This window comes from Coregonus lavaretus (genome assembly GCF_964263955.1).
Source record: "Coregonus lavaretus genome assembly, chromosome: 34".
Taxonomy (NCBI): domain Eukaryota; kingdom Metazoa; phylum Chordata; class Actinopteri; order Salmoniformes; family Salmonidae; genus Coregonus; species Coregonus lavaretus.
This window is the reverse complement of record NC_140021.1, coordinates 24,556,487-24,700,665: the sequence shown is the minus strand read 5'-3', so window position 1 is coordinate 24,700,665 and position 144,179 is coordinate 24,556,487. Positions and strand designations below refer to the sequence as shown.

Genomic DNA, 144,179 nt, shown 5'->3' with positions numbered 1-144,179 from the left:
CACACCTATCTCAGCATCAAAATGAGCCCAATCAATAACTGTGTAAAGCAGACAATAAATGTATGCTCGTAATGAGAATTAGTTGATTTATCGTGCACTGAGACTGATGGTTAATGTCTGAGAAGGTATTGGAGCCAACATCTGACATCTTTCGGTTGCCAAGTAGACATGAAAAGTCACCTGAGTTGCTCTTGTACTGGATTGGCTCTTTCCCATGAGAATGATATGATTTATTATTCTTGTAAATATGATCAAGGATTATCACATTTTATAAACCTAAGGTGGTGGGGACTGTGTGCACATGAACATTTGAGCAATAGACCATGAAAAGGCCTGTAGTTGTGGTCAAGAGTTCCAGTACTTCTATTACATTTTTATTTACTTTAAGTATGTGTAAGCAAAGGAGGGAGCTAGTATCTCAAATCAAAAGGAACGCAATTGGCGGGTTTCAGAGTCTGGTACCACAGACAGAGGCTGTACATTGCTTTGTCCGCACCACAGCTGGTACAGTTGTGTTACTATCTATCCCTTTCAGTTAGCTGGAATACAGACGTGACAACATTGAAAAGGAATAGACCCCAGATGACCTCTTTATAATGGTTATTTATTTTACTTTAGTCTCTCTGCAAGTGGGGTACATTTATTTTAAAGACGTATCAATCGCTTTGTTGATGAGTCCATGCAGGCTCCATTGCCTAATACTTAGTCCACAACATGGACACATGCACACAAGCTTGTGCAGTATGTGTGCACACCAACACACACTCTGACTCACACACACTCTGACTCGCACACACACACACACACACACACACACACACACACACACACACACACACACACACACACACACACACACACACACACACACACACACACACAGAGTATCAAGTCACCCCTGTGCTCTTCTACCGGAACAGGGAAATCAATAGGATTGATTATTCACCACTGAACAGCAGACTTCTAATTGTTTGCTGTAGTGCATTTATACTTAAGAGGGGGCCAACAAGCATTGCAATATTTTTGGTAGAAGAATATTTCTGCATCCCAAATGGCACCCTATTCCTTACATAGTGCACTAGCTATCGGCTCTGGTCAAAAGTAGTGCAGTAGATAGGGAATAGGATACCAATCCCCTGATGCAACATATATCAAAGTTCTGTTATGTTTATAAACACTATTGTGGGTTATAATGTCACTCTAAACTACATTATATTTTGCCACTGAGGTCTACAGTACTCATTACAAGATCATTGTGTATGGCCTGCCTGTGCTGCTGCTGTATATAGTGGATCTAAATTTCCCAATACATAGTCAATTATGATGAAAATAGATGTGCATTAATCTTATTTATGATTGACAGTCCAATTTTTGAAAGTGCTGATTATCCAATTTTCTCTGAAAGTGATTAACAATTCATGGTCAGCATATTTCATGCCTTCGTTCAGTATGCCTTCCATGTCTCTCTACAGCTAGCTAAATACATCTGCTGGGCATGAGGGATGTACAGTATTTGATTTTCTGATATTACCTCTTTTAGGAAGGAGGCATTGACGTTGCTATCTAGTTTTTGGAACATGTCATGTCAAATGATATACACTGAGTATACCAAACATTAGGAACACCTTCCTCATATTGAGTAGCTGATGTGAGTAAGACCTTTCAACAGGTTAACATCCCCAAGGCCGCGGGCCAGACGGATTACCAGAGCATGCGCTGACCAGCTGGCAAGTGTCTTCACTGACATTTTCAACCTCTCCCCAACCCAGACTGTATTACCTACACTACCGTTCAAAAGTTTGGAGTCACTTCGAAATGTCCTTGTTTTCGAAAGAAAATCAATTAAAATAACATCAAATTGATCAGAAATACAGTGTAGACATTGTTAATGTTGTAAATGGCTATTGTAGCTGGAAACGGCTGAATTTTAATGGAATATCTATATAGGCGTACAGAGGCCCATTATCAGCAACCATCAGTCCTGTGTTCCAATGGCACGTTGTGTTTGCTAATCCAAGTTTATAATTTTAAAAGGCTAACTGATCATTAGAAAACCCTTTTGCAATTATGTTAGCACAGCTGAAAATTGTTGTGCTGATTAAATAAGCAATACATCTGGCCTTCTTGAGACTAGTTGAGTATCTGGAGCATCAGCAATTGTTTTTGAGAAACAGATGACTCACAGGTCCTCAACTAGCAGCTTCATTGAATAGTACCCGCAAAACACCAGTCTCAACGTCAACAGTGAAGAGGCGACTCCGGGATGCTGACCTTCTAAGCAGAGTTGCAAAGAAAAAGCCACTGGACCCACTTCAATTTTTGCAAACCACCCCAACAGATCCACAGATGACGCAATCTCTATTGCACTCCACACTGTTACCGTTACTCATTGTGTATTAATTCCTTGTGTTATTATCTTTCTATGATTTTAAAATGTTTCTCTCTGCAGTGTTTCTCTGGGTCAAATTTAGGCACCAGTAGACTAGCCACCTAGCTATGTAAACCACGCCCCTTCTGCGATGGTGGTTACAAGGCAGTACTTATTTAAATTAGGTAAGAGAATAAGACATTACCATTGGTGTATTAAAACGAGGCTTTTTTGTGATCACAAAAAGCCCTTAATAATCCCGCCTCCATCGCACCTCCTGAATCTAAGTGTTTGACATGGGGGAGGGGACCAACAGTTTTATGATCAAACTTTGTCAATGTGAAGCAACATTTGTCATATATGGGTAGTCCTACTTTGATCTGGATTAATCCAAATATAATGAAAAACCTGCTTTTGACTGTTCAGGACCTTTAAAAGTTATTGGTTGCTTAATCTACTACAAAAACAGTGTCTGATGGAACTGTGGTGTGATAAGAGCATCTGCTAAAGGAACTAAATATAAATAAATAAAAATACAAAGCATGCAGAATATTATTCTAATGAGCTCCGCCCCGAAACAAGGCCAATAATAATACCCAGTGTCCTTTGCAGTTCATTTTGGGATGTTCATTTTCACACACATTTACATTAAGGTAATTTAGCAGACATGATCCAGTATGACTTACAGTCAGTGCATTCAATTAGAGGTAGATAAACAACAACATGTCACAGTCATAACAAGTTTCTGTATCCTTTTCTGTGAATCAGTGTCGTGTTCGAGATCACCAAAAGTGAGACCGATTCAAGACCAAGACCATAAAAATGCAAGTCCAATTCAAGACCATGATTGTAATTTTGTTAAATCATCACCATAATAACAGTTCAAAATATCAAGTATTTCAGAAAAAATATATGGATTCTTTAGACATTCAGAATAGTGAAAAAATGCATGCTGAGGGAAAATAGAGCCACTCTACAAGTTATTACTAACCCAAACACAGTGGGGAACAATGGGCCTTCTACGCCTTCAGAGAAGGGCTAAGGATTTATAAAATAATTATTATAATAATATAATTATAATTATATTATTATTTTCAATGATGTTCCGATTTAATCTCTTCAGTTTTTGTTGGAAAGGAAAGGGTTAACACCGAAGAGAAAAAAATATCCAATCAGGATTTTTCATTGCTGGTCACTGGGGAGATAAATCTAGCTAGTTAAGCCAGCCATTGGCTAGGCCATCAGAAGCTAAATCTGCCAATCAACTCTATTAGTGCAAAAATGTTGGAGTGACAGTGGAATCAATAAATCACATTTTGACTTAATGGGTGGGACCGTTTTTACAAAAACGTATGGAACTTCTACCTTCTTGAAGGCCAACAGGACACTGCACAATAGCAAGCAGTAGTTTTCCCACGGTCTAGCTAGCTAGCTTTTGTTAGCTAGTTTTCAACGGCTGCAGCGGGTGTTATCAAATAGGTTGTTGTTGCTAATTTGTTAACGTCTTTCAACAAGAAGTTACATTTCAAATAATCATCATCTGGTAAGTGGAACATTGTTTTTTATTGTAACAGGCTTGCTGTTGTTAGCCTCGCTTTGAAAATAACATGTGTGTGAAATATTGTTGCATGTAAAGTGGAATTGACAGTATTTTAGCAACACGAAATGTTATTCAAATATGTTCATTTACACGCCCAGGAAGAATATGACACTTTTTAAAAACATTTTCTGACAAGCGACCTCTTAGATATGGTCATTTTCATAAATTATTAGATATACTAAGGCATTTGTGAAATGCACAGACGTGCACTATAGCCAATTAGAGCTACAGTAGGCCTTTATACAAACAAGCCATTTGCCACAGGGGCCTGCCATCATTCACTTTGAACTGGACTGTGTGTTTACAGGCAGTTGCAACAGCATGACTAGATCATTAGAACGCATTTGCCAAAAGCTACAAAATACACCTGAATGGATTTCTGCAAATATGAAAACACCATGGGAGTCCTCTTACATTTGGGAACTTAACAGTCCAATTGATCAAACAACCATGAAAAGGTAGGCTCTCTCTCCCTCAGTTATGCACATCAACAACAACAAGATCAACAAATAATGCTAGCCAGAGCAAGATGAGCTAAAATCTAACAAAGAAACATTTGATAAACCTCTCAAACCTGATAAACAATGGAACATTTTAGCATTCTCATCCTTCTGCAGCTTGCCTGCCAATGCATGTTTGTCCCAACCAAGCACCCAAGCTAACTGGCTAAAATTGACTAGCTTGCTAGCTAGCTACTTCCAGACACAAATGAGAGAACAACATACTCTGACCACTCCTCGCTACATATTATCTAGAGCGTTCTTGACTAACTATTACTTTGCCTATGTTTAATTACACCGGTCATATTGTTCTGCGCTCTGGCACACTCAGAGGAGAGTGCTCTGAAATCGGAGTAGATAGCCAGAGTGAATTTGCTAACACAAGAGATATGTTAACTGGATAACACTCCTTCAAGTTCTTGCAAGCTAACCAAATGACACCTGTATCTCTAGCTGTGTATAGCCACCGAAAAATGATATAAGGGGAAAATGTTAGTCACTCAACCACTCCTCCAATGGCATGACATGACATCCTCCTAGCAGCTAGCTAGCTATCTAGCTAACGTTAGTCTCCGTGTTTTTAGCTTCCTACATAAATAGATACACTAGCCTATTAGCCACGTTATGACTGACATGTGATTTGAATTTTGTCCAGAATATTGAGTAATTGAAACCGAAACGGTGCATCCCGAATGGAGGCAGCAAACAATGTACCAGGCCAGCTGTGATTTACAACCTGATAGCAATATTTTTCGGGACTACCAAGAAATGTATTGGTAAATTATATTAATCATGCATTGAACAGCATCCATCTATTCTGCCAACAATGCCTTAGTGTACGTCATGGAACGTTGAGTCAAATATAACCTATTTTTAAACCTCTTATTAAGTTGGTTTTGTAGCATAAACTGGTCATTTTATATGTTTTTGAATTATTATGATTGGGACCTACTGGCTTATTATGTCTGAGTTGATGGACTGCTTATCATTTAACATTATGCTGTGCTTGACTGCTGTCTTTCCATCAGCCCTATGCAGTGGTGTAGTGGTGCCTGAAGAAGTGGGCATACTGATTCTTTCCCCAAAATGATCCCATACTGCCCGCCGAGCAAAAGAAAAGCACCCTGTGTGAAAGATCCTCGGTTTCCTGTTTGTTTTTTTCTTGAGTTTTTTCCTTAAGATTTTTCAGATTTTCACTCTCAAAATTACACTTTTTAAAAATAGAAAACAATACACAACAATGCTTAAACGTCATCAATCTGATTGGGTGGGCCTGTCAGGGCCTGGCTCCCCAGTGGGTGGGCCTGTGTCCACCCAGGCCCATCCATGTCTACGCTCCTGATGCAAACAGCACATGATGACAATTGCACATCACTAATAGCCTACTAACCAACACTTCAGACTAAACTTTTTCAATACCTGGTTTGCATAACCATTGTTGCCTTAGTTATTATTTACTGGTAGATATCATAAGTTGAAATGTCTTTCCTACCCTACCGGCTGCCGATGTCATTCTTCTGTGAGCTGCTCCATGCCAAAACCAGTTGAAAGCTGCACACTTGCTGCCTGCAGATGATATTCCGCTGAAACTAGGCTATGTGTGAGGCGCGCATGTGAAGGATTTCTCTATTGTACTACTTACATAATGAATAAGTCATACCTCCTCTACACTACTTTGATACGCATCAGTAGGGATTAAGAAGTGAGTATAAAAAACTGGGTATACTGTTTATACCTGCATATACCCTCCACTACACCACTGGCCCTTTTGTGTTTTACAAAAAGTGCACTCTCTTACATGAGTGCTCTGGTTTTACGGTTGCTGTCCTTTCAGAATCACGAACCTGTCACACACTGAAGGCCTGCCTATAGGTTCGCCGCTGCGCAAATATGTCTATAATAGATAAGGCTGTTAAGATATTAATGATTTAAGAAAATAGTGTATATATTTGGCCTGACGAAGCGTTTATGCGCTGACTGAATGGGAGCTGATAATTATGAGTTTTTAACTCCGCTGGTCTCGGGAAGAAATTAGGAGTCCTCACGGTCTGAGATCGAGTCAAGACCGAGTACAAATGTATCCTACACCGAGACAAGACCAAGACACTCAATATGTGGTCTCGAGACCGGTCTCAAGTACTACAACACTGCTGTGAATGTTGTAGCTTTTCGGGCTGACTACTTGCAAATGTATTTTAAAATACAAAATACATGTATTTTTATTAAATACATTAGAAAGTACAAGTATTTTGTAGTTTATTTGGATACATTGATCTTTATGGTATTTTATAATTGTATTTTGTCATTTTTGCCCTTCCCTTGCCCCAGATATGGAGAATCTCTTTAGTGCACCTACTGTCTTGTCTTATGGATTTTATTTTCTATGGAAGGGGAAAGCTTGGATAAGGTAGGCCGTACATGTTAAATTGGTCATTACCTATTGTAAAGAACACAGGTGCTGTCTTCATATGACAATTCGAATGTACATGGCCGCATCTAGGGGGCATGCTGGGTGAACATTGCTCACTTATGTTAGCTTTCATTGTTGTCCAACCAATCAGAAATAACAGAACATGTTGACAGTCCCCATTGTCACCATCATCAACCTTTTCATTATTATTTTTAACATCATCGCCATAATAATTCATCTCTTTGGAAGTGGGGCACATGTATCTTGAAGATGACCACCATCAATGACCACACATCAAATGTGTGGGTGTTAAAATCTCAGTGTTGAGGTAAAATGTGTTGTGAGTGTTATAGACAGGTTAACTGACAACGTCACGAAAATGATGCATGCGCATCGATGTGGCAGTTGTTATGATTCTGAACGGTCAGATAGCTAGCAACAATAGCAAGAAGCTGCCTTGTTGGGAATCGCAGGTGGCTTGTTTCAGCTCGTTGTACAGTTGAAGTCGGAAGTTTACATACACTTAGGTTGGAGTCATTAAAACTTGTTTTTCAACCACTCCACAAATTTCTTGTTGACAAACTATAGTTTTGGCAAGTCTGTTAGGACATCTACTTTGTGCATGACACAAGTAATTTTTCCAACAATTGTTTACAGACAGATTATTTCACTTATAATTCACTGTATCACAATTGCAGTGGGTCAGAAGTTTACATAGACTAAGTTGCCTGTGCCTTTAAACAGCTTGGAAAATTCCAGAAAATGATGTCATGGCTTTAGAAGCTTCTGATAGGCTAATTGACATAATTTGAGTAAATTGGAGGTGTACCTGTGGATTTATTTCAAGGCCTACCTTCAAGCTCAGTGCCTCTTTGCTTGACATCATGGGAAAATCAAAGTTTGGTTCATCCTTGGGAGCAATTTCAAAACACCTGAAGGTACCACGTTCATCTGTACAAACAATAGTACGCAACTATAAACACCATGTGACCACGCAGCCGTCATAGCGCTCAGGAAGGAGACGCGTTCTGTTTCTTAGAAATTAACGTACTTTGGTGCGAAAAGTGCAAATCAATCCCAGAACAACAGCAAAGGACCTTGTGAAGATGCCGGAGGAAACAGGTACAAAAGCATCTATATCCACAGTAAAACAAGTCCTATATCGACATAACCTGAAAGGCCGCTCAGCAAGGAAGAAGCCACTGCTCCAAAACCGCCATAAAAAAGCCAGACTACGGTTTGCAACTGCACATGGGGACAAAGATCGTACTTTTTGGAGAAATGTCCTCTGGTCTGATGAAACAAAAATAGAACTGTTTGGCCATAATGACCATCACAAAGCCCTGACCTCAATCCTATAGAAAATGTGTGGGCAGAACTGAAAAAGCGTGTGCGAGCAAGGAGGCCTACAAACCTGACTCAGTTACACCAGCTCTGTCAGGAGGAATGGCCCAAAATTCACCCAACTTATTATGGGAAGCTTGTGGAAGGCTACCCGAAACGTTTGACCCAAGTTAAACCATTTAAATGCAATGCTACCAAATACTAATTGAGTGTATGTAAACTTCTGACCCACTGGGAATGTAATGAAATAAATAATAGCCTAAATAAATCATTCTCTCTACTATTATTCTGACATTTCACATTCTTAAAATAAAGTGGTGATCCTAACAGACCTAAAACAGGGAATTTTTACTAGGATTAAATGTCAGGAATTGTGAAAAACTGAGTTTAAATGTATTTGGCTAAGGTGTATGTAAACTTCTGACTTCAACTGTATGTACATGTGGGCATTCCTACATCTGCTTCCATTGGTCAATTTTTAAGCTAGGACAGGCGGGAGTCAGGGGCACTCCAGCACAGTAGGTGGCGTTAATGCAGGAACGCCCCAAATTGCGGGCTGCAGTTGCACACTATTGAAACCACACCCCAACAGTATCATATTTCCCAGCATGCCACGCAGGTAGATTTTTTAAAGACAAAGTGAAAACATGTTTTTAGAAATTAATTATATAAATATTTAGTAAGTATTCACACCCCTGAATCAATACTTTGTAGAAGCACCTTTGGTGGCTATTACAGCTTTGAGTCATCTTGGGTATGTCTGTATCGGCTTTGCACATCTGGATTTGGGGATTTCCTCCCATTCTTCCTTACAGATTTTTTCAAGTGTTGTTAAGTTAGATGGGGAGTGGCGGTGAAAAGCAGTCTTCAGGACTTTCCACAGATTTTCAACGGGATTTAAGTCTGGGCTTTGGCTGGGCACTCAAGGACTTGTTCAGAAACCATTCCAGCGTTGCTTTGGCTGTATGCTTGGTGTCATTGGCCTGTCGGAATGTAAATCTCTCGCCCCAGTCTAAGGTCATTTGCATTCTGAAGCAGGTTCTCATCAAAGGATTTGCCTGTATTTGGCTCCATTAATTGTTCCCTCCGTCCTTACCAGTCTCCCAGTTCCTGCCGCTGAAAAGCATCTCTATAGCATGATGCTGCCACCACAATGCTTCACGGTATGGATGGTGTTAGATGGGTGATGCGCTGTGTTCGCCAGACACAGCGCTTTGTATTCAGGCCAAAGAGTTCAATTTCTGTCTCATCAGACCACAGCATCTTTTGCCTTATGCTGTCAGTCTTTAAAGGGGCCTTTTTGCAAACTTCAGGCATGCTGTCATGTGTCTTTTTCTCAGTAGTGGCTTCCGTCTGGCCACTCTGCCATAAAGCCCAGATTGGTGAAGTGCTGTAGAGAATGTTGTCCTTCTGGCAGGTTTTTCCCATCTCAGCCAAGGAAGTCTGTAGTTCTGTCAGAGTGGTCATTAGGTTCTTGGTCACCTCCCTAACCAAGGTCCTTCTTGCACGGTTGCTCAGTTCGGTCGGACGACCAGCTCTAGGCCGAGTCTGGGTAGTTCCATATTTGTTCTAATTCCCAATGATGGAGACCACTGTGCTCTTGAACACTCCATATACAGTGCATTCGGGAAGTATTCAGACCCCTTGACATTTTCCACATTTTGTTGCGTTACAGCCTTATTCTTAAATTGATGTTTTTTAATCAATCTACACACAATACCCCATAATGACAAAGCAAAAACAGGTTTTTAGAAAAGGAAATATCACATTTAAATAAGTATTCAGACCCTTTACTCAGTACTTTGTTGAAGCACCCTTGGCAGCGATTACAGCCTCGAGTCTTCTTGGGTATGATGCTACAAGCTTGGCACACCTGTATTTGAGGAGTTTCTCCCATTCTTCTCTGCAGATCCTCTCAAGTTCTGTCAGATTGGATGGGGAGCGTCGCTTCACAGCTATTTTCAGGTCTCTCCAGAGATGTTAGATCAGGTTCAAGTCTGGGCTCTGGCTGGGCCACTCAAGGACATTCAGAGACTTGTCCCGAAGCCACTCTTGTGTTGTCTTGGCTGTGTGCTTAGGGTCGTTGTCCTGTTGGAAGGTGAACCTTCGCCCCAGTCTGGGTCCTGAGTGCTCTGGAGCAGGTTTTCATCAAGGATCTCTGTACTTTGCTCCGTTCATCTTTCCCTCGATCCTGACTAGTCTCCCAGTCCCTGCCGCTGAAAAACATCCCCACAGCATGATGCTGCCACCACCATGCTTCACCGTAACGATGGTGACAGGTTTCCTCCAGACGTGACGCTTGGCATTCAGGCCAAAGAGTTCAATCTTGATTTCATCAGACCAGAGAATCTTGTTTCTCATGGTCTGAGAGTGCTTAAGGTGCCTTTTGGCAAACTCCAAGCGGGCTGTCATGTGACTTTTAGTGAAGAGTGGCTTCTGTCTGGCCACTCTAACATAGAGGCCTGATTGGTGGAGTGCTGCTGAGATGGTTGTCCTTCTGGAAGGTTTTTACATCCCCACAGAGGAACTCTGGAGCTCTGGCAGAGTGACCATCGGGTTCTTGGTCACCTCCTCAATTTGGCTGGGCGGCCAACTCTAGGAAGTGTCTTGGTGGTTCCAAACTTCTTCCATTTAAGAATGATGGAGGACACTGTGTTCTTGGGGACTTTCAATGCTGCAGACATTTTTTTGTACCCTTCCACAGAGCTCTGCCTCGACACAATCCTGTCTTGGAGCTCTACGGACAATTCCTTTGACCTCATGGCTTGGTTTTTGCTCTGACATGCACTGTCAACTGTGGGACCTTTATATAGACAGGTGTGTTCCTTTCCAAATCATGTCGAATCAATTGAATTTACCACAGGTGGACTCCAATCAAGTTGTAGAAACATCTCAAGGATGATCAATGGAAACAGGATACAGCTGAGCTCAATTTCGAGTCTCATAGCAAAGGGTCTGAATACTTATGTAAATATGGTACTTTTATTTTTTATAAATTTGCAAAGAATTCTAAACCTGTTTTTGCTTTGTCATTATGGGGTATTGTGTGTAGATTGATGGACATTTTTTATTTAATCTATTTTAGGATAAGACTAACGTAACAAAATGTTGAAAAAGTCAAGTGGTGTGAATACTTTCCGAATACATTTACATTTACGTCATTTAGCAGACGCTCTTATCCAGATCGACTTACAAATTGGTGCATTCACCTTATGATAGCCAGTGGGACAACCACTTTACAAGATATGTAGTTTTTTTTTTTTATATTATTTTTTATTTAAAAAAAATTGGGGGGTGGGGTAAGGGGGTCGTAGAAGGATTACTTTATCCTATCCCAGGTATTGCTTAAAGAGGTGGGGTTTCAAGTGTCTCCGGAAGGTGGTGAGTGACTCCGCTGTCCTGGCGTTGTGAGGGAGCTTGTTCCACCATTGGGGTGCCAGAGCAGCAAACAGTTTTGACTGGGCTGAGCGGGAACTGTGCTTCCGCAGAGGTAGTGGGGCCAGCAGGCCAGAGGTGGATGAATGCAATGCCCTTGTTTGGGTGTAGGGACTGATCAGAGCCTGAAGGTACGGAGGTGCAGTTCCCTTCACAGCTCTGTAGGCAAGCACCATGGTCTTGTAGCAGATGCGAGCTTCAACTGGAAGCCAGTGGAGTGTGCGGAGGAGCGGGGTGATGTGAGAGAACTTGGGAAGGTTGAACACCAGACGGGCTGCAGCGTTCTGGATGAGTTGTAGGGGTTTAATGGCACAGGCAGGGAGCCCAGCCAACAGCGAGTTGCAGTAATCCAGACGGGAGATGACAAGTGCCTGGATTAGGACTTGTGCCGCTTCCTGTGTAAGGCAGGGTCGTACTCTGCGAATGTTGTAGAGCATGAACCTACAGGATCAGGTCACCACCTTGATGTTAGCGGAGAACGACAGGGTGTTGTCCAGGGTCACGCCAAGGTTCTTTGCATTCTGGGAGGAGGACACAACGGAGTTGTCAACCGTGATGTCGAGGTCATGGAACGGTCAGTCCTTCCCCGTGAGGAAGAGCAGCTCCGTCTTACCGAGGTTCAGCTTGAGGTGTTGATCTGTCATCCACACTGATATGTCTGCTAGACATGCAGAGATACGATTCGCCACCTGGTTATCAGAAGGGGGAAAGGAGAAGATTAATTGTGTGTCGTCTGCGTCGCAATGATAGAGGCCATGTGAGGATATGACAGAGCCAAGTGACTTGGTGTATAGCGAGAATAGGAGAGGGCCTAGAACTGAGCCCTGGAGGACACCAGTGGTGAGAGCACATGGTGCGGAGACAGATTCTCGCCACGCCACCTTGTAGGAGCGACCTGTCAGGTAGGACTCAATCCAAGAGTGAGCTGCGCCGGAGATGCCCAACTCGGAGAGGGTGGAGAGGAGGATCTGATGGTTCACAGTAGCAAAGGCAGCAGATAAGTCTAGAAGGACAAGAGCAGAGGAGAGAGAGTTAGCTTTAGCAGTGCGGAGAGCCTCCGTGACACAGAGAAGAGCAGTCTCAGTTGAATGACTACTCTTGAAACCTGACTGGTTTGGATCAAGAAGGTCATTCTGAGAGAGATAGCAAGAGAGTTGGATAAAGATGTCACGCTCAAGAGTTTTGGAGAGAAAAGAAAGAAGGGATACTGGTCTGTAGTTGTTGACATCGGAGGGATTGAGTGTAGTTTTTTTTAGAAGGGGTGCAACTCTCGCTCTCTTGAAGACGGAAGGGACATAGCCAGCGGTCAAGGATGAGTTGATGAGCGAGGTGTGGTAAGGGAGAAGGTCTCCGGAAATGGTCTGGAGAAGAGAGGAGGGGATAGGGTCAAGCGGGCAGGTTGTTGGGCGGCCGGCCGTCACAAGTCGCAAGATTTCATCTGGAGAGAGGGGAGAAAGAAGTCAAAGCATAGGGTAGGGCAGTGTGAGCAGGATCAGCGGTGTCATTTGAATTAGCAAACGAGGATCGGATGTCGTCAACCTTCTTTTCAAAATGGTTGATGAAGTCTTCCACAGAGAGGGATGAGGGGGAGGGGGAGGAGGATTCAGCAGGGAGGAGAAGGTGGCAAAGAGCTTCCTAGGGTTAGAGGCAGATGCTTGGAATTTAGAGTGGTAGAAAGTGGCTTTAGCAGCAGAAACAGAGGAAGAAAATGTAGAGAGGAGGGAGTGAAAAGATGCCAGGTCCGCAGGGAGTCTAGTTTTCCTCCATTTCCGCTCGGCTGCCCGGAGCCCTGTTCTGTGAGCTCGCAATGAGTCGTCAAGCCACGGAGCAGGAGGGGAGGACCGAGCTGGCCGGGAGGATAGGGGACATAGAGAGTCAAAGGATGCAGAAAGGGAGGAGAGGAGGGTTGAGGAGGCAGAATCAGGAGATTGGAGGGAGAAGGATTGAGCAGAGGGAAGAGGTGATAGGATGGAAGTGGAGAGAGTAGCGGGAGAGAGAGAGCGTGGGTTGCGGCGGCGCATTACCATCGGAGTAGGGGCAGAGTGAGTAGTGTTGGAGGAGAGCGAGAGCGAAAAGGATACAAAGTAGTGGTCGGAGACTTGGAGGGGAGTTTTTATTTTTATTTGTTATCTTTTTTTAAAATCTTTATTTTAACAGGGAAAAACAGACTGAGACCTGGATCTCTTTTACGGCTGTGCCCTGTGTAAACATGTTGACATGTACAGTTTTAGACATACAGACAAGAACATTTCAAAAATACAAAACAAAAACACAATTTAACAGAAACAATCACAGACAACATCATATTGATCCTCCATAACATTTTTAAAATGGGCAAGGGACACCAGTGTCTAACTTAAGTTGGATCTGCAGTTTGTTCCATAAATAAGGTGCAAAGGAACTGAAGGTAGTCCTACCAAACTCTGTGGAGTCCACAGGAGTCTCTAATGTAATCCACATCTGTGATCTGGTTTTAAAATTAGTATATCTAGTTGAAATGAATGATGATATATGGATAGCATGGTCTACAGTGTCAAGCTTTTGACAAATCTACAAACAACGCAGCACAGTGCTTTCTATCATCTAAGGCATTTGCAATATCATTTACAACAAGCATAGTGGCCGATGTGGTATTGTGTTTAGATCTAAAACCAGATTGATTGGTGCTAAAAATACTGTTAACAGAAAGAAAATATTGTAACTGTTTGTTGACTATAGATTCTAGGATCTTTGGCAGACAAGGGAGCCTAGAGATGGGTCGATAGTTATCCAAATCACTACCGTCACCTCCCTTATGTAATGGCAGAACAAAAGCTGCTTTCCACACCTTAGGGATATTTCCTGTGCTTAATGTTAGAAAAAAAATGGGTGTCACTGAACCAGCAATGATAGGTGCAGCACACTTAAGTAAGTATGGGTCTAAATTGTCAGCGCCTAAGGATTTCTTAGTATCAATGGCACACAGGGCAGCTAGAACCTCTGCTTCAGTTATTTTCTGGAAACTAAAAACAGGGTTACCATTTTTCAGAGTAACGGTTGAAAAGCAAGACGAAACATCAACTAACTGGCCAGTACCACAATGGCCACTTTTCCTTTCAAATAAAAAACCAGCAGAGATTAAATGCTTATTAAAAGTAATTTGTTTCACGTAGAATACAGGAGTCTTAGATAATTTGCTTAGGAAGAGAAACAGCAGAATTCCCCCGTTTCAGTGAATTAACGGTTTTCCAGAATTTTGCAGGATCTCCTGCATAATCTGTCATAGCATTAAGGAAGTAATTTGATTTTGCCTTTTTGACAGCTGCAGTACATTTATTTCTCAATTGCCTAAAAAACTGCCAATCAGCTGGAGTACCTGTTTTCCTCGCCAAGGCCCAGGCCTGATTATTTTGCAGAAAAAGACCTGACAATTCAGGAGAGAACCAAGAACTGGTTCGGTTTCTTACTCTGTGATTCTTAAGCGGGGCATGTTTATCTGACATAGAGGTAACAATAGAAGAGAAAAAAGCAAGGGCTAAAACCGGGTCCAGAAAGCAGCAAGTGGATAAAAGCTCAGAGTGATAGAAGTCAAGGATAAAAGCTTGCTGTGAGAAATGTTTATAATTTCTCTTAGAGATTATACAGGGATCAGAGTGTTTCAGCCTGGTATCTCTAATACAAGCAATAGAGCAGTGGTCACTGATATCATTTAGAGAAAAAAAACACTGGCTGTGTATTTATGGGGGGTATTTGTTAGAATAATGTCTAGTAGAGTAGATTTTACTGGATTCTTAAAGTTGGGACGGGTTGGTTTAGTTATCAGCTGAGTTAGATTTAGCTCAGTACAAATATCTTTTAATTTCTCGGATACTGGTGAAAGCAAATCCAGGTTAAAATCTCCCAAAATCAGTAATTCAGAGTTTACATAATTAGACAGTATATCAGACAATTTGCATAGAGTACAAGGAGGAGCTGAGGGGGGGCGATATATCCCTGCTAGAGTTAAATGAGCATTATTACCAAGTACCACATTTAAAACTAGACATTCATATTGCTTTGGGACAGAGGTTGATATGGACACAGAAACATTTAAGCAGCATTTTACATAAATCGCGATACCACCACCTCTACCAACTCTATCAGTTCTATAAATATCGTACCCAATCAACTGAACATCTGAATCAGGCACAGAATCACACAGCCACGATTCAGATACAATCAGTACGTCAACATTTTGATTGAGACCAACATTTCAATAAAGTCCAACTTTTGGATCAGGCTTCTAGCATTCAAATGAATTATTCCAATGCCATTGCTACGGGAATTCATATCAGATGGAGTATCCAAGGTAGCACCTGAAGCTGCACTGAATGAGCAATAAACAATTTTCAAGCTATTGACAGAGCTCAATTTTATGGGGACAAGATTACTACTAACAATACCTCTCTGCATGTAAGTAGTATTCGCAATACGGTGATTGGACAATAATCTAGGAATTGCAGAAAGGTTGTTAGCTGAAGTTTGTTCCATATTTGCAATTGAGGGACTAATTAATGAAACTGGGAGAGGAGCATTGAACATAGTCTGATAGGGGAGCGTACAATCCCAAAAGTCAACCCCCGAAAATACACAACGTCAGGTATCAAAGGCTCTACATGAGGCAAGAGTAAGATACATGTTGGTGGAGAGGATGCTGGAGCCATACCTGTTAAGACGTAAATTGTCCCGAAGAAATAGACCTGGTCGGTCTGTAAAAGCCGCAAAGTTATCCACAAAAGGAATTCCCATCGTTCAGCAGTATCCCTTAAGCCAGGTGTGTAATTGGCGTATACGACTAAAAAAACATATCTGTGTAGTGTGGGGATGGAAAAGGACCGGAAACAACACACTGCTTCCCAGATTCCAGCAGTGTATTTATCAATGTTTTAAAATCGTCTCTCAATTTCTCTGACTGCTGGAGTTTAATGTAATTTGACCCAGCATGGACAATGACAGTTGAAGCGACGGAGTGCTTGCTAATAAGTAGCGGTAGCATGGAATTTAGGTCAGGGATCCTAGCGCCAGGGTAGCAGAAAGTCTCAGCTTTCCGGATTGAAACGTTTCGGACCATGGATGAACCCACCACGAGAACGGAAGGACTACAGATGGGTTTATTGGGTAAATGACGGGGCCTCTCCCGGGTGATCTGCCTCATAGCAGGTTGAGGGGGGCTAGCAGCTGAGACTGACGACCTAGCGGTAGGCAAGGAGCGCAGATGAGTGTGCTTGGCCACTTCCACCTGAGAGTGAGATGGCAGCAGTAGAGATGTAGCGGAGGGACCCTGTACAGTATGATTGGAATGCACTTCCAGGTCTTCAAGGACCTTGAATCTCCTCCCCAATTGTAGCACTTCCGAAACATTTGATGGATTCCGTTTCCTGGAGTGCTTTACTCCCCGGACAGCAATCCAGGCATCCCGAGGCGGAGCAGAAGGGGTGGAACAGACCGGGCCCTTCGGTTTAGCTCCTAGCCTGGGCCATGGCTCATTTAAGGGAACCAAATGGAGTTTCTCAGTTACAGGCTCCCCAGAAGTGGAGGTGCCGAGCCAGGGGCAGGTGACGTCATCGATTTTGGAGGTGGTTTGTGCAACCATGGAGTCCAGGAGTTCTTCGTCCTCCTTGATCTGGCGCAAGACAGATACTCTCCCCTCCAGCTCAGCGACTCTCTGGCTCAGGTACTGGCAGGTGGTACATCCAGGGGTGAGCGAAGCCATAAGAGACATCCAACTTTCAGCTTGCTCCTCTCTGTAGGTCGTCTCGTCGTTGTTGGTAACCAGGAATCTGGGACACAAACTTGCGGTCCCAGCCGTAAAGGCTGACCGCGTCGCGGAATCAGTAGCAATGCAAACTTTAGCTATGATTTAAAAACGATTTCATAAAAACAACAAACCGAGTGTAGGCAGTACACGGTTCTGTTGCGCGCTCTGATGATGTCTGTTGCGTGATGACGTGAAAACAAAAAGATGAAGTTTAATAATGGATGACTAGAAATGGAAAGTGGACTGGTTGCAGTGAGATGAGTAGAAGAACAGCATCTAGTAAAGATGAGGTCAAGCGTATTGCCTGCCTTGTGAGTAGGGGGGGACGGTGAGAGGGTGAGGTCAAAAGAGGAGAGGAGTGGAAAGAAGGAGGCAGAGAGAAATTAGTCAAAGGCAGACGTAGGGAGGTTAAAGTCACCCAGAACTGTGAGGGGTGAGCCATCCTCAGGAAAGGAACTTATCAAGGCGTCAAGCTCATTGATGAACTCTCCAAGGGAACCTGGAGGGCGATAAATGATAAGGATGTTAAGCTTGAATGGGCTAGTGACTGTGACAGCATGGAATTCAAATGAGGAGATAGACAGATGGGTCAGGGGAGAAAGAGAGAATGTCCACTTGGGAGAGATGAGGATTCCTGTGCCACCACCCCGCTGACCAGATGCTCTCGGGATATGCAAGAACACATGGTCAGACGAGGAGAGAGCAGTAGGAGTAGCAGTGTTTTCTGTGGTAATCCATGTTTCCGTCAGCGCCAAGAAATCGAGGGACTGGAGGGTAGCATAGGCTGAGATGAACTCTGCCTTGTTGGCCGCAGAACGGCAGTTCCAGAGGCTGCCGGAGACCTGGAACTCCACGTGGGTCGTGCGTGCAGGGACCACCAGGTTAGAGTGGCAGCAGCCACGCGGTGTGAGGCGTTTGTATAGCCTGTGCGGAGAGGAGAGAACAGGGATAGACAGACACATAGTTGACCGGCTACAATAATGCAAAGGAGATCGGAATGAAATGAACTAAACATCTGGGAAAGCGAGAGAGCGGGGCCTCCCTCACTTACGTTTCACTGAAACACTCAAAAATAACTCTCCCAACTTCCACTTTAGAAATTATAATTGTTGTAAACTACAGTGGTTCAATGTTTTCTAGGAATAGACTAACTTAGTTTATTCAGCTAGCTAACTTGGTACAGTATTCTTCCGTGAAAACTGTCCAGGGCACCGAATCCTATGACGCCATAGCCATTTAGCATGCCAGCCTCCAATAACACAGTTTAGCACCAATACTCGGTTACAACAAACCACCAGTGTGTTAACACGCCAAGCAGATCATTCGTGTCCGTGTCTAACGTTGTGTAAAGTTTTGGGTTAGTTTTGACAGTTTGAGTGAGTCTGTGATCAATTTATTCAGCCAGTTAGTTAGCTAGAATAGTTAGCATACTAGCTAGCCATTGCTCTCTGCCAACAAAAAAACCCTTCCTCCCACGGCACGAACACACAAAGAGAGCCAAGCTAATGTTAACTAGTCACCCATTCCCGAATTCCCTTGAACGACTCTGGTTACCAGTATGTAAAAACAAAACACAAATGTAGGTGAATGCACTGTATATGCCTCATCATAATTCCTTCACGGTGTAGTTTTTTGTCTGACATGCTTTTATAGACGGGTGTGTTTCTTTCTAAATCATGTCCAAACAATTGATTTGGCCACAAGTGTACTCCAATTAAGTTGTAGTGACATATCAAGGATGATCAAGGAAATTGGCTGCTACACCAAGATAAATAACGTACATTTTTCTAAACTAATCCAATCAGTTAGTTAGATTTATTTAACCCGTTATTGAAATGGTTGTTCCAGTTTAAATGGTTTAGGTAGTCTCCTTTACTATAGTTCCAAACCCTGATAGTAATTCTGAATGCAGGTTGTGTGTGAATAAAACGTCCAACTGTTGTATATCATAACTCTGGCTGGATTCCAAAAAGAATTACACATCACTTTGCCAGACAGCATAATGTGACTTAAAGGCCTAATGTGGCCTGTAATGTGTAAACCAGGATGTTTTGGAAAAAACTAGGCCATCATAGTAAGGCCTTATAATATACAGTGGGGAAAAAAAGTATTTAGTCAGCCACCAATTGTGCAAGTTCTCCCACTTAAAAATATGAGAGGCCTGTAATTTTCATCATAGGTACACGTCAACTATGACAGACAAAATGAGAAAAGAAAATCCAGAAAATCACATTTGTAGGATTTTTTATGAATTTATTTGCAAATTATTGTGGAAAATAAGAATTTGGTCAATAACAAAAGTTTCTCAATACTTTGTTATATACCCTTTGTTGGCAATGACACAGGTCAAACGTTTTCTGTTAGTCTTCACAAGGTTTTCACACACTGTTGCTGGTATTTTGGCCCATTCCTCCATGCAGATCTCCTCTAGAACAGTGATGTTTTGGGGCTGTTGCTGGGCAACACAGACTTTCAATTCCCTCCAAAGATTTTCTATGGGGTTGAGATCTGGAGACTGGCTAGGCCACTCCAGGACCTTGAAATGCTTCTTACAAAGCCACTCCTTCGTTGCCCGGGCGGTGTGTTTGGGATCATTGTCATGCTGAAAGACCCAGCCACGTTTCATCTTCAATGCCCTTGCTGATTGAAGGAGGTTTTCACTCAAAATCTCACGATACATGGCCCCATCATTCTTTCCTTTACACGGATCAGTCGTCCTGGTCCCTTTGCAGAAAAACAGCCCCAAAGCATGATGTTTCCACCCCCATGCTTCACAGTAGGTATGGTGTTCTTTGGATGCAACTCAGCATTCTTTGTCTTCCAAACACGACGAGTTGAGTTTTTACCAAAAAGTTATATTTTGGTTTCATCTGACCATATGACATTCTCCCAATCCTCTTCTGGATCATCCAAATGCACTCTAGCAAACTTAAGACGGGCCTGGACATGTACTGGCTTAAGCAGGGGGACACGTCTGGCACTGCAGGATTTGAGTCCCTGGCGGCGTAGTGTGTTACTGATGGTAGGCTTTGTTACTTTGGTCCCAGCTCTCTGCAGGTCATTCACTAGGTCCCCCCGTGTGGTTCTGGGATTTTTGCTCACCGTTCTTGTGATCATTTTGACCCCATGGGGTGAGATCTTGCATGGAGCCCCAGATCGAGGGAGATTATCAGTGGTCTTGTATGTCTTCCATTTCCTAATAATTGCTCCCACAGTTGATTTCTTCAAACCAAGCTGCTTACCTATTGCAGATTCAGTCTTCCCAGCCTGGTGCAGGTCTACAATTTTGTTTCTGGTGTCCTTTGACAGCTCTTTGGTCTTGGCCATAGTGGAGTTCAAAGTGTGACGGTTTGAGGTTGTGGACAGGTGTCTTTTATACTGATAACAAGTTCAAACAGGTGCCATTAATACAGGTAACGAGTGGAGGACAGGGGAGCCTCTTAAAGAAGTTGTTACAGGTCTGTGAGAGCCAGAAATCTTGATTTTTTGTAGGTGACCAAATACTTATTTTCCACCATAATTTGCAAATAAATTCATTAAAAATCTTACAATGTGATTTTCTGGAAAACATTTTCTCAATTTGTCTGTCATAGTTGACTTGTACCTATGATGAAAATTACAGGCCTCTCTCATCTTTTTAAGTGGGAGAACTTGCACAATTGGTGGCTGACTAAATACTTTTTTCCCCCACTGTATGTAATGTATTATCATAAAGTTGCATTTTTAATGATAATTTGCCTAGGTACTGATTTGGTGAAAGCCACAGGCCTTTAAAATGAAATAATTCAACAACCATGTTTGACTGTAGGGTGTCAGCAAATAATTTAAAGTTGAACCTTTTCATCCATGGCAAAAAAACATATATGTTTCCCCTTTCATCTGTGCGTGGTGTTAGCTAGTTACTGGCAAGCTAGGTCTTCAGCAAGCATGGAAAAAAAGTGGGGGAAGGTCAATTTATTTGGTTATTCCAAAAAGTTACATTCAATCCATCATTAATAAAAAAAATCAAAATACTAAACAATTCAAACAATAATTAATCATTTCAAATTAGGCAAACCAAATGGTCATCCAATCAAACAAAAGCAAAAAAGAACAAAATCAATCAATCAAAAAATAAGAAAGATCTGTCACTCCGTCAGTCAGTCCACAATATGTCTATGTCTTTGTGTTGGGAGAGGGGAAGGGATGGGGTCTGAGCTGGCAGTTGCTGGATGAAGGTGGCAGTTGTGGTTGGTCGGTGCTGTGTCCAGGGTTGGAGTTGGTGTTGGGGCTGGGACTGGGTGTTGGGGCCGGGTTGGAAATTGTGCTGGTACCAGGGCTGGAAAACCAGGGGTTGGTGCTGGGTCTGGTGCTGTGACTGTGGGCCTGGGAGAAAAACAGGAACTGGGAACTGGGACTGGGTCAGGATCTGTAGACGGGAGGAAGGACAACCTGAGGATTAAGCAAACACACAAGAAAGCCCTAGACCCGGAGGTCAAATGTTGCACTACCCTGTGGTCCTCTCGCTCCGTGTGGTCTGGTGTTTGGTCCCTCCTCTGCGCCTCTTCCTGTGTTCTGGTGCTGTGACTGGGCTGGTACTGGGTCAGGATCTGTAGACTGGAGGAAGGACAACCTGAAGAGTGAGCAGACACACCTGGAAGCACAAGACCTAGAGGTCAGTGATGATACTCCCCCGTGTCCTGCTTGCTCCAGGCGTAGGTCTAGAGCTTTGGTCCTTCCTCCGCGCCTCTTCTGGTGTGGTGATAATTGGTTCCTGGGTCTAGTCTGGTTCTGTGAGAGGGATAAGTGTAGAGGGGGTAAGGGGGAAAGGAAGCAGGGGGGTGGTCTTCTGGTATGTCCATCGGCCTGGGCTGGTGTTGGAGGATGCGGTAGCAAGGCTGGAGGCTGGAAGACAGAGGGAGCAAACGGGGCCCAGATATGTGAGACTCTCACGAACACGTCAGTTGTTTTGCTCTAGGACATTTCAAGAACTTTGAACGTTTCTTCAAGTGCAGTCACAAAAACCATCAAGCGCTATGATGAAACTGGCGCTCATGAGGACCGCCACAGGAATGGAAGACCCAGAGTTACCTCTGCTGCAGAGGATAAGTTAATTAGAGTTACCAGCCTCAGAAATTGCAGCCCAAATAAATGCTTCACAGAGTTCAAGTAACAGACGCATCGCAACATCAACTGTTCAGAGGGGACTGTGAATCAGGACTTCATGGTCGAATTGCTGCAAGGAAACCACTTATAAAGGACACCAATAAGAAGAAGAGACTTGCTTGGGCCAAGAAACATGAGCAATGGACATTAGACCGGTGGAAATTAGTCCTTTGGTCTGGAGTCCAAATTTGAGATTTTTGGTTCCAACAGCTGTGTCTTTGTGAGACGCAGTGTGGGTGAACGGATGATCTCCGCATGTGTATTTCCCCACTGTAAAGCATGGAGGAGGAGGTGTTATGGTGTGGGGGTGCTTTGCTGGTGACACTGTCTGTGATTTATTTAGAATTCAAGGCACACTTATCAGCATGGCTACCACATCATTCTGCAGCGATAAGCCATCCCCTCTGGTTTGAGCTTAGTGGGACTATCATTTGTTTTTCAACAGGACAATGACCCAACACACCTCCTGGCTGTGTAAGGGCTATTTTACCAAGAAGGAGAGTGATGGAGTGCTGCATCAGATGACCTGGCCTCCACAATCCCCCGACCACAACCAAATTGAGATGGTTTTGGATGAGTAGGACCACAGAGTGAAGGAAAAGCAGCCAACAAGTGCTCAGCATATGTGGGAACTCCTTCAAGACTATTGGAAAAGCATTCCAGGTGAAACTGGTTGAGAGAATGCCAAGAGTGTGCAAAGCTGTCATCAAGGCAAAGGGTGGCTATTTGAAGAATCTCAAATATAACATATTTTTCATATGTTTAACACTTTTGTGGTTACTACATGATGCCATATGTGTTATTTCATAGTTTTGATGTCGTCACTATATTTCTAAAATGTGAGAGAGAATATGCCTAGTAGTCAGCGCTACTCATTGAGATTTATAGACATGTAATGCGCAAAGGGGCTACTGTAAATAAACACTTGTGGTCCTCTGTAGCTCAGCTGGTAGAGCACAGCGCTTGTAACGCCAAGGTAGTGGGTTCGATTCCCGGGACCACCCATACACAAAAAAAAAATATGCACGCATGACTGTAAGTCGCTTTGGATAAAAGCGTCTGCTAAATGGCATATTATTATTATTATTAACACAGTCCATCCTTCAGTGACTGTAAACAAATTCTTAACACATTCTTATAACCCGGACGACGCTGGGCCAATTGTGCGCCGCCCTATGGGACTCCCAATCACGGCCGGTTGTGATGTAGCCTGGAATCGAACCAGGGGGTCTGTAGTGACACCTCAAGCACTGAGATGCAGTGCCTTAGACCACTGCGCCACTCGGGAGCCCCATGCATATGTACAAAATAGACCCTATAATGTGCGTGCGCCAGTTTCCACGCAAAAGTTGGAATTTATAAAAACGGAACTTGACGTGAGAATGTGATTTCTTCCCCGCAAACTTTAAACCATACGTACACAAGTTCTAGTGGTTGGAGTATTGCATTACATAAAGGCAAAAGTAACCTAGTAGCCTTGTGCAAATGGGGAATACAGTGCCTTGCATAAGTATTCCTCCCCCTTTGTGTTTTTTCCTATTTTGTTGCATTACGACCTGTAATTTAAATTGATTTTTATTTGGATTTCATGTAATGGACATACACAAAATTGTCAAAATTGATGAGGTGAAATGAAAAAAATAATAAATCACGGAAAAATGGTGTGAGCATATGTATTCACCCCTTTTGCTATGAAGCCCCTAAATAAGATCTGGTGCAACCAATTTACCTTCAGAAGTCACATAATTAGTTAGATTGCACACAGGTGGACTTTATTTAAGTGTCACACGATCTGTTACATGATCTCAGTATATATGCACCTGTTCTGAAAGGCCCCAGAGTCTGCAACACCACTAAGCAAGGGGCACCACCAAGCAAGCGGCACCATGAAGACCAATGAGTTCTCTAAACAGGTCAGGGACAAAGTTGTGGAGAAGTACAGATCAGGTTTGGGTTATAAAAAAATATCCTAAACTTTGAACATCCCACGGAGCACCATTTTTAAATTCATTATAAAAAATTGGAAAGAATATGGCACCACAACAAACCTGCCAAGAGGCAAGGAGGGCATTAATCAGAGAGGCAATAAAGAGACCGAAGATAATCCTGAAGGAGCTGCAAAGCTCCACAGCGGAGGTTGGAGTATCTGTCCATAGGACCACTTTAAGCTGTACACTCCACAGAGCTGGGCTTTACAGAAGAGTGGCCAGAAAAAAGCCATTGCTTAAAGAAAAAAAATAAGCAAACATGTTTGGTGTTCGCCAAAAGGCATGTGGGAGACTCTCCAAACATATGGAAGAAGGTACTCTGGTCAGATGAGACTAAAATTGAGCTTTTTGGCCATCAAGGAAAATGATATGTCTGGCGCAAACCCAACACCTCTCATCACCCCTAGAACACCATCCCCACAGTGAAGCATGGTGGTGGCAGCATCATGCTGTGGGGATGTTTTTCATTGGAAGGGACTGGGAAACTGGTCAGAATTGAAGGAATGATGGATGCTGCTAAATACAGGGAAATTCTTGAAGGAAACCTGTTTCATTCTTCCAGAGATTTGATACTGGGACGGAGGTTCACCTTCCAGAAGGACAATGGCCCTAAGCATACAGCTAAAGCAACACTTGAGTGGTTTAAGGGAAAACATTTAAATGTCTTGAAATGGCCTAGTCAAAGCCCAGACCTCAATCCAATTGATAATCTGTAGTATGACTTAAAGATTGCTGTACACCAGCGGAACCCATCCAACTTGAAGGAGCTGGAGCAGATTTGCCTTGAAGAATGGGCAAAAATCCCAGTGGCTAGATGTGCCAATCTTATAGAGACATACCCCAAGAGACTTGCAGCTGTAATTGCTGCAAAAGGTGGCTCTACAAACTATTGAGTAGTTATGCACGCTCCAGTCTTCATTTTTTGGTCTTATTTCTTGTTTGTTTAACAAGAAAAAATATTTTGCATCTTCAAAGTGGTAGGTATGTTGTGTAAATAAAATGATACAAACCGCCAAAAAAATACATTTTAATTCCAGGTTGTATGGCATCAAAATAGGAAAAATGCCAAGGGGGGTGAATACTTTTGCAAGCCACTTTATATGATGACACTTTTATTCATACCCAAAAAAAAGTTGCTAAATATTATAACAAGATGCAATCATTTGCCATTAGTGAGAAGAGTGAAAATCGATGTATTTTCTTTGCATTCTAAAATAATTAGAAATAGGCATCTATTTCCTATTATTTATTACATTACTTTTTTTTGTTTGTTATATTTATTTATATATATATATATATATATATATATATATATATATATATATATATATATATTTTTTTTTTTTAGGGGGTAGATCAGCTTTAATATTGCATATAGATTGTAACTTCCATCATAGTAATTGTCTGCATCACTACGAATCCCCCATATGTTTTTTTTATATAATGCCTCAGCCAGGGCATTGAAAATGGGTAGTGGATGGGTTTTCCAGCATGACCCAAAACACACGGCCAAGGCAAAAAAGGAGTGGCTCAAGAAGAAGCACATTAAGGTCCTGGAGTGGCCTAGCCAGTCTCCAGACCTTAATCGCATAGAAAATCTTAGGAGGGAGATGAAGGTTCGAGTTGCCAAACGTCAGCCTCGAAACCTTAATGACTTGGAGAAGTTCTGCAAAGAGGAGTGGAACAAAATCCCTCCTGAGATGTGTGCAAACCTGGTGGCCAACTACAAGAATCGTCTGACCTCTGTGATTGCCAACAAGGGTTTTGCCACCAAGTACTAAGTCATGTTTTGCAGAGGGGTCAAATACTTATTTCCCTCATTAAAATGCAAATCAATTTATAACATGTGTTTTTCTGGATTTTTTGTTGTTATTCTGTCTCTCACTGTTCAAATAAACATGTTTTTTTTTTTTTTTTTTACATTTTTTAGTCATTTAGCAGACGTTGTTATCCAGAGCGACTTAGTTAGTGAGTGCATACATTCTTTTTTTATTTTTCATACTGGCCCCCTGTGGGAATCGAACCCACAACCCTGGCGTTGCAAATGCCATGCTCTACCAACTGAGCTACATCCCTGCCGGCCATTCCCTCCCCTACCCTGGACGACGCTGGGCCAATTGTGCGCCGCCCCATGGGTCTACCATTAACCTACCATTAAAAATATAGACTGATCATGTCTTTGTCAGTGGGCAAACTTACAAAATCAGCAGGGGATCAAATACTTTTTCCCTCACTGTACATATAAATATACAGTGGGGAGAACAAGTATTTCATACACTGCCAATTTTGCAGGTTTTCCCACTTACAAAGCATGTAGAGGTCTGTAATTTTTATCATAGGTACACTTCAACTGTGAGAGACAAAATCTAAAACAAAAATCCAGAAAATCACATTGTATGATTTTTAAGTAATTAATTTCCTTTTTTTTGCATGACATAAGTATTTGATCACCTACCAACCAGTAAGAATTCCGGCTCTCACAGACCTGTTAGTTTTTCTTTAAGAAGACCTCTTGTTCTCCACTCATTACCTGTATTAACTGCACCTGTTTGAACTCGTTACCTGTATAAAAGACACCTGTAAACACACTCAATCAAACAGACTCCAACCTCTCCACAATGGCTAAGACCAGAGAGCTGTGTAAAGACATCAGGGATAAAATTGTAGACCTGCACAAGGCTGGGATGGGCTACAGGACAATAGGCAAGCAGCTTGGTGAGAAGGCAACAACTGTTGGCGCAATTATTAGAAAATGGAAGAAGTTCAAGATGACGGTCAATCACCCTCGGTCTGGGGCTCCATGCAAGATCTCACCTCGTGGGGCATCAATGATCATGAGGAAGGTGAGGGATCAGCCCAGAACTACACGGCAGGACCTGGTCAATGACCTGAAGAGAGCTGGGACCACAGTCTCAAAAAAAAACATTAGTAACACACTACGCCGTCATGGATTAAAATCCTGCAGCGCACGCAAGGTCCCCCTGCTCAAGCCAGCGCATGTCCAGGCCGTCTGAAGTTTGCCAATGACCATCTGGATGATCCAGAGGAGGAATGGGAGAAGTCATGTGGTCTGATGAGACAAAAATAGAGCTTTTTGGTCTAAACTCCACTCACCGTGTTTGGAGGAAGAAGAAGGATGAGTACAACCCCAAGAACACCATCCCAACCGTGAAGCATGGAGGTGGAAACATCATTCTTTGGGGATGCTTTTCTGCAAAGGGGACAGGACGACTGCACCGTATTGAGGGGAGGATGGATGGGGCCATGTATCGCGAGATCTTGGCCAACAACCTCCTTCCCTCAGTAAGAGCATTGAAGATGGGTCGTGGCTGGGTCTTCCAGCATGACAACGACCCGAAACACACAGCCAGGGCAACTAAGGAGTGGATCCGTAAGAAGCATCTCAAGGTCCTGGAGTGGCCTAGCCAGTCTCCAGACCTGAACCCCATAGAAAATCTTTGGAGGGAGCTGAAAGTCCGTATTGCCCAGCGACAGCCCCGAAACCTGAAGGATCTGGAGAAGGTCTGTATGGAGGAGTGGGCCAAAATCCCTGCTGCAGTGTGTGCAAACCTGGTCAAGACCTACAGGAAACATATGATCTCTGTAATTGCAAACAAAGGTTTCTGTACCAAATATTAAGTTCTGCTTTTCTGATGTATCAAATACATATGTCATGCAATAAAATGCAAATTAATTACTTTAAAATCATACAATATGATTTTCTGGATTTTTGTTTTAGATTCCGTCTCTCACAGTTGACGTGTACCTATGATAAAAATTACAGACCTCTACATGCTTTGTAAGTAGGAAAACCTGCAAAATCGGCAGTGTATCAAATACTTGTTCTCCCCACTGTGTGTGTATGTATGTGTGTATGTGTGTATATATATATATATATATATATATATATATATATATATATATATATATATATATACATACACACACAGTGGGGGAAAAAAAGTATTTAGTCAGCCACCAGTTGTGCAAGTTCTCCCACTTAAAAAGATGAGAGAGGCCTGTAATTTTCATCATAGGTACACGTCAACTATGACGGACAAATTGAGAATTTTTTTCTCCAGAAAATCACATTGTAGGATTTTTAATGAATTTATTTGCAAATTATGGTGGAAAATAAGTATTTGGTCACCTACAAACAAGCAAGATTTCTGGCTCTCACAGACCTGTAGCTTCTTCTTTAAGAGGCTCCTCTGTCCTCCACTCGTTACCTGTATTAATGGCACCTGTTTGAACTTATCAGTATAAAAGACACCTGTCCACAACCTCAAACCGTCACACTCCAAACTCCACAATGGCCAAGAACAAAGAGCTGTCAAAGGACACCAGAAACAAAATTGTAGACCTGCACCAGGCTGGGAGGTCTGAATCTGCAATAGGTAAGCAGCTTGGTTTGAAGACATCAACTGTTGGAGCAATTATTAGGAAATGGAAGACATTCAAGACCACTGATAATCTCCCTCGATCTGGGGCTCCACGCAAGATCTCACCCCGTGGGGTCAAAATGATCACAAGAACGGTGAGCAAAAATCCCAGAACCACACGGCGGGACCTAGTGAATGACCTGCAGAGAGCTGGGACCAAAGTAACAAAGCCTACCATCAGTAACACACTACGCCGCCAGGGACTCAAATCCTGCAGTGTTAGATGTGTCCCCCTGCTTAAGCCAGTACATGTCCAGGCCCGTCTGAAGTTTGCTAGAGTGCATTTGGATGATCCAGAAGAGGATTGGGAGAATGTCATATGGTCAGATGAAACCAAAATATAACTTTTTGGTATAAACTCAATTCGTCGTGTTTGGAGGACAAAGAATGCAGAGTTGCATCCAAAGAACACCATACCTACTGTGAAGCATGGGGGTGGAAACATCATGCTTTGGGGCTGTTTTTCTGCAAAGGGACCAGGACGACTGATCCGTGTAAAGGAAAGAATGATGGGGCCATGTATCGTGAGATTTTGAGTGAAAACCTCCTTCCATCAGCAAGGGCATTGAAGATGAAACGTGGCTGGGTCTTTCAGCATGACAATGATCCCAAACACACCGCCCGGGCAACGAAGGAGTGGCTTCGTAAGAAGCATTTCAAGGTCCTGGAGTGGCCTAGCCAGTCTCCAGATCTCAACCCCATAGAACATCTTTGGAGGGAGTTGAAAGTCCGTGTTGCCCAGCGACAGCCCCAAAACATCACTGCTCTAGAGGAGATCTGCATGGAGGAATGGGCCAAAATACCAGCAACAGTGTGTGAAAACCTTGTGAAGACTTACAGAAAACGTTTGACCTGTGTCATTGCAAACAAAGGATATATTACAAAGTATTGAGAAACTTTTGTTATTGACCAAATACTTATTTTCCACCATAATTTGCAAATAAATTCATTAAAAATCCTACAATGTGATTTTCTGGATTTTTTTCCTCATTTTGTCTGTCATAGTTGACGTGTACCTATGATGAAAATTACAGGCCTCTCTCATCTTCTTAAGTGGGAGAACTTGCACAATTGGTGGCTGACTAAATACTTTTTTTCCCCACTGTGTGTGTATATATATATATATATATATATATATATATATATATATATATATATATATATCCTTTAAAAAAATATATTTCCCTTTATTACTTTCCAACCCCACCACCCCTTCCCTAATTGGAGTAAACTAGTGAACAACAATGCTTAGGCCTCTACTTCCAGCTTATACATACTATATACATTTTATGGATACAGTCAATTTGAGATTTCCATGATTATTATTTCTAACAGTGATGGTGTCATGCTAGCGAAATAGCCTATAGGCCTACAATAAGTTAGGGTAGGCTACCATTCCTCCCATCTCTCATTTAATTGGATCTACTTTACAGTAGTAAATAGGTAAGCTATTTTAGGTATTTTGCTCTATGCTATCCGATCCGAAGTTTAACGGCAAAACTGAAGGTTCACCTTTTTCCATTGATGTTTGAAGGCTACGTCTGAATACTGTAATGTAACATATTTCTCGAGTAGACAATATTTCATTTATAAACATAATACATTATAAATATAGTATATGAGAACCACTGCAGAATACATTCCTTACCCTTTCCCTTTATTACTTTCCAACCCCACCACCCCTTCCCTAATTGGAGTAAACTAGTGAACAACAATGCTTAGGCCTCTACTTCCAGCTTATACATACTATATACATTTTATGGATACAGTCAATTTTAGATTTCCATGATTATTATTTCTAACAGTGATGGTGTCATGCTAGCGAAATAGCCTATAGGCCTATACATACATATTCCCGAAGTAGCCATACAACAAATTACCATGCACATCTCTCATTTAATTGGGCCTATTAGATAGGCTATTAAAATTTCTAGGTTTTGCTCTATGCATCCTTAAGGGAGCGCGGTTCATAACATAAAGTAGAATTTAACAGGTGAACATACAGTTGGCGCCGGAGAGAAAGAATGGCGCCGGAGCGGGATGGCAGCCGTTTTATGGGCTCCTAACCAATTGTGCTATTTTGTGTGTTTTTTCGCATTGTTTGTAACTTATTTTGTACATAATGTTGATGCTACCGTCTTTTATGACCGAGAAAGAGCTTCTGGATATCAGAACAGCGATTACTCACCTCAAACTGGACGATGATTTTTTCTTTAAAGAGTCTGATGCGAAGGATATAATGTTGCTCCCAGACAATTCCCAAATCCCCATCATTCACATGAAGAAAATTAGGAAATACAGGGGGTGGAGATCAGGGTGCCTTGTGAGAATTTGTAGGCGAGTTGGTAACCCGCCTCTACCATCCGTTCTATTGGTCAATGTGCAATCACTGGAGAATAAACTGGATGAGCTCCGTTCGAGCCTATCCTACCAACGGGACAATATCTTATGTTTCACCGAGTCGTGGCTGAACAACAACACGGATAGCATACAGTTGGCTGGGTTTTCCATGCATCGCCAGGACAGAACCGCTACGTCCGGTAAGACGAGGTGTGGGTGTGGGTATGTGTGTCTATTTTTCAACAACTGGTGCGCAATGTCTAATATTAAGGTAGTCTCGAGGTATTGCTCGCCTGAGGTAGAGTACCTCATGATAAGCTGTAGACCACACTATCTACCAAGAATGTTTTCATCTATATTTTTCGTAGCCATCTATTTACAACCACAAACCGACGCTGGCACTAAGACCGCACTCAACGAGCTGTATAAGACCATAAGCAAACAAGAAAATGCTGATCCAGAAGCGGAGCTCCTAGTGGCCGGGGACTTTAATACAGGCAAACTTAAATCAGTTTTACCTAATTTCTACCAGCATGTCACCTGTGCAACCAGAGGAAATAAAACTCTAGACCACCTTTACTCCACACACAGAGACGCGTACAAAGCTCTCCCTCGCCCTCCATTTGGAAAATCTAACCATAATTCTATCCTCCTGATTCCTGCTTACAAGCAAAAACTAAAGCAGGAAATACCAGTGACTCGCTCAATACGGAAGTGGTCAGATGACACGGATGCTACGCCACAGGACTGTTTCGCTAGCACAGACTGGAATATGTTCCAGGATTCATCCAATGGCATTGAGGAGAATACCACCTCAGTCACCGACTTCATCAATAAGTGCATACACGACGTCGTCCCCACAGTGGCCGTACGTACATATCCCAACCAGAAGCCATCGATTACAAGTACCATCCGCACCGAGCTAATGGCTAGAGCTGCCACTTTCAAGGAGTGGGTCACTAATCCGGACGCTTATAAGAAATCTCGCTATTCCCTCAGACAAACCTTTAAACAGGCAAATGTTTAAAAAAGGACTATGTTTGAATCCTACTGCACCGGCTCTGACGCTCGTCGGATGTGGCAGGGCTTGCAAACTATTACGGATTACAAAGGGAAACCCAGCGACGAGCTACCCAGTGACGCTAGCCTACCAGACTGGCTAAATGCCTTTTATGCTCGCTTCGAGGCAAGCAACACTGAAGTATGCATTAGAGCACCAGGCACCAGGCTCTAAGTAGCCGATGTGAGCAAGACCGTTAAACAGGTCAACATTCACAAGGCCGCAGTGTCAGACGGATTACCAGGACGTGTACTCAGAGCATGCGCTGACCAACTGGCAAGTATCTTCACTGACATTTTCAACCTCACCCTGACCAAGTCTGTAATACCTACATGTTTCAAGCAGACCACCATAGTCCCTGTGCCCAAGAAAGCGAAGGTAACCTGCCTAAATGACTACCGCTCCGTAGCACTCACATCAACACCATCATCCCGGAAACCCTAGACCCACTCCAATTCGCATACCGCCCCAACAGATCCACAGATGATGCAATCTCAATTGCACGCCACACTGCCCTTTCCCACCTGGACAAAAGGAAGACCTATTTGAGAATGCTGTTCATTGACTACAGCTCAGCTTCCAACACTATAGTGGCCACAAAGCTCATCACTAAGCTAATGAGCCTGGGACTAAAAACCTCTCTCTGCAACTGGATCCTGGACTTCCTGATGGGCCGCCCCCAGGTGGGAAGGGTAGGCAACAACACATCTGCCACACTGATCCTCAAACCTGGTGCCCCTCAGGGGTGCGTGATTTGTCCCCTCCTGTACTACCTGTTCACCCATGACTGCATGGCCAAGCACGACTCCAACACCATCATTAAGTTTGCTGACGACACGACAGTGGTAGGCCTGATCCCCGACAACAATGATGCAGCCTATAGGGAGCAGGACCCCATTGACATCGACGGGGCTGTAGTGCAGCGGGTCAAGAGTTTCAAGTTCCTTGGTGTCTACATCACCAACAAACTATCATGGTCCAAACACATCAAGACAGTCGTGAAGAGGGCACAACAACACCTATTCCCCCTCAGGAGACTGAAAGGATTTGGCATGTGTCCCTAGATCCTCAAAAGGTTCTACAGCTGCACCATCGAGAGCATCCTGACCGGTTGCATCACCGCCTGGTACGGCAACTGCCCGGCATCAGACCCTAAAGCGCTACAGAGGGTAGTGCGTATGGCCCAGTACATCACTGGGTCCAAGCTTCCTGCCATCCAGGACCTATATACTAGGCGGTGTCAGAGGAAAGCGCATAAAATTGTCAAAGACTCCAGTCACCCAAGTCATAGACTGTTCTCTCTGCTATCTCACGGCAAGTGGTACCGGAGCACCAAGTCTAGGTCCAAAAGGCTCCTTAACAGCTTATACCCCCAAGCCATAAGTCTGTTGAACAATTAATCAAACGGCCACCCGGACTATTTACATTGACCTACCCTGACCGCACATCAATAGAAAACATGTGTTTTTGGAACACTTTGCGTGTGATCACGTGAAATACATGGTTTTTCCATAAGGGAATGGAGAGAGGCACATTTTGATACATGACAAGGTGTCATTGTGCATTGGATTGCTGTTCTTCAGAACAGTCGTATGAAAGACATTCACTTATTTCTGAGAACAGGCAAAGAGGGAAATGTAAATTTGACCTTTCTCAATTTTTCCAATCTAATCTTGTGTAATTTATTTATTTTACGTAACATTTATCTGCATTCAGAAACAACCTTCATTCTGCTACATGAGTTTAATACAGACAGCTGTTTTGCAACTCTACTTTCAGGCCTGATGTGCTCTGTGAACCATTATTCTCAGACCACAGTATTAACGTTACACTAAGCATAAAAAGTATTTGTAAGATGTAATATTTCATAACTTTGATACCTCACTTGGTGAAGGCCTTGAGGCGAGCCTTGTTCCCTGCCCCGCCTTACTTACTCAGGCCACCACCGACCAGACCAGGACCAACAGACTGCCAACCACCCAGAGCAGAACAGACAGCATTACCACCAGAACCAGCGGCATGGCGGAAGGACCTAAGACACCTACCTACGCCTGGAGCGAGCAGACCACAGGGGAGTCCCTCCATTGACCTACGGGTCATGGGCTTCCAGGTGTGTATGCCCGCTCTGAGGTTTGTCGGTCCTTCCTCTGCAGGACCGGAGCACACCCAAAAACCACCACCACCTACCTGAACAAGATGACCGAGATGATCCCAGGAGCGATGCGCTGCTACAACGTGGTGAGGCTGACGCTAATCCCCAACGAGGAGGCTGCTGAGGATGGAGCCGCCAATCACCGGGTAGCAGCAACAACAACCACCAGACCTGAAAACATGTCCTTCCTGGAATTAAGCAGGGCAGTTCTCCAGAGATGTATTGGCTTTGTGCCGTCTGACCTGAACTGCTTGGTAAAACCCCTAGTGCCACAGGAAATATTTGAAGCCAGTTTCAAGAACCCCCAGTTACTAGAACAATTTTGGTCAAAATTCAGAAAGTGCAAAGATACAGCCCTGTTTAACAAGCTCAGAGTATACCCCCTCTCCGACACAGAATCCAAGGTAGTTACAGTACAGTTTCACAATAAATACATTCAGGACTACAACATAAACTCAGCAAAAAAAAGAAACTTCCCTTTTTCAGGACCTTGTCTTTCAAAGATAATAAGTAAAATCCAAATAACTTCACAGAACTTCATTGTAAAGGGTTTAAACACTGTTTCCAATGCTTGTTCAATGAACCATAAACAATTAATGAACATGCACCTGTGGAACGGTCGTTAAGACACTAACAGCTTACAGACAGTAGGCAAATAAGGTCACAGTTATGAAAACTTAGGACACTAAAGAAGCCTTTCTACTGACTCTGAAAAACACCAAAAGAAAGATGCCCAGGGTCCCTGCTCATCTGCATGAACGTGCCTTAGGCATGCTGCAAGGAGGCATGAGGACTGCAGATGTGGCCAGGGCAATAAATTGCAATGTCCGTATTGTGAGATGCCTAAGACAGCGCTACAGGGAGACAGGATGGACAGCTGATCGTCCTCGCAGTGGCAGACCATGTGTAACAACACCTGCACAGGATCGATACATCTGAACATCACACCTGCGGGACAGGTACAGGATGGCAACAACTGCCCGAGTTACACCAGGAACGCACAATCCCTCCATCAGTGCTCAGACTGTCCGCAATAGGCTGAGAGAGGCTGGACTGAGGGTTTGTAGGCCTGTTGTAAGGCAGGTCCTCACCAGACATCACCGGCAACAACGTCACCTATGGGCACAAACCCACCGTCGCTGGACCAGATAGGACTGGCAAAAAGTGCTCTTCACTGACGAGTCGCGGTTTTGTCTCACCAGGGGTGATGGTCTTGGTGACTATGGTCCCAGCTGCCTTGAGATCATTGACAAGATCCTCCCGTGTAGTTCTGGGCTGATTCCTCACCGTTCTCATGATCATTGCAACTCCACGAGGTGAGATCTTGCATGGAGCCCCAGGCCAAGGGAGATTGACAGTTATTTTGTGTTTCTTCCATTTGCGAATAATCGCACCAACTGTTGTCACCTTCTCACCAAGCTGCTTGGCGATGGTCTTGTAGCCCATTCCAGCCTTGTGTAGGTCTACAATCTTGTCCCTGACATCCTTGGAGAGCTCTTTGGTCTTGGCCATGGTGGAGAGTTTGGAATCTGATTGATTGATTGCTTCTGTGGACAGGTGTCTTTTTTACAGTTAACAAGCTGAGATTAGGAGCACTCCCTTTAAGAGTTCCTAATCTCAGCTCGTTACCTGTATAAAAGACACCTGGGAGCCAGAAATCTTTCTGATTGAGAGGGGGTCAAATACTTATTTCCCTCATTAAAATGCAAATCAATTTATAACATTTTATTGTTGTTATTCTGTCTCTCACTGTTCAAATAAACCTACCATTAAAATTATAGACTGATAATTTCTTTGTCATTGGGCAAACTTACAAAATCAGGGGATCAAATACTTTTTTCCCTCACTGTATATCTCATCAATCTACACACAATAACCCATAATGACAAAACAAAAACAGGTGTTTATAAATGTTTGCACATTTTATAATAAGTATTCAGTCCCCTTTGCTAAGTACTTTGTTTAAGCATCTTTGGCAGCGATTACAGCCTCAAGTCTTCTTGGCACAACTGTATTTGGGGATTTTCTCCCATTCTTCTCTGCAGATCCTCTCAAGCTCTGTCAGGTTGTATGGGGAGCTTCGCTTCACAGTTGTTTTCAGGTCTCTCCAGAGATTTTCAAGTCTGGGCACTGGCTGGGCCACTCATGGACATTCAGAGACTCCTGCGTTGTCTTGGCTGTGTGCTTAGGGTATTTGTCCTTTTGGAAGGTGAACCTTCTCCCCAGTCTGAGGTCCTGAGTGCTCTGGAGCAGGTTTTCATCAAGGAACTCTCTGTACTTTGCTCCGTTCATCATTCCCTTGATCCTGACTAATCTCCCAGTCCCTGCCGCTGAAAAATATCCCCACAACGTGATGCTTGGCATTCAGGCCATAGAGTTCAATCTTGGTTTCATCAGACAGAGAATCTTGTTTCTCATGGTCAGAGTCCTTTAGGTGCCTTCTGGCAAACTCCAAGCGGGCTGTCATGTGCCTTTTACTAAGGAGTGGCTTCCGTCTGGCCACTCTATCATAAAGGCCTGATTGGTGGAGTGCTGCAGAGATGGTTGTCCTTCTGGAATGTTCTCCCATCTCCACAGAGGAACTCTGGAGCTCTGTCAGAGTGACCATCGGGTTCTTGGTCACCTCATGGTCACCTCCCTGACCAAGACCCTTCTCCCCCGATTGCTCAGTTTGGCCGGGTGGCCAGCTCTAGGAAGAGTCTTGGTGGTTCCAAACTTCTTCCATTTAAGAATGATGGAGGCCACTGTGTTCTTGGGGACCTTCAATGCTGCAGACATTTTTTGGTACCCTTCCCCAGATCTGTGCCTCGACACAATCCTCTCTCGGATCTCTACGGAAAATTCCTTCGACCTCATGGCTTGGTTGTTGCTCTGACATGCACTGTCAACTGTGGGACCTTATATAGACAGGTGTGTGCCTTTCCAAATCATGTCGCATCAATTGAATTTACCACAAGTGGACTCCAATGAAGTTGCAGAAACTTCTCAAGGATGATCAATGGAAACAGGATGCACTTGAGCTCAATTTCGAGTCTCACAGCAAAGGGTCTGAATACTTATGTAAATAAAGTATTTCAGTTTTTTATTTGGAATAGACTTTGCAAAAATGTATGAGAACCTTTTTTTCACTTTCTCATTATGGGGTATTGTGTGTAGATTTAATCCATTTTAGAAAAAGGCTGTAACGTAACAAAATGTGGAAAAAGTCAAGGGGTCTGAATACTTTCCGAAGGCCCTGTATCTCAGAGGTCTCATCCAACACAAAACCCAGCCTCTATCTATTTTTTAGTCGCTCCACATCTTTCTTCTTAATGCTCTCTCTTTCTATATGCCAGGGAAGTCTCTTTCATAGCCACATTCTGTTCCACAAGTAGACATGCCGTGCACACTCCTGCCTAGCTTGTCTCCTGCATTGTCAGAGCAGCCAGTGTGAGAGAACAGTGTAGTTCGATACTTCCTGATTTTATTTGTCTGTATATGACTTCTCAAAGAAAATACTAAGACAAGAGCAGAATGCTGGCAGCCCATAGCGAGGAAATTTGCAACCCTCTTAATGGGTGAGTCAGGTTTGGTAGTCTATTGTCACTGCTAGTCAGACAGGAAAGTGAAAAGGTACATTGTGGATTTTTTTTATACATTTGTATAAATGTATAAATACCTGTTTTCACTTTGTCATTATGGGGTATTGTGTGTAGACTGATGAAGAAAAAATGTAATTTTATAAATTTTATTATACGGTTGTAACGTAACAAAATGTGGAAAAAGGGAAGGGATCTGAATACTTTCTGAATGCACTGTATACTAGCATTCATTTCTTCATCTGGTACCGGGGGACCTTCAGACGAGTCTTGTGAAGCCTGTGGGCATCCTTGGGCAATACGTGTTCGTGAGATTCTCACCTTTGCACAGAGGGCTCATATTAGTGTGCCCAAAGTAGCCCAAAGGGTTTGGACGCTACAGACAGAAGTTGTCCAACCGACTTCAGATGAGTCTCCTGACACTTGGGATGATCGTAGAGCAAAACGGAAAACACCATCGTGAGAGTCATCTTTCCATAGAGGAGATATAGGCCAAACCGATTTTCTGGACGTCTCATGGTCTGACAAACAACGCTCTAGCTCTGTCACCTTTCACCGCAGGTGGGGAAGTGCGACATAGGTGGATACGGTGGATTGAGACACATCCAGTGCTAAAACAATATCTCTAGACAGATTTTGATGGGGATTTTTGTATTATGCTAATTGAATTCCCGCGTGTGGACATCGACCTTAGGCTAAGCACATTCGCCACCCTCAAGTCAGCGGCTAGGAGGGTCCTTGATGAATACAACGTCTGGACTGGGGCACGAAGACCAGACGCAACCTGAGTGTGCGGAGTCCAACACCTCACCAGCACCATCATGCTGGGAAACAGCAAGAGGCTTTGTCCAATACTATGGCATGCCTGGGCTATCTGGCAGTAGCCTGCACAGCCATCATCTGTGAGATCTGTAAAGACAACCACCCCACCTCAGACTGTACCTCCACATGCTCCTGCAACCTGTGTGGGAAAAGGGGGCCATTTCTTCAGAACCTGGTTTTGAGAGAGGTCATACAACCGGAAAACCCACTCACCACACAACTCAAGTTCTTAGATGACGACGACGACGACCCAACTGAACTAAAATTACTAAATGAAAAAGACCAGACAAACAGCAGACCAACAAGAGACCAGACAAGAAGACCACCCAAGAACCCAAACCCCGATGCCAGCAAACTCGACCCGCCAAACCCCCTATCCTCTCAGAGAAATCTTCTTCCCCTCCTTACTCACCAACGGCCCCTGATCCCACACAGCAGCAAACCAGCCAGCCCCCTTGAAACGCCTTCACACCTCCCATCATCGCCCATTCCATCACCAAGACAGTACAGGTTTTCAACAGGCACTCATCCAAATCTGCAATGACATAGCCAACACCAGACCTGGACCTCCCCCCCAATAACCCATCACCATGACCTTGACAATACACTCCGAACAGAAGGACTTTCACCAGACAGCTGTTCATGGTTGCCTCCCTACTAGGGAATCCATCTATAGACGCCACAAGTTACGTAATAAGAGCTGCCCTCATGGAGGTACTCGCACTGAACACACCTACAAACTGTGAGTTCTCCATGGCCAGGTGGATCTGGGCCCCGTTTGTTACCTCAGTCTTCCAGCGTCCAGCCTTGCCACCACATAGCTCCTGCTCCAACACCATTTTAGTCATTTAGCAGACTATCCAGAGCGACTGACAGGAGCATTTAGGGTTAAGTGCCTTGCTCAAGGGCACATCGACAGATTTTTCACCTAGTCGGCCCGGGGATTAGAACCAGCAACCTTTCGGTTACTGGACAACGCTCTTAACCACTAAGCTACCTGCCGCCACCATCCCAGGCCTATGGACATAACACCCCCCTGCTCCCTCTCCATCCCTTTCTCCCTTACTTCCTCTACACTTATCCCTCTCACAGAACCAGAGCAGAACCAGGAACCATTCATCACCACACCAGAAGACGTGTGGAGGAAGTATCGTTGGGAATTTTAAGTTAATAATACATTGAATTTGAATTTGTTGAACATTGTAAACTGTAATGAATTTAGGAAAAAAACAAATAAATTGACATAATTCAAAAGGCATTCAAGTTAATCAATTCAATAAATGTTGTCAATAAATCATAAGCAGTCAATCAGTTATTAAATCAAAAATAGACAAGAGAAAATAGGCAACAAAAGCAAGCATAAGATCAAACCAACAAATTGGTTTGGTATTGGTTTGGTAGAAGACAAAAAGGCTATGCTGCACATGTGCTACGGAGTGTACGAAGTCATCTATACTAACTTGGTGCTGTAAATTATTTTGACCAGCAGGTGCCTCTAGTGTACACTGCGTTGATCGAAGTCTCCGGTAATGAACCTATTTTCGACACAATTGGCTGGAAAACCTCAATGTTTCAGGAAGCTTCGATTCCCCATCACTATTAAATATATTTTATATGATAACATATTCGCTCTGGATATCACTTGGTGAAGTCCATAGAACCGGAAATTGATGAACGCGACAATCGTGTCTCTGTCACTAACAAATACAGTCATGGGTGGTAACTCTACAATGCACTCAAAAGGCAAGGCACTCTGGGAAATATTTGTATAAGGTTTAACACTAAATAGTGTGCTAATTTAACATTGGTTCCAGTTTGTGTACGGTCCCACTCTCTCAGTGTTGATTTAACACTGGATCATTTGCTGTAGGGAAACTCAAAGGATAGGCCATAGTTTATGTCTGCAATACTGCCCTCGGAAAGCACAAAGTTTGCCAATATAAACTTTTTAAGAGCACAAAACACTTGAAAACGGTGCTTATTCTTTACCCAAGTGATGGTTGGGTTACTATGGGTCTACATCAGAGGAGGCTGGTGGGAGGAGCAATATGAGGACAGGCTCATTGTAATGGCTGGAATGGAATTAATTACCCTGAGTGAAACGTTTGATAACGTTCCATATATTCCTTTCTGAACTGCCTCAAGACATTTGAAGCTGTGGAAGACCATTAACCATGAACTGCCAGATCCCTACATTTTGTTTTTGTGTTCAAAGTGACTTTAAGATTCTTGTTTGTAATGAAAATAACTATAGATAATACATTTATTATTAGGATGATTATTATTATTATTCCATACCAGTCATTACAATGATTATGTCCTCCTATAGCTCCTCCCACCAGCCTCCTCTGGTCTAAATAGGGCATTTCTTACATGAAGCCATGTTGGGTATTACAGTGCCTTGCAAAAGTATTCATCCCCCTTGGCGTTTTTCCTATTTTGTTGCGTTACAACCTGTAATTTAAATTGATTTTTATTTGGATTTCATGTAATGGACATACACAAAATAGTCCAAATTGGTGAAGTGAAATGATTATTTTTCTTCAAAAAATTATACAAAATAAAATAACGGAAAAGTGGTGCGTGCATGTGTATTCACCCCCTTTGCTATGAAGCCCCTAAATAAGATCTGGTGCAACCGATTACCTTCAGACCTTGTGTGCAATCTAAGTGTCACATGATCTGTCACATGATCTCAGTATATATACACCTGTTCTGAAAGGCCCCAGAATCTGCAACACCACTAAGCAAGGGGCACCACCAAGCAAGCGGCACCATGAAGACCAAGGAGCTCTCCAAACAGGTCAGGGACAAAGTTGTGGAGAAGTACAGATCAGGGTTGGGTTATAAAAAAATATCTGAAACTTTGAACATCCCACGGAGCACCATTAAATCCATTATAAAAAAATGGAAAGAATATGGCACCACAACAAACCTGCCAAGAGAGGGCCGCCCACCAAAACTCACTGACCAGGCAAGGAGGGCATTAATCAGAGAGGCAACAAAGAGACCAAAGATAACCCTGAAGAAGCTGCAAAGCTCCACAGCGGAGATTGGAGTATCTGTCCATAGGACCACTTTAAGCCGTACACTCCACAGAGCTGAGCTTTACAGAAGAGTGGCCAGACAAAAAGCCATTGCTTAAAGAAAAAAATAAGGAAATGTTTGGTGTTCGGGGAGACTCCCCAAACATATTGGAGCTTTTTGGCCATCAAGGAAAATGCTATGTCTGTCGCAAACCCAACAACTCTCATCACCCCGAGAACAGTTATGCACGTTCAAGTTTTCAGTTTCTTTGTCTTATTTCTTGTTTGTTTCACAATTAAACATATTTTGCATCTTCAAAGTGGTAGGCATGTTGTGTAAATCAAATGATACAAACCCCCCAAAAATCCATTTTAATTCCAGGTTGTAAGGCAACAAAATAGGAAAAATGCCAAGGGGGGTGAATACTTTCACAAGCCACTGTATGTGAATGCAGGATTAGCACCCAGTGACCTCTCCTAAATACCTGTCATCCACAGGCTAATGCAGAATCTCTGTGCTTACAGGGTGAGGGGATTACAGTGGAAGCTCTATGACAGCTCATTGGAAACAACCAACTAGTTACTTTTAATACGCCATCCATTGTGTTTGTTAGAGCATTGTTGAGAACTGCCACTGTAAATGAAGATAAAGAGGAGGGGAGCTTAACTTAAGAAACAATAACAACATATATACTGTATATACAGTACCAGTCAAAAGTAGCCTTGATGACATCTTTGCACACGCATTCTCTCAACCAGCTTCACCTGGAATGCTTTTCCAACAGTCTTGAAAGAGTTCCCACATACACTACCGTTCAAAAGTTTGGGGTCACTTAGAAATGTCCTTGTTTTAGAAAGAAAAGCAATTTTTTTGTCCATTAAAATAACATCAAATTGATCAGAAATACAGTGTAGACATTGTTAATGTTGTAAATGGCTATTGTAGCTGGAAACGGCTGATTTTAATGGAATATCTACATAGGCGTACAGAGGCCCGTTAACAGCAACCATCAGTCCTGTGTTCCAATGGCACGTTGTGTTTGCTAATCCAAGTTTATCATTTTAAAAGGCTAATTGATCATTAGAAAACCCTTTTACAATTACAGTTGAAGTCGGAAGTTTACATACACCTTAGCCAAATGCATTTAAACTCAGTTTTTCACAATTCCTGATATTTAGTCCTAGTAAAAATCCCCTGTCTTAGGTCAGTTAGGATCACCACTTTATTTTAAGAATGTGAAATGTCAGAATAATAGTAGAGAGAATGATTTATTTCAGCTTTTATTTCTTTCATCACATTCCCAGTGGGTCAGAAGTTTACATACACTCAATTTGTATTTGGTAGCATTGCCTTTAAATTGTTTAACTTGGGTCAAACGTTTCGAGTAGCCTTCCACAAGCTTCCAACAATAAGTTGTGTGAATTTTGACCCATTCCTCCTGACAGAGCTGGTGTAACTGAGTCAGGTTTGTAGGCCTCCTTGCTCGCATACGCTTTTTCTGTTCTGCCCATACATTTTCTATAGGATTGAGGTCAGGGAGTTTATGATGGCCACTCCAATACCTTGACTTTGTTGTCCTTAAGCCATTTTGGCACAACTTTGGAAGTATGCTTAGGGTCATTGTCCATTTGCGACCAAGCTTTAACTTCCTGACTGATGTCTTGAGATGTTGCTTCAATATATTCACATAATTTTCCTTCCTCATGATGCCATCTATTTTGTGAAGTGCACCAGTCCCTCCTGCAGAAAATCACCCCCACAGCATGATGCTGCCACCCCCGTGCTTCACGGTTGGGATGGTGTTCTTCGGCTTGCAACAGCCCCCTTTTTCCTCCAAACATAACGATGGTCATTATGGGTAAACAGTTATATTTTTGTTTCATCAGACCAGAGGACATTTCTCCAAAAAGTATGATCTTTGTCCCCATGTGCAGTTGCAAACCGTAGTCTGGCTTTTTTATGGCGGTTTTGGAGCAGTGGCTTCTTCCTTGCTGAGCGGCCTTTCAGGTTATGTCGATTATAGGGCTCGTTTTACTGTGGATATAGATACTTTTTCGTTTCCTCCAGCATCTTCACAAGGTCCTTTGCTGTTGTTCTGGGATTGATTTGCACTTTTTGCACCAAAGTACGTTCATCTCTAGGAGACATAACTTGCGTCTTTCCTGAGTGGTATGACGGCTGCGTGGTCCCATGGTGTTTATACTTATGTACTATTGTTTGTACAGATGAACGTGGTACCTTCAGGTGTTTGGAAATTGTTCCCAAGGATGAACCAGACTTGTGGAGGTCTACCATTTTTCTTGGCTGATTTCTTGATTTTCCCATGATGTCAAGCATAGAAAGACCAGTGTCAATGTCAACAGTGAATAGGCGACTCCGGGATGCTGACCTTCTAGGCAGATTTGCAAAGAAAAAGCCATATCTCAGACTGCCCATCTTAATCTTTTTTTTTTTGTTGGCCAGTCTGAGATATGGCTTTTTCTTTGCAACTCTGCCTAGAAGGTCAGCATCCCGGAGTCGCCTCTTCACTGTTGATGTTGAGACTGGTTTTTTGCGGGTACTATTTAATGAAGCTGCCAGTTGAGGACCTGTGAGGCGCCTGTTTCTCAAACTAGACACTCTAATGTATTTGTCCTCTTGCTCAATTGTGCACCGGGGCCTTCCACTCCTCTTTCTATTCTGGGTAGAGCCAGTTTGCGCTGTTCTATGAAGGGAGTAGTACACAGCGTTGTATGAGATCTTCAGTTTCTTGGCAATTTCTCACATGGAATAGCCTTCAATTCTCAGAAGAAGAATAGACTGACGAGTTTCAGAAGAAATTTGTTTCTGGCCATTTTGAGCCTGTAATCGAACCCTAAATTGCTGAGCTCCAGATACTCAACTAGTCTCAAGAAGGCCAGTTTTATTGCTTCTTTAATCAGCACAACAGTTTTCAGCTGTGCTAAAATAATTGCAAAAGTGTTTTCTAATGATCAATTAGCCTTTTAAATTGATAAAGTTGGATTAGCAAACACAACGTGCCATTGGAACACAGGACTGATCATTGCTGGTAATGGGCCGCTGTACGCCTATGTAGATATTCCATAAAAAATCAGCCGTTTCCAGCTACAATAGCCATTTACAACATTAACAATGTCTACACCGTATATCTGATCAATTTGATGTTATTTTAATGGACAAAAAAATTGCTTTTCTTTCGAAAACAAGATCATTTCTAAGTGACCCCAAACTTTTGAACGGTAGTCTATGCTGAGCACTTGCTGGCTGCTTTTCCTTCACTCTGCAGTCCATATCATCCCAAACCATCTCAATTTGGTTGAGGTCGGGGGATTGGGGAGGCCAGGTCATCTGATGCAGCACTCCGTCGCTCTCCTTACACAGCCTGGAGGTGTGTTGGGTCATTGTCCTGCTGAAAAACAAATGATAGTCCCATTAAGCGCAAACCAGATAGGATGGCGTGTCGCTGCCGAATGCTGTGGTAGCCATGCTGGTTAAGTGTGCCTTGAATTCTAAATAAATCACATACATCGTCACCAGCAAAGCACCATCACACCACCTACTCCATGCTTGATGGTGGGAACCCACATGCAGAGATCATCTGTTCACCTACTCTGCGTCTCACAAAGACACGGCGGTTGGAACCAAAAATCTCAAATTTGGACTCATCAGACCAAAGGACAGATTTCCACTGGTCTAATGTCCATTGCTTGTGTTTCTTGGCCCAAGCAAGTCTCTTCTTATTATTGGTGTCCTTTTAGTAGTGGTTTCTTTGCAGAAATTCGACCATGAAGGCCTGATTCATGCAGTCTCCTCTGAACAGTTGATGTTGAGATGTGTCTGTTACTTGAACTCTTTGAAGCATTTATTTGGGCTGCAATCTGAGGTGCAATTAACTCTAATGAACTTATCCTTTGCAGCAGAGGTAACTGTGGTTCTTCCTTTCCTGTGGTGGTCCTCATGAGAGCCAGTTGCATCATAGCGCTTGATGTTTTTTGCGACTGCACTTGAAGAAACTTTCAAAGTTCTTGACATTTTCCGAATTGACTGACCTTCATGTCTTAAAGTAATGATGGACTGTCGTTTCTCTTTGCTTATTTGAGCTGTTCTTGCCGTAATATTGACTTGATCTTTTACCAAATAGGGCTATCTTCTACCTTGTCACAACACAACTGATTGGCTCAAACATATTAAGAAGGAAAGAAATTCCACAAATTAACTTTTAAGGCACACCTGTTAATTGAAATGTATTCCAGGTGACTACCTCATGAAGCTGGTTGAAATAATGCCAAGAGTTTGCAAAGCTGTCGTCAAGGCAAAGGTTGGCTTCTTTGAAGAATCTCAAATATAAAATATTTTGATTTGTTTAACACTTATTTGGTTGCTACCTGATTCCATATGTGTTATTTCATAGTTTTAATGTCTTCACTATTATTCTAAAATGTAGAAAATAGTCAACATAAAGAAAAACCCTTGAATGAGTAGGTCAAAATCAAATCAAATTGTATTTTCCACATGCGCCGAATACAGCAGTGAAATGCTTGCTTACAGGCCCTTAACCAGCAATGCAGTTTTGACAAAGAATAAGTGTTTAGCTATTTTTATTTTTTTATTATCTATTTATTGCTTAAGAGCAGCTGTAAAATAACAGTAGCGAGGCTATATACAGCGGGTACCGGTACAGAGTCAATGTGCGGGGCACAGGTTAGTCGAGGTGTGTTCAAACATCTGACTATTACTGTATATTTTTACTATTTGAAAAGTATCTGCCAAATTCTCAACCTTTTGTTACTTTACGTTTCCTGATTGATCGAACTGACAGGAGTTCTTTTATGTCCGATGTTTGAAGAGAGCGTTGGAGAGCGTCAGAGTGAAGATATAATTTGTATGATACTCTTTCAATTCTGGGGACTTTTCACTCTCTTCCAAGACTAGTAGCAATGAGGAGAAAATAAAGTCCTACATTTAGACATTTAGTGTGCCCTCACACTGGGAAGGTCTTCTTAGCTCGCTGCAAATGAACAAAGGGGTGAGTCTGTAGGCACACAGCGAATCCTTTGAACAAAGTCACATTTGTGGATTTTTCTTTAGAAGGAAACCAATTATTTGTGAATACTCAATGAGTTTGCGAGAAAGATCAGCAAACAATAACTCATAAAAAGACAGGCAGAGAGATGTCTCCACCGGAAGAGAGCCAAGATAAACGCAATTAGTCTGTCAAATTTAAGCCAGCTAGCTCTCAGTCCTCCTAGTGAAATTGATGCACCATGCAGGATCAGTGTCATGTGTGTCATCGGTGTCTTTTTGATTGCTGCATGAATGATAGAAATACAGCTGACTTTAGACGTGTCCATGGTGGCCTTCAGAGCCTCTTTCTACCCATTTGGAACTACCTTTTGCACTGCTTCTTATTGGGGAATACAAATATATGGGGGGCATTTCCATTATCAGTAATCCATGTTCTTTAGAAGTGTTTAAATTGGCAATGTGAATCAAATTGATCCACCCCCCCAAAGAAATACCCTAATAATTAGAAGGATGGCCTATTACAGGTTTATCCATCTAATCAACATTTAATCAAAATCTGGAAGTTTATGGGTGAATAATCCCATCAATATTCCAATTACTGTATGTGTCTACATATATAAAACATTACTAACAATGTGTTGGGAACCAATACTTCTACTTGTACAAGCTCTCTCCAGTGTCCCCTGCTGGATCTCCTGCAATAAGACACAAATCAACACCTACTGCACCTCGGATATGACACACGCGCACACACGCACGCTTGCGCACACACACACGTGCACACATACGCCCGTACACATTAAACTCTACTGGCCCTCTGCGCCCCATCTGTGGGAACCTGATGACAAACCTGAAATTGAATCATCCACAGGCAAACATGGCAATGATGTATGAGCAGCCATCTCGGACACTTATGTTGCCATCTTGCATTGTGATGAATTACCCCACCATGATCTCCACAATCCAGTCATCCGGCTGGAGCAATAAAGATGGGTATATACACAAATAAAGCAAACGTGACACGAGGAGTAGGGAGGGAAAATAGAAATGGCCCATTGTTTTTCGGTGGAAGGAACTGTAGCTTGGGCAGTGATCTATGAGTGTATATCTCCAGCACACTTCTCATGTATTAGTCGTCTAGTTGTACAGTACACTGCACTTATCTGTCTGGCTGGCACAAATGCTCTTTTCTCTGAATGAAGTCAGGGGAGAGAGCAATGCCTATATCAGTCCTGCAGATTTGTTTAAAGTTTTTAAAAAATATTTAAATTTACTCAATTGGATCCATATATATAATACACAAAATAGTCAAGATAATCCAGAATCATTCAGACAATTTTTTCCCCCAAGAAACGTCACATATTGAAACATTGTGAGACCAGACAGTCTCAGACAGTGGTTATGTCCCAAATAGCTATTCCGTACATGGTGCACTACTTTTGACCAGAGGTCTATGGGACTTGGTTAAAAGTAGTGCACTATGTAGGGAGTAGGGTACCATTCGGAACGTAGCCAGTGAAATAGATGGGAGACCAAGTCTGGGTTGCAATGCGGTGACATAGCTGTCTTCATTATTTTAGCGTCATTGTTTGAAGTTCAGTCTTTTCCTCCCGTTTAATAAGGAAAAAAGCAGCCATTACTTGGCACTATCTCCGAAAGAGCTGTCTCGCCATGACTAGCAGGCGGTCCAAATGATTAAAAAAGACACTTGTATCTGCTAATTAACAAGACTGCTCTCTGTTGATACATATTTGGATGTTTCATTTCCTTATGTAATTGGAGAGGCACTAGCTGTTTTTCACACATTGTATAGGGCTACCACATTGGTAATGACTGTGATAGTTCCCAGTGGGATGGGGACTGTGGTGATTGTGGTTTTGTTGCAAATGGTACCTGAGTCACTATATATTCCAAAACTTTCCATAGGGTTCTGGTAAAAAGTAGTGCACTATGTAGGGAATAATAATAATATGCCATTTAGCAGACGCTTTTATCCAAAGCGACTTAGTCATGCGTGCATACATTTTTTGTGTATGGGTGGTCCCGGGGATCGAACCCACTACCTTGGCGTTACAAGCGCTGTGCTCTACCAGCTGAGCTACAGAGGACCACAGAGGAATAAGGTGCCATTCGGGACTGAGCCTGTGTATAAAGTATCATGCTGCTTGGAGGGTTGCAGTGGCTTAGAGACCAGAGGTCACTCTGTCTGCAAGCAAAGTTTTTATAGCCAAGGAGCTGTCTTACTCTTAATGTACTTGAACAACCTCCCGAGTGGCACAGTGGTCTAAGGCACCGCAGTGCTAGCTGTGCCACTAGAGATCCTGGTTCGAATCCAGGCTAGGTCTTAGCCGGCCGCGACCGGGAGACCCATGGGGAGGCGCACATTTGGTCCAGGGTAGGGGAGGGGAAGGCCGGCAGGGATGTAGCTCAGTTGGTAGAGCATGGTGTTTGCAACGCCAGGGAAGTGGGTTCGATTCCCACGGGGGGCCAGTATGAAAATAAAATAATAATAATAAAAAAAGAATATGTATGCACTCAATAACTGAAAAGTCGCTCTGGATAAGAGTGTCTGCTAAATGACTAAAAATGTTTTTTTTTTTTATGTAAAAACAATAATGTTGTGTAATTTTCTTCACAGACAAATCTATAGCAGTAGTTTATTAGCTATCTGACAGTATGAGGGAACCTGTCCCTATCTCTCTGAAGGCTCTAAGAATCGAGGCTGTGAATGATAATGTGCAACATATCAAAATATAAAAGCCTGAGTTATTCCAGTGGTACTCGTGGAATATCCCTCAGCCAGGGAAAGCATCTGGTGTTGGAGCGAAGAGCGTTAACCCTCCCAGCAGGCATAGTCTGTGACGCGCGCACACAGACACAGTTTGGGAGGTCCCTCTGGGGTCTGTCTCTTAGCCAGTGATAGACATCCAGGATCCGACAGCACCTGCGTACCCTCTGTGGTTAATACAGGATTCACCCATAATCAGAGAAGCACATTTTACAGAAAACTATGGCACAATAGGCAATCATTTGGTCGTTCCACAAAAAGAGTGCCTTTTGCGTCCCTTTGATATTTTAAGTATGCGTCCCTATGGAATTTTTAAAGCCTGTCATAGAAAATTAAGTGCCTTTTAACATAGACCACAGGGTGATTTCAATAAATCAGATTTTCAATGTGAATAAAGACTTGCTAAAGTGCACCTCCATGCACCCTCTGTGACTTCTAGGAAGATTTTAAACCTCTGAACCCCAACATTTCTGAATTTTCACCATCATTGTAAAGCTGTAGTTATTTTGTTGCTTTGAAAAAGTCATTTCTGAAGATTATTATTAATTTAATAAATGTAATTAGCTGTCCTTCATTTTAAGGTCAACCCTATTATATGAACTGAACTCTCGTTTTAATATGGTAAAACCATTCCTTTTTTTTTTTTTAAGAAACAAAGAACATCTAATGGTCAAATCATAGTGTAAAAGCAGGTACGCTGGTTCTACTCTTTTTGGGCATTTTCTGGTGTTTTGTGGTGGAAAACTGAACCCTGTTGCCTATAGATAGACAGGCTAGAAATGTTTTAACAATTGTACATTTTTTGTGAAGCTTCCACTCAATTGCCCCTCGTTGTTGCACACAACAAGCTTGCATTCCACCTGTCACTAGGAGATTTATGGTTGATTTAAGATGAAATCATCAACCCTGTTAAGGTCAACCATGTTACTTTATTTGTCACTTATAGGCACTTACTATAGTCTTTAAAAATATATATATATTTAACCTCGAGGTGGCAAAACATGTTTTTTATTAAGTTGATTATGTGCTCTTTATGACAGAATGTTAAAAAATAGGTGAAATCAAATGTTTTCTTTTGAGCACGTAACACTTCTCAAAAGGCTCCGAATTGGTGGAATGACCAAATTAATGTAAGGCTATTGACAAAAATAGCATCCAGGTGGTGTACTTGCATCAAGCTGCTTTACACTACAGAAACAGAAGATAGGCTCCTGCGCTGTGGCCCGTTCTGGCTTGGGCCAGGCATACTTACAGTGCCTTGCAAAAGTATTCATCCCCCTTGGTGTTTTTCCTATTTTGTTGCATTACAACCTGTAATTTAAATGGATTTTTATTTGGATGTAATGTAATGGACATACACAAAATAGTCCAAATTGGTGAAGTGAAATTAAAAAAATAACTTGTTTAAAAAATATATATAAAATAAATTACGGAAAAGTGGTGCGTGCATATGTATTCACCCCCTTTTCTATAAACCCCTAAATAAGATCTGGCAGAACCAATTACCATCAGAAGTCACATAATTAGTTAAATGAAGTCACATGATCTGTCACATGATCTCAGTATGTAGATACCTGTTCTGAAAGGCCCCAGAGTCTGCAACACCACTAAGCAAGGGGCACCACCAAGCAAGCGGCACCATGAAGACCAAGGAGCTCTACAAACAGGTCAGGGACAAAGTTGTGGAGAAGTACAGATCAGGGTTGGGTTATAAAAAAATATCTGAAACTTTGAACATCCCACAGAACACCATTAAATCCATTATTAAAAAATGGAAAGAATATGGCATCACAACAAACCTGTCAAGAGAGGGCTGCCCACCAAAACTCACGGACCAGGCAAGGAGGGCATTAATCAGAGGCAACAAAGAGACCGAAGATAACCCTGAAGGAGCTGCAAAGCTCCACAGCGTAGATAGGTATATCTGTCCATAGGACCACTTTAAGCCGTACACTCCACAGAGCTGGGCTTTACGGAAGAGTGGCCAGAAAAAAGCCATTGCTTAAAGAAAAAAATAAGAAACGGAGGTTCACCTTCCAGCAGGACAATAACCCTAAGCATACTGCTAAAGCTACACTTGAGTGGTTTAAGGGGAAACATTTAAATATCTTGGAACGGCCTAGTCAAAGCCCAGACATCAATCCAACTGAGAATCTGTGGTATGACTTAAAGATTGCTGTACATCAGCGGAACCCATCCAACTTGAAAGAGCTGGAGCAGTTTTATCTTGAAGAATGGGCAATAATCCCAGTGGCTAGATGTGCCAAGCTTATAGATATATACCCCAAGAGACTTGCAGCTGTAATTGCTGCAAAAGGTGGCTCTACAAAGTATTGACTTTGGGGATGGAGAATAGTTATGCACGCTCAAGGTTTCTGTTTTTTTGTCTTCTTTTTTTTTTGTTTCACCCAAAAAAATATTTTGCATCTTCAAAGGGGTAGGCATGTTGTGTAAATCAAATGATACAAACCGCCAAAAAAATCCATTTTAATTCCAGGTTGTAAAGCAACAAAATAGGAAAAATGCCAAGGGGGGTGAATACTTTCGCAAGCCACTGTATTGGGCTGTGATATTTTTTTTTTTACATGTATTACACAGTATTAGGTTACACATGTCGGCCTGACCTGAAAATTGATCAACAATGCATCTTTTCCAGACCTTGATAAAAACAAAATATTTGTTCCTATTTTTTTATCATGTTGAAGGATGGCATTTCAGACATCATTAATAAAATAACTGTTTTGTTGTTTTGATTTACATACACTACCAGTCAAAAGGTTGGACACACCTACTCATTAAAGGGTTTTTCTTTATTTTTACTATTTTTTACATTGTAGAATATTAGTGAAGACATCAAAAATATGAAATAACACATATGGAATCATGTAGTAACCAAAAAAGTGTTAAACAAATCAAAATATATTTTATATTTGAGATTCTTCAAATAGCCACCCTTTGCCTTGATGACAGATTTTCACACTCTTGGCATTCTCTCAACCAGCTTCATGAGTTAGTCACATTTACATTTACATTTACGTCATTTAGCAGACGCTCTTATCCAGAGCGACTTACAAATTGGTGCATTCACCCTATAGCCAGTGGGATAACCACTTTACAATTTTTTTGGGGGGGGGTGGGGTAGAAGGATTACTTTATCCTATCCCAGGTATTCCTTAAAGAGGTGGGGTTTCAAATGTCTCCGGAAGGTGGTGAGTGACTCCGCTGTCCTGGCGTCGTGAGGGAGCTTGTTCCACCATTGGGGTGCCAGAGCAGCGAACAGTTTTGACTGGGCTGAGCGGGAACTATGCTTCCGCAGAGGAAGGGGAGCCAGCAGGCCAGAGGTGGATGAACGCAATGCCCTCGTTTGGGTGTAGGGACTGATCAGAGCCTGAAGGTACGGAGGTGCCGTTCCCCTCACAGCTCCATAGGCAAGCACCATGGTCTTGTAACAGATGCGAGCTTCAACTGGAAGCCAGTGGAGTGTGCGGAGGAGCGGGGTGACGTGAGAGAACTTGGGAAGGTTGAACACCAGACGGGCTGCGGCATTCTGGATGAGTTGTAGGGGTTTAATGGCACAGGCAGGGAGCCCAGCCAACAGTGAGTTGCAGTAATCCAGACGGCAGATGACAAGTGCCTGGATTAGGACCTGTGCCGCTTCCTGTGTAAGGCAGGGTCATACTCTCCGAATGTTGTAGAGCATGAACCTGCAGGATCGGGTCACCGCCTTGATGTTAGCGGAGAACGACAGGGTGTTGTCCAGGGTCACGCCAAGGCTCTTCGCACTCTGGGAGGAGGACACAACGGAGTTGTCAACCGTGATGGCGAGATCATGGAACGGGCAGTCCTTCCCCGGGAGGAAGAGCAGCTCCGTCTTGCCAGGGTTCAGCTTGAGGTGGTGATCCGTCATCCATACTGATATGTCCGCCAGACATGCAGAGATGCGATTCGCCACCTGGTTATCAGAAGGGGGAAAGGAGAAGATTAGTTGTGTATCGTCAGCGTAGCAATGATAGGAGAGGCCATGTGAGGATATGACAGAGCCAAGTGACTTGGTGTATAGGGAGAAAAGGAGAGGGCCTAGAACTGAGCCCTGGGGGACACCAGTGGTGAGAGCATGTGGTGCGGAGACAGCTTCTCGCCACGCCACTTGGTAGGAGCGACCGGTCAGGTAGGACGCAATCCAGGAGTGAGCCGCGCCGGAGATGCCCAGCTCGGAGAGGGTGGAGAGGAGGATCTGATGGTTCACAGTATCAAAGGCAGCAGACAGGTCTAGAAGGACAAGAGCAGAGGAGAGAGAGTTAGCTTTAGCAGTGCGGAGAGCCTCCGTGACACAGAGAAGAGCAGTCTCAGTTGAATGACCAGTCCTGAAACCTGACTGGTTTGGATCAAGAAGGTCAATCTGAGAGAGATAGCAAGAGAGTTGGCTAAAGACGGCACGCTCAATAGTTTTGGAAAGAAAAGAAAGAAGGGATACTGGTCTGTAGTTGTTGACATCAGTGGGATCGAGTGTTGGTTTTTTGAGAAGGGGTGCAACTCTCGCTCTCTTGAAGACGGAAGGGACATAGCCAGCGGTCAAGGATGAGTTGATCAGCGAAGTGAGGTAGGGGAGAAGGTCACCGGAGATGGTCTGGAGAAGAGAGGAGGGGATGGGGTCAAGCGGGCAGGTTGTTGGGCGGCCTGCAGTCACAAGTCGCAAGATTTTATCTGGAGAGAGAGGGGAGAAAGAAGTCAAAGCATAGGGTAGGGCAGTGTGATTAGACTTAACAAACGAGGATCGGATGTCGTCAACCTTCTTTTCAAAGTGGTTGACGAAGTCATCCACAGAGAGGGAGGAGGGGGGGGGGGGGATTCAGCAGTGAGGAGAATGTGGCAAAGAGCTTCCTAGGGTTAGAGGCAGATGCTTGGAATTTAGAGTGGTAGAAAGTGGCCTTAGCAGCAGAAACAGATGAAGAAAATGTAGAGAGGAGGGAGTGAAAAGATGCCAGGTCGGCAGGGAGTTTAGTTTTCTTCCATTTCCGCTCAGCTGCCCGGAGCTCTGTTCTGTGAGCTCGCAATGAGTCATCAAGCCACGGAGCTGGAGGGGAGGACCGAGCCGGCCGGGAGGATAGGGGACACAGGGAGTCGAAGGATGCAGAAAGGGAGGAGAGGAGGGTTGAGGAGGCAGAATCAGGAGATTGGAGGGAGAAGGATTGAGCAGAGGGAAGAGATGATAGGATGGAAGAGGAGAGAGTAGTGGGAGAGAGAGAGCGAAGGTTGCGGCGGCGCATTACCATCTTTGTAGGGGCAGAGTGAGTAGTGTTGGAGGAGAGCGAGAGAGAAAAGGATACAAAGTAGTGGTCGGAGACATGGAGGGGAGTTGCAGTGAGATTAGTAGAAGAGCAGCATCTAGTAAAGATGAGGTCAAGCGTATTGCCTGCCTTGTGAGTAGGGGGGGACGGTGAGAGGGTGAGGTCAAAAGAGGAGAGGAGTGGAAAGAAGGAGGCAGAGAGAAATTAGTCAAATGTAGACGTAGGGAGGTTGAAATCCCCCAAAACTGTGAGGGGTGAGCCATCCTCAGGAAAGGAACTTATCATGGCGTCAAGCTCATTGATGAACTCTCCAAGGGAACCTGGAGGGCGATAGATGACAAGGATATTAAGCTTAAATGGGCTAGTGACTGTGACAGCATGGAATTCAAATGAGGAGATAGACAGATGGGTTAGGGGAAAAATTGAGAATGACCACTTGGGAGAGATGAGGATTCCTGTGCCACCACCCCTCTGACCAGATGCTCTCGGGGTATGCGAGAACACATGGTCAGACGAGGAGAGAGCAGTAGGAGTAGCAGTGTTTTCAGTGGTAATCCATGTTTCCGTCAGCGCCAGGAAGTCGAGGGACTGGAGGGTAGCATAGGCTGGGATGAAGTCAGCCTTGTTGGCAGCAGAACGGCAGTTCCAGAGGCTGCCTGAGACCTGGAACTCCAGGTGTGTGGTGCGTGCAGGGACCACCAGGTTAGAGAGGCAGCAGCCACGCGGTGTGAGGCGTTTGTGTAGCCTGTGCGGAGAGGAGAGAACAGGGATAGGCAGAGGCATAGTTGACAGGCTGTAGCAGATGGCTACAATAATGCAGAGGAGATCGGAATGAAATGAACTAAACATCTGGGAAAGGAGAGAGCAGGGCCTCCCTCACCAAAAAACTCCCAAATATAACTCTCCCAACTTCCACCTCAGAAACTATAATTGTTTCACTGAACCACCCGAATAAAACTCTCCCAACTTCCACTTTAGAAATTAGAATTGTTGTAAACTACAGCGGTTCAATGTTTCAAGGAATAGACTCAACTTACTTTATTCAGCTAGCTAACTATGACGCCATAGCTAAATAGCATGCTAGCATTCAATAACACACAGTTTAGCACCAATACTTGGTTACAACAAACTACCAATAGTGTGTTAACACACTAAACAGATAATTCGTGTCCGTGTCTAGTTCCTTTCATAACGCAGCAATAATTAAACGTTGGCTAGCTAGCACAAATATATTGTATTTAGCTGCTACAGTACAGCTAGCTGGTAGTGTTGGCTAGCTAGCAATGGCTGGCTAAAAGGATATTGTATTTAGTTGCTACCGTTGCTAATAGCTACTCGCCAGCTAGTCCAGGAGGTGAGTTAGCTAGCTAGCTTCGTGCTACACCCGGCACCGCCGAATACAATCCTAACCTACAATAACTACATACAACAACTACCCACGACAACCCACGATGCCTAGCTACAATACCCAACTACAATCTAAATACATAGTTTAAGCCTTACTCGACAAAGCCCAAGCTATGCATAACGCCAAACTTACCCGACGCCAGCTGTCTGGGTGGCAGACAAGAAGACGTTGGTCTTCTGCAATCAGTAGCTGTAATTAAGTACAGTAGCTACTAACTACCTAACGTTAATGCTTCAGATAATGAGGTTAGAAAAACAGCTGAATGGTAGGTAGCTAGCTGGCTTAATTACAGGTACTCTTAAGCGTGAAATAACATTGGAAACAACTATCCACAGTTGCTAAAAGTTACCAGTAGCTACCTGGAATGCATTTCAATTAACAGGTGTGCCTTGTTAAAAGTTAATTTGTGGAATTTCTTTCCTCCTTAATGTGTTTGAGCCAATCAGTTGATTTGTGACAAGGTAGGGCGGGTATACAGAAGATAGCCCTATTTGGTAAAAGACCAAGTCCATATTATGGCAAGAACAGCTCAAATAAGCAAAGAGAAACGACAGTCCATCATTACTTTATGACATAAAGGTCAGTCAATACGGAACATTCCAAGAACTTTGAACGTTTCTTCAAGTGCAGTCGCAAAAACCATCAAGCGCTATGATGAAACTGGCTCTCATGAGGACAACCACAGTAATGGAAGACCTAGAGGTACCTCTGCTGCAAAGGATACGTTCATTAGAGTTACCAGCCTCAGAAATTGCAGCCCAAATAAATGCTTCAGAGTTCAAGTCACAGACACATCTCAACTTCAACTGTTCAGAAGATACTTTGTGAATCAGGCCTTCATGGTCACATTTCTGCAAAGAAACCACTACTAAAGGACACGAATAAGAAGAAGAGACTTGCTTGGGCCAAGAAAAATGAGCAATGGACAGTAGATCGGTGGAAATGTTTCCTTTTGTCTGGAGTCCAAATTTGAGATTTTTGGTTCCAACCAAAGTGTCTTTGTGAGACGCGTTGTGGTTGAACGGATGATCTCCGCATGTGTATTTCCCCACTGTAAAGCATGGAGGAGGAGGTGTTATGGTGTGGGGGTGCTTTGCTGGTGACACTGTCTGTGATTTATTTAGAATTGACGGCACACTTACCAGCATGGCTACCACATCATTCTGCAGCGATACACTATCCCATCTGGTTTTGGCATAGTGGGACTGTCATTAGTTTTTCAACAGGACAATGACCCAACACACCTCCAGGCTGTGTAAGGGCTATTTTACCAAGAAGGAGAGTGATGGAGTGCTGCATCAGAAGACCTGGCCTCCACAATTGACTCCGACCTCAACCAAATTGAGATGGTTTGGGATGAGTCGGACCGCAGAGTGAGGGAAAAGCAGTCAACAAGTGCTCAGCTTATGTGGGAACTCCTTCAAGACTATTGGAAAAGCTGGTTGAGGGAATGCCAAGGGTGTGCAAAGCTGTCATCAAGGCAAAGGGTGGCTATCTCAAATGTAAAATATATACTTTGATTTGTTTACCACTTTTTTGGTTACTAAGTGATTCCATATGTGTTATTTCATAGTTTTGATGTCTTTACTATTATTCTACAATGTAGAAAATAGTTTTATAAAAGAAAAACCCTTGAATGAGGTGTTTCCAAACTTTTGACTGGTACTGTAGGTACAGCGCCTTCGGAAAGTATTCAGACCCGTTGACTTTTTGTTAGGTTACAGCCTTATTCTAAATTGTATTGAATTGTTTTTTTTCCCTCATCAATCTACACACAATACTCCATAATGACAAAGCAAAAACAGGTTTTTAGAAATTCTAGGTAATTTATAAAGAAAAAAATAAAATAAAACCTTTACATAAGTATTCAGACCCTTTACTCAGTATTTGTTGAAGCACCTTTGGCAGTGATTACAGCCTCGAGTGTTCTTTGGTATGACGCTACAAGCTTGGCACACCTGTATTTGGGGAGTTTCTCTCATTCTTCTCTGCAGATCCTCTCAAGCTCTGTCAGGTTGGATGGGAAGAATTGCTGCACAGCCATTTTCAGGTCTCTCCAGAGATGTTCGATCGTGTTCAAGACCGGGCTCTGGCTAGGCCACTTGAGGACATTCAGTGACTTGTCACGAAGCCACTCCTGCGTTGTCTTGGCTGTGTGCTTAGGGTCATTGTACTTTTGGAAGGCGAACCTTCAACCCAGTCTGAGGTCCTGAGCGCTCTGGAGCAGGTTTTCATCAAGGATCTCTCTGTACTTTGCTCCATTCATCTTTCCCTCGATCCTGACTAGTCTCCCAGTCCCTGATGCTGAAAAACATCCACACAGCATGATGCTGCCACCACCATGTTACACCATAGGGATGGTGCCAGGTTTCTTCCAGACATGACGCTTGGCATTCAGGCCAAAGAGTTCAATCTTGATTTCATCAGACTAGAGAATCTTGTTTCTCCTGGTCTGATATTCTTTAGGTGCCTTTTGGCAAACTCCAAGCGGCCTGTCATGTGCCTTTTACTGAGGAGTGGCTTCCCCAGATCTGTGCCTCGACACAATCCTGTCTCAGATGACAATTCCTTCGACCTCATGGCTTTTTGCTCTGACATGCACTTTCAACTGTGGGATCTTATATAGACAGGTGTGTGCCTTTCCAAATCATGTCCAATCAATTGAATTTACCACAGGTGGACTCCAATCAAGTTGTAGAAACATCTCAAGGATGATCGATGGAGAGAGGATGCACCTGAGCTACATTTCTAGTGTCATAGCAAGCAAAGGGTCTGAATACTTATGTAAATAAAGTATTTCTGTTTTTTATTTGGAATAGACTTTGTAAAGATTTCTGAAAACCTGTTTTCGCTTTCTCATTATGGGGTATTAATCAATTTTTGAATAAGTCTGTAACGTAACAAAATGTGGAAAAAGTCAAGGGTTTTGAATACTTTCCGAAGGCCCTGTATCTCAGAGGTCTCATCCAACACAAAACCCAGCCTCTATCTATTTTTTAGTCGATCCACATCTTTCTTCTTAATGCTCTCTCTTTCTATATGCCAGGGAAGTCTCTTTCATAGCCACATTCTGTTCCACAAGTAGACATGCCGTGCACACTCCTGCCTAGCTTGTCTCCTGCATTGTCAGAGCAGCCAGTGTGAGAGAACAGTGTAGTTCGATACTTCCTGATTTTATTTGTCTGTATATGACTTCTCAAAGAAAATACTAAGACAAGAGCAGAATGCTGGCAGCCCATAGCGAGGAAATTTGCAACCCTCTTTTTAATGGGTGAGTCAGGTTTGGTAGTCTATTGTCACTGCTAGTCAGACAGGAAAGTGGAAAGGTACATTGTGGAAATTGAGTTGTTCTCAAAGTAGTTTTATATGCTCCTCTCTGCTGCTAGCTGTCTGCTAAATACACTAGCAGGGAAGAGTTATAATTGAATGATGCATACAGTATGATTGTGGCAATAGAAAAATTGCAAAAGGATATAAAGGTAGTAGACAATGGATGCCATTGTGGAAATGTTGTTGTAAGGGAATAAATCACTCTGGATATGCGTGCGCTAAATTACTAAAATGTGAATGTAAGGGTAATATTGGAGGAGGTGTATGACCCTGGCAACAGAAAAATTGCAAGAGGACATAATGGAAGTAGAGAATAGATGCCATTGAGGAGATGTAGTCTTCAAGGTAATATTGAAGTTATAAATCAGTAATTGTAGCGGCGATAAGATAGCATGACTAGAGTTTCATCAGCTTTCTTATCTTGCTTGTCCTGGAGGTGAGTGTAATCGTGGGAGATGAGGAATTGGGCTTGTGGACTGGAGAACACTGGGTCAATGAGGATGATTTTGCATAGGCCACTAGCCCAGCGCCCTTCAGCAAAGTTAGTTCACCTTCTCAGTGCTAACTACCTGCAAAAATATGGGATGCCAAGGATGCATTTTATACACTCATCTATTTGTATTTATTCTGAGTTCTGGAGGGTGACTATTTCATATAAAAAAATTCCACAGAGTGAACAGATTGCTAATGTGAAACACTGATGTGGGAAATCAGTGCTAGAACATATACTCATCTGACTCACTGTGTCCATTCAATTGTATATCCGGTTTTACCCCTAATGTGGCATGAAATTATTTGGGAAACAACATCATATGTATGTCTTTCCAGATATGTGGCTGTATTTCACTCATAGTCCCGTGAGGGGATGAGAGTTTCTTCCCACTTGGAAGCCATGCAGTCAACAGAATATAAAATACGTTATCACATCATTTTCAGGCGATACCATTTTTTTGAACACCTCTTTTGTTTTTCTCATGATCGGCATTAGAACAAGGGCTTCAGAATTCATTAACATTTCATTGTACAATCTGCTTCTATTTGTTCCATGGCTACACCATTTCCGACTCACATCCTCCTTGTGAAAACAGCCTTTCCACACATGATTTGATTTATTTCATTCATGCTTGCAGTCCACGAGACTGAATTATGCAGAATGCACAGTTACATTTAAACAAAAGCTTAAACACAGGATACTCTCATACATCAGAAAAGCTAAATACAGGAACCAGTAGGGTGGGATGGATGCAGCAGAGGGACTGGGGATTTGTTCCAAATGGCACCCTATTCCCTACAAAGTGCATTATATTGGGAATAGGGTAGGGCATAGAGTGCCATTTGGGATACATCCTTTGTCTGATGGGCCCTGGTCAAATGTAGTGCACTACATAGCAAATAGGGTGCCATTTAAGATGCAGCCTGGCTCTGGAAGAAAGGGACTGAGTGGAAAACATCCCTGGTGGAGGGTTAGGGGCCATTGGTCAGATCTGACATTCCCATAGATAGCCCCTGTCACACTCATCTTATATGGGCCGTGGATCACCGTATCTCAGACAGAACCTGAGGGTGTAATTGATCTAATGTAACTAACAAAGACTGATGGTTCTTTCCAGGTTTAGACCAGTGTGATAGACAGAGGGCATTGAGTGCAGGAAAAGCGTAATATTCAACATATTGGTTGCCTCCCAAATGGCAGCCTATTCCCTACATAGTGCACCACTTTTGACCAGGGCCCATAGGGCACTCGTCGAAAGTAGTGTACTATAGATCTCGCATCTTAATTTGGTCACGCTGTTGTTAAATAAAGTTTTCCTACTTCGCAGGAAAATTTTAATGAGCTTCGTGATTTACTAAATTTCTGAAAAAGACACAGTTCTCTATAGAGAATAGGGTGCCATTTGGGACATGAAGAGCAGCTCAGCTGGCAAAGAGGGGTACCAGCAGATTGATGCAATTTCTATATAGATACTTTGTAAACAACTGCTAATCTATAAACAATGAATGGAAAACGAAACACAAACGTGTAAAATGCAAGTTGTAAAAGTAGTAGTGTCATTAAACAATTAGAAATGCTGCAGGAGTTATGTCTTATACCTTATGTGTGCAGCCATATATGGTTAGTAATTATGTTGGTAACGCTTTACATTAGTTTGCCCCTATTACTATGTAACTACACAGTAATAAATATATAAGCAACATCATCGTTACATGTGTTACCATGTAATTACATGGTAATACGGTTGTAGCACTGTCAGTTATTACACAATTGGAACAAGGAATGTGTAATTACACATCAATTTGCAGAAGGTTATTCCACATGTGTAATTACTGATTTTATCACACATTTTCTTGTTCCACTATGTAACTAATGTTTTGTAATTACATGTTTGAAAGTCACCTTGGAATTACCATGTTAATAACTCGAACCAAGATCTGACCTTGTTACATGTAACTACAAGGTGCCCACTACTATAATTTCCACATGTAATACCAGGGTTGATAAATAGGCTAGGACCTGGTAACAACAATTGTAACAAGGCACACCCTGTCATTAAATACTGGTCATTTTCAATTTGTTTATTTTTATATTATGACCTGGGTCAAAGGCTATATTGAATCAAGTGTAATGTATGATGTTACATAGGATATACTTGTAATTATCATGTACCTACCCAGGAGCAAGCAACTTAACCTCTTAAGGATCGGACCCTTTTTTATAATTTTCGCCTAAAATGACATACCCAAATCTAACGGCCTGTAGCTCAGGACCTGACGCAAGGATATGCATATTCTTGATACCATTTGAAAGTAAACACTTTGAAGTTTGTGGAAATGTGAAATAAATTAATGTAATAGAATTTAACACATTAAGTCTGTTTTTTCCATCATCTTTGAAATGCAAGAGAAAGGCCACAAGATAATATTGCAGTTTAGGCGCAATTTTGGCCACTAGATGTCAGCAGTGTGTGTGCAAAGTTTCAGATTGATCCAGTGAAGCATGGCAATACATTTTACATTTTAGTCATTTTAGCAGACACTCTTATCCAGAGCGACTTACAGTTAGTGAGTGCATATATTTTTTTACTGGACTATTTTGTATTAAGTCTGCCCAAATGTGCCAAATTGGTCAATTGATGCATTTTCAAGTACATAACTATAGAGAACATACAAAAATGATATGGTAATACAAAATGAAAGTTTACACACTCCCTGGAATGTCATACATGATGGATCATTAGCTTATACACTAACTTTCACACATCTAGATGGCCGGGGGCGGGGTGGGTGTGGAGCCAGAGACAGCAAGGGTTCAAACTGTAGAACCCAGTTCCTACATTTGAATTAAAAAATTGATTTTATCAAACAAAACTATGCTACATTTTATCTCTGGGACCCTCAGGATGACAAATCAGAGCAAGATTACTGAATGTAAGTACATTATTTACCTTCAGAGGTGAATGTATCAAACCAGTTGCCGTGATACTTTTTTGTTGTTGTGCACTCTCCTCAAACAATAGCATGGTATTTTTTCACTGTAATAGCTACTGTAAATTGGACAGTGCAGTTAGATTAACAAGAATTTAAGCTTTCTGCCCATATAAGATGCCTATGTCCTGGAAAGTTTTCTGTTACTTACAACAGTCATGCTAATCACATTAGCGCACGTTAGCTCAACCGTCCTGTATACGGGACACCGATCCCGTAGAGGTTAATGTAAAGTGAAACCCAGTAGTGTATAACCTTTATAATTATTATGTAGTTACAATGTAAAAACCTTTGCTGACAATAGGCTAACTAGGAGAAATTATACCTTTTTTATAAAGATTTTAGTTGCATTGTAGTTACATTGTACTTTAATGTAACAATCTTTAACAACTAACTCTGTAATTACAATGTTGTTACAAGATATGGTGTTGTGATGCCTGGGGAAGTGGGTATACTCTAATTTCGCCAAAAAGGCACCCTGTGTGAAAACTGCTTTGAGAAATGACATGTACTCTGATTGACCTAAAATAAAAATATCCCATATTGGTCTTTCACAGTTAGGCCAACCCAAACTGTATTGTGCTGGCCTGGATATATTCTTACACCCCTTCAAATTAGTGGATTCTGCTATTTCAGCCACACCCGTTGCTGACCGGTGTATAAAATCGAGCACACAGCCATGCAATCTCCATCGACAAAAATTGGCAGTAGAATGGTCTTACTTAAGAACTCAGTGACTTTCAACGTGGCACTGTCATAGGATGCCACCTTTCCAACAAGTCAGTTCATCAAATTTCTGCCCTGCTAGAGCTGCCCCTGTCAACTGTAAGTGCTGTTATTGTGAAGTGGAAACGTTTAGGAGCAACAACGCCTCAGCTGCGAAGTGGTAGGCCACACAAGCTTACAAAATGGGACCGCCAAGTGCTGAAGTGCGTAGCGCGTAAAAACACTGACTACCAAGTTCCAAATTGCCTCTGAAAGCAACGTCAGCACAATAACTGTTTGTCGGGAGCGTCATGAAATGGTTTCCATGGCCGAGCAGCCACACTCAAGATCACCATGCGCAATGCCAAGCGTCGGCTGGAGTGGTGTAAAGCGCACCGCCATTGGACTCTGGAGCAGTGGAAACGTGTTCTCTGGAGTGATGAATCACGCTTCATCCTCTGGCAGTGTGTGTGTGTGTGTGTGTGTGAGTGTACTTACCTCTATAGGTCTTCATTCAAACTCAGTGAGCTCTTGGAAGAATGGAGTTCTTCAAGTTTAGAACTATATCCACACATTATTGAATGATCTGAATGATCATAAATCGACCTGTGGACACCGTAGATCGAAATGGCTTGCATTGAGTGGTAGCCCTGATTCTCCCGGACACAGCAGTATATCTAATCTACAGTGGGGAAAAAAAAGTATTTAGTCAGCCACCAATTGTGCAAGTTCTCCCACTTAAAAAGATGAGAGAGGCCTGTAATTTTCATCATAGGTACACGTCAACTATGACAGACAAAATGAGGAAAAAAAATCCAGAAAATCACATTGTAGGATTTTTTATGAATTTATTTGCAAATTATGGTGGAAAATAAGTATTTGGTCACCTACAAACAAGCAAGATTTCTGGCTCTCACAGACCTGTAACTTCTTCTTTAAGAGGCTCCTCTGTCCTCCACTCGTTACCTGTATTAATGGCACCTGTTTGAACTTGTTATCAGTATAAAAGACACCTGTCCACAACCTCAAACCGTCACACTTTGAACTCCACTATGGCCAAGACCAAAGAGCTGTCAAAGGACACCAGAAACAAAATTGTAGACCTGCACCAGGCTGGGAAGACTGAATCTGCAATAGGTAAGCAGCTTGGTTTGAAGAAATCAACTGTGGGAGCAATTATTAGGAAATGGAAGACATACAAGACCACTGATAATCTCCCTCGATCTGGGGCTCCACGCAAGATCTCACCCCGTGGGGTCAAAATTATCACAAGAACGGTGAGCAAAAATTCCAGAACCACACGGGGGGACCTAGTGAATGACCTGCAGAGAGCTGGGACCAAAGTAACAAAGCCTACCATCAGTAACACACTACGCCGCCAGGGACTCAAATCCTGCAGTGCCAGATGTGTCCCCTTGCTTAAGCCAGTACATGTCCAGGCCCGTCTGAAGTTTGCTAGAGTGCATTTGGATGATCCAGAAGAGGATTGGGAGAATGTCATATGGTCAGATGAAACCAAAATATAACTTTTTGGTAAAAACTCAACTCGTCGTGTTTGGAGGACAAAGAATGCTGAGTTGCATCCAAAGAACACCATACCTACTGTGAAGCATGGGGGTGGAAACATCATGCTTTGGGGCTGTTTTTCTGCAAAGGGACCAGGACGACTGATCCGTGTAAAGGAAAGAATGAATGGGGCCATGTATCGTGAGATTTTGAGTGAAAACCTTCTATCAGCAAGGGCATTGAAGATGAAACGTCGCTGGGTCTTTCAGCATGACAATGATCCCAAACACACCGCCCGGGCAACGAAGGAGTGGCTTCGTAAGAAACATTTCAAGGTCCTGGAGTGGCCTAGCCAGTCTCCAGATCTCAACCCCATAGAACATTTTTGGAGGGAGTTGAAAGTCCGTGTTGCCCAGCGACAGCCCCAAAACATCACTGCTCTAGAGGAGATCTGCATGGAGGAATGGGCCAAAATACCAGCAACAGTGTGTGAAAACCTTGTGAAGACTTACAGAAAACGTTTGACCTGTGTCATTGCCAACAAAGGGTATATAACAAAGTATTGAGAAACTTTAGTTATTGACCAAATACTTATTTTCCACCATAATTTGCAAATAAATTCATAAAAAATCCTACAATGTGATTTTCTGGATTTCTTTTCCTCATTTTGTCTGTCATATTTGACTTGTACCTATGATGAAAATTACAGGCCTCTCTCATCTTTTTAAGTGGGAGAACATGCACAATTGGTGGCTGACTAAATACTTTTTTTCCCCACTGTACATGTGTGAAAGAGGATGTGAAATCTGACACCACTTGAAGCTGGGATGTCCCTCTTACTGTTTCATTCGCTCTTCCGACTGTCCATCAACTCCTGGCTGAACCCTATGTCACAGCCCTGACATCATAATGCAGCAGGAAAAATTGGTTTCATCACTTCTGAAGGTAATTGGTTACACCAGATCTTATTTAGGGGCTTTGTAGAAAAGGGGGTGAATACATACAGTGGGGAGAACAAGTATTTGATTCACTGCCGATTTTTTACAAAGCATGTAGAGGTCTGTAATTTGTATCATAGGTACACTTCAACTGTGAAAGACGGAATCTAAAACACAAATCCAGAAAATCACATTGTATGATTTTTAAGTAATTAATTTGCATTTTATTGCATGACATAAGTATTTGATACATCAGAAAAGCAGAACTTAATATTTGGTACAGAAACCTTTGTTTTCAATTACAGAGATCATACAGTGAGGGAAAAAAGTATTTGATCCCCTGCTGATTTTGTACGTTTGCCCACTGACAAAGAAATGATCAGTCTATAATTTTAATGGTAGGTTTATTTGAACAGTGAGAGACAGAATAACAACAACAAAATCCAGAAAAACGCATGTAAAAAATGTTATAAATTGATTTGCATTTTAATGGGGGAAATAAGTATTTGACCCCTCTACAAAACATGACTTAGTACTTGGTGGCAAAACCCTTGTTGGCAATCACAGAGGTCAGACGTTTCTTGTAGTTGGCCACCAGGTTTACACACATCTCAGGAGGGATTTTGTCCCACTCCTCTTTGCAGATCTTCTCCAAGTCATTAAGGTTCCGAGGCTAACGTTTGGCAACTCGAACCTTCAGCTCCCTCCACAGATGTTCTATGGGATTAAGGTCTGGAGACTGGCTAGGCCACTCCAGGACCTTAATGTGCTTCTTCTTGAGCCACTCCTTTGTTGCCTTGGCCGTGTGTTTTGGGTCATTGTCATGCTGGACTACCCATCCACGACCCATTTTCAATGCCCTGGCTGAGGGAAGGAGGTTCTCACCCAAGATTTGACAGTACATGGTGCCGTCCATCGTCCCTTTGATGCGGTGAAGTTGTCCTGTCCCCTTAGCAGAAAAACACCCCCAGAGCATAATGTTTCCACCTCCATGTTTGACGGTGGGGATGGTGTTCTTGGGGTCATAGGCAGCATTCCTCCTCCTCCAAACACGGCGAGTTGAGTTGATGCCAAAGAGCTCCATTTTGGTCTCATCTGACCACAACACTTTCACCGAGTTCTCCTCTGAATCATTCAGATGTTCATTGGCAAACTTCAGACGGGCCTGTATATGTGCTTTCTTGAGCAGGTGGACGTTGTGGGCGCTGCAGGATTTCAGTCCTTCACGGCGTAGTGTGTTACCAATTGTTTTCTTGGTGACTATGGTCCCAGCTGTTTGAGATCATTGACAAGATACTCCTGTGTAGTTCTGGGCTGATTCCTCACCGTTCTGATGATCATTGCAACTCCACGAGGTGAGATCTTGCATGGAGCCCTAGGCCGAGGGAGATTGACAGTTATTTTGTCTTTCTTCCATTTGCGAATAATCGCACCAACTGTTGTCACCTTCTCACCAAGCTGCTTGGTGATGGTCTTGTAGCCCATTCCAGCCTTGGAGAGCTCATTGGTCTTGGCCATAATGAAGAGTTTGTAATCTGATTGATTGATTGCTTCTGTGGACAGGTGTATTTTATACAGGTAACAAGCTGAGATTAGGAGCACTCCCTTTAAGAGTGTGCTCCTAATCTCAGCTCGTTACCTGTATAAAAGACACCTGGGAGCCAGAAATCTTTCTGATTGAGAGGGGTTCAAATACTTATTTCCCTCATTTTTTTTCTGGATTTTTTTTATTTATTCTGTCTCTCACTGTTCAAATAAACCTACCATTACAATTATAGACTGATCATTTCTTTGTCAGTGGGCAAATGTACAAAATCAGCAGGGGATCAAATACTTTTTTCCCTTACTGTATGTACATGTATGTAGAGTTAAAGTGACTATGCATAGATAATAAACAGAGTAGCAGCAGTGTAAAAGAGGGGGTGGGGTGAGGTGGGGGGGGACAATGCAAATAGTCGGGGTAGCCAAGATTAACTGTTCAGGAGTATTATGGCTTGGGTGTAGAAGCTGTTAAGAAGCCTTTTATACCTAGACTTGGCACTCCGGTACCGCTTGCCGTGCAGTAGCAGAGAGAACAGTCTATGACTAGGGTGGCTGGAGTCTTTGACAATTTTTAGGGCCTTCCTCTGACACCGCCTGGTATAGAGGTTCTGGATGGCAGGAAGCTTGGCCCCAGTGATGTACTGGGCCGTACGCCCTACCCTCTGTAGTGCCTTGTGGTTGGAGGCAGAGCAGTTGCCGTACCAGGTGGTGATGCAACCAGTCAGGATGCTCTCGATGTTGCTGCTGTAGAACATTTTGAGGATATGAGGACCCATGTCAAATCTTTTCAGTCTCCTGAGGGGGAATAGGCTTTGTCGTGCCCTCTTCACGACTGTGTTGGTGTGTTTGGACCATGATAGTTTGTTGGTGATGTGGACACCAAGGAACTTGAAGCTCTCAACCTGTTCCACTACTGCCCTGTCGATGAGAATGGGGGCGTGCTCAGTCCTCTTTTTTTCTCTGTAGTCCACAATCATCTCCTTTGTCTTGATCACGTTGAGGGAGAGGTTGTTATCCTGGCACCACACGGCCATGTCTCTGACCACCTCCCTATAGGCTGTGTCATCGTTGTCGGTGATCAGGCCTACCACTGTTGTGTCGTCGGCAAATTTAATTATGGTGTTGGAGTCATGCCTGGCAATGCAGGAATGGGTGAACAGGGAGTACAGGAGGGGACTGAGCATGCACCCCTGAGGGGACCCCATGTTTAGGATCAGCGTGGCAGATGTGTTGTTACCTACCCTTACCACCTGGGGGTGTCCCGTCAGGAAGTCCAGGATCTAGTTGCAGAGGGAGGTGTTTAATCCCAGGGTCCATAGCTTAGTGATGAGCTTTGAGGGCACTATGGTGTTGAACGCTAAGCAGTAGTCAATGAATAGCATTCTCACGTAGGTGTTCCTCTTGTCCAGGTGGGAAAGGGCAGTGTGGAGTGCAATAGAGATTGCATGATCTGTTGGAGGGGGTATACAAATTGGAGTGGGTCTAGGCTTTCTGGGATAATGGTGTTGATGTGAGCCATGACCAGCCTTTCAAAGCACTTCATGGCTACAGACGTGAGTGCTACGGGTCGGTAGTCATTTAGGCAGGTTATCTTAGTGTTCTTGGGCACAGGGACTATGGTGGTCTGCTTGAAACATGTTGGTAATACAGACTCAGTCAGGGACATGTTGAAAATGTCAGTGAAGACACTTGCCAGTTGGTCAGCGCATGCTCGGAGTACACATCTTGGTAATCCGTCTGGCCCTGCAGCCTTGTGAATGTGGACCTGCTTAAAAGTCTTACTCACATCGGCTACGGCGAGCGTGATCACATAGTCATCCGGAACAGCTGATGCGCTCATGCATGCTTCAGTGTTGCTTGCCTCGAAACGAGCATAGAAGTGGTTTAGCTCGTCTGGTAGGCTCGTGTCACTGGGCAGCTCGCGGCTGAGCTTCCCTTTGTAGTCTGTAAAAGTTTGTAAGCCCTGCCACATCCGACGAGCATCGGAGCCAGTGTAGTACGATTCAATCTTAGTCTTTTATTGACTCTTTGCCTGTTTGATGGTTCGACAGAGGGCATAGCGGGATTTCTTATAAGCGTCCGGGTTAGAGTCCCGCTCCTTGCAAGAGGCAGCTCTACCCTTTAGCTCAGTGTGGATGTTGCCTGTAATCCATGGCTTCTAGTTGGGGTATGTACGTACGGTCACTGTGGAGACGATGTCATCGATGCACTTATTGATGAAGCCAGTGACTTATGTGGTGTACTCCTCAATGCTATCAGAAGAATCCCGGAACGTATTCCAGTCTGTGCTAGCAAAACAGTCCTGTAGATTAGCATCTGCGTCATCTGACTACTTCCTGAATAACCGAGTCACTGCTGCTTCCTGCTTAAGTTTTTGCTAATAAGCAGGAATCAGGAGGTTATAATTATGGTCAGATTTGCCAAATGGAGGGCGAGGGAGAGTTTTGTATGCGTTTCTGTGTGTGGAGTAAAGGTGGTCTAGAGGTTTTTTTCCTCTGGTTGCACATTTAACATGCTGGTAGAAATTAGGTAGAACATATTTAAGTTTCCCTGCATTGAAGTCCCCAGCCACTAGGAGCTCAGTGAGCTGTATAAGGCCATAAGCAATCTTAGTGCCAGCATCGGTTTGTGGTGGGAAATAGACAGCTATGAAAAATATAGAAGAAAACTCTCTTTGTAAATAGTGTGGTCTGCAGCTTATCATGAGATACTCTACCTCAGGCGAGCAAAACTTCGAGACTTCCTTAGTATTAGATTTTGTGCACCAGCTGTTGTTTACAAATATACACAGACCGCCACCCCTTGTCTTACCGGAGTCAGCTGTTCTATCCTGCCGATGTAGCGTATATCCCGCCAGCTGTATGTTATCCATGTTGTCGTTCAGCCATGACTCGGTGAAACATAAGATATTACCGTTTTTAATGTCCTGTTGGTAGGATTTTCTTGATCTTAGGTGGTCCATTTTGTTTTCCAATGGTTGTAGGTTGGCTAATAGGATTGATGGAAGAGGCAGATTACTTGCTCGCCGTCGGATCCTTATAAGGCACCCCGACCTACGTCCACAATATCTCTGTCTCTTTCTCATGCAAATGACAGGGATTTGTGTCTGTTGAATATCCTTTGCGTCCGACTCATTGAAGAAAAAATCTTCGTCCAATACGAGGTGAGTAATCACTGTCCTGATATCCAGAAGCTCCTTTTCGTCATAAGAGACGGTGGCAGAAACATTATGTACAGTATAAATTACAAATAACACGAAAAAACCCACATAATAGCTATTTTTAGCTAGCTAAAATTAAACCTAGTAGTTGGTTAGCTTTAGCTACCTGTAGATTCATGCAGGGTAGTAACGTTATGAGTTGGGATTGGTTCATTGTTTAGCTAGCTACATGTCTAAACAAGGACTTCACTATGCAAGTAACCATTTCACTGTACCGTTTACACCTTCTGTGTCCTGTGCATGTCGGTTTGAGTAAAAATGGCGCTGGAGGAGATTGCTGCCGTTTTACAGCCCTCTAATTAATTATAATTCCAAATTACACATCAAAAATATTTAGGGTCATATGACGGTATGCACTGCCATTCCTTCCCCTTCACACCAGGGCTGCCAAGAATATACGGTTGCTATAAGACGTTAATGGGAAAATAATGGACCCATGAAAACTATAAAATAAATACACACTACCATGAGAGTATATATTTAATGTATTAATTGAATGATGAACACATTTAATTGAATGATGAAAATACATTTAATGCGTTTTAATGCATTTTTTTCCCACCGTGCTCCATCTATTCAATGTATCCCATTTATAATTTGGCTCTCAGTGTGGCTTTACTTCCGGGCTATTATGACACACCTGGCAGTTCCTTCTCTGTATGTTCCTAGGGGCAATGTAGGGGTTGAGAACAGCTGGCTTCCTCTGGGCCACCTTGTCATGCACTTTGTCCCATCTTCAGGGTTCATCATCTTGGGTTGATTCGAATCTGTACAGCCATATATCCAATATAGTTTATAAAACCAATTGAGGCATTGAACAAATACAAATAAGATTGGTAGATACACCTACTTCAAACCCTAGCTAACTACACTGAACAAAAATATTAAAGCAACGTGCAACAATTTCAAAGGTGTTACTGAGTTACAGTTCATATAAGGAAATCAGTCATTTGAAATAAATTCATTAGGCTTAATCTATGGATTTCAAGTGACTGGGAAAACAGATATACACTACATATAGTATGTGGACACCCCTTCAAATTAGTGGATTTGGCTATTTCAGCCACACCCGTTGCTGACAGGTGTATAAAATCGAGCACACAGCCATGCAATCTTCATAGACAGACATTGGCAGTAAAATGACCTTACTGAAGAGCTCAGTGACTTTCAACGTGGCACCGTCATCGGATGCCACATTTGACATTTTAGTCATTTAGCAGACGCTCTTATCCACAGCGACTTACAGTTAGTGAGTGCATACATTTTTCATACTGGCCCCCCGTGGGAAACGAACCCACAACCCTGGCGTTGCAAGCGCCATGCTCTACCAACTGAGCTACACGGGGCCACCTTTCCAACAAGTCAGTTGGTCAAATTTCTGCCCTGCTAGAGCTGCCCCGGTCAACTGTAAGTGCTGTTATTGTGAAGTGGAAACATCTAGGAGCAACAACAGCTCAGCTGCGAAGTGGTAGGACACACAAGCTTACAGAATGGGACCACAGAGTGCTGAAGCCGCACACAAGCGTCAGCTGGAGTGGTGTAAAGCTTGCCGCCATTGGACTCTGGAGCAGTGGAAACGCGTTCTCTGGAGTGATGAATCATGCTTCACCATATGGCAGTCCGACGGACAAATCTGGGTGTAGCGGCTGCCAGGAGAATGCTACCTGCCCCAATGCATTGTGCCAACTGTAAAGTTTGATGGAGGAGAAATAATGGTCTGGGGCTGTTTTTCATGGTTTGGGCTAGGCCCCTTAGTTCCAGTGAAGGGAAATCTTAACGCCACAGCATACAATGACATTATAGAGGATTCTGTGCTTCCAACTTTGTGGCAACAGTTTGGGGAAGGCCCTTTCCTGTTTCAGCATGACAATGCCCCCGTGCACAAAGTGAGGTCCATACAGAAATTGTTTGTCGAGATCGGTGTGGAATAACTTGACTGGCCTGCTCAGAGCCCTGACCTCAACCCCATTGAGCACCTTTGGGATGAATTGGATTGCCAACTGCGAGCCAGGCCTAATCGCCCAACATCAGTGCCCGACCTAACTAATGCTCTTGTGGCTGTATGGAAGCAAGTCCCCGCAGCAATGTTCCAACATCTAGTGGAAAGCCTTCCCAGAAGATCGGAGGCTGTTATAGCAGCACCAACTCCATATTAATAGCCATGATTCTGGAATGAGATATTCGATGAGCAGGTGTCCACATACTTTTGGTCATGTAGTGTACATCTGTTGGTCACAGATACCTTAAAAAAAAAAAGTAGGGGGGTAGATCAGAAAACCAGTCAGTATCTGGTGTGACCACCATTTGCCTCATGCAGTGCGACACATCTCCTTCACATAGAGTTGATCATTCTGTTGATTGTGGCCTGTGGAATGTCGTCCCACTCCTCTTCAATGGCTGTGAAAAGTTGCTGGATATTGGCGGGAACTGGAACACACTGTCGTACACATCAGGGAAGGAGGTTCTCACCCAATATTTGACGGTACATGGCCCCTTCCATCGTCCCTTTGATGCGGTGAAGTTGTCCTGTCCCCTTAGCAGAAAAACACCCCCAAAGCATAATGTTTCCACCTCCATGTTTGATGGTGGATATAGTGTTCTTGGGGTCATAGGCAGCATTCCTCCTCCTCCAAACACGGTGAGTTGAGTTGATGCCAAAGAGCTCGATTTTGGTCTCATCTGACCACAACACTTTCACCCAGTTCTCCTCTGAATCATTCAGATGTTCATTGGCAAACTTCAGACGGCCCTGTATATGTGCTTTCTTGAGCAGGGGGACCTTGCGGGCACTGCAGGATTTCAGTCCTTCACGGCGTAGTGTGTTACCAATTGTTTTCTTGGTGACTATGGTCCCAGCTGCTTTGATCATTGACAAGATCCTCCCGTGTAGTTCTGGGCTGATTCCTCACCGTTCTCATGATCATTGCACCCCACGAGGTGAGATCTTGCATGGAGCCCCAGGCCGAGTGAGATTGTGTTTCTTCCATTTGCGAATAATCGCACCAACTGTTGTCACCTTCTCACCAAGCTGCTTGGCAATGGTATTGTAGCCCATTCCAGCCTTGTGTAGGTCTACAATATTGTCCCTGACATCCTTGGAGAGCTCTTTGGTCTTGGCCATGGTGGAGAGTTTGGAATCTGATTGATTGATTGCTTCTGTGGACAGGTGTCTTTTTTACAGTTAACAAGCTGAGATTAGGAGCGCTCCCTTTAAGAGTGTGTTCCTAATCTCAGCTCGTTACCTGTATAAAAGACACCTGGGAGCCAGAAATCTTTCTGATTGAGAGGGGGTCAAATACTTATTTCCCTCATTAAAATGCAAATCAATTTATAACATTTTTGACATGCGTTTTTCTGGATTTTTGTTGTTGTTATTCTGTCTCTCACTGTTCAAATAAACCTACCATTAATAAAGGGAATATGGTGCCAGCAATGGTCTGTAGAGAAACTATAGGATTTCACTGTAAGGTCAACTTGTTGTGTGATTCTATATTTTCTCTACAGACCATGGTTTTGTCCCAAATGGCACCCTTTTCCCTACATAGTGCACTACTTTTGACCAGAACCCTATGGGTCCTGGTCAAAAGTAGTGCACTAAATAGGGAATACGGTGCCATTAGCCCCTACACACCACCTCCTGGCATATACTCCTGGCGAGGTCTGATGAAAGATCACAGCTTCAATAAGGATCAGGGAGCTCTGTGGAGGTGAAAGGGGGTGTAAGCTGATAGGAGCAGACCCAAATGGATGCTGATAGGAGCAGACCCAAATGGCACCCTATTCCCTTTATAGTGCACTACTTTTAATGTAGGCTCATAGGGCTCTAGTCAAAAGTCATGCACTATATAGGAAATAGTGTGCCATTTGGGATGCAGAGGACAATTGGGATAGCATCCCTGAAATGCATTTACTTCAGATAGCTGTTGCTGCCCCTGGAATAAAAAATGTTGATTTAATGCAACAAATACTCCTCACTACACAGTAATAACTGAAGACACTGTACCAAGTGGTGGTAGAAGAATAGAGGGCAAGTGACATGGATTTGAAAAGAAAACAGTTTGAAAGGCAGTGGAATACTTTTACTAAGCTAGCTACTGATGTACTTAGAGTTATACTGTAAGTACTGCACCTAGGGGAGTTATTTGTTGGCAGTGTGTGTGAGAGAGTTTTGGTCTATTGCAGGTAAAAAAATATATATGTTTGTTTCAATGCCTATGTTTTTGCATGTGCATTGACTGATTCATTAATGTTATGCTGCTCAAATATAAGTACCAAACAGAACCAGTCCAAAGTTTGGACACACCTATTCATTCAAGGGTTTTTCTTTATTTTTACGATTTTCTACCTTGTAGAATAATAGTGAAGACATCAAAACTATGAAATAACACATATGGAATCATGTAGTAACCAAATAAGTGTTTAAAACACTTTTCACTGTTACTGTATATTTTTCTAAACTATTCCAATCTGTAACTTGGATTTATTGCACCCGTTACTGAAATTGTTGTTCCAGTTTAGATGTTTAATTAAGGTAGTCCCATATCTTAGTCTTCCCAATCTTGGCATTCATTCTGAATGCAGGTTGCAGGTGATTTTTTTTTCTCCAGATGTTGGATATCCCGACTCTGGCTGGATTCCAATAATATGAGTTTCAGGCGACTGTATTAGGGTAAAACTAGGCACTTAAAAGAAGGCCTTATGAAATACGTATTGTATTGTCTTAAATCATTTAGTTTTAATTACAAGGTATACACGTGAATGCCACCGGACTGAAAATGAATGAATGCAACAACCATGTCTCTGTCACCAGAAAATATAGTAATGGGTGGTACTAGGTACTCTAAAAAACACTCAAAGGCACCCTTGGAAATATGCAAATATGGCTTAAAACCTTACCGCAAGTCTTCAATTCTGATTCGGTGGGGGGGGGGGGGGGCAAACATTTCTGATTTCTGATATTTGTACGTTTTTTTACAGAACCATCCCATTTATGGTTCTTCAGGGACCCTACAATAGTTCCCCTATTGCATCTCTCTCATGAACCTTATTTGCTTCAAACTTATTTATTTTTAAGGTGTAAACCAGAGTCAGACAAACAATGCGGCTGATTTCTTTCCTGATGTTTGCACGGAGTTGTTTGGACTCAATAATAACAACATAATTAACCTCCCAGGGATATAAATAACAGGTATATTAAAACACATATTCTGTATATGTACAAAATGGCCTGGTTTTTACACTGGCCTGTTACACACACACACACACACACACACACCTGGGCACACATCCATACCACATGCGCACTCACGTACACAGGCGCACGCACACACACACACACACACACACACACACACACACACACACTTGACACACACACACACACACTGACACACACACACAGACAGCTACCCTGTATATATAGCATGACAGCAGAAACAACACAACTGTTAATTGTGAATGATGTGGACTTGGCTTCACATCAGAGAAAGGCTACCTTAGTGCCTGTGCCTGTGTTAATTAGTTTAGCCTGTTTGCATTTTGATTTATTTATTAGGTGCAATTTGTCTGCATCACACATGGCACCCTATTCACAACATAGTGCACACCTTTTGACTAAGGCCCATAGGGACGTCGAGTTAATCATCTATCCACACTGATAGTGGGAGATACAACTTGTGCTGGGATGAGAGCTAGCGGAACTGCTGCTGCTTTCCTTAAATATTTAATTCAGACTGCAGAACCTGAGTGGCAACCCATGCATTGCAAAGTTTCTCCATCACATATCATTTATCAGCTCAAGGTGCATGTATGTGTATTGGCATGTGATGCCTTCTCTGTCCCACTCTTGTCTCTCCATCTCTCTGTCCCACTCTTGTCTCTCAATCTCTCTCTCTCTCTCTCTCTCCCCCTCTCTCTCTCTCTCTCTCTCTCTCTCTCTGTCCTCAGCATCAAACACCACAGTGATGATATATTATCTCTCTCCATTTCCCTCAACTAAATTAAAATGCTATATCACTTTCAAAAGGGAATGTGGAAGAGATATATTGATATGCATCCAAGACGAAGCACATAATGAAAAGATATGACGGAGTGCTGCCTGCTCGGACGGACTTCCTGCTCACACACACTAAGTTTCACTGCCGGCCGGTCGGCCAAGTCACCAGGCGGCGATGGAGATGGAGAAACATCCCCCCTCTGAGAGGGTTATTTACAACTTATGGCCGGTTTCTCCTTCATTCCACTGTCATTGAAAGGAGATTAGATCGGGACGATTACTTTAGACATCAGAGTCAATCTATCAGAGTAGCTGGTCTGTTTAGTACATCCTAGCTTAGACTAGGGATCCTCCTCTCTACATAGCTGCCTTTCTCCCCTTCTCTCTCCATTCAGGAGTCCACCCCCCTTCAGCCTCCGAACCTCCGCCGTCCTCAATCCCACTGCTGCTGTAGTCAACTGCTGGGAGTAAGGACACTATTTTCTCCCTTCTCTCTTTCCTTGTCCCCTTGTTGCTTTTGCTCCTTTTTCTGTTCTTTCTCTTTCTCTCTTTCTTTCTTCTCTGCTTCAGCCTCCCTGACATCCACAGCAAGAAGTGATGCAGAGAGAGGGGGGGGGGGGGGGGGGGGGGGGGGGGATGGAGAGAGAGTCAGTGAGAGAGACCGATAGGGATAGAGAGAAAGAGGGAGAGAGATGGGGAGGGAGAGAGAGGTTGGGAAGAAAGAGGGTGGGGGGAGAAGAGAAAAAAGAGAGGCAGGGGGTGGAGAAAGAGAGCGAGGTAGAGGGAGGGAGAGAAGCACGCTGAACAGACACTTGCACACACACTAGCTCTCGCAGCACTGTTGTCAGTCTTGGAATGTAAGTGCAGCCGAGAGGATTCAGAATAAGCGCCACCTCTAAGCACTGCTACGTGAGGAGTAGGGACAGAGTAGCATGACACTCAGAAACACAGATGGACACTACTAAGCTGTAAATACAAAAGGTAAGGTTTCTGGTTTTCTGTGCTGTTTTAAAGGATATTTTGCCTCACTTTTCTGGATGGTGGGATGAAACAACCCACCTGCAATAGATAGGTGCTGGATCGTTGCGAACAGGTAAATAATTAAATAATGTTGTTAACGTGCAGTTTTCTTTACTTTGGACACCTGCCATGCTTATAAATAACATTAAATCAAAGGGTTATATCTGGGACCTCTGTGTTGAATAAGTTTTAGTCCTACCAAATCTATGGGGTCAACTTTCCTCTCCATCTCTATAAAACCACTGCAGTCTTAGGAAACTCCAAAATAGAAAGTGCTAGAAGAAGAACAGTAGCTCCAGGTATTCAGATACTTTTCTTAAACAAAATAGGACTGGCATTGTGTTTGCGCATGCAGTGGATTTACAGATGTGAACGCTAACGGCAGTTTACTTCCTCCAGTGTATCACTCTGATTAGATGTTTTTAATGAACAGCCTTTCACCAATAAGCTAAGTGATATTCAGACTATTATGTCAGCTGCCAGAGGTGTGTGTGTGTGTGTGTGTGTGTGTGTGTGTGTGTGTGGTAGAGATGGCAAAACGTTACCTGTAATTAAGTGTGAGCAGAATTGATGGTTAGGCACTGTACTACTGATCCTATCTCAGCTCAAATGCATGGAAGGGTGAAGGGGTTGATCATTGGGTTTTGAGCACTGCACTTAGAGGGGTAATGAGTATGTTAGGATGTCGTATGTACCCCTAAGCAAAGAACGCATCTCTCTGTCCGTCTGTCTGTCTGTCTCCTTCTCTCTTTTCTTCTCTCTCTCCCTCTCTTCCTCTCGTTCTCTGCTGCTGTGTTCTGTGGGGCTTGGTAGAGACAGCTTTATAGTCACACAGGTGATTTATTAGGGTGCATTTTGTACTTGGTCGTTTGTGTAATGCCATTATTGTTTAACACAAACTAACCACTAACATGTTCTCTAAATTATTGTCAGATATGTACTGGCCTTTCAGTGTTGGAATGAGTAAACGAAAATCCCTGCCCTCCCACACACACTGCATGGCTCTCAAATGTAAACATAACGGACCGATCTTTAAATTAACATGTTGGATATAAAAAAGGTCTATCAAAAGTTTTTATTATGAGGTCCTGAAGGGTTGTCATTGTTCGAAATTGCTTGGATCCTGTAACAAAGTGAATTTTGTATAGTGGGCTCATCCAAAACACATAATATAAAATATGATCAATAAACTCATAAATGTACTGCAAAATAAACTTTGAAATAAATTATAATCTTCCCCTTATTGTGTCACATTCGGATCAAAATTACAGCTCTAACTCTATAACTATCTACAGTGATGATTTATTCAATGGGAATGATATTGTCTGTTTATGGCCTCACATATTTAAGAAGTCTACCCCCTTTTGGACCAGTATTCAAGTTACAAAGTGAAGAGAGAATTTAAAAAATGCTGCAGATTTCAGAGCATCTGTAAAGGGCTGTCGAGCCTTGCCAGAGACCGCAGCGGCAGCCGGGATGCTAGCGATGTTGGAAAGGTCTAGGGCTCCACCAAGTGGACACTTTTACAGGTGTGCTGCTTTTTCACAGCTGCGTCACTGCCCTACTGTAGTAGCACTTAGGCTCTGTGGTGGTCTGTCAGTGTGCAATCAGTAGGTAAGAGCCTACTGTCAATCACAAAACAGCCATTTATAGTTACTATCAATATCCCTTGACCGCAATAGACCACAACTGCCTAAAACTCAAGTGCACAGTTTTTCTAAAATGTTTAGATTTGCAAGAAGTACCACGTTTGGTTTCTCTCTGTCTTTTTAAGATCGATCCATCCACAGGGACATCATATAAACCAAATATAGAATATGTTGTATTTTATCATATTTTTTTAGAATGATGTAATGTCATAACCACGATATTCTCAAATGATGGGTTGTAGACCACTGGTGGTACGTAAGGTATCCCTTAGTGCCCTTCAGTGAGTTTGATGATGGCAAAGCAAGACACAGTATGTATGTGATTTAAGTTTTATTCTTGCAGAGGGAGATGTGGTCATCAGTGTCCACTTTATTATAAAGGTCTAGGGAGCAGTCTATTGTAAAATTGAATGGTCCAGGCTGGGCTCCGGGTGGTTATGTATTCCCTATTAAGGCTGCTGTTGCAGACAGGTTTTTGGATTTCAGTAGAAATGCACCCAGGATACTCATACAGTATAAAGGGCGAGCGCAATTCCACTGACCGTCTGTGTGTGTGCGTGCGCGTTATAGAAAGAGTGTTTATTCCACTAGCTTTTGCCAGAATGGACAACCATAAATTAAACGCTCTACTCAAAGACTTAACTTGTAAGAGCATATTTAACGATTTCTGTTTGCATGCCAAGCCTCTCAAGCTTTCTACCACCTAATCTAATCATAAACAACTTTTTAATACACTGCAGGCATTTAATGGACTAATCAAGTCTAGATAATTCAGTGAGAGGAGTCTATAGCATCTGGACAAGAAATCCAGTCAGTACACTCTGCTCAGCTCATCCTTTAATGGAGGGTTTGGAGGAATTCTAAAAAGACACACTGGCCTAATGCTTAATAGGCATGGTGCATCAAAGCTTAATATCCAGAATGCTATTAAAACTCAAGGACAGCCTTGAATGATAATTAGAAAATGCAATCACGGGAATCAGCCCAGATTAATTTCCAGACAATGTTTCCCGATTTCTGGGATGCTGCGCCCGCCTTCCGCCTGTCATATTCATGGCAAACCCTGGGCACGTAGTGAAGTGATAACAGCACATCATCATCAGCTTATGGCTTACTGGCACCCCACAACGTCCCCCAATCTTCTTGGTTTCATTCTGTATCTGGTGGTATGGGGAGAGAGAACCACAGTCGATATCACATTTTATTGGTTGATGCATGTTGTCGAGCTCATGCGTTGTGAAAATTATGACTTTGTCCTCATGTATTGCCAATTTTACTGAAATTAGTGATCGGTTTATGTTCTGGTGTTTTACCGAGATTAGACATCTGGGAAACTGCTAGATGGTGGTCTCGCTGACTCAACATTAATGGTCTAGTTCCGCTTAATATTTTGAAGTCTTGACCTTGGATGACAGCTGAGACCATACCAGTATTCCCAATCTCAACTGTCTCTCTCTGATATTGTCATAACCTTTTAACATTTGGATACAAGACATAACCTGTCTGTATGAGAGTCATGGTTTGAGTCAATACAAGCATTAGCTCAATCTCTAATGACATGAATTACATTCCGCAGAGCTCTTTAAGACTCTTTAATATTTCATTTTTCGATCTCATTAGCTTAATTATTTGATTTGCATTCATGGGATAATATTAATTTACATGTGGCGGTGCTTCAGTTCCATCAATGAAAACCATAATACTAATTTGTTCTCAGACAAAAACATGGTTCCATTGTTCGTTCAAATCTAATGCCTTCATTGATGTTAGGGTTATTTTTTCAGATTGTTGAACAAAAGTGGTGGAATTCTAAAATCTGGTCCTTGTTTGGTCACGGTCCCTCGTTAGATACACAATGAATGCTTGTCAGGATGGCGCTGGCACTATGGCCTTTCCACCAGCCTCCCACTAAATGGGCTCCACCTACCTGTAATGGGCTCCCCCTTTTGTTTCCAAACTGTCTTAATAATACCCTACACACACACATATATGAATATATAAAAAAACTGTCTCCCATGCTTGATGAGAATAATTGGCTTGCTGGCAGTGACTTCTAAAGGTATTATTGACTTCATGGCACGCGCTATAGAGTACCTAGATGAAGCAAAGTCCCCATCAGGGCCTGCCTTGATAGGTAATTTGGGGATTCATACATAATTTATTGCTTTGGGAAGTTAATCCTAATAAATCTTGTCCTCCTTTTCTAAAAGAGCCCATTTAGTGGGAGGCTGGTGGAAAGGCCGTAGTCCCAGCACCATCCTGACAAGCATTTATTGTGTATCTAACGAGGGACCGTGAACAAACAAGGACCAGATTTTATAATTCCACCACAACAATCTGAAAAAAAGAAAATAATGTCAATGAAGGTATTAGATTTGAACGAACAAAGGAACCTGCTTTTGTCTGTGAACAAATTAGTATTATTGTTTCCATTGATGGAACTGAAGCACCGCCATTTGTATATTAATACTATACCATGAATGCAAATCAAATAATTAAGCTAATGAGATCCAAAAATGAAATATTAAAGAGGGTGGATGCTGGGATTGAACCCCGGTACCCGATGGAGAATCAAATGTGTGACTTGTGCCAGGGAGTGTTACCAATACAACACAGCTCTGCACATGAGAGACTGTTTTTCTTATGGAACACATACTCATAGATATAGCTTTGTTAGTGGTCAGTCACCATTTCATCAATACACAGGAAGAAGGCTAACTTAAGCTGAATATGAAGCAGACTAGGAAAACTGTGGTTGAGTTATACAGTACCAGTCAAAAGTTTGGACACACCTACTCATTCAAGGGTTTTTCTTTATTTTTCTATTTTCTACATTGTAGAATAATAGTGAAGACATCAAAACTATGAAATAACACATATGGAATCATGTAGTAACCAAAAAAGTGTTAAACAAATCAAAATATATTTTATATTTGAGATTCTTCAAATAGCCACCCTTTGCCTTGATGACAGCTTTGCACACTCTTGGCATTCTCTCAACCAGCTTCACCTGGAATGCTTTTTTTAACAGTCTTGAAGGAGTTCCGGCATATGTTGAGCACTTGTTGGCTGCTTTTCCTTCACTCTGCGGTGCGACTCATCCCAAACCATGTCAATTGGGTTGAGGTCGGGGGATTGTGGAGGCCAGGTCATCTGATCCAGCACTCCATCACTCTCCTTCTTGGTAAAATAGTCCTTACACAGCCTGGAGGTGTGTTGGGTCATTGTCCTGTTGAAAAACAGATGATTGTCCGAACCAGATGGGATGGCGTATCGCTGTAGAATGCTGTGATAGCCATGCTGAATTCTAAATAAATCACAGACAGTGTCACCAGCAAAGCACCCCCACACCATAACACCTCCTCCTCCATGCTTTACGATGGGAAATACACATGCAGAGATAATCCGTTCACCCTCACCGCGTCTCACAAAGACACGGCGGTTGGAACCAAAAATATCAAATTTGGACTCTAGACCAAAGGACAAATCTAATATTCGTTGCTCGTGTTTCTTGGCACAATCAGGTCTCTTCTTCTGATTGGTGTCCTTTAATTGTGTTTTTTGTTTGTTGTTGCAGCAATTTGACCATGAAGGCCTGATTCACACAGTCCCCTCTGAACAGTTGATGTTGAGATGTGTCTGTTACTTGAACTCTGTGAAGCATTTATTTGGGCTGCAATTTCTGAGGCTGGTAACTCTAATGAACTTATCGTCTGCAGCAGAGGTAACTCTGGTTCTTCCATTCCTGTGGTGGTCCTCATGAGAACCAGTTTCATCATAGCGCTTGATGGTTTTTGTGACTGCACTTGAAGAAACGTTCAACGTTCTTGAAATTATCTGTATTGACTGACCTTCATGTTTTACAGTAATGATGGACTGTCGTTTTCATTAAGAAGGAAAGACATTCCAGAAATACATTTTTAGGAAGGCACACCTGTTAATTGAAATGCATTCCAGGTGACTACCTCATGAAGCTGGTTGAGAGAATGCCAAGAGTGTGCAAAGCTGAATCAAGGCAAAGGGTGGCTATTTGAAGAATCTCAAATATAAAATATATTTTGATTTGTTTAAAAAAATGTTGGTTACTACATGATTCCATATGTTATTTCATAGTTTTGATGTCTTCACTATTATTCTACAATGTAGTACAAAAATAAATAAAAACTCTTGAATGAGTAGGTGTGTCCAAACTTTTGACTGGTAATGTGTATATATAGCTAAGTAGCTAGCAAGCTAGCTAGCTTTAATTTAATTCTAGCTGGCTGTATTTTCATTTACTTTTTCAATGCCATTTGTTTCCAGAAATGATACATGTGTTGTCATTTCACGACTGTTTAATCGAACTAGCTAGCCAGCTGATAGCTAGCAAGCAAAATAACTATGGATAAAACAGCAAGTTCACGTCATCTAGCTAGCTAGCCAGCTAAACAGTTGTAGTATTTAGGAATGAGTCTGTAACTTATTTTTGAATGAACTAAAACTACTGTCACATGTTTTTTACTGGAACTAGCAGTTTGAAACTAGCAGGTTTGAGCTAGCTTATCAGAGCTAATACTAGATCAAATGGCAGACTGTTTGAGACGCAATTTGAAACTACAATTCCTTTGCTAAGAGAATCAATTAATGCATTTGAGGAAATGTCTAATTCCATTTTGCAGAGCATATAATTCATTATTTTGTATCTATGGAATAAAACGGTAGCAATTACAATACTGGCAACGCTAAACAGCTTTGAAGCCAATTTTCTCTTAATATTGGACACAGGCAGGCGCTATTACCTTTGGGGGGATATTGAAACAAATTATGTCTACCTGAATTCAATATCATTGTTGTGTTATCTCTCTGATTCATCCTTGTTTTTCTTCTTCCTATCAATAGGCTATCAAAGGGAAAAGGACTACAATGCCTGATTTGGTGACGTTGCATTCCAGCGTGCATCCTACCAGAAGCTCATTACCATAACTCATTAGTCATACAGAACTCCTTCCCCACGTGATTGGATACCATGATAACCAATCACTTACTGATGCTACTTATGCTCTCCATTCTGCGGCCAATCACTGCCCTGCCTGTGGCACCTGGAAATACTGGGAATCTGTTGGGAACATTGCCGGAGAAGGATGATGGAAAGATACTCCAGCGCTCCAAACGAGGATGGATGTGGAATCAATTCTTTCTTCTAGAGGAGTACACAGGGAATGACAACCAGTATGTTGGCAAGGTAAGGGTTTTATGTGCCATTTTTATGGGACATTCTTTTTAGGCTGCCTTGAGATGATCGATTATGTCAAAGACTGTTCCTGTTGTATTTACATAACTTTCAATAGTTAGGCCATAGCAATTAGAGAGGAGTGCACCCCTTGAGTACTCCCTTAATGTAAAGATCAGCTTGTTAAGTCAATAACCATAAGTTAAGGGAATGGGCTCCATCTCCCAGCAATCTGCAACTAATTCCAGCCATCCATCTCTCATTCACACAACAATTAAAAAACAACCAAGTGGGAATAGAGAAATCAAAAAATAAGACTCAGTCACTCAAATTAGTGATTTAACATGACACATGGAGGAGGAATAGATGTTCCAATATGTGAGGGATAACAACAGACAGCATAACCAAATCACGACATGAGGGCGGACATAACGGCTAGACAAAATCACTGACCCAGTACCTCACATCGCCAAGGGCCTGAGAGCCTCCTCTGTCATGTTGACACAGCTCTTCAACCGATAAGACAGCACAAAAACAGAAATATTTCTCAGAGCTATAACCCCCTACTTTAGATCAGAGGAGCGACTTGTCAAGCCACCAGTGTTAGTGCTAACACAGAGAGCTAGTTGCAGTGTTAGAGACGACGCTACAGTTATCATCCTGAGGGAGGGGAACGAGGTGACTGTCGAAAGCCAATTTTCTCAGAGGAAGCTGGCTTTCATCACATGCCACATCCTCAAGAGTAAACAAGTGTCACGGTACAGGGTGGAGTAGGAGGATATGACTACCAGCTTGGCAGATAGCATCGTCCTGACGCGTTGGAGAGAGACAGGGGAACAACAAAAAGAAAAAGATTGAGGGAAAGGGGGTGTTGGAGAGAAAACAATGAATCAATCAAGCCAGGCCAATGATATTTCACTTCACTGTGTTATACGTGATGAGGCAACAAAACAGGCCCCGCTATAAAGAGGCTATCCATTGATGTTGTCAGTGACTGCTGCATTCTGGCTTTCTTCCTGACTCTTTGATGGTCTCTGGTTGGCACACTGGCAAGTTTCCTGGCATGACAGCAATCACATGCGTCCGGTGTCCAATATCATTCACAATCAAACTGCCAGAATGACATGAGGCCGCAATAAATAAAGGGGGAGAAAAAAATACGCCCACATGCTGGCTTTACTGAAGAAGCTAGTGTTGATCGCTATCGCTAATTCCATCAGCTTCACTCTGGAATTGGTGTCTGAGAGAAGGAGTGGTGAAAAGCCTGGGCCTAAGGACAGGCACTTAAAGGCCCAGCACCAAGCCTTCTGGGCTTATTTATTTCACATTTTGTGCTGTGCCACAGTCTGTAGCGTTTTCAGAACTCCCTTACAGATTCATTACCTATAATACATCTCTGCACTTAGCAAAAGAGTGCCATCTGCACTGCTATTTTAGTTATCAGTTAATCTGACTATCATTGATTTAATTTACCTATTTCAGCAATTTGAAGTTTTCTGTATAGTTGTCTAATGTTGGTGGGGCATACTATTATGTTTTTCAATGTTACTCCTGAATCACTATGAAATTATAATAGTTTTTCTTGAGTGTATGTTTAACCTCTTCATCACGAGGTTCCCCATATCCGGGGTACTCCTCCCGCAATCTCAAACAATGGCATAGTACGGTTTTTAAACGTGTGAATACCTGAATGTTATACACTACTGGAACGAGAAGCGTCTCAACTGTGAATCTAGCTAAACTGTTGTTGCCCAAATTAAATAATATTCAGACTCCAAGCAAATATATGAGCATATAGCAAAACCAGTGCTGTATTTTGAAACCATGCATGCCCGTATATTCGTAGACAGATAACGTATTTTGCTCAACCTATCTACACAAATGATACACCATTCAAAAGCTGCTACCTCACAGATTCCAACAGTGATAGCCGTGTTCCTCTATGACCAACACTCACTAAACTATTAATCAAAGAACGTCAGTAACAAACTTCCATTTTTTTTATCACAACAACAAACTGCGTCTTACCTTTGTGGTTTCTGTTACCAAAAGTAGTGTCTGATCGAATAAAACCACTTGAAAAGATACTCTAGGGTCTCTCTCTCATTCTGAGTCGATTTAAATGAGTTTCCATCGTTTTACATGGCCAACAATGTGTTTGAAGATGAAGTCAGTAGTTTGGTTCAATCACAACAGGCACTCTTTTGTCGCCATCTTCTGGATATATGATGCAATCCCGGTGGTTTGTCATTGTTCTCATTTAATTCTACAGATCCAGAGCTTTCGATAGAGGGGTCACATGTCAAAATCGACCAACCGGTTGTTGAAATATCCAGGTGCGCACCTCATTGTCTCATATTAGTTGACTTGCTGCATTACGCACGGGTACGCAGAGCGCACCACAACACTAGAATTTCGGAGGTAAAACGCAAAGTTTATTCAAATATGGCAGGCTCTAGTAACAAATATACAGTTACAGAGGCGTTATTAATTGTAACAGATGAAAGTTGGACTCCATGTATCCCCATTTACTCTGAATCAGACGATGAGGACCTGCTTAGACCGGACGAACCAGACCCCAACGACGAGAACGAAGGTTATCGTGTCCAGGGCCCTACTCAAGCATCAGAAGAGTATTTAATCCCATTGTTATTTATTACTTCTAATACTACTATTACTAATTTATATTGTATGAGTACAAAACATACATTCTAAAATATATATTTGAGTAACTGAAGCTCAACATAAGTTAGCGCTAGCTTAGCTTAGAGGCCCACGCGCAAATTGACTTACAATAGAACGCTATGTGTATTATTTCTTGTCACTGAATTATCACTTTAGTCAACATTCTCATAGTTATAACTATTTATTTTATATATCTGACTGTTTTGAGTCAGATTTGTCAATGAATGAATACAAGTGTGTTTTAGTCATGATTTTCTTTTCTCTTTTGTCTTGTTTGTACAGTGAAGATGATTATAGGGGTATGAGCCACAGCCAGAGCATCTGCCTCCTCAGCCACAGCTTCCCCTTCCTCAGGCAGAGCCTCCTCTTCCTCAGCCTGGCCGCTTGTCTAGACAACGCACTTCTGCTCCCCTACCTCGGCCACGGTCTTCATCGGACACTGAGTCCCTTGGAAAGAGCCCTCAACCCAAAAGAAAAGGAAAAGCTTTCTCAAAGTCAGCGCATCCAAGTCAGCGTGGTGGAGGTAGGCCTGCCACTCCAAGAGTCGGGGAGGAAGAAGAGGAAGAAGAAGATAGGTGGCATAATAGAGAAGAGAAAAAAGGGTCTACATTTTGTGTGACAACCCACCCAAGGACACCATATCATTGTTTATAGTTTTGGGATGTGTGTAATTTTTGTTTTTAAATGTGTTGTTTATAGTTTCTAATAAATCTGCTCAGTTTGGAGTCAAACTTTCCCATTGTATGGTTTATTTTAATGGGAACACGTATAGAGGTCTGGGAGAACATGGGAAACAACATCAAAACAGTTGTATTTTGATGGAATGTACACATATAGTGATATGTTAGTGAAATTAAATGCCTTTTGCTGTCTGGTACCTGATAAAAGTCAAATGGCACTGATGGTGCCCAAATCTACCCAAATGTCTCCATTTGGTAATCTGCCTAAACATACTTCAACTAAAACCCCTACAACTTTGGTTTACTTTACTTTATTGGCATCAAACTTCACATAAGTACTCATCAGATATTGGGCTATGGTCCCATAGTGTTTAGGGGCTGCAGCTGCATAAGTCCAATATATTATTCCCTATAAAACCTGAAGTTACTTTCAGGCGGAATCAAAACCTCCCAATTTATGCTGTGTTCTAGCTTCATGTACTCTGACACAGTAATACCCACATTAATTATTTCACTTCAAGATACATCTCACATGTGTTACCTTTCTTTTGCTACCAAGATTATGTTGATAGCCCTTGTCGTTTTGGAGATATACTCTATTCAATTTGGGCATGCATTTTCGAGGCAGGCACTTTAGCCAGGTGCCTAGTGATGAAGAGGTTAACAAAGCTGAGATTTACTTTGAAGTCCAAAGTGTAGGAATAGAGGTAAAATCAGTTATTGACACATATATGGTGGCATAGCAGGAAGATCGGAATGCAGTGAACCAAGAGGTTGTGAGTTCAAATCCTAGGTGAGGACACATTGAATAATAATTACTATATAAATTAACATACAAAATGAAATCATGTATGTCAAAGTGTGTCCAATATGTAAGTTGAAAACACTGCAAGGGCGTGAGGTTCCGGGGACATCCTAACAACTAACTTTTGTTTGCAGGGCATCACCTGTGAAATCTCATTTGGAAAATATCCACGTGAAACTTCATGTGAAATATCATCACTTGTGAAGTGTTCCAAAACCACATGGTTTCACATGTTGTTGTTGTTTTTTTACATGTGCAAAACATTGATTTTCCACGTGAACTCATGTGGTTTTTCCATAAGAGTCCTTTCTTCAGCTTACTTGATAATGTTGTGATTTACCATGACAAAGTGGAGGAGGTTTACTAAACCATTGGATGCAATGTATACTTTTCATGGTATCAGTGTTAATTTTGTCAACAATAACTATGACAAAGAAATCTAGGCAACAACCTATTTTTCCTGACTAAAACTATGACGATAACAACATGAGATGCCCTGGAAACAAACGGTAAATATTGCAAATTACTTTTCATTTTTGTCAACGGAAATGTGACGAGACAAGAATTCCACATGAGACTAATGGCCATTTTATTTGATGTAAAGCTCCTTTGAGCACATTGGAAGCTCTATTTTCCCATGTGTTCTGTTATTCATTCATCTGAGTTGCCACTCTTGCGCCACGGTCCGCAAATGCGAGTTGTGGTTGCTTTTTTCCTATGGGAAAAACAAATGCTATTTGTTGAATATTAGGAGTACATTAATAATTCTGGCATTTTTGGAAAGCTTCAATTAAATTCTCCCCTTTTCAAGGACACCACTGTTACTTACCCCCCTTGATGGTTATGATGGAGAAAATCGGAGCTGTACATTGTTTAACCTGTAATCAAGGCTTTATTATAAACTATATGGTTAATTATGGTTGGCATTGGTTACAATCTGCAACAATATCAATGTTGCCAGCTAAGGTATACAAGCGGATCTACTTTAAGTGCTGCCTATCTTCCCAGTAGCCTACTTGGTGTGTGAACTGCTGACTGCTATTAACTTGCAGATGATTGTTGACACATCAACCAGGATTAAGGGACAGGGCAATTTGTGACTTGTTGTTTTCATAAACAGTGGCTTTATTGTGGTTTCTCCTATTCTAGGAAATCAGCAATTAGTACCAGGAGGTGTGCTCTCCACCTTTGCAAGGCAATTAGCAATTAGTATTTGTACTTCAGTCTCCTCTGTTTTCTCAGTGGTGGCCGTGTCAGCAGCGGTCGTGTCGCAAAACTAAGACCGCCACCGAAACAAAGACTGTTCTGCCGAGTTGTTCTGCAGAGTTATTCGAGGAAGGAAGGAAAGAGAGGAGGGCTCCACACCACTCTCTCACTTGAGTATCTTACCTAGTGATTTTCAGATGATCTAATTTTGCTCTTTTGTAGCTTTTGCAACTGTGTGTGTTTTCGATCTCAGTTTGCTCCTCTACCTGTAGGCTTTACAGACGCTCCCCACCCCTTGGCTGCAACCCTTGTAATTTAGTGTACCCTGCATACACAACCCATGTGGAATTCCTGGTCTCTGGCAGTGTTTGAAGCTGCCGATCTATGGTCAAGAATGCCGTATTTATCTCAGCCTATGCTGCCATTCAGTCCCTTGACCTTTTGGCCCTGACGGAGACATGGATCACCCCAGAGAAAACTGCTACTCCAGCCGCTCTCTCTTCATCTGACTACGTTTTCTCTTAGAGAGCATCTGGTCATCGCGGTGGTGGCACAGGGCTACTCATTTCTCCTAAGTGGAGAAATTCAATTTTTTCCTTCTCTCACCTGTCCATCTCCTCATTTGATTTCCATGCTGTCATTGTCACTTGTCCACTCAAGCTTAACATTGTTGTTATCTTTCGCCCAACAGGTATTCTTAGAAAGTTCCTCAATAAGCTTGATACCATGATAAGCTCATTTCCCAACGATGGCTCACCACTCTTCGTAATTGACGACTTCAACATTCTGACGTCTGCCTTCGATTTATTTCTTTACAACTCTCTCTTTCCCCTCTGCCTCTTTTTACCTCACCCTTTCCCAGTCCCCTCCCACTCACTCGGCAGGCAATACGCTTGACCTCATCTTTACTAGAGACTGTTCGCCTACTAATGTCACTGCAACCCCTCCTCCAGGTCTCTGATTACTTCTTTGTTTCCTGTTCTGTCTCCCTTTCCTCCAACCCTAGCCACTCAGCCCCTACCCGGATGGTTATGCACCATCGCAATCTTCACACTCTCTCTCTCCCACTTCTCTCTCCTCTTCTATCCTATCATCTCTCCCTTCTACTAAATCCTTCTCCCTCCTGTCTCCTGATTCTGCCTTTTCAACCCTACTCTCCTCCCTTTCCGCATCCTATGACTCGCACTGTCCCCTTTACTCCCGGCCGGCTCGGTCATCCCCTCCTGCTCTGTGGCTGAATGACTCATTGCGAGCTTACAGAACAGGGCTGCAGGCAGCTGAGCAAAAATGGATAAACTAAACTTCCGGAGGACCTATCATCCTTCCACACCCTCCTCTCTACCTTTCTCTTCCTATGTATCCACTGCTAAAGCCACTTTCTATCACTCTAAATTTTAAGCTTCTGCCTCTAATCCTAGCAAACTCTTTTCCACCTTCTCCTCCCTCCTTAATCCTCCACCCCCTCCCCTTCCTCTTTGCGGATGACTTTGTCAACCACTTTGAAAAGATGGTTGACGACCTCCTCTCCTCATTCACTCAGCCTATTGAGTCCACTGGTCCCACTCACACAGAACTACCCTACGCCTTGACCTCTTTCTCTCCTCTCTCTCCAGATGAAATCCTGTGAATACTGAAGTCCGGCTGCCCGACAACCTGCCCGCTTGACCCCATCCCCTCTTCCCTTCTCCAGACCATCTCTGGAGATCTTCTCGCATTTCTCACTTCCCTCATCAACTCATCCCTGACCACTGGCCCATCCTTGACCACTTACCCCTCTGACTTCAAAATTGCCCGAGTCGCTCCCCTCAGGAAACCGCTCCCCTTGACTCCTCTGACGTGAAAAATGATAGACCGATATCCCTTTCTTTTCTTTTCAAAACACTTGAGCGTCTTGTCTCTGACCAACTCTCTCGCTAAAAAGTATTTGATCCCCTGCTGATTTTGTATGTTTGCCCACTGACAAAGGAATGATCAGTCTATAATTTTAATGGTAGGTTTATTTGAACAGCGAGAGACAGAATAACAGCAAAAAAAATCCAGAAAAACGCATGTCGAAAATGTTATAAATTGATTTGCATTTTAATGAGGGAAATAAGTATTTGACCCCTCTGCAAAACATGACTTAGTACTTGGTGGCAAAACCCTTGTTGGCAATCACAGAGGTCAGACGTTTCTTGTAGTTGGCCACCAGGTTTGCACACATCTCAGGAGGGATTTTGTTCCACTCCACTTTGCAGATCTTCTCCAAGTCATTAAGGTTTCGAGGCTGACGTTTGGCAACTCGAACCTTCAGCTCCCTCCACAGATTTTCTATGGGATTAAGGTCTGGAGACTGGCTAGGCCACTCCAGGACCTTAATGTGCTACTTCTTGAGCCACTCCTTTGTTGCTTTGGCCGTGTGTTTTGGGTCATTGTCATGCTGGAATACCCATCCACGACCCATTTTCAATGCCCTGGCTGAGGGAAGGAGGTTCTCACCCAAGATTTGACGGTACATGGCCCCGTCCGTCGTCCCTTTGATGCGGTGAAGTTGTCCTGTCCCCTTAGCAGAAAAACACCCCCAAAGCATAATGTTTCCACCTCCATGTTTGACGGTGGGGATGGTGTTCTTGGGGTCATAGGCAGCATTCCTCCTCCTCCAAACACGGCGAGTTGAGTTGATGCCAAAGAGCTCGATTTTGGTCTCATCTCACCACAACACTTTCACCCAGTTCTCCTCTGAATCATTCAGATGTTCATTGGCAAACTTCAGACGGCCCTGTATTTGTGCTTTCTTGAGCAGGGGGACCTTGCGGGCGCTGCAGGATTTCAGTCCTTCACGGCGTAGTGTGTTACCAATTGTTTTCTTGGTGACTATGGTCCCAGCTGCCTTGAGATCATTGACAAGATCCTCCCGTGTAGTTCTGGGCTGATTCCTCACCGTTCTCATGATCATTGCAACTCCACGAGATGAGATCTTGCATGGAGCCCCAGGCCGAGGGAGATTGACAGTTATTTTGTGTTTCTTCCATTTGCGAATAATTGCACCAACTGTTGTCACCTTCTCACCAAGCTGCTTGGCGATGGTCTTGTAGCCCATTCCAGCCTTGTGTAGGTCTACAATCTTGTCCCTGACATCCTTGGAGAGCTCCTTGGTCTTGGCCATGGTGGAGAGTTTGGAATCTGATTGATTGATTGCTTCTGTGGACAGGTGTCTTTTATACAAGTAACAAACTGAGATTAGGAGTGTGCTCCTAATCTCAGCTCGTTACCTGTATAAAAGACACCTGGGAGCCAGAAAGCTTTCTGATTGAGAGGGGGTCAAGTACTTATTTCCCTCATTAAAATGCAAATCAATTTATAACATTTTTTGGCATGCGTTTTTCTGGATTTTGTTGTTGTTATTCTGTCTTTCACTGTTCATATAAACCTACCATTAAAATTATAGACTGATAATTTCTTTGTCAGTGGGCAAACGTACAAAATCAGCAGGGTATCAAATACTTTTTTCCCTCACTGTAGTTAGTAAATAAATAATTAAGCCAATTTGTGTATTGCTGATTCATCAATAATCTTAGGGTTCTTGCAGGTTCAAGGATTATGCAACGTTCAGAATGAGACTGATAAGAGGTAATTATTTAATCGATATATATAACATATATCTTCTAAGAGTTTAATTCGGGAGATGCTAACTTGTCAAACAACTTCTTCCGTGGTGCCCCAAATTCCTAATCAGTTAATTGTTACATGATTAATTTAATCGAGTGACAATTAAACATAGTTAGGTGATTAGATAAATAACAGTCATACATTTAAGTAAGTCACGTCACGTCACGACATAGTGGTAGCTTAAGTATTCATTATTTAATAGAAAAGATTCACTGACTATCATGTGACTATAATGGATGTGACTCAAACTAGATGGATTTTCCAGAGTTTTAGTAGATTGATAACTCAAACTAATGAAGGATGAAATGACTAAAATGTGACTAAAACTAAAAGGTATTTTAAGACTAAATCTAAAATGGCTGCCAAAATTAACACTGCATGGTATATATTGTCTCAATACTTGACAGGCTTTTAGGGCTCATTATACATACCGTACATCATGGAGGATTATACTGACGACTACAGGGTGAAACTGTACATGGTGCTAAAATGGCTTCTCTTCAAGGTTAACAAATACCGTGCAAAGAATGGCCCATATTCACAAAGTGTCTCAAAGTAGGACTGCTGAAAGCGTATCAGTTTTTCCTTTTGAGATGATAATCAATTAATATAATTACATGGACAGGGGACCTGATACTAAATCAGCATTATGAAAATGGGCCCATGTGTGTTTTTGTCAAACTCCACTACATGTGCGTCTTGGAGTTGCTGATTCACTATCACCTGATCTTCAGGGACCCATTTCAGACATCCATTAGCATGAGGGAGGGTATTTAACAAGCCAAGTCCTCGTGGAGGAAGGCATACTTGTTCAGTATGTTTTCTGAAGTGTGAACACTTGCAATGCAGTGCAATGCAATCAGAAGGCTTTTGTGTCTGGAGTTTGTTTCTGTAGGGGTGCAGTGGCTCACATCACAAGCTGTTCCATCCCAGCTATTGATGTGGACAAAACCCCTTTTAACCTCTTGGTAGTCTGTGATGCTTTGTAAACAAATGCTGCCGCTCTCCAGTTCCCCTGAGCACTCTACTGATCATAGGAAAAATTGAAGAAACTGAAAAAACACTACTGAATGTGTATAATCCCGGAGAACAAGGACAACTAGAGAGAGAATAATTATTCTGTATCCGTTTGGGGCTCTATTTTCATATCTCCCCTCTGCAGCACTAAGCAATGCTCACTACAGACCTGACAAGAATTGCCAATGACTTTGTTGCTTTACTGACTATTTATCTGTGTTTGTGCAAGGGGAATTAAAGCTACAATCCTTCATTGAAACAGTAAGAAAGCCTTCTCCCAGCCCTTGTTTTGTTAAAAACAGCTAAGGGATGGGGCTGGAGAAAAGTAATAGGGCTATGGATGCAAGGGCTGACCATCCATTATATGAAACATTTTAACCATGTTTTGAGGCTATACAGTGTTTGTTTACACTTATAGTTGTTTACAAACATTGGCATAAAAAAAGCTTATATTTTGTGTTCTGATGGGGTACGACAGTTGAACTTAGCTCATGAGGCATCTAAGTTATATTCGTCAAGAATAAATGGGTATATACTGTATCATTAATTTATAAGTCCAAAAATGGATGTAGCAGCTAAGGATTCTAGCTTTTAGTCATTAAAAATACTCCTCTGTCAAATGCTCATTTTGTGCAACAATAACTTTAGAAAAGAGAACCACCAATACTTTCATTTTCTTTCTTTTTTCTTGGGTGGTAGATCAGCTTTAATATTGCAGATATATTGTAGCTTCCATCAGTGTTATTGTCTGCATCATATCCAATCCCCCATATATTTTTGTGTATATATACTACCGTTCAGAAGTTTGGGGTCATTTAGAAATGTGCTTGTTTTCTAAAGAAAAGCAATTTTTTTATGCATTAAAATAACATCAAATTGATCAGAAATACAGTGTAGACATTGTTAATGTTGTAATTGGCTATTGTAGCTGGAAACGGCTGATTTCTAATGGAATATATACATAGGCGTACAGAGGCCCATTATCAGCAACCATCAGTCCTGTGTTCCAATGGCACGTTGTGTTTGCTAATCCAAGTTTATAATTTTAAAAGACTAATTGATCATTGGAAAACCCTTTTGCAATTATGTTAGCACAGCTGAAAACTGTTGTGCTGATTAAAGAAGCAATAAAACTGGACTTCTTGAGACGAGTTGAGTATCTGGAGCATCAGCAATTGTGGGTTCGATTACAGGATCAAAATGGCCAGAAACAAATAACTTTCTTCTGAAACACATCAGTCTATTCTTGTTCTGAGAAATGAAGGCTATTCCATGCCAGAAATTGCCAAGAAACTGAAGATCTCGTACAACGCTGTGTACTACTCCCTTCACATAACAGCACAAACTGGCTCTAACCAGAATAAAAAGAGGAGTGGGAAGCCCCTGTGCACAACTGAGCAAGAGGACAAATACATTAGTGTCTAGTTTGAGAAACAGACGCATCACAGGTCCTCAACTGGCAGCTTCATTAAATAGTACCCGCAAAACAACAGTCTCAACGTCAACAGTGAAGAGGCGACTCCGGGATACTGACCTTCTAGGCAGAGTTGCTAAGAAGAAGATAGTGGGTATGGGCTGGAAGTAGAGGCCTAGGCGTTGTTGTTCACTAGTTTACTCCAAGTGGGGAAAGGGTGGTGGGGTTGGAAAGTAATAAAGGGGAATATATATATATATTTTTAAAGGATATGTATGTGTGTGTGTGTGTATATATATATATACTTTTTTTTTTTTTACATGGGGGATTGGAAGTGATGCAGACAATTACATTGATGGAAGTTACAATCTATCTGGAAGCTGATCTACCCCCCCCCCCAAAAAAAAAAAAGGAAAAAGCCAGTCTGAGGTCCTGAGCTTTCTGCAGTAGGTTTTCATCAAGGATCGCTCTGTACTTTGTTTCATTAATCTTTCCCTCGATCCTGACTCGTCTCCCAATCCCTGCCACTGAAAAACATCCCCACAGCATGTGGTCTAAGGCACTGTATTGCAGTGCTAGCTGTGCCACTAGAGATCCTGGTTCGAATCCAGACTCTGTCGTAGCCGGCCGCGACCGGGAGACCCATGGGGCGGCGCACAATTGGCCCAGCGTCATCCAGGGTAGGGGAGGGAATGGCTGGCAGGGATGTAGCTCAGTTGGTAGAGCATGGCGTTTGCAACGCCAGGGTTGTGGGTTTGATTCCCACAGGGGGGTAAAAATAATAATGTATGCACTCACTAACTGTAAGTCGCTCTGGATAAGAGCGTCTGCTAAATGACTAAAATGTTTTTTTTTTATGTAAATGATTCTGCCACCACCATGCTTCACCGTAGTGATGGTACCAGGTTTCCTCCAGACGTGACGCTTGGCATTCAAGCCTAAAGGTTCAATCTAGGTTTCATCAGACCAGAGAATCTTGTTTCTCATGGTCTGAGAGTCCTTTAAGTGCCTTTTGGCAAACTCCAAGTTGGCTGTCATGTGCCTTTTTACTGAGGAGTAGCTTCCGTCTGGCCTCTCTATCATAAAGGCCTGATTTGTGGAGTGCTACAGAGATGGTTGTCCTTCTGGAAGGTTCTCCCATCTCCACAGAGGAACTCTGGAGCTCTGTCAGAGTGACCATCGCGTTCTTGGTTACCTCCCTGACCAAGACCCATCTCTCCCGATTTCTCAGTTTGGCCAGGCGGCCAGCTCTAGGAAGAGTCTTGGTTGTTCCAAACTTCTTCCATTTAAGAATGATGGAGGCCACTGTGTTCTTGGGGACCTTCAATGCTGCAGAAGGTTATTGGTACCCCTCCCCAGATCTGTACTTCGACACAATCCTGTCTCGGAGCTATACGGACAATTCCTTCAACCTCATGGCTTGGTTTTTGCTCTGACATGCACTGTCAACTGTGGGACCTTATATAGACGTGTGTGCCTTTCAACATTTCTACAATCAAGTTGCAGAAACATCTCAAGGATGATCAATGGAAACAGGATGCACCTGAGCTCAATTTTGACTCTCATAGCAAAGGGTCTCAATACTTATGTAAATAAGGTAATTCAGTTTCTTCTTTTTTTAAATAAATGTGCAAACATTTCTACAAACCTGTTTTCACGTCGTCATTATGGGGTATTGTGTGTAGATTGATGAGGAAAATATTATTTTAATCCATCTTAGAGAAAGGCTGTAACGTAATAAGATGTGGAAAAAGTCAAGGGGTCTGAATATTTTCCAAATGCACTAATATATATACTACACGGTAAAGTAAAAGTTGTATTTTTTAGTGATCCAATACGTAATATAGTACAGTTATCATAATTTGGTTGTTATCCACCAAGCCTGACTTAGGCAAATACAATACCGTATTTTAATTACCTAGTTATCTGTGCTACCTTGAATCGTCTCCAATGCATCCCTGTTGAATTATATGTATTCTATTTTGTTGCCAAACTATATTGCATTTCTGGAGGACAAGTTCATATAAATGGCAGTGTTTCTATATAGCCTAGGTCATAAATAGGAAATATCATAGCAAGTCATATACTTTATGTTACTTATTTTACTCATGGATCGATTCTATAATACTACATTAATCGGTAATACTGCATGAATCGCATTAATCGATTCCATACTGCTGCAAGAATTGACTGTATAATACTGCATTAATCGACTGTATAATACTGCATTATTCATAATAATGCATAAATCACTGGACTGAATAATACTGCATCAATACATGCAGTATAAGGATATATTGTCCACTCCATACTAGTGTGCCAGCCTGCCAGATATCCAGACTGGCAGACAGACTGACAGACAGTGTACTGTAAACTTGTGGCTTGTGAGATTGCCCATAAACGGACCTCCAATAATTACCTTTTAGTGTTTACCGTATGAGCGTGTTGTGTATTTTCTGCCTTTTCTAATTCAATAAGTGCAAGCCTGTATACAGTAATATCTTAGTCCTGTGTTGTCTAAGGACTGTCAAACTCCAATTAGCTGGCAGACCTGACAGGATGGCTCCATTGTATGATGTTCCCTCTTCCCTTCTATTTGATGGTCTCCTCTTTGTTTTCATTCTGTCAATTCTCTCTCTTAATGTGATTAACCATTGAGTCTGAGAAGCATAGCCTATGTCCCAAATGGCCCTGGTCAGAAGTATTCACAATATAGGGAACAGGGTGCCATTTGGGACAGAGCCATACTGCAGGAGTCATCAGCTGAATGTGCAGTAGGAAAGTAAAGAACACTGGGTAAATGAAAAAGGACTTTAGGAGATTCTGAACACATTTGAAGAGTAGCCACTATACATTTTATGTTGAAATTATTATATTGGCTGATCATATTCTTCAATGTTCTGCAATGAACATCATGAGTAAAACTATTCACAGACTGTAGCTGTATTCATAGTCAGTGTCCCAAAATGGAACCCTATTCCTCCTTTTGACCAGAGCCTTGCACTAAATATGGAACAGGGTACCATTTGCATATTTCTCACTTTCTTCCCAAAGTTGCATTGTTGTTGATCCTGGTTTTCAGATTGCAGAAAATAATGAGTTTCTCCCTCAGTATGTTGATATTAATATTCATGAATATTATGATGCTGTGTCCCTCACTGCTTGTCATTTAGGATGCGATGGCTCATGAGATATCGTGCTAAATATAAGCCTCTGACACTGTAGTATCAGCAGTGCAGTAATGAGCTTCAAGCCAGTCACTCATCATACTTACTTGATGCACATTTATTTCAAGACGATGAATAGTCCAGAAAGAGGCAATTAGATGGTACATTGGACCAAGCTTAGCAGAAACAAAAGTACAAGAATATATGTTGTATTGTTTTCTTGTGATGTATTGATTTCCCTTATTTCTTTCCATGAAATGATTTCATTTTCATGTCGCTGGGTCTTGTAGGCTACTTGGGGCATGCATACACTTGACACTTACAGTACATGCAAGTTCTGCTATCAGAATAAAATGTTTGCATTGAAGAACGTCTGCTAAATGACTAAAATGTAGATGTAAATGTAAAAAACAAGTCTAGACACACAAAAGTGGCATTGCGGTCTGATTATGTTCAGTCTGGACGTATTGAAAGTGCATACAGTGAGCGACGTCATCAGCATTCCGCCCACAAGTCTCCACAAGTCTTCAACGTGTGTTTTGGAACCGAGAGGCACCTTTTCATTATAACATTGGAGGTAATAGCTTCCTAGTGTATGAGGAATGTTTTTGCTGGCCTTATAAATGCTAGCCAGTTAGATAATATTTAGAAAAACTAATGTTTGTTAGGCTAGTTATATAGATGGTTATGCCTACCTGTTTGCAATCCCTTTAGCTTTGCTAGCTTCCTGGCTAGCTAAAGAGGTTAGCGAGTTACACTAGTTAGCTAGCTACTGCCATCAAGTTGTTTTGTTATTATCATATTTTGCCTATACCTCCTTTTGCAGAATGCTTACTGGCATTTAAATATAGCGCGGTAGACATGTTTAAATGTAGACGCATGATGTGTTCAGAATTCCATGATCTGAACTCAAATCAAATTTGATTGGTCGCGTACAGATATTTTGCAGATGTTATCGCAGGTGCAGTAAAATGCTTATGTTTCTAGCTCCAACAGTGAAGAAATAACAAACAATACACACAAATAAGATACACAATTATAATAAAATAATACAAATAAAGAAATCAAGAAATATCAGAATGAGCAATGTCAGTCCGGAATATATTTTATATACAGTACCAGTCAAAAGTTTGGACACACCTACTCATTCCAGGGTTTTTCTTTATTTTTATTTTCTACATTGTAGAATAATAGTGAAGACATCTAAACTATGAAATGACACATATGGAATCATGTAGTAACCTTAAAAGTGTTCAACAAATCAATATATATTTTATATTTGAGATTCTTCAAAGTAGCCACCCTTTGCCTTGATGACAGCTTTGCACACTCTTGGCATTCTCTCAACCAGATTCACCTGGAATGCTTTTCCAACAGTCTTGAAGGAGTTTGCACATATGCTGAGCACTTGTTTGCTGCTTTTCCTTCACTCTGTGGTTCAACTCATCCCAAACCATCTCAATTGGGTTGAGGTTGGGTGATTGTGGAGGCCAGGTCATCTGATGCAGCACTCCATCACTCTACTTCTTGGTCAAATAGCCCTTACACAGCCTGGAGGTGTGTTGGGTAATTGTCCTGTTGAAAAACAGACGATAGTCCCACTAAGAGCAAACCCGATGGGAATACTATGGCATATTATGGTATAAATACTGTAGTATTCATACAATAGTATACTATACTATTTTTGTTCATGTGGGAGTATATTGATGTGGGTGTTGTAACATGAATACAGGACTCCTCAAGGGTTGTCTGTTTGAAATTGCCCACAGAATGTGATTATTTTGATCAGAAAGGGCACATCCTGCTTTAGAAATGGCCACTTCAGGGGCCAGTTACAATTAGGCTAAGAAGCATTGCAATCAATTTGAGGGACAAGCTTTAAGTACACACTCACGTTGCTAAGAAACAGCTGGAATACAAGATTCAAGATGGATATTCTGTGTCAAACAGAGCAGTCTCGGAGCAACCATGTTGTTTTTTTATTTTATTTTCCCAAAACAGGTGGAATACATGGTCCATGCAAGAACCATATTAGATCCAAACAATAACCATTATCTTTAGATCAGTATCTGAGCTAGCATGCTTGTGCTAGCATTCTTGTTTTTCCATTTCTCAAATGTACAAATGAAGTAAAGAAATTGTGAGGGATGGTCAGCCAAGAGTAAATAAAAAAATCTGAAATCAAATGTCTGTGGATTGAATGTATCCAAGGCTAATATAGTGAGCAATAATCAAAATCTCAAGATAAATGCTAAATGGCTTATTATTATTATGTTATAGCTAGCTTGGCTGTATATGAATATCTGTCCAGAGAGACTAATCCAAGGCAGATATAAAGCTGTAATGGTGAATTTCATGTAGAATCTGTTATTTACATAAACCTGCCAACTGTACTTGCTATTTTTGTTTTGTGTACATTTCAAATTTTCTAACCGACTCTGATTGCTCTCTCCAATGCAAAATAAATCTCTCACACTGCTTTTCTTTCTTTCTATCCACAGCTGCACTCCAACATGGACCGAGGGGATGGTAACGTGAAGTACATTCTAACTGGAGACGGGGTGGGAAGCTTGTTTCTAATAGACGAGAACTCAGGTGACATTCACGCCACTAAGAGGTTGGACAGGGAGGAGAGGGCCATATACACACTCCACGCTAAGGTGGTGGACAAGAGGACCAACGAGACACTGGAGGCTGATACTGAATTTAACATCAAGATCCACGACATCAACGACAATGAGCCAAAGTTCTCAAAATACATCTATTTCGCCAGTGTCCCGGAGATGTCTGACGTAGGTGAGTAAAAACAACTGCTTTTGTCTGAGTTGGTCCTTTTGTGATGCTATATGTCTATGAAGAAATGTGAATGACAATTATTTGTTAAACTTAGTTCACAAAGGCAGAGATAATTAACTGGAAATCAAATCATGTTATTCACTCCATAATATGCTTACGTAATAGTGGAAGGTTGAATCTTTAGTGAAGGTTTTACCTCATTGCACTAAAATGAATTAAGATAATATATATATTAACCAGTAGGCACAAATACAAACAAACGGGCAAACTGGAATACATTTCCAATTATGAGCCCACAAATGAATAGAATGTGTAATTGCAAGTTAAATAAAAACCTACTTGCCAATATGGCAAATAATGGTCCTCTATCGTGTTCACATAATGATGGAATCATTGACTGGTTAACTGTGACTGGAATAGTGGCTGGAATTGCTGGAATTGTTGGAAACATTTGATGAAAGTATTGAGCAGTGGAGCTCATACACAGAACAGTTTGTATATTTTGTTCTTGCAAATGACATTGATGAGGACAAAATTGTGCCTAAATTATTTAGTGTTATGGGGCCAAAGACATTTAATTCACTCCACAGTCTGCTACAGCCAAACAGGCAAGGTAATTAACCACAAGTTATTGCTGAAAGGTTCCACAGAAGAAATCAGGAAGAGGGAGAATCAGTGACACATGTTTGCTGCTGCATTAAATAAACTATCAGTGCACTGTGAGTTTAATGATGTTCTAAATGACACCATTAGAGACAGACTAGCATGTGAGCTAAGGCGTGAAGCTACACGAGACTATTGACTGAAAGTAATCTGACCTTGGCAAAGGCTATTACAGTCAGTGTGTCCATGGAACTAGCTGCTAAAGAGGCTCAGCAGTTCATTTCATCAGGAAATGTTCACAGAGTTGCAACTGAAATCAGAGACAGGGAAATCAAGGCACATGCTTCCACTGTGGCAAAGCAGAATATCAGGCATCTACATGCTGGCATAAGGACATGGATTGCTGAGCCTGTGGTAAAAAGGGCCACGTTGAACGAGCCTGCAGAAACAAAAAGAGCTCAGAGAAAACGTGAAATACTGAAAAGAAGAGACATTCTAATGCAAGAAAAAGAGACATGTTTAGGCTGTTGAGCAAGTGACCAATCAGGTGAGGAAGTCACACTGAATATACTAACTGTTGATGGGGGGCTGCACGGCTACTATGTCTCTCCCTTGCTAGAGGGGCAGCCGGTTCATATGGAGATTGACACAGGGGCAGCTGTATCTCTTGTGTCAGACACAGTTTGACAAAAAGACACTGGAACACCTTCCACTTCAGCCAGCACACATCGTGTTAAAGACTTACACAGGTGAATTTGTCGCCATGAGAGGCATCACTGAGGTCACAATTCAGTTAAACGGACAAACTGAAAAGATGCCACTCTACATTGTGAAAGTAAACTATGCATCACTACTGGGACGTTCGTGGTTGGAGAAAATCACACTGGACTGGCCGTCAGTGGATGCAATGACACATGGAGACTGAATGCAAAGGTGGGCTTTGTTGTTGTCAGCACACACCTACGACATCAATTACCGCAAGTCAGAACTGCAATGCAAACGCAGATGGACTATCCAGGTTAACACTACCTGTGGTCAAAGCAGAGTCACGCCAAGTGGACATCTTCTACTTCAGACAAGTGGAAAACGCACCAGTCACTTAAACACAAGTGTGGAGAAACACCAGAAACGACCCGGTGTTATCTGAAGTGATGGACATCATCAAAGGTAGAACCACAGGGGATGCTCCAGAACTTTCTTATCGAAGGGAACTAAGCTATCAATACAGTTCAGTTCAGTTGTCTGCCTTCCCTGAGGAAAACCAGTGTTGCAACACTACACTCAGGTCATTGTGCAATAGTTTTTATGAAGAAAATCGCAGCGAAAACATGTTCCTCATGTCAGAAGGTTCGCAATGTACCTCAACTTGCACATCTTCATCTGTGGAATTGGCCGGAGGAGGCATGGCAACGCATACACGTCGACTTCGAAGACAGATATTTGTATTTTATTATTTTTTATTAAATATTAAAACATACAATCTACTTGCAGTGAAGCTGCTCAACATTTACATTACATTCAGTCATCTAACAGACTCCCATCCAGAGCGACCCACAGAAGCAACCAGGGTCAACGCCCTGCTCAAGGGCATGTCGACAGATCTCCCACAAGGTAAAAAACGGGGACCCCAACCAGCGACCTATCAGCCACCAGCCCAAGCTCCCAACTGCGAGGCCACCAGCCCTACTTGTATGAAAAAGAGAGATACTTTGAAAAAGGTTCATTTTCAATTCATCGAAAATGAGACATGGCAATCTGCACAAAGGCAAAAAGGACATTTTTAAACAATGGATGATCTTTTCTTAGTAATCTACTTGAGAACCATTTAGGGTTCAAGTAAAACGTTTGTATAAGTGAAGCTTTTAGAGAGGTTTTGTGCTTTTATATTTAATACTCTCAACCCACCCAGTTCATATTCATTATATAGATAGGCATGCTTTATCTTGTCTGGTTTAGCATCCCAGATAAAGCGAAATATTTTTTGCTCATATGATTTGAAAAATGTATCATCAGGAGTAGGCAGCGCCATAAGTAAGTGAGTAAACTGAGATATGACTAAGGAGTTAATCAGGGCAATTTTTCCATTAATAGACAGGTATTTACCTCTCCATGGTTGGAGGATCTTGTCTATTTTTACAAGTTTTCTATTGAAATTCATTGTGAAGAGCACATTTATATATTTTGTGATATGAATACCAAGTATGTCTACTTCACCATCAGCCCATTTTATAGGTAAACTGCAGGGCAATGTAAAAGATCCAATACATAATATTGTACAAAGAGTCCAGAAAAGTTATCTAGATCTTCAATGAGACATTGCAGGGATCTAGCTTGCGGACTTAATATAAATCTTGAGTCATCAGCATACAAGGCCACCTTTGTTTTTAAGCCTTGGATTTCTAATCCTCTAATGTTGTTATTTGATCTGATTTTAATAGCTAGCATTTTGATGGCCATAATTAATAGATATGGTGACAGCAGACACACTTGTTTAACTCCTCTTGACAATTCATAACTCTCTGAGAAGTAGCCGCTATGTACTATTTTACACCTGGGGTTGTTATACATTACTTTTACACCTTTTATAAGAGAATCACCGAAATTGAAAAAATCCAGGCATTTATAAATATAATCAGTCTTACTTTATCAAAGGCCTTTTCAAAATCTGCTATAAATAACGGGCCTGGCTACTTAATGTTTCATGTTGTTCCAATATTTCTAGTAGTTGTCGAATATTACCTCCAATATTTAGTCCATGTAGAAAACCTGTTTGATCAGGATGAACAATACTTGGTAAAACCTTTTTAATTCTGAGTGCTATGCATTTCGCTAGTATTTTTGCATCACAACATTGAAGTGTAAGAGGCCTCCAGTTTTTTAGATAGATAGACTGGATCTTTATATTTGCCATCTGGGTCTTGTTTTAATAATACAGAATGTTTTACAGAATGTTTGTAGTGGTCGTGGATTCTCATAGCAGGTGGCCATCATGGGGTCTATTATTGCTGAGAAGACCATCGAGAAGCTTGTGTTTAATCGGTTCGGATCACCACTCCAACTTGTTAGCGACAACGGGCCGCAGCTAGTGTCCCAAGAAATGGCGACTTTCCTACAGGTTATTGGCATACATCACATCAGGTCCGCACCCTATCACCCATCAACGAACAGGCTGGCGAAGATGTTCATACATACCATGAAACATGCCTTAATAAAAGCATCTTAGGATCAAGGGACACTACACCAATGCTTTAACAGCTTCCCGCTATCCTACAGGAACACGCCTCACGCAACTACTAAGGCTTCGCCTGCATCGCAACCCATGAAGAAAGAGCTACGCACATGCTTCGTTGTTCCAAGTCATCCCAATGGTGTTCAATGGGGTTGAGGTCAGGGCTCTTTGCAGGCCAGTCAAGTTCTTCTACACCGATCTCAACAAACCATTTCTGTATGGACCTCGCTTTGTGCACGGGGAAATTGTCATGCTGAAACAGGAAAGGGCCTTCCCAAAACTGTTGCCACAAAGTTGGAGGCACAGAATCTTCTAGAATGTAATTGTATGATGTAGCGTTAAGATTTCCCTTCACTGGAACTAAGGGGCCTAGCCCGAACAATGGAAAACAGCCCCAGACCATTACTGTTCCCCCACCAAACTTTACAGTTGGCACTATGCATTCGGGCATGTAGCATTCTCCTGGCATCTGCCAAACCCAGATTCGTCCGTCGGACTGCCAGATGGTGAAGCGCAATTCATCACTCCAGAGAATGCGTTTCCACTGCTCCAGAGTCCAATGGCGGCGAGCTTTACACCACTCCAGCCGACACTTGGCATTGCACATGGTGATCTTAGGCCTGTGTGCGGATGCTCAGCCATGGAAAGCTAACCGCTTCAGCATTCGGCGGTCCCGTTATGTGAGCTTGTGTGGCCTACCATTTCGCGGCTGAGCCGTTGTTGCTCCTAGAGGTTTCCACTTCACAATAACAGCACTTACAGTTGACCGGGGCAGCTCTAGCATGGCAGAAAGTTCACGAACTGACTTGTTGGAAAGGTGGCATCTTATGACGGTGCCTCATTGAAAGTCACTGATCTCTTCAGTAAAGCCATTCTACTGCCAATGTTTGTCTATGGAGATTGCATGGCTGTGTGCTCGAATTTTACACAACGGGTGGGTCTAATCCTGAATGCTGATTGGTTAAAACCGCATTCCAGCTGGTGGCTATTCCACAAGTTACCACCGGCTACTGTAAATCTATGACGTTAAAATGCCTATTTACTCTGTTCCGTCTGACTGCGCAATCCACTGTCTCATCAGCCCACCCAGGCAATTTATAAACTTCATCTCCACTATAAAAACTATTTAGACATTATCTCACATTTCTTTCAGACTAACATTTAGTTTTCAACAGCAGAGATTTGTATAAACCTTGCTGTCTGTCTCTCCGACCTTGGCAGTTAGTGTTTCTCAGCCAGTCGAAATCATGAATCAGCTGGCATCATTTTAATGGATATATATAAAGAAAGTTTACAGTCTTTACAGCTTCAGTTAGCAAGCAAGGGATAAGAATGTTGCCAGCCAGTATAGCAATGGAACATTTAGAACGAACAACATAGATACAGAACAAAAAGACAGAACAACTGGGTCGCGTCTCTGGTAACCGAACCGATAGAACAAACAAACCAGCTAGCTTGGGTAGCAACCCTAGATTTGTGTCGGGACTATATCTCGTGGAAGGATAAAATAGTATGAATAAATTCATAAAAATAATGTTGCATAAAAGTGATAATGCCCTCGAAGATGGTGTTTGGAGGATATATATTCACGGTTTGCAACACCCCTGCCAATATATCCTCCAAACACCGGCTTCTCTGGCATTATCACTTAATTATACAGCTGTCAGCAACGGGTGTGGATGAAATAGCCAAATCAACTACTGTGAAGTGGTGTCCACATACTTTTGTATATATAGTGCATGTTATATACAGAACGTAAGAGAGGAATGTAGGTTAGACAGAATGGAGAATTCCACCAAAGCAGCGCAAAATATCCAGTCAGAAAATATTGTTTCTCTCTAATAATGAAAGAGAAAAAAACGATATCAATAATCTATAGAAAAATGTAATGACAAGTTTAATCAAGTTTAAGCTTATTAAGAAATAAATTATCTGTGCAGGCCTAAAAATATCCCTCCATGTGAGGTTGAAAACCAAATGGCCAATAACCTATCCTACTGCTAGACTTATCATAAAAGCTTTAAGTTAAAGTTATGAACAGTAGCCTATTTCCCAAATATTCTAATAGCCTAAGAAGGTGTTGTCCTAAAGTTGCCGCTTTCAAAAAGAACAAGAATGAAAGCCGGAGTCTATAGGCCTAGGCATAGACTAATCTCATTCGCAGCTTTATGAGAGATTGAACAAACAATATTAAGAGAGGAGGATGAGGCAAATAAAGCATTTATTATCTAGACAGCCCGTTTTTTTTTTTTCTCATCTTATACAACTGTTACCAGGCACCTGCAAAAAAGATAGCTCAGATGTGCGAGTGCCTTTTGAATTTTGAAGACAGCCCGTTCGAAATCAATTGACAATTGACAGTGGTTTTCAGTGGATTATTATATATTTTTAATGGTTGGCCAATAGGGGCAGATACCATTGTATATCACAATGTTTTATGAGTACATAATCAGGAAATGACAAAGGTGAACATCGCCCAACTCTAATCCATACACTACACAGCAAAATCGCCAGTGTTCATATCCTTGTGTAAGCAGTTTTGATGTTGATGTGATGTTACTTTGTGTTACTATGAATGGACTGAAGCCGGCTGGTGTTGCTTTTAAATTGGCCAGTGTAACCTAGTGTTGATTTCTCAGTGTAACATTTCTAGTGTTGATTCAGGTGTTAAATTAACTATACTGAAAAAAATTATAAATGCAACATGCAACAATTTCAAAGATTTTACTAAGTTACAGTTCATAGAAGGAAATCAGTCAATTGAAATAAATGAATTAGGCCCTAATATATGCATTAGACACCAGTAGAGGAGTTATCTAGCTATATAAACCACACCCTTTTGCAAACATGCCTTCTCCAATGTTGGATACGAGGCAGTACTTATTTAAATTATGTGACAGAATATCATGTTACCATTGGTGTATTAAAATGAGAGTTAAGGTGATGTCACCTTGTCCTCTTAATAATGATTCCAAGTGTTTGACATGGGGGAGGGTAACAGTAACTTTATGATCAAACTTGATTAATGAAGACGCAACCGTCATTTTCATACTTTGTTCATCATACTTTGATCTGGTTTCCTTCAAATATCATCCAATTTCATGAAAAACATGATTTTGACTGTTCATGAGCTTTAAAGAATTACATTTTGATGACAATATATTCACTTAGGCTCTCACTTGGTGAAGGCCACAGGACTGAAAATTCATGAATGTAACAACCATCTCTCTGTCACTAGCATACACAGTCCTGGGTGGTACTGGTAACAAAAATTAACTCAGAAGTCACCCTGGGAAATATGCAAATAAGGCTTAAAAACCTACAGCAGAAGTATTGCATTCTCGCCCTGGAGGGCCAAAACATCTCTGGTTTTGGATTTTTGTATGGTTCTTCAAAGAACCATCCCATTTATGGTTATTCAGAGACCCTAAAATGGTTCCCCTATGGCAGGGGTATTCATCTCTTACTCTACGAGGTCCAGAGCCTGCTGGTTTTCTGTTCTACCTGATAATTAATTGTACCAACCTGGCATCCTAGGTCTAAATCAGTCCCTGATTAGAGGGGAACAATGAAACAAATGCAGTGGAACTGGCTTTGAGGTCCAGAGATGAGTTTGAAGGCCCGATGCCATTGCTCTCAAGAACCGTATTTGATTCCAACTTGCACCTTTATTTTATTAGATGATTATATTTTGTTGTGCATATTTCACTGGGCAATGTCTCACAACTTCTGCCTCCCTTTGAGCTGGATCACATTTCAAATTAATTCATCAAATTGAATTGTGGTTATAATGACTATTATATGCATGCTAGAGCATTCCTAATAATTGCTCCATGTGTACTTAAATTTGATGTATGGCTATGTGCTTTATCTTGGATGTATGGATATGTGCTTTATCTTGGATGTATGGATATGTGCTTTATCTTGGATGTATGGATATGTGCTTTATCTCTATCTTCTCCTCCACAGGCACATCAGTTATACAAGTCACCGCGACAGATGCTGACGATCAAACATACGGGAACAGTGCCAAGCTTGTGTACAGTATTCTACAGGGTCAACCCTATTTTTCAGTTGATTCAGACAATGGTAAGCTATTCCCAACAATCAAAATGGGCACGCAAACACTTGAAAGGAGGGATCATGTGTGTATCTCTCTGCAAAAAGAGACCCAGCAGCGCTCAGTATGGGGTGTTTTTTTTTGTGAATGAGAAGTGAGTTGAGGCGAAAGGTTTCCTCTCTTGTCTGAATCAAGAGCAATGATATTTTATTTGTGGGGTAATGTCTGTCGTGAACTGTTGGTGTGGTGTAAATATACATTGGTGTTCAGCTTTTGATGCCTTCATTTGATAACTCAACAATATTTGTAATATATTGCGCTCATACTGATTACTGGCAATGGAGATTATTGTTTATTCTAAATTAAGTAGATCTTTATTATTTTCAACTCATGTTAAACCTGACCAATCATACACCAGTCATACTTATATATACTGATAGTAGTCTATTTTCTCACTCAGGCACGATCAGGACAGCCCTGCCCAACATGGACAGGGAGACGAAGGAGAACTACCAGGTTGTGATCCAGGCTAAAGACATGGCTGGCCAGATGGGTGGGCTATCAGGAACCACCACAGTCAGCATCACCCTCTCTGATGAGAACGACAGCCCACCCCGCTTCGCCAACCGTAAGACTCCATTCCACTCTCCTTGTTGACCTTCTGTTTTCCATGAAGGCACACAATGCTATTCTGTACATGTATGTGCTTTATAACTGTGCAACACTGTTTGAACCGAGTCGACATTGGTTCTTCTAGCTTGTAGGCCTCTCAACAATATCTTGTGACCTCTGTCTACTGTCAGTGTCAGATAAGGTGTTAAGACATAACCAATAAGCCATTTACTACCACTATACTGAAACTTTAATGTCTGTTGAAAAGCAGATGTTGTGCTATGTACTGTATGTAGCCTACAGGTAGGACGGCATCATAGTCCCAAAGAGAGCCATCTGTACGAAATAATCCTTTCTGAAGGAGTCCCACAACTAATGATAACATACCCAAACATTCCCACACAAGGAAAATTGCACAAAAAACGACAATACTAAATTGAATTTGAAAGTTTATAGAAAAACTAACAAACAGCTTAGCATTTCCCTGGAGAATCAGGTAAACAAACATTTTAAAAACATACAGAATCACATTGTCCCAGAGTGCAAAGAATCTGGGAGACACAACTCAGTCTCAGTGCTTATTCTGTTCTTTTTTATAAATCATATTTTTTCTTCATCTCCCCAGATACATTTCGTCTGAGCACTCTGGAGTCGGCTGAAATAGGAGCTGCCATAGGTCGGATCAAGGCTAACGATGCGGATGTGGGGCGGAATTCTGAGATGCTGTATAGCATCGTCGACCGAGAAGGACAGGACATGTTCACCATCATCACTGACCAAAACACACAGGAGGGCATTATCAGGGTGAAAAAGGTAGCCCATAAACTCCTGAGTGCAACGCTCTCATGTTTTCATCTCCTATGACCCCACTGCTTCAAATCACAAGATACCACTTTGTGTGCAGACAGAGTGATCCTCTCTCTGAACTAAACCCGTCTTTTATTATCATCTTCATGAAAGTACTTAATTCTTTTCGCTGTCAAGAGACCCTTATTCCTCCTGGGAATTTGTATAAAGAGTCTTTGAGACTTTTGAAATCCAGGTTTAGCTTTTCTTTTCTTAGCCAGGGCCATACTTTTCAGAGCCTCAGCAAATTATGCAAATTGAAGAACCTAAGTGAAAAGTGGATGGTGCGTACGTACTGTATACATACGCTCAGATGAAAAATTACACCCTGATAGCAGTCCTTTATATCTGAAGGTGCACTAAAGAATATTCAAATTCACCACCAGTTATTGATAGAGTACACTCTTAGTTATTTTTAACACATCTGGGATGACACGTCATGTTACTTTTAACACAATCACTGTGTTGGCACAGCATGATGTGTACATTCTTAAACACATTTTGTGTCAATTCCTGCAATTACTGTGTTAAAATCTGAAAACCTCTCAACACACCCTAGATGTGTTAGATTATTGACCAATCACATTGTGGATCAGAAGTCATCATGTATCTATTCTCTTAGAACAGATGTATTAAAAACAACACGTCTGTGTCTAATTAGGGACGACGTGTTACTTTCAACACAGTCACCGTGTTGTCACATTGAACACGTTGTGTACATTTTTTAACAGAATGATTATGTTAAATGTAACGTGTCATCCCTAAGTGTACACACGGATGTGTAAAAAAATGTTTTTTTTTTTTTTACATATACAGTGCATTCGGAAAGTATTCTGACCCCTTGACTTTTTCCACATTTTGTTATGTTACAGCCTTATTCATCAATCTACACACAATACCCCATAATGAAAGAATATACAGGAAATATCACATTTACATAAGTATTCAGATCCTTTACTTAGTACTTTGTTGAAGCACCTTTCACAGCGATTACAGCCTCGACTCTTCTTGAGTATGACGCTACAAGCTTGGCACACCTGTATTTGGGGAGTTTCTCCCATTCTTCTCTGCAGATCCTCTCAAGCTCTCAGGTTGGCAGGGGAGAGTTGCTGCACAGCTATTTGCAGGTCTCTCCAGAGATGTTCGATCGGGTTCATGTCCGTTCTCTGGCTGGGCCACTCAAGGACATTCAGAGACTTGTCCTGAAGCCGCTCCTGCATTGTCTTTGCTGTGTGCTTAGGGTAGTTGTCCTGTTGGAAGGTGAACCTACGCTCCAGTCTGAGGTCCTGAGCGCTCTGGAGCAGGTTTTGATCAAGGATTTCTCTGTACTTTGCTACGCTCATTTTCCCTTGATCCTGACTAGTCTCCCAATCTCTGCCACTAAAAAACATCCCCACAGCATGATGCTGCCACCATCATGCTTCACCGTAGGGATGGTGCCAGGTTTCCTCCAGACATGACGCTTGGCATACAGGCCAAAGAGTTCCATCTTAGTTTCATCGGACCAGAGAATCTTGTTTCTCATGGTCTGAGAGTTCTTTAGGTGCCTTTTGGCAAACTTCAAGCGGACTGTCATGTGCCTTTAACTAAGGAGTGGCTTCCGTCTGGCCACTCTACCATAAAGGCCTGATTGGTGGAGTGCTGCAGAGATTGTTGTCCTTCTGGAAGGTTCTCCCATCTCTACAGAGGAACTCTGGATCTCTGTCAGAGTGACCACCGGGTTCTTGGTCACCTCACTGACAAAGGCCCTTCTCCCCCGATCGCTCAGTTTGGCCGACCGGCCAGCTCTAGGAAGAGTCTTGGTGGTTCCAAACTTCTTCCATTTAAGAATGATGGAGGCCACTGTGTTCTTGGGGACCTTCAATGCTGCAGTACCCTTTCCCAGATCTGTGCCTTGACACAATCCTGTCTCGGAGCTCTACGGCCAATTCCTTCAACCTCATGCTTGCTCTGACATGCGCAATAAACTGTGGGCCCTTAAATAGACAGGTGTGTGCCTTTCCAAATCATGTCCAATCAATTGAATTTACCACAGGTGGACTGCAATCAAGTTGTAGAAACATCTCAAGGATGATCAATGGAAAAAGGATGCACCTGAGCTCAATCTTGAGTCTCATAGCAAAAGGTCTGAATACTTATGTAAATAAGTTATTATTTTTTATTTTTTATTAACCATTTTTTTGCTTTGTCATTATGGGGTATTGTGTGAAGATTGAAAAAAATAAACAATTTAATCAATTTTAGAAGAAGGCTGTAACGTAACAAATGTGGAAAAAGTCAATGTGTCTGAATACTTTCCGAATTCAGTGTATTGTATTGCATTCCACTTAAATCCACTTTTAAATTATGTAAATGACTGAGGAAGACGTGTAGAAAAAGTAACCATTTAATTAATGCAGTGCTCCACATACAAACTTGTACATGCAAAATACCCTACATGAAAGACTTTAAACGTGTTAGTGCTAGTTAGATATGCAGTCCAGGGAAACCAACAGACAATTTTGTACCTGAGATACACGAGAATTGACTGTTGTTGGATATGGTAGCCACGTATTCCTTATCAGAGGTAGTAATGTACCTCTACCATAGACCATTTAAACTGGTACAATACTTCCACTCACAGGTGGCCAAAAATAACTAACTGAAATATGCATCTTTTTAACGTGATTTTGCTTACTGAGACTATTCTAGTTTTGCGAGCGACGGCAATATTTTAATCTTGCCTAGAGTGGCAGAATGGCCAGGACCAGCTCTGATACAGGAGTAGTAAAGGCCCAGTGCACTACTTTGTGAGAGAACAAATGTTTCCTGAGAGATTTACACGGTTATCAAAACGTCACGCCAGGGTAAGCGTACACGAAACAAAGCCTTTATTTTAAGTGTTTCTAAAATACCCATATGGGAAAAATGAATGGTGGAAAAACGATTGGAACCATTTCCTTGTCTGACCGCAAGGTTTTATGTGTATTATGACACATACTGTGGTACTCTATGTTGGTCCACTAATACAGGAGTTGTAAAGGCCCAGTGCACTACTTTTGCGAATAACCTTAAAAAAAAAAATATATATATATATATATTTATGGGGTACAGCAGCACCCTCAGCACCCCTACTTTCTGTGGCTATAGAATGACTGCCAAGGTTAGGAACATTATGAAGAGACTACCTAAGCCATTTATACTTGAACAACCATTTCAGGAACGGGTGCAAAAAATCTAACTGATTGGATTAGTTTAAATGTTATTTACCTTTATCTTCAGATCTGCAATATGATTGGTCAATAATCTAACACATCTGTATGGTTTTCAGCTTTTTCACATTAATTGCAGGAATTGACACAAAATGTGTTGAAACATTTACACAAATCATGTTGTGTCAACATGTGTCGGTCCCTAACTAGACACAAGGATGTGTTATTTTTTTAACTCATTTTCTAAGAGTGTAGGCCTTGAGAATGAACAATATAAAGCTGTATAGAGTATAGGTGGGGAGCTCCACTATACTTTACTCATTCACTCGTTTTTACTTCAACCAAGAATCCACCAAGTTTATCAACTAAAGTATCAACCTACAGTTATGAAAGGACGTACAGTTATGATAGTATATTAATTATATTGAATAATTATTGATCATGTATCTGTTTCATTTTCTTAATAGCAACTGGATTACGAGAAAAAAAAGACATTCTCATTTAAAGTGGAGGTTACCAACACCTATCTGGACCCCAGGTTCATGTACAGTCCCAACCCTCCGTTCAAAGATGACGCCATGGTGCGGGTGACAATAGAGGATGTGGATGAGCCGCCAGTGTTCAGCAGGAACCCTTACATCATCGAGGTGCACGAGGATACAGCCGCTGGCAGCTTTGTTGGTGTGGTGTCAGCCAGGGACCCCGATGCTGACAACAACCCAGTCAAGTAAGTGATCATGTGACGAGGGTCACACTGCTTGCGTAACAGTATAAAGTTAACAATTCAATGGCACGTGTGGTGGAATGTCATCCCGAGGAGCGAGGTTACTAATCCAACTCGGTTACACATACATACACTGAACTAATCTGTCTCATCTTTTTTATAGATTCTGTTCATCCAGAGGATGTGGTTGATTGATTGACTATGTGTGATTGGTGATTAGTTGACTTACTGATTGTTTATATGGCAAGCGCCAAGTCTGGGACCAAAAGGCTCCTGAACAGTTTCTACCTCCAAGCCATGACTGCTGAACAGTTAATCAAATGATTACCCGGACTATTTGCATTGACCCTTTTTTGCACTAACTCTCTTGCACTGACGATGCACACTCACTGGATTCTACTCACACATACTTACACTGACACTCCAAAACATACTCACACAGAGACATATCAAATTGACGCCACACACACAAACACACACACACACACACACACACTCTTCACATACACTGCTGCTACTCTGTTTGTTATCTATCCTAATTGCCTAGTTACTTTTACCCCTACCTACATGTACATACAGTTGAAGTCGGACGTTTACATACACCTTAGCCAAATACATTTAAACTCAGTTTTTCACAATTCCTGACATTTAATCCTAGTAAAAATCCCCAGTTTTAGGTCAGTTAGGATCACCACTTTATTTTAAGAATGTGAAATGTCAGAATAATAGTAGAGAGAATTATTTATTTCAGCTTTTATTTCTTTCATCACATTACAAGTGGGTCAGAAGTTTACATACATTCAATTAGTATTTGGTAGCATTGCCTTTAAATTGTTTAACTTGGGTCAAACGTTTCGGGTAGCCTTCCACAAGCTTCCCACAATAAGTTGGGTGAATTTTGGCCCATTCCTCCTGACAGAGCTGGTGTAACTGAGTCAGGTTTACAGGCCTACTTGCTCGCACACGCTTTTTCAGTTCTGCCCACAAATCTTCAATAGGATTGCGGTCAGGGCTTTGTGATGGCCACTCCAATACCTTGACTTTGTTGTCCTTAAGCCATTTTGCCACAACTTGGGGTCATTGTCCATTTGGAAGACCCATTTGGGATATGCTTAACACCCTGGCCATCCTACAATCTAAACTAGATGCCCTCAATCTCACACAAATTATCAAGGAACCTACCAAGTACAACCCTAAATCCGTAAACATGGGCACCCTCATAGACATCATCCTGACTAACTTACCCTCTAAATACACCTCCGCTGTCTTCAACCAGGATCTCAGCGATCACTGCCTTATTGCCTGCGTCCGTAACGGGTCCGCGGTCAAACGACCACCCCTCATCACTGTCAAACGCTCCCTAAAACACTTTAGCGAGCAGGCCTTCCTAATCGACCTGGCCCAGGTATCCTGGATGGATATCGATCTCATTCCGTCAGTAGAGGATGCCTGGTTGTTCTTTAAAAGTGCTTTCCTCTCAATCTTAAATAAGCATGCCCCATTCAAAAAATGCAGAACTAAGAACAGATATAGCCCCTGGTTCTCCTCTGACTTGACTGCCCTTGACCAGCACAAAAACATCCTGTGGCGTACTGCTTTAGCATCGAATAGCCCCCGCGATATGCAACTTTTCAGGGAAGTTAGGAACCAATATACACAAGCAGTTAGGAAAGCAAAGGCTAGCTTTTTCAAACAGAAATGTGCATCCTGATGTTTCCACTCCCATGCTTCACAGTAGATATGGTGTTCTTTGAATGCAACTCAGCATTCTTTGTCCTCCAAACACGACGAGTTGAGTTTTTACCAAAAAGTTATATTTTGGTTTCATCTGACCATATGACATTCTCCCAATCCTCTTCTGGATCATCCAGATGCACTCTAGCAAACTTCAGACGGGCCTGGACATGTACTGGCTTAAGCAGGGGGACACGTCTTGCACTGCAGGATTTGAGTCCCTGGCGGCGTAGTGTGTTACTGATGGTAGGCTTTGTTACTTTGGTCCCAGCTCTCTGCAGGTCATTCACTAGGTCCCCCCGTGTGGTTCTGGGATTTTTGCTCACCGTTCTTGTGATCATTTTGACCCCACGGGGTGAGATCTTGCGTGGAGCCCCAGATCGAGGGAGATTATCAGTGGTCTTGTATGTCTTCCATTTCCTAATAATTGCTCCCACAGTTGATTTCTTCAAACCAAGCTGCTTACCTATTGCAGATTCAGTCTTCCCAGCCTGGTGCAGGTCTACAATTTTGTTTCTGGTGTCCTTTGACAGCTCTTTGGTCTTGGCCATAGTGGAGTTTGGAGTGTGACTGTTTGAGGTTGTGGACAGGTGTCTTTTTTACTGATAACAAGTTCAAACAGGTGCCATTAATACAGGTAACGAGTGGAGGACAGAGGAGCCTCTTAAAGAAGAAGTTACAGGTCTGTGAGAGCCAGAAATATTGCTTGTTTGTAGGTGACCAAATACTTATTTTCCACCATAATTTGCAAATAAATTCATTAAAAATCCTACAATGTGATTTTCAGGATTTTTTTTCTCAATTTCTCTGTCATAGTTGACGTGTACCTATGATGAAAATTACAGGCCGCTCTCATCTTTTTAAGTGGGAGAACTTGCACAATTGGTGGCTGACTAAATACTTTTTCCCCCACTGTATATCTCACTGGTCATCCCCAAAGCCAACACCTCCTTTGCTGCCATGCCCTCCAGTTCTCTGCTGCCAATGACTGGAACGAACTGCAAAAATCTCTGAAGCTGGAGACTCTTATCTCCCTCACTAAATTTAAGCATCAGTTGTCAGAGCACCTTACCGATCACTGCACCTGTACACAGCCCTTCTGAAATTAGCCCACTCAACTACCTCATCCCCATATTGTTATTTATTTTGCTAATTTGCACCCCAGTATCTCTATTTGCACATCATCTCTTGCACATCTATCATTCCAGTGTTAATACTAATTGTAATTATTTTGCACTATGGCCTATGTATTGCCTAATAACTTGCTACAATTGCACACACTATATACAGTGGGGAAAAAAAGTATTTAGTCAGCCACCAATTGTGCAATTTCTCCCACTTAAAAAGATGAGAGAGGCCTGTAATTTTCATCATAGGTACAAGTCAATTATGACAGACAAATTGAGAGAAAAAAAATCCAGAAAATCACATTGTAGGATTTTTAATGAATTTATTTGCAAATGATGGTGGAAAATAAGTATTTGGTCACCTACAAACAAGCAAGATTTCTGGCTCTCACAGACCTGTAACTTCTTCTTTAAGGGGCTCCTCTGTCCTCCACTCGTTACCTGTATTAATGGCACCTGTTTGAACTTGTTATCAGTATAAAAGACACCTGTCCACAACCTCAAACAGTCACACTCCAAACTCCACTATGGCCAAGACCAAAGAGCTGTCAAAGGACACCAGAAACAAAATTGTAGACCTGCACCAGGCTGGGAAGACTGAATCTGCAATAGGTAAGCAGCTTGGTTTGAAGAAATCAACTGTGGGAGCAATTATTAGGAAATGGAAGACATACAAGACCACTGATAATCTCCCTCGATCTGGGGCTCCACGCAAGATCTCACCCCGTGGGGTCAAAATGATCACAAGAACGGTGAGCAAAAATCCCAGAACCACACGGGGGGACCTAGTGAATGACCTGCAGAGAGCTGGGACCAAAGTAACAAAGCCTACCATCAGTAACACACTACGCCGCCAGGGACTCAAATCCTGCAGTGCAAGACGTGTCCCCCTGCTTAAGCCAGTACATGTCCAGGCCCGTCTGAAGTTTGCTAGAGTGCATTTGGATGATCCAGAAGAGGATTGGGAGAATGTCATATGGTCAGATGAAACCAAAATATAACTTTTTGGTAAAAACTCAACTCGTCGTGTTTGGAGGACAAAGAATGCTGAGTTGCATCCAAAGAACACCATACCTACTGTGAAGCATGGGGGTGGAAACATCATGCTTTGGGGCTGTTTTTCTGCAAAGGTACCAGGACGACTGATCCGTGTAAAGGAAAGGATGAATGGGGCCATGTATCGTGAGATTTTGAGTGAAAACCTCCTTCCATCAGCAAGGGCATTGAAGATGAAACGTGGCTGGGTCTTTCAGCATGACAATGATCCCAAACACACCGCCCGGGCAACGAAGGAGTGGCTTCGTAAGAAGCATTTCAAGGTCCTGGAGTGGCCTAGCCAATGTCCAGATCTCAACCCCATAGAAAATCTTTGGAGGGAGTTGAAAGTCCGTGTTGCCCAGCGACAGCCCCAAAACATCACTGCTCTAGAGGAGATCTGCATGGAGGAATGGGCCAAAATACCAGCAACAGTGTGTGAAAACCTTGTGAAGACTTACAGAAAACGTTTGACCTGTGTCATTGCCAACAAAGGGTATATAACAAAGGATTGACAAAACTTTTGTTATTGACCAAATACTTATTTTCCACCATCATTTGCAAATAAATTCATTAAAAATCCTACAATGTGATTTTCTGGATTTTTTTTTCTCATTTTGTCTGTCATAGTTGACGTGTACCTATGATGAAAATTACAGGCCTCTCTCATATTTTTAAGTGGGAGAACTTGCACAATTGGTGGCTGACCAAATACTTTTTTCCCCCACTGTATATACACTGCTCAAAAAAATAAAGGGAACACTAAAATAACACATCCTAGATCTGAATGAATGAAATAATCTTATTAAATACTTTTTTCTTTACATAGTTGAATGTGCTGACAACAAAATCACACAAAAAGTATCAATGGAAATCAAATGTATCAACCCATGGAGGTCTGGATTTGGAGTCACCCTCAAAATTAAAGTGGAAAACCACACTACAGGCTGATCCAACTTTGATGTAATGTCCTTAAAACTAGTCAAAATGAGGCTCAGTAGTGTGTGTGGCCTCCACGTGCCTGTATGACCTCCCTACAATGCCTGGGCATGCTCCTGATGAGGTGGTGGATGGTCTCCTGAGGGATCTCCTCCCAGACCTGGACTAAAGCATCCGCCAACTCCTGGACAGTCTGTGGTGCAACGTGGCGTTGGTGGATGGAGCGAGATATGATGTCCCAGATGTGTTCAATTGGATTCAGGTCTGGGGAACGGGCGGGCCAGTCCATAGCATCAATGCCTTCCTCTTGCAGGAACTGCTGACACACTCCAGCCACATGAGGTCTAGAATTGTCTTGCATTAGGAGGAACCCAGGGCCAACCGCACCAGCATATGGTCTCACAAGGGGTCTGAGGATCTCATCTCGGTACCTAATGGCAGTCAGGCTACCTCTGGCTGTGCGGCCCCCCAAAGAAATGCCACCCCACACCATGACTGACCCACCGCCAAACCGGTCATGCTGGAGGATGTTGCAGGCAGCAGAACGTTCTCCACGGCGTCTCCAGACTCTGTCACGTCTGTCACGTGCTCAGTGTGAACCTGCTTTCATCTGTGAAGAGCACAGGGCGCCAGTGGTGAATTTGCCAATCTTGGTGTTCTCTGGCAAATGCCAAATGTCCTGCACGGTGTTGGGCTGTAAGGACAACCTCCACCTGTGGACGTCGGGTCCTCATACCACCCTCATGGAGTCTGTTTCTGACTATGGAGATAATTTTGCAGGGCTCTGGCAGTGCTCCTCCTGCTCCTCCTTGCACAAAGGCGGAGGTAGCAGTCCTGCTGCTGGGTTGTTGCCTTCCTACGGCCTCCTCCACGTCTCCTGATGTACTGGCCTGTCTCCTGGTAGCGCCTCCATGCTCTGGACACTACGCTGACAGACACAGCAAACCTTCTTGCCACAGCTCGCATTGATGTGCCATCCTGGATGAGCTGCACTACCTGAGCCACTTGTGTGGGTTGTAGACTCCGTCTCATGCTACCACTAGAGTGAAAGCACCGCCAGCATTCAAAAGTGACCAAAACATCAGCCAGGAAGCATAGGAACTGAGAAGTGGTCTGTGGTCACCACCTGCAAAACCAGTCCTCTATTGGGGGTGTCTTGCTAATTGCCTATAATTTCCACCTGTTGTCTATTCCATTTGCACAACAGCATGTGACATTTATTGTCAATCAGTGTTGCTTCCTAAGTGGACAGTTTGATTTCACAGAAGTGTGATTGACTTGGAGTTACATTGTGTTGTTTAAGTGTTCCCTTTATTTTTTTGAGCAGTGTATTTTCTGTGGTATTTTTGACTTTATGTTTTGTTTTACCCCATATGTAACTCTGTGTTGTTGTTTTTATCGCACTGCTTTACTTTATCTTGGCCAGCTCGCAGTTGTAAATGAGAACTTGTTCTCAACTGGCTTACCTGGTTAAATAAAGGTAAAATAAAAAAAGATTCCTGACTGATGTCTTGAGATGTTGGTTCAATATATCCACATAATTTTCCTTCCTCATGATGCCATCAATTTTGTGAAGTGCAACAGGCCCTCCTGCAGCAAAGCACAAATTAAAATTATAAATAATCTGTCTGTAAACAATTGTTGGAAAAATTACTTGTGTCATGCACAAGGTATATGTCCTAACCGACTTGCCAAAACTATAGTTTGTTAACAAGACATTTGTGGAGTGGTTGAAAAACCTAAGTGTATGTAAACTTCCGACTTCAACTGTATTACCTCATACCACTGCACATTGATTCTGTACCGGTACTTGTTGTATATAGCCTTGTTTTTGTTATCTATTGTGTTACTGTTTTTATTTGCTACTTTTTGTACTATTTTACTTTGCATTGTCGGGTAAGGGCTCGTAAGTAAGCAGTTCATTGTTGTATTCGGTGTATGTGACAAATAAAATTAGATTGATTTGATTTTATGTTCTCCTGCTGAATAAAGCCGTTTGAGGTAATTTGATTGTTTTATGACCTAATGGACGGTTATGGTGTAAGAATAAACGCAGCAAGAGAAACAAATGATTCTTGGTGTGGTATCAAGTCTATAACAACAATTCAAAGTTTCCTCTAATCTGTTTTTTGGGGGGGGTGGAAATATGGTTAGCTTGGCTAAATCTAATCCATCAGTTTATCCTAGTGTCAGTGTGGAGTGAGGGAGGGAGAGGGGAAGGGAGGTTTGAAGAAAAGCAAATTATTCATGGGTCCCTCCTGGTGATTTCCCAGCGGAAGTTTGTGGCACTGTGAAGAGAATACAGACCCTGTTTATATCCACATAATTATGTAAACTAGCCCAGTGCGGTAGCGGCACAAAGTCAAAGTGAAAGAGCCTCATTTGCTCTATCGATTCACACTGCTCTGTTCTGCCATTCCACACATATGGTGCCTGTCTGTTTGTGTCTTTTTCTGTCTGTGTATATGTCTGTGTATCTGTCTGTCTGTCTCCAACATGGAGACATGCCAGTCTCTGCTTGTGCAGCATGGGAGGATTGTGTTGCAAATCATGAAATGTCAGTGGAATATGTAAGTTGACAGTGATGAATGAGACAGTAGTATAGAAGGATTCATCATTTCCTGACAAAGGAAATAGAGGAATGTGGGGACCAACAATGGGTGATTTGTAATGTATTTTCTCATAGAGGCGTGTGTTATTATGCTCTAATGTAATGGTATTTACGTTTAAGTCATTTAGCAGACGCTCTTATCCAGAGCGACTTACAGTTAGTGAGTGCATACATTTTCATACTGGCCCCACGTGGGAAACGAACCCCAACCCTGGCGTTGCAAGCGCCATGCTCTACCAACTGAGCTACAGGGGACTTGATGGAATTGATTACAAGAAACAGGGACAGCCTTGTGCAAATGGCCTACTGTCGGGGGAAATAAATAATGTCCAGATTCTTTAATTTGTTTAATGTGTAGATATGGGTATATAAAAAATGTGGATATTTTTACACAATCAAATTATGTATTTGTATTACTCTCTGCAGATACTCCATTGACCGCCATACCGATCTGGAGAGACTATTCAACATTGATTCTGTAAATGGCACCATTACAACACTGAAAGCCCTCGACAGGGAGATGTCCAAATGGCATAACATCTCTGTTGTTGCAACTGAAATAAGTAAGATTATAATCCCTTTTCTTTACCTTGTTTTGCAAAAAATGTCTATGCATGTGTCAGGCAGCCAAAGGGTATATGTAATGTAGCTGAACTACGCCACCTAGGTGTGGTTATGAGGAACTTAGATAAGTTAGAATAAAACATCTGCAGCCCAGAAGCGTTGGAGTTCTCTAAAACACAGAGAATACTGGCCAGCGCCTTGTCCCACAGATACGTGCACTCTGGCAAGAATGTGCAAAATTGGCAAGAGTTTTAAATGTATAAAATCTCAAACCAAGGAATCTGTGTAATATTCAAGTATAAACGGTGCAATGTGCAAATAACGCTAAATCACCACATAACTTAACTAATATTAGCCATTATAGCTGACCAACCGAGCACAGCAGCAAATCCAGCGAGGACCCATAGCCGGCACTATAATCGGTGCATCTTCCACTACATAAAATAGACCAAGTCTACTTACAATCTTCCTGCGTGATATCCACAGCGTTCCGCTCCAGTCATTCCACATCTGCATATATCTGGTCACAACCAGGATGGACAACCACTGTCCCAGCCCCATAGGTCCACACGGGTAGCGCCCACAGTTTCGGTTGGCTCAGAGGGCCGCTTATCAGACCGAATTGTCCTCATTAGGAAGTTCAGCATTCACGGCGGGAGTGAGTATTAGGAAGAAAACTCAAATAAACATGAAAATACAATATAATGGAATAATCAATGTTTCAGGCAATCGTGTAGGAAAATCAGTCTGCAACAATGTGAGCCTTTCCAATTAAATCAAAGTTTAGTGTCCACAGCAGCGTGACATCCCCAAACTTTAATGAGCTGGTGGTTGTCCAAGGCTAGCCCAAGTGGAGCGCAGGGGTATAACATCTGCTTCATGGGGCTCAGCAGCAGGGACAACATAAAAAAACATAGAATGGGGGGTCTACTCCAGCCTCTGCCTCAACTATGGGTGTAAGTTCCTGTTCAGGGGTTTCACCTTCTGGGGCAATACAATGTTTAAGGGCATTTCTGTGTAGGGTTCTCTCTTTCCCATCCTTCTGTGGTCTGACTTTGTATACGACCCCGGTGTCGGCTACTTGACCTACAACTACGTGGGGTTCTGGATTCCACCAGCTGTGCAGCTCACCCTGTCCCTGCCTGTTCCTGTCTCGCACCCACACCCGCTCACCCGGAAGTACGGATAAAGCCTGTGCTTTGCAGTCATAGTCCTTCTTGTGTTGCTCAGCTGTGTCCCCCATTTTATTTTTGGCTAGGTCATAAGCAAAGGTCAACCTTTGGTGATGGTCACTAACCCACTCACTGGGGTTGTGCTTTGGCTTAGGGGGATTTACGCCTAACATCTACTGGGAGTCTTAAGTGGCAACCAAACATGAGATACGTCGGTACATAGCCTGTGGAGCTATGCATAGTGTTGTTGTAGCCTTGAAATAGCTTGGGATGTGCTCTGGCCACCTACTCCACTTCTCTGCCTCCAAGGTGCGCAACATGTTCAACAATGTTTTGTTCATCCGTTCAACCCTGCCATTCCCTGCTGGATTGTATGGGGTCATACTACTCTTAGAGATGCCATACATTTCACAGACTTGTTGCATCAAAGCTGACACAAAATTTGGGCTCATATCAGTAGAAATGGGAGGGGCAACCAAAATGTCTGGACTGCATGGGACCACACTGCTCCGACTGTGGTTTTTGCTGTCTGATCACGAGTAGGGACAGCCCATGCATATCAGGTAAACATGTCAATCATGACTGAGATATTTTGATAACTATCTAGGGGCCTACTGAGGGAGGGGTAGTCTAGGGCAACCACTTCCAGGGGGAAGGACACTGGAATGGGGTTTAAGGCGGCCCTGGCCTGTACCCTGTCTCTCTGCAGGCTACAGACAACACATCCAGAGTGGAAACGCCATACCTCCTCCTCCATGCATGGCCAGTAGAAGTGTCGCCGAATGCTGGACAAGGTCCGCTCCACTCCTGGGTCGGCAGTCACATGGTACTTCCTCCACACCTCTCTGCACCTAGATGCTGGGCAGACAATCTGGGAGAGTTGCTCATGGGTGTTAGAGTTAATTACTTCATGGCACAGCACATCTTTACAGATCTTTAGTTTCCTCTGTTGTTGGAACAGACATTTTACTTTTTGGGGCACAGCCCTCCTCTCTAGGCTCCCTGGCATCAATCCCATTCCAACATACAGCTTGACTTTCTGAACATCAGGGACACCTTCTTGCCAGGTTTTTCAATCGTCCCAAGGCAGCTCAGAGTCCTCCTGTGGACCTCGTGCTGCCACAGCAGTGGTCAGGTTCATGCCGGCCGGTATGCAGCTGGTCACATTTCCTGTGGGCAAGGAGACTGGTGGGAACCTAGACAGGGCATCAGCGTTAGTGTTCTCTTACTCAGAACGACACTTCACAGTGAAATCAAAAGAGGGGAGTTGGGCAACCCACCTTTGCTCCACAACACCCAGCTGGGCAGTTTGTAGATGAGCAACTGGGTTATTATCTGTTAAAAACAGTTAACTTAGTCCCCGTCAGGTAGTGCTGAAATTTCTCTGTGATGGCCCATTTCAAGGCCCGGAGTTCTAACTTGAAAGAGCTGTAGTTAGCATCATTACATTCAGTTGGGTGCAGGCTGCGACTAGTGTAGGCTATCACACGCTCACGGCCATCTTGCATTTGAGCTAGGACTGCCCCAAGCCCTTGGTTACTGGCATCAGTGTAAACTACAAAGAGTAGGAAAAAGACAAGACTGGGTCCTGGGTTAGGGCTGCCTTCAGTTGCTCAAACGAGGATTGACAGGCTGGCGACCAATTGACCTTATTGATCCCTGACCTCTTGTCAGCAGGAAGGGGCGTGCAATCTTAGCAAATCCTTATACAACACGTCTGTAGTACCCCGACTAGGCCTAGGAAAGGAAAGGAAAGCCTTGACCCCGCTAGGCCTAGGAAAGGAAAGGAAAGCCTTGACCTGTTTGACCGTGGTCGAGGTGGCCCTGTCAGTAACAGAATACATCTTGTCTGGGTCAGGCATGACTCCACTCCTGTCTACCACATGCATCAGGAATTTTACCTGCTGTTGAAACTTACACTTTCTAGGTTTCAGCTTCAGTCCATGTCTCAAGTCTCTCAAAGACCCTGTCAAGGTGCTGCAAGTGGGATGAGAAGTCAGAAGTATAGACAATGATCTCATCAAGATAGACTAAATGGGACTCTGTGATCTGCCCACAGAGACATTGTTTTATCAAAGGTGGCAGGTGCATTACAAAGCCCAAAGGGCATCCTGTCAAACTCATAGAGCCCTACATGTGTGGTGAAGTCCGTCTTTTCGCGGTCCTGTGGGTCCATCTCCACCTGGCAATATCCGCTGGCTAGGTCTAGGGTCGTGAACCACTCTGCTTTGTTGAGTGTGGTGAGTCTCTGGGAAGGGAAAAATAATCCTTGTGAGTCACAAAGTTCCACTTACTTTAATCTACACAAAAATGCCAACTTCCCCCACTAGTGGTCAAAAGGTTTATTGCGCTCAAAATATACCTTACTCACTTCAGCTATTTAAGCAACCCAAGGACTGGAGCTTTTGCAGATTATACAATTTAAGGGCCGAAACATTAAGGTATTCTGTGTTGAACAATGTCAGTCCTTCCAAAATCTTCAGCATTAGCAGCAAAAACCTTCTCCCACTTCTGCAGCAGAGCACTGAGTTCTGCTTGCTGTTATTCAGTGAGGTCTGGTCTGTCCATCAGGCTGCTCAAATCAAAGCTGGACTCCACATCTTCTAGGATTGTGCAGGGCTCCACGACGCCCACCTGGACTACACCCTCCAGCATCAGGCTCAGATCTCCAGCTCCATGTACATCCACCTCATCAACACGACTGACACTCTGCAGATTCCGGTAGTGGCCTATAGACAGACTGAAAGGGTGCAGATTGAAAATACGAACTGGAACTCTCCCATTTTTTACCACAGCCAGTGTTCTTGCCACCCCTACAGCATCTGGGTCCAGTAAGGCCTCCACGAGCCCACAGAGTCACTGCCCTGCGGGCCCATCCGGGCACATCCCGATAGCACAACTTCGTTCCTGGCTGGAACACGGATTCCTCGTCGGTTGGCGGGCCAGACGTAACCCAGGGACTCATCCCCTCCACTGGTGCCGATGGTCTGTTGGCAGGTGGCAAAGGCTTGTCTCCAGGTCTGTTGGGACTTGGGGTTCTGGCAGGACAAAGACACTGGCCACTCTTGGCTTTGAAATAAAGTATCCCAACATGCATTAAAAACGTTCATCGTTCATGCCCCGATCAGGGGGTTAGTTGAACATTCGTCTTTGACACAACTCCAAGGTTTGGTATCTTGACACCTTCAATTAAAAAATCCATGATTGCATAACCTACATATGGAATGTCTAGGCCATTTGCAGCTTTTAGGGTCAGAATTGAAGAAGCCTCTCCCACCCCTATCTTGCTGTTAGGGAAGTGTTTGTTCAATAGTTGCTGTTGCATAAGGGTGACCTAAGAGCTAGTATCTAATAGCCTAGTGAGCTTAACTCCATCTATACAAATGTCCACTGTTGGACAGTCTCCAATAAAAGTTGAGTTGGCAAAACCAGCTGACCCTACCGCTCGGACCTTAGCAGCAGGGCTGGCTAGTTTAAAGCCGGCCCAGATTCGGAGAGCCCCCTACAGAACCTAGCTATGTTTCCAGCCTGTTTGCGGCGATAGCAGATTGGATTACCTTCGGCATCCCAAGTGTTTAAGGGCCTGCTTTCAGTCAGATTCGTGCAAACGAGACTCTGCAACAGCAGAACATTTTTACCTCAGCCCAGTTTTTGCTACCATGTTCCTCTTGCAGTAGCATGGCCTCCAGGCGTAAGTCGTCAAAGCACAGTCCCAAGTTACAGCGGGCATAGGTCATCAGGTCACGAGTTAGGGCACCCTCTTCAAGACCCAAGAGGAACTGTTCCCGTAGATTGTGTTCAGTCGGGGCATACACTGAACAAATATATAAAACGCAACTTGCAACAATTTCAAAGATTTTATTGAGTTACAGCTCTTATAAGGAAATAAATCAATTGAAATGAATTCAATCAGGCCCTAAAATATGGATTAAAAAAATGACTGGGAATACATATATGCTTCCGTTGGTCGCAGATTCCTTTTAAAAAAATGGTAGGGGCATGGATCAGAAAACCAGTCTGTATCTGGTGTTACCACCATTTGCCTCATGCAGCGCGACCTCTTTCGCATACAGTTGATCAAGCTGTTGATTGTGGCCTGTGGAATGTTGTCCCACTCCTCTTCAATGGCTGTGCAAAGTTGCTGGACATTGGCAGGAACTGTAACACGCTGTCGTACACGTCGATTCAGAGCATCCCAAACATGCTCACTGGGTGACATGTCTGTTGAGTATGCAGGCCATGGAAGAACTGGGAGATTTTCAGCTTCCAGGAATTGTGTACAGATCCTTGCGACATGGGACCGTGCATTATCATGCTGAAATATGAGGTGATGGCGGTGGAGGAATGGCACTACAATGGGCCTCAGTATCTCTTCACGGTATCTCTGTGCATTCAAATTGCCATCGATAAAATGCAATTGTGTTCGTTGTCCGTAGCTTATGCCTTCCCATACCATAACCCCACCGTGGAGCACTGTTTGAAATTGAGCTCAGGCCCATCCTGTTTCCATTGATCATCCTTGAGATGTTTCTACAACTTGATTGGAGTCCACCTGTGGTAAATTCAATTGATTAGACATGATTTGGAAAGCCACACACCTGTCTATATAAGGTCCCACAGTTGACAGTGCATGGAGCAAAAACCAAGCTATGAGGTTGAAGGAATTGTCCGTAGAGCTCCGAGACAGGATTGTGTCAAGGCACAGATTTGGGGAAGGGTACCAAAAAATGTATGCAGCATTGAAGGTCCCCAAGTACACAGTGGCCTCCATCATTCTTAAATGGAAGAAGTTTGAAACCACCAAGACTCTTCCTAGAGCTGGCTGCCTGGCCAAACTGAGCAATCGGGGGAGAAGGACCTTGGTCAGGGAGGTGAACAAGAACCCATTGGTCACTCTGACAGAGCTTCAGAAGGACAACCTTCCAGAAGGACAACCGTCTCTGCAGCACTCCACCAATCAGACCTTTTTGGTAGAGTGGCCAGACTGAAGCCACTCCTCAGTAAAAGGCACATAGCAGCCTGCTTGGAGTTTGCCAAAAGGCACCAAAAGGACTCTCAGACCATGAGAAACAACATTCTCTGGTCTGATGAAACCAAGATTGAACTCTGGCACCGCTCATCACCTGGCCAATACCATCCCTACGTTGAAGCTTGGTGGTGGCAGCATCATGCTGTGGGGATGTTTTTCAGCGGCTGGGACTGGGACACTAGTCAGGATGGAGAGAAAGATGAACAGAGCAAAGTATAGAGAAATCCTTGATCAAATCCTGCTCCAGAGCGCTCAGGACCTCAGATTGGGGCAACGGTTCACCTTCCAACAGGACAATAATATAATATGACCCTGAGCGCTCTGACCCTAAGCACACAGGCAATGACCCTAAGCAATGACCCTAAGCAATGACCCTAAGCACACAGGCAAGACAACGCAGCAGTGGCTTCGGGACAAGTCTCTGAATGTTCTTGAGTGGCCCAGCCAGAGCCCGTACTTGAACCCGATCAAACATCTCTGGAGAGACCTGAAAATAGCTGTGCAGTGACGCTCCCCATCCAACCTGACAGAGTTTGAGAGGATCTGCAGAGAACAATGGGAGAAACTCCCCAAATACAGGTGTGCCAAGCTTGTAGAATCGTACCCAAGACTCGAGGCTGTAATCGCTGCCAAAGGTGCTTCAACAAAGTACTGAGTAAAGGCTCTGAATACTTATGTAAATGTGATATTTCCCTTTTTTGTGGTGGGGGGTTGCAAACATTACTAAAAAACTGTTTTTGCTTTGTCATTATGGGGTATTGTGTGTAGATTGATGAGGGGAATAAGGCTGTAACGTAACAAAATGTGAAAAAGTCAAGGGGTCTGCACTGTATGTTATTTTTAAAATGAATCTGCTAATGTCTACTGCAGGTGTATTCAAATCTTACCCTATGAGGTCCAGACTACTGCTGTTTTTCTGTTCTACCTGATAATTAATTGCACCCACCTGGTGTCCCAGGTCTAAATCAGTCCCTGATTAGAGGGGAAGAAATAAAAAAAGCAGTGGAACTGGCTTCAAGGTCCAGATTTTAATTTGAGGGGTCTACTGTATGGGCCTACTAACACGTTTTCAAACATCTTGTTTAGATAACCCTCGCCAAACCACTCGAGTCCCAGTGTTCATACGGGTCCTGGACGTAAATGACAATGCACCTGAATTTGCCATGTATTACGAGACATTTGTCTGTGAAAATGTCAAGTCTGGACAGGTACATTAGATGTATGACATTATAATACTACAAATGCTGAAGAAAAGCCTGAAGAAACATATGTTTTCTAATGCCTTTTTGTTTCACTATCCACAGCTGATTCAGACGATAAGTGCAGTTGACACCGATGAGCCCCTTGTTGGACATAAGTTTGTCTTCAGTATAAGTTCCTCCAATCCAAATTTCACTATCACTGACAATGAAGGTAGCTAAATGTTAGCCTTATGCTTTTTATCTGGCCATTATCTGGTCTTAGTGGTGTGAATGGTATTAACAAATGTACTTTTTTGTAACCTATGGAGCTGCAATGTTACAATCAGTACAGAGAACATTTGTTCTAAACATGAAAAACAACCTTTAATTTCTCATATCCCCTCTTCCTTCCCTCTGCGATCCACCCCTTAGATAACACAGCCAGGATCCTCACTCGAAGGGGAGGATTTAGCCGGCGTGAGATGAATACATACCTACTGCCCGTGGTGATCTCAGACAACGACTACCCTATCCAGAGCAGCACCAGCACTTTGACTGTGAACGTGTGTGCCTGTGACAGCCGGGGGAACGTGCAGTCCTGCAACACAGAGGCTCTGCTGTCTGCCGGGCTGAGCACTGGAGCACTGGTGGCTATCCTGCTCTGTGTCATCATCCTCTTGAGTAAGTATCACAATCAATCACACTGGTACAGTCAATGGGCGCATAACAAATGACACCCTATTCCCTGTGTAGAGCCCATAAGGCTCTGGTCAAATGTAGTGCACAATACAGTGAGGGAAAAAAGTATTTGATCCCCTGCTGATTTTGTACGTTTGCCCACTGACAAAGAAATTATCAGTCTATAATTTTTATGGTAGGTCTATTTGAACAGTGAGAGACAGAATAACAACAAAAAAATCCAGAAAAACGCATGTCAAAAATGTTATAAATTGATTTGCATTTTAATGAGGGAAATAAGTATTTGACCCCTCTGCAAAACATGACTTAGTACTTGGTGGCAAAACCCTTGTTGGCAATCACTGGATTTTTTTGTTGTTATTCTGTCTCTCACTGTTCAAATAAACCTACCATTAAAATTATAGACTGATCATTTCTTTGTCAGTGGGCAAACGTACAAAATCAGCAGGGGATCAAATACTTTTTTCCCTCACTATATAGGGAATATGGTGCCATTTGGGAGAAGCCCAAATCAAACAGAGTCAGAGCACTTAAGTAGTATTCTTAAGTCTGAACATACAGTACAGTAAGACACAGCAATCCAAGTCACTTATTACAAAGCTGAAGCAATTATTCTAGGCTGTGTCGGACTCTACCACAATAAACTATACTGCATGTGTAATGAACTGGTCTGTAGCCACAAATATCCTGGATCATAATGTGATAGCACCCTACTGAGCGAGAAGGGACTTCATTTGCATCCGGAAGGTACTAGCTAGCTCCTTCGACAGCACTTAAATCCTCTGTGCTACTTCTGTGTTATTGCTTTGTGTTATTGCTTTGTGTTATTCCTTTCATCATCAAACTTCTTCAACTAAAGAAAGTTGAAAGTAGGGCCACTCACTGAGACATTATTTTGCTGGCTGCATGTGTAAATAGTGTGTTTCCTCATGAATATGGTGCAGCGGGATGAAAGCTTTTATTATTGGTTATATCCACTTGACAAAAAGGTATTTGTGTTTTCCCTTGCTAAAGTAGGTCACATGCTATTTCCTGGCATCCTAAAGCACCACTTCAGCCTCCTTTGTGAGCAAATGCAGTATGTAAAAGCACAAAGTGCAAAACAGCAAGTGTGCATGTCTTTTCCCCGGCAAAAAGCAATAAATATGTAGTCCTTATGTTCAAGGGCATAAGGACTTTGAACCTGGTATTGCATTTGGCCAAGCATAACCCCAGTGCTACCTAAACAGCATCATCCGTGATCCTATTAAGGATGTTGATATATTCAATTATCCAATTAAAGGTAATGAGTGACCTAACAGCAACATAAATACCAATCCACTGAGTTTTGTTTGTGTACTCTGCTTCGCGTCGTGGCTAAGAACAGCCCTTAGCCCTGTGTTATTCATGATAATGCACAGGTTCTCATGTTTTTATTGCTTAAATGAGTGTGTATGCTATTCATCCTCCTCACTCTACTGCTTAGACCCAGCTCATATGTTGATGTGTTCACCTGTTCATGTGTGCTCTCTTCCTTTCACAAACACTTGTTCCATAATCTCCGCCCGACTTGAATCTAGCTCGCATCCTCGCCTAGCCACTGATCCCTCGCTAGCAAATAAAGTATTTACATTTATTCCACTGCATGGTGTGCTTGTTCCTCCTCACAGTCCCCCTTCACTTGTCTGTCTGACACTGGAGAGAGCTCTACTGTAGCTCTGGCTTCTGGCTCACGCAGATTGGAAGTGCTGAAGGTTGAACCCCATGCTCGCCTCTTGAGCGAAATATCATGACATCTGCTCATTATCCAATGGTTTTCTCGCTTGAACCCCTCTGACAGGCTGTCTAATTCACCTCTACTACGCCTCTGACAGACAGGCAGACAGACAGGCAGGCAGTTGACGCTGAGCTGGAACGGTTTGCGCTCCTCCTCCTCCTCCTCCACACTGCATCACACTGCTCCATGCCACCCCACACCGCCTAACACTAGGGTATCAGTCAGAAAGGCCTGGTAACTGGGCCTCTAAAGAGCCACTCCTGCAGAAAGAGCTTTGTAATTAACACCTGGGTGGGAGGCAGGTAGAGCACTACAGCACCTGCTGAGAGGTGAGAAAGAGGAGGAGGGGGATGAGGAGGAGGCCCCAATGTGAGAGAATTATTTGTATTCTCATTTGCTCCTTTTTCATGAAAATTATGAGCTGTACCATCAACAACACAAATCCCACGCTTTCAGAGCGCCACTCTCTGGATGCAAATTCCTGCTTGAGCTGGAAAGTTTGGCTTTAAAGTCCTGCTCAGAAATGAAAATAGAATAAAATGTATTTAATTATGTGAGTACGGGTAGTCTGACTTGAGAGAGAGGGAAATAAAGGGCTCTTTCAAGTGCTACATATGTTCTACAGTTAATGTGATGTTCAGGGGAAAAGAGAAAGAAAAGCTTGTTCTGCTCAATCTTTATTTAAAGGAGGTGAGTGCCCGGGGCAGTGCAGCGTATTTGTCACTGAGAGCAAATCTCTTTCTCTCCAATGTGTATTCCTAAGTTTACTTAATGAATGGCACATGTATCGAAGCACACTCCTCTCCTCTCCCATCTCATACTCAAGTTTTTCTGTCTGTCTGTCTGTGTGTGTCTGTAGTAATCGTGGTGCTGTTCGCTGCCCTGAGGAGGCAACAGAGGAAGAAGGAGCCTCTGATCATCTCCAAAGAGGATGTGAGAGACAACGTCGTCAGCTACAACGATGAAGGGGGCGGAGAGGAGGACACCCAGGCCTTTGATATCGGCACGCTGCGTAACCCGGAGGTGATGGACGCTAACAAGCTGCGCAGGGACATCATCCCAGAGATGCTGTTTCCCTTCGGGAGGACATCACCTATAAAGGATAACGCCGACGTCAGAGACTTCATTCACGGGAGGCTCCATGAGAACGACTCGGACCCCACCGCGCCCCCGTATGACTCCCTTGCCACCTATGCCTATGAGGGGAGCGGCTCGCTAGCCGAGTCCCTCAGCTCTCTGGAGTCTGGAGCTACGGAGGGGGACCAGGAGTACGATTACCTCAGCAACTGGGGGCCGCCGTTCAAAAAACTAGCGGACATGTATATAGGGAAGGACACGGAGAGAGAAACCTAGATCACGGTTAGGCCTATACTACAGGAGCTCATCATCAACGACATGTATTGATAATCTCTCTCACACATTATCCTGCCACCCATCCATTGATTCATATGGCTGGTCAAGTAGAATTCATGACTTAAACATTAAACTCACTACTGGTGGTGACATTTCTCACTGTTTTACTGTTTTTGGTTATAATCAGTAAAGATGCCTTTGAATTTTAGGACATTTTGTGAACAATGGTGTGGACAATGTGTTTTGTAACTGAGGAGTGAGATAGTAGTCTTGTATACTATCAATGTTTATTGGAGAAAAAAATAGCTTTTCCTGCAAAGTAAATTTGAAATAGATATATGTATGAACTGCTTTTCCATGATGGACATACTATATCATATTCGCCATCTTTGTTTGGCAAGCAATGTTCATGTGAATGGTTGGTTAGGTTTATTCGTCAAACTGTGGAGCCATTTCATCATATACTGTAGGTGTACAATGTAATAAGGATGTGTACGTTGTAGGGTAACAGTCACACACTGAATTCATGTTGTTTGAATGCCAAGTCATATTGTTTTATATTTATATTTTTATACTTCTTTTATTAACAATAAAAAATAAAATAAAAACATTTTCAATATTTTTTCAGAGTTTCAAGTTTTATTAGTTGTATTTTATTAATTGCATAGTTAATGCCTTGGCCTCTATAAAATACAAGTTGATACATCATATCAGTGGAATTTGATAATATAGAAGTTTCATAATATTCAGCTGACGAAACACATTGTAAATCTAACGTGGCCACATCTGAACTACAGGAAACTAGGCATGAGCTGCAACCACCACCTAAATGTATTGTTAGCCACTATGGTGCAATGTAAATCAGCTAGCAGTAATACAGTGGGGGAAAAAAGTATTTAGTCAGCCACCAATTGTGCAAGTTCTCCCACTTAAAAAGATGAGAGAGGCCTGTAATTTTCATCATAGGTACACATCAACTATGACAGACACAATGAGATCTCCATTGTAGGATTTTTAATGAATTTATTTGCAAATTAAGGTCGAAAATAAGTATTTGGTCAATAACAAAAGTTTCTCAATACTTTGTTATATACCCTTTGTTGGCAATGACACAGGTCAAACGTTTTCTGTAAGTCTTCACAAGGTTTTCACACACTGTTGCTGGTATTTTGGCCCATTCCTCCATGCAGATCTCCTCTAGAGCAGTGATGTTTTGGGGCTGTCGCTGGGCAACACAGTCTTTCAATTCCCTCCAGATTTTCTATGGGGTTGAGATCTGGAGACTGGCTAGGCCACTCCAGGACCTTGAAATGCTTCTTACGAAGCCACTCCTTCGTTGCCCGGGCGGTGTGTTTGGGATCATTGTCATGCTGAAAGACCCAGCCACGTTTCATCTTCAATGCCCTTGCTGATGGAAGGAGGTTTTCACTCAAAATCTCACGATACATGGCCCCATTCATTCTTTCCTTTACACGGATCAGTCGTCCTGGTCCCTTTGCAGAAAAACAGCCCCAAAGCATGATGTTTCCACCCCCATGCTTCACAGTAGGTATGGTGTTCTTTGGATGCAACTCAGCATTCTTTGTCCTCCAAACACGACGAGTTGAGTTTTTACCAAAAAGTTATATTTTGGTTTCATCTGACCATATGACATTCTCCCAATCCTCTTCTGGATCATCCAAATGCACTCTAGCAAACTTCAGACGGGCCTGGACATGTACTGGCTTAAGCAGGGGGACACGTCTGGCACTGCAGGATTTGAGTCCCTGGCGGCGTAGTGTGTTACTGATGGTAGGCTTTGTTACTTTGGTCCCAGCTCTCTGCAGGTCATTCACTAAGTCCCCCCGTGTGGTTCTGGGATTTTTGCTCACCGTTCTTGTGATCATTTTGACCCCACGGGGTGAGATCTTGCGTGGAGCCCCAGATCGAGGGAGATTATCAGTAGTCTTGTATGTCTTCCATTTCCTATTAATTGCTCCCACAGTTGATTTCTTCAAACCAAGCTGCTAACCCATTGCAGATTCAGTCTTCCCAGCCTGGTGCAGGTCTACAATTGTGTTTCTGTTGTCCTTTGACAGCTCTTTGGTCTTGGCCATAGTGGAGTTTGGACTGTGACTGTTTGAGGTTGTGGACAGGTGTCTTTTATACTGATAACACGTTCAAACAGGTGCCATTAATACAGGTAACGAGTGGAGGACAGAGGAGCCTCTTAAAGAAGTTGTTACAGGTCTGTGAGAGCCAGAAATGTTGCTTGTTTGTAGGTGACCAAATACTTATTTTCCACCATAATTTGCAAATAAATTCATAAAAAATCCTACAATGTGATTTTCTGGGAAAAAAAATCTCAATTTGTCTGTCAAAGTTGACGTGTACCTACGATGAAAATTACAGGCCTCTCTCATCTTTTTAAGTGGGAGAACTTGCACAATTGGTGGCTGACAAAATACTTTTTTTCCCCACTGTTTATACATTTTACATTTACATTTTAGTCATTTAGCAGACACTCTTATCCAGAGCGACTTACAGTTAGTGAATACATATATTTTTTTTTAATACTTGCCCCCCCGTGGGAATCGAACCCACAACCCTGGCGTTGCAAACGCCATGCTCTATCAACTGAGCTACATCCCTGCCGGCCATTTCCTCCCCTACCCTGGACGACGCTGGGCCAATTGTGCGCCGCCCCATGGGTCTCCCGGTCGCGGCCGGCTGCGACAGAGCCTGGATTCGAACCAGGATCTCTAGTGGCACAGTTTGCACTGCGATGCAGTGCCTTAGACCACTGCGCCACTTTATCAGCAATATGAGTATTGCTAGGGAGGTTCCACTTTACATATACTGTATGATCAATAGCTCTTGACTTTCCCTTTCGTGGACTTTTTCTTTGCCCAATTATGGATAATGTATCTGTATGCATATTTTGAGACGAGTGGAATGAAATCCAATACAGCCAATGGCTGTGACCCAAAATGGCACCATATTCCCTACATAGTGCACTACTTTTGACCAGAGCCCTATGGGCCCAGGTCAAATGTAGGGTACTAATGTGTATAGAGAATAGGGTGCCATTTGGGATGCTAACAATGCATAGCACTCAGAGTTACAAACATAAATCACTCCAGTAACAAACTCAATCATCCACTTACACAAGCCACAGTCCAAACTTTGAAGCATACCTGTGGGGTTGGTCATGGTTAGTTTCACAATAGAATAATTTGTAATGTTATTGAAGTGCTATCGCTTATGGCAACACAACATGGTTACTCATAAAGTTTCCATGGGTAGCTAACATTCTCATCTCATGCTAATACTATTCCTCCAGCAAGATGGTATATTGATTTATGATACACATGTTGACTGCTATGGACCTTGTGGAAGTCTATGGCAGTAATAGTATGCTTAAAAAATGTAATATATAATGTATGCCATTTACCAATAAATATCACACCCCTTTCCACAGTGAGTAAAAATCAAGTAACATTCTACCTTTCCCTTTTAAATTGAATTGATGACTGCTTTATCCAGGAAAGTACACTGCTCAAAAAAAATAAAGGGAACACTTAAACAACACAATGTAACTCCAAGTCAATCACACTTCTGTGAAATCAAACTGTCCACTTAGGAAGCAACACTGATTGACAATACATTTCACATGCTGTTGTGCAAATGGAATAGACAACAGGTGGAAAATATAGGCAATTAGCAAGACACCCCCAATAAAGGACTGGTTTTGCAGGTGGTGACCACAGACCACTTCTCAGTTCCAATGCTTCCTGGCTGATGTTTTGGTCACTTTTGAATGCTGGCGGTGCTTTCACTCTAGTGGTAGCATGAGACGGAGTCTACAACCCACACAAGTGGCTCAGGTAGTGCAGCTCATCCAGGATGGCACATCAATGCGAGCTGTGGCAAGAAGGTTTGCTGTGTCTGTCAGCGTAGTGTCCAGAGCATGGAGGCGCTACCAGGAGACAGGCCAGTACATCAGGAGACGTGGAGGAGGCCGTAGGAGGGCAACAACCCAGCAGCAGGACCGCTACCTCCGCCTTTGTGCAAGGAGGATTAGGAGGAGCACTGCCAGAGCCCTGCAAAATGACCTCCAGCAGGCCACAAATGTGCATGTGTCTGCTCAAACGGTCAGAAACAGACTCCATGAGGGTGGTATGAGGGCCTGACGTCCACAGGTGGGGGTTGTGCAATGCCACGTTGCACCACAGACTGTCCAGGAGTTGGCGGATGCTTTAGTCCAGGTCTGGGAGGAGATCCCTCAGGAGACCATCCGCCACCTCATCAGGAGCATGCCCAGGCGTTGTAGGGAGGTCATACAGGCACGTGGAGGCCACACACACTACTGAGCCTCATTTTGACTTGTTTTAAGGACATTACATCAACGTTGGATCAGCCTGTAGTGTGGTTTTCCACTTTAATTTTGAGGGTGACTCCAAATCCAGACCTCCATGGGTTGATAAATTTGATTTCCATTTATAATTTTTGTGTGATTTTGTTGTCAGCACATTCAACTATGTAAAGAAAAAAGTATTTAATAAGATTATTTCATTCATTCAGATCTAGGATGTGTTATTTTAGTGTTCCCTTAATTTTTTTGAGCAGTGTATTATCTCTGTAGAACAACATTATTGTCATTTTTGGAGCCACCGAAGATATTTGATTAAAAGCACAATCTGAGGTGTAGGTTCAGAACAAAGAGGGGGACTCCATGACTCTACTGAGAGACCGGCCCATACTAGAGTATGTTCGGGCAGAGAGACGAGCCAAGGTGACTGCAAAGACTTGCCACTGTCACTAGCCATTACCTTAAGATTTGGTAGCCATTACCTTAAGTCACAAATGGCACCGTATTCCCTATACTGTATAGTTCACCACATCTGGTCAAAAGTAGTGCAGTATAAAGGGAATAGGGTGCCATTTGGGACATAGACCCGGTAATATGGGGCACAATGAATAGTCCATGGCCTGATTTCCCGCTAGCGATGGAACTTACACTCTTAAAAAAAAAAAAAAATGTTTTAACACATTCGTGTCTACTTAGGGGTGACACATGTTGTATTGCATTTATGTACATTTTTCAACACAGTCATTATATTAAAAGTAACTCACTTGTCATCCATAACTAGACACACAGATGTGTTAAAAAATGTGTTGTTTTTTACACAATGTGTTGCATTCCACTTAAATCCACTTTAACTTTCTGTAAATGACTGGGGAAGACGTAGAAAAAAGTAGCCATTTATTTAATTAATACAGTGCTCCATATACAAAATCGTACATGAAACAAATTCTGTACATGCAAAATGTACTTAATGAAAGACTTCAAATGTGTTAGTGCCAGTTAGATATGCAGTCTGGGGAAACCAACTCAGACAATTTTGTACCTGAGATACAGAACAGACTGTTGTTGGACATGGTAGCCATTTATTCCTCGTCAGAGGCAAAAGTGTATCTATACCATAGACTAGTTAAACTATTACAGCACTTCCACTCAGAGGTAGCCAAAAATAACTAACTTAAAGCCACACCCCCACTAAGCCAACCTCCAATAACATTTCCCAGTGTGCCTTGCCTTTTCCAGTGAATTGTAGAGTTACCATCCATGACTGTATTTGTATTTGTTAGAGACATGGTTGTTGAATTTGTTCATTTTCAGTCATGTGGCTATCACCAATTGAGTTCCTAGGTGAATGCTGTCATTCAAATTAAAAGGTCCTTAACAGTTATTCTGATTCCCATGTAAAATAGCCTTTTCCGTGACTAAGATATCAACCATAATAATTTCCCCCCAAATCAGTTTGGCATGTCTCTTGTGATGCAATTCACAGCAGCATTGACATGACAACTGCGTCAGAGTTTTGAACGTCCCTGCCTCTTCTTTTGTTCCATGCTGGCTGAAGACCTAGCTAGCCAGAAACTAGAGAACATCTGACACAGATGAAAGGGGAGACAAGTATTTTCCCCATAGATGAATAGTGTAAACTTTTATTTATATTTGCTGACACCCTACAGTCAAAATTTGGCACCAGAAGAGTAGCTATCTAGCTATATAAACCATGCCCCTCCGCAATCACGGCCTCTCCGATGTTGGTTACAAGGCGATACTTATTTTAATTAGGTAAGAGAATATCATGTTACCATTGGCGTATTCAAATTAGAGTTAGGGTGATGTCACCCTATCCCCTTAATAATCCCGCGTCATGAATCCAAGTGTTTGACATGGGGGAGGGGACCAGGAACTTTATGATCAAACTTTATGAATGTAGACTCAACAGTCAAAAAATGTAATAATAATAATAATAATAATAATAATAATAATATTAATAATAATAATAATTTGATCTGGTTTAATCTTTACGTCAATACATTACATATCTCATAAGGCCTTTTTTTAGGTCTAGTTTTAGCCTTATACAGTGACCTGAAACTCATGGTTTACAGGCAACATCAAGCCTGCAACAAGGGTTGCAAAATTCCAGTAACTTTCACAAAATTCCCAGAATTGAAAGATTCCAGTTTTCCTGCTTATTCCCTCCCGTTTCCAGGAAGATTCCAACTGGGATTTCATGAGAATTTGGGGTAAGTGACCAGCGTTTTGCAACCCTACCAATAGTTGTATTTATTTATATATTTATTTATTTATTCATTCATCCGCAACCTGCATTCAAAATGACTGCCAACATTACAAAAATTGTGTGGAGACCTAAGCCATTTAAACTGCAACAACCATTTCAGTAACGGGTGCAAAAAAATCTAACTAACTGATTGGATTAGTTTAGATAAATGTATGTTATTTATCTTTGTGTAGCATAAGATTAATCAATCGGTCAATGTACATGTAAAAACACATATGTTAAAAAATATATAAATAAATATCTACCTGCAGTAGAGCATGCTGAGAAATATAATAATGATAATCGTAAAAATGTGCCTAACTAGCTTAACTTCTTGAAAACTTGTCTGAGATGCATGATATTTTTTATAAATCAGGGCTAAAATGTTGCTCCACATTAGCCTCAAATGGTCACCTCATTTAGATAAAGAGTACATTTACCTTGTTTCTTGTTTTGTATTCCTCTTGCTGGATGGCTGAGGCTCACTGCAAGCTGTCAGTTGTCACTTCACTTTTCAGAGCGCGAGGACCAGGTTGTGGGGCCGCAGCATAGATGCGTGATGACTTTGGATCCGCAATGTGATTGGTCCATAATCTATGGTTTTGTATGTATGGTTTTCAGCTTTTAACACATTAATTGAAGGAATTTACAAAAAAAATGTGTTGAAAAAATTACACAAATCATGTTGTCTCAACACGGTGATTGTGTTTAACGTAACATAACGTGTCGTTCCTAACTAAAGACACTGATTCATTAAAAAATTACATATTTTCTAAGTTTGTATTGACTAAATAGAGAATAGGATGCCATTTGAGATGCATCCCTAATCAGGGTATACAGTTGAAGTCGGAAGTTTACATACACTTAGGTTGGAGTCATTAAAACTCGTTTTTCAACCACTCCACAAATTTCTTGTTAACAAACTATAGTTTTGTCAAGTCAGTTAGGACATCTTGTCACGCCCTGGCTCTGGGACTCTTTTATGTTGAGCCAGGGTGTTAGTTTATATGTTGTAGTTTCTATGTGTTTATTCTAGATCGTTTAGATCTATGTTGGCCAGGGTGGTTCCCGATCAGAGGCAGCTGTTGCTTGTTGTCTCTGATTGGGAACCATACTTAGGCAGCCTGTTTTGCACAGTTATTTGTGGGATCTTGTTCTTTATAGGTTTGTGTTTGTGAACCTTTAGACTTCACGTATCGTTTTGTTGTTTTTGTGATTGTATTAAGTACTCATTAAAAGATGTACGCCTATCACGCTGCGTCTTGGTCCGGTTCTTACGACGATCGTGACACATCTACTTTGTGCATGACACAAGTCATTTATCCAAAATATTATTTCACTTATAATTCACTGTATCACAATTCCAGTGGGTCAGAAGTTTACTTACACTAAGTTGACTGTGCCTTTAAACAGCTTGGAAAATTCCAGAAAATGATGTCATGGCTTTAGAAGCTTCTGATAGGCTAATTGACATCATTTGAGTCAATTGGAGGTGTACCTGTGGATGTATTTCAAGGCCTACCTTCAAACTCAGTGCCTCTTTGCTTGACATCATGGGAAAATCAAAAGAAATCAGCCAAGACCTCAGAAAAATAATTGTAGACCTCCAAAAGTCTGGTTCATCATTGGGAGCAATTTCCAAACGCCTTAAGGTACCACGTTCATCTGTACAAACAATAGTATGCAGGTATAAACACCATGGAACTACGCAGCCGTCATACCGCTCAGGAAGGAGACGCGTTCTGTCTCCTAGAGATGAATGTACTTTGGTGCAAAAAGTACAAATCAATCCCAGAACAACAGCAAAGGACCTTGTGAAGATGCTGGAGGAAATGGGTACAAAAGTATCTATATCCACAGTAAAACAAGTCCTATATCAGCATAACCTGAAAGGCCGCTCAGCAAGGAAGAAGCCACTGCTCCAAAACTGCCATAAAAAAGCCAGACTATGGTTTGCAACTACACATAGGGACAAAGATTGTACTTTTTGGAGAAATGTCCTCTGGTCTGATGAAACAAAAATAGAACTGTTTGGCCATAATGATTATCGTTATGTTTGGTGGAAAAAGGGGGTGGCTTGCAAGCTGAAGAACACCATCCCAACCGTGAAGCATGGGGGTGGCAGCATCATGTTGTGGGGGTGCTTTGCTGCAGGAGGGACTGGTGCACTTCACAAAATAGAAGGCATCATGAGGAAGGAAAATTATGTGGATATATTGAAGCAACATCTCAAGACATCAGTCAGGAAGTTAAAGCTTGGACACAAATGGGTCTTCCAAATGGACAATGACCCCAAGCATACTTCCAAAGTTGTGCCAAAATGGCTTAAGGACAACAAAGTCAAGGTATTGGAGTGGCCATCACAAAGCCCTGACCTCAATCCTATAGAAAATGTGTCTGCAGATCTGAAAAAGCGTGTGCGAGCAAGGAGGCCTACAAACCTGACTCAGTTACACCATCTCTGTCAGGAGGAATGGGCCAAAATTCACCCAACTTATTTTGGGAAACATGTAGAAGGCTACCCGAAAAGTTTGACCCAAGTTAAGCAATTTAAAGGCAATGCTACCAAATACTAATTGAGTG

The 144,179-nt window shown here is 42.5% G+C and overlaps 1 protein-coding gene across 1 annotated transcript; it reads left to right on the top strand.

Annotated features, from left to right (window-relative positions):
- Positions 1-84,889: 84,889 nt before the first annotated feature.
- LOC311109169 (cadherin-10-like) lies at positions 84,890-134,976 on the top strand (the record flags this gene model as incomplete). The annotated part of the gene is made up of 11 exons (XM_084152002.1): positions 84,890-85,105; positions 102,217-102,511; positions 110,313-110,432; positions 110,864-111,031; positions 111,641-111,828; positions 115,520-115,779; positions 123,649-123,785; positions 131,074-131,195; positions 131,292-131,400; positions 131,601-131,849; positions 134,483-134,976. The coding sequence occupies 11 exons, from the start codon at positions 84,890-84,892 to the stop codon at positions 134,974-134,976; spliced, it is 2,358 nt and encodes a 785-aa protein (XP_084008128.1).
- Between the last annotated feature and the right edge of the window lie 9,203 nt (positions 134,977-144,179).